The sequence below is a fragment of the Pseudophryne corroboree genome, unplaced genomic scaffold (assembly GCF_028390025.1).
Source record: "Pseudophryne corroboree isolate aPseCor3 unplaced genomic scaffold, aPseCor3.hap2 scaffold_462, whole genome shotgun sequence".
In the NCBI taxonomy this organism is placed as follows: Eukaryota; Metazoa; Chordata; class Amphibia; order Anura; family Myobatrachidae; genus Pseudophryne; species Pseudophryne corroboree.
The window spans coordinates 42,410-170,033 of record NW_026970077.1 but is presented as its reverse complement, the minus strand read 5'-3'; the positions used below and the strand labels follow the sequence as shown (position 1 = coordinate 170,033).

The 127,624-nt window shown below is 43.2% G+C and overlaps 69 non-coding genes and 2 pseudogenes across 69 annotated transcripts; 19 read left to right on the top strand and 52 right to left on the bottom strand.

The window, feature by feature from the left end:
• The first annotated feature begins 14,897 nt into the window (after positions 1-14,897).
• Positions 14,898-15,061, top strand: LOC135027228 (U1 spliceosomal RNA). The gene has a single exon (XR_010223730.1). It is a non-coding gene; the product is annotated as a U1 spliceosomal RNA (small nuclear RNA).
• A 152-nt stretch (positions 15,062-15,213) lies between these two features.
• On the top strand, positions 15,214-15,376 carry LOC135027174 (U1 spliceosomal RNA). The gene has a single exon (XR_010223682.1). It is a non-coding gene; the product is annotated as a U1 spliceosomal RNA (small nuclear RNA).
• A 10,251-nt stretch (positions 15,377-25,627) lies between these two features.
• Positions 25,628-25,791, bottom strand: LOC135027227 (U1 spliceosomal RNA). Its single transcript, XR_010223729.1, has one exon. It is a non-coding gene; the product is annotated as a U1 spliceosomal RNA (small nuclear RNA).
• Positions 25,792-33,540: 7,749 nt separating this feature from the next.
• On the top strand, positions 33,541-33,704 carry LOC135027245 (U1 spliceosomal RNA). The gene has a single exon (XR_010223747.1). It is a non-coding gene; the product is annotated as a U1 spliceosomal RNA (small nuclear RNA).
• Positions 33,705-33,856: 152 nt separating this feature from the next.
• Positions 33,857-34,019, top strand: LOC135027184 (U1 spliceosomal RNA). The gene has a single exon (XR_010223691.1). It is a non-coding gene; the product is annotated as a U1 spliceosomal RNA (small nuclear RNA).
• Positions 34,020-34,693: 674 nt separating this feature from the next.
• On the top strand, positions 34,694-34,857 carry LOC135027243 (U1 spliceosomal RNA). Its single transcript, XR_010223745.1, has one exon. It is a non-coding gene; the product is annotated as a U1 spliceosomal RNA (small nuclear RNA).
• Positions 34,858-35,008: 151 nt separating this feature from the next.
• On the top strand, positions 35,009-35,172 carry LOC135027165 (U1 spliceosomal RNA). Its single transcript, XR_010223675.1, has one exon. It is a non-coding gene; the product is annotated as a U1 spliceosomal RNA (small nuclear RNA).
• An 11,824-nt stretch (positions 35,173-46,996) lies between these two features.
• LOC135027175 (U1 spliceosomal RNA) lies at positions 46,997-47,159 on the bottom strand. Its single transcript, XR_010223683.1, has one exon. It is a non-coding gene; the product is annotated as a U1 spliceosomal RNA (small nuclear RNA).
• A 152-nt stretch (positions 47,160-47,311) lies between these two features.
• Positions 47,312-47,475, bottom strand: LOC135027265 (U1 spliceosomal RNA). Its single transcript, XR_010223766.1, has one exon. It is a non-coding gene; the product is annotated as a U1 spliceosomal RNA (small nuclear RNA).
• Positions 47,476-48,149: 674 nt separating this feature from the next.
• Positions 48,150-48,312, bottom strand: LOC135027198 (U1 spliceosomal RNA). Its single transcript, XR_010223704.1, has one exon. It is a non-coding gene; the product is annotated as a U1 spliceosomal RNA (small nuclear RNA).
• Positions 48,313-48,464: 152 nt separating this feature from the next.
• LOC135027226 (U1 spliceosomal RNA) lies at positions 48,465-48,628 on the bottom strand. Its single transcript, XR_010223728.1, has one exon. It is a non-coding gene; the product is annotated as a U1 spliceosomal RNA (small nuclear RNA).
• A 671-nt stretch (positions 48,629-49,299) lies between these two features.
• Positions 49,300-49,462, bottom strand: LOC135027168 (U1 spliceosomal RNA). The gene has a single exon (XR_010223677.1). It is a non-coding gene; the product is annotated as a U1 spliceosomal RNA (small nuclear RNA).
• A 152-nt stretch (positions 49,463-49,614) lies between these two features.
• On the bottom strand, positions 49,615-49,777 carry LOC135027264 (U1 spliceosomal RNA). Its single transcript, XR_010223765.1, has one exon. It is a non-coding gene; the product is annotated as a U1 spliceosomal RNA (small nuclear RNA).
• Positions 49,778-50,451: 674 nt separating this feature from the next.
• On the bottom strand, positions 50,452-50,614 carry LOC135027196 (U1 spliceosomal RNA). The gene has a single exon (XR_010223703.1). It is a non-coding gene; the product is annotated as a U1 spliceosomal RNA (small nuclear RNA).
• Positions 50,615-50,766: 152 nt separating this feature from the next.
• LOC135027254 (U1 spliceosomal RNA) lies at positions 50,767-50,929 on the bottom strand. The gene has a single exon (XR_010223755.1). It is a non-coding gene; the product is annotated as a U1 spliceosomal RNA (small nuclear RNA).
• A 674-nt stretch (positions 50,930-51,603) lies between these two features.
• LOC135027181 (U1 spliceosomal RNA) lies at positions 51,604-51,766 on the bottom strand. The gene has a single exon (XR_010223689.1). It is a non-coding gene; the product is annotated as a U1 spliceosomal RNA (small nuclear RNA).
• Positions 51,767-51,918: 152 nt separating this feature from the next.
• On the bottom strand, positions 51,919-52,083 carry LOC135027195 (U1 spliceosomal RNA). The gene has a single exon (XR_010223702.1). It is a non-coding gene; the product is annotated as a U1 spliceosomal RNA (small nuclear RNA).
• Positions 52,084-52,757: 674 nt separating this feature from the next.
• LOC135027193 (U1 spliceosomal RNA) lies at positions 52,758-52,920 on the bottom strand. Its single transcript, XR_010223700.1, has one exon. It is a non-coding gene; the product is annotated as a U1 spliceosomal RNA (small nuclear RNA).
• Positions 52,921-53,072: 152 nt separating this feature from the next.
• On the bottom strand, positions 53,073-53,235 carry LOC135027253 (U1 spliceosomal RNA). The gene has a single exon (XR_010223754.1). It is a non-coding gene; the product is annotated as a U1 spliceosomal RNA (small nuclear RNA).
• Positions 53,236-53,909: 674 nt separating this feature from the next.
• On the bottom strand, positions 53,910-54,072 carry LOC135027179 (U1 spliceosomal RNA). Its single transcript, XR_010223687.1, has one exon. It is a non-coding gene; the product is annotated as a U1 spliceosomal RNA (small nuclear RNA).
• Positions 54,073-54,224: 152 nt separating this feature from the next.
• LOC135027252 (U1 spliceosomal RNA) lies at positions 54,225-54,387 on the bottom strand. Its single transcript, XR_010223753.1, has one exon. It is a non-coding gene; the product is annotated as a U1 spliceosomal RNA (small nuclear RNA).
• A 674-nt stretch (positions 54,388-55,061) lies between these two features.
• LOC135027178 (U1 spliceosomal RNA) lies at positions 55,062-55,224 on the bottom strand. The gene has a single exon (XR_010223686.1). It is a non-coding gene; the product is annotated as a U1 spliceosomal RNA (small nuclear RNA).
• Positions 55,225-55,376: 152 nt separating this feature from the next.
• LOC135027194 (U1 spliceosomal RNA) lies at positions 55,377-55,541 on the bottom strand. The gene has a single exon (XR_010223701.1). It is a non-coding gene; the product is annotated as a U1 spliceosomal RNA (small nuclear RNA).
• A 674-nt stretch (positions 55,542-56,215) lies between these two features.
• LOC135027191 (U1 spliceosomal RNA) lies at positions 56,216-56,378 on the bottom strand. Its single transcript, XR_010223698.1, has one exon. It is a non-coding gene; the product is annotated as a U1 spliceosomal RNA (small nuclear RNA).
• A 152-nt stretch (positions 56,379-56,530) lies between these two features.
• Positions 56,531-56,693, bottom strand: LOC135027258 (U1 spliceosomal RNA). The gene has a single exon (XR_010223759.1). It is a non-coding gene; the product is annotated as a U1 spliceosomal RNA (small nuclear RNA).
• Positions 56,694-57,364: 671 nt separating this feature from the next.
• LOC135027263 (U1 spliceosomal RNA) lies at positions 57,365-57,527 on the bottom strand. The gene has a single exon (XR_010223764.1). It is a non-coding gene; the product is annotated as a U1 spliceosomal RNA (small nuclear RNA).
• Positions 57,528-57,679: 152 nt separating this feature from the next.
• LOC135027232 (U1 spliceosomal RNA) lies at positions 57,680-57,843 on the bottom strand. Its single transcript, XR_010223734.1, has one exon. It is a non-coding gene; the product is annotated as a U1 spliceosomal RNA (small nuclear RNA).
• Positions 57,844-58,518: 675 nt separating this feature from the next.
• LOC135027201 (U1 spliceosomal RNA) lies at positions 58,519-58,681 on the bottom strand. Its single transcript, XR_010223707.1, has one exon. It is a non-coding gene; the product is annotated as a U1 spliceosomal RNA (small nuclear RNA).
• A 152-nt stretch (positions 58,682-58,833) lies between these two features.
• Positions 58,834-58,997, bottom strand: LOC135027238 (U1 spliceosomal RNA). Its single transcript, XR_010223740.1, has one exon. It is a non-coding gene; the product is annotated as a U1 spliceosomal RNA (small nuclear RNA).
• A 671-nt stretch (positions 58,998-59,668) lies between these two features.
• Positions 59,669-59,831, bottom strand: LOC135027167 (U1 spliceosomal RNA). Its single transcript, XR_010223676.1, has one exon. It is a non-coding gene; the product is annotated as a U1 spliceosomal RNA (small nuclear RNA).
• Positions 59,832-59,983: 152 nt separating this feature from the next.
• On the bottom strand, positions 59,984-60,147 carry LOC135027255 (U1 spliceosomal RNA). Its single transcript, XR_010223756.1, has one exon. It is a non-coding gene; the product is annotated as a U1 spliceosomal RNA (small nuclear RNA).
• Positions 60,148-60,821: 674 nt separating this feature from the next.
• On the bottom strand, positions 60,822-60,984 carry LOC135027204 (U1 spliceosomal RNA). Its single transcript, XR_010223710.1, has one exon. It is a non-coding gene; the product is annotated as a U1 spliceosomal RNA (small nuclear RNA).
• Positions 60,985-61,136: 152 nt separating this feature from the next.
• Positions 61,137-61,299, bottom strand: LOC135027257 (U1 spliceosomal RNA). Its single transcript, XR_010223758.1, has one exon. It is a non-coding gene; the product is annotated as a U1 spliceosomal RNA (small nuclear RNA).
• Positions 61,300-61,973: 674 nt separating this feature from the next.
• LOC135027177 (U1 spliceosomal RNA) lies at positions 61,974-62,136 on the bottom strand. The gene has a single exon (XR_010223685.1). It is a non-coding gene; the product is annotated as a U1 spliceosomal RNA (small nuclear RNA).
• A 152-nt stretch (positions 62,137-62,288) lies between these two features.
• Positions 62,289-62,453, bottom strand: LOC135027176 (U1 spliceosomal RNA). The gene has a single exon (XR_010223684.1). It is a non-coding gene; the product is annotated as a U1 spliceosomal RNA (small nuclear RNA).
• Positions 62,454-63,124: 671 nt separating this feature from the next.
• Positions 63,125-63,287, bottom strand: LOC135027262 (U1 spliceosomal RNA). Its single transcript, XR_010223763.1, has one exon. It is a non-coding gene; the product is annotated as a U1 spliceosomal RNA (small nuclear RNA).
• Positions 63,288-63,439: 152 nt separating this feature from the next.
• LOC135027231 (U1 spliceosomal RNA) lies at positions 63,440-63,603 on the bottom strand. The gene has a single exon (XR_010223733.1). It is a non-coding gene; the product is annotated as a U1 spliceosomal RNA (small nuclear RNA).
• Positions 63,604-64,277: 674 nt separating this feature from the next.
• Positions 64,278-64,440, bottom strand: LOC135027200 (U1 spliceosomal RNA). The gene has a single exon (XR_010223706.1). It is a non-coding gene; the product is annotated as a U1 spliceosomal RNA (small nuclear RNA).
• Positions 64,441-64,592: 152 nt separating this feature from the next.
• Positions 64,593-64,756, bottom strand: LOC135027237 (U1 spliceosomal RNA). Its single transcript, XR_010223739.1, has one exon. It is a non-coding gene; the product is annotated as a U1 spliceosomal RNA (small nuclear RNA).
• Positions 64,757-64,900: 144 nt separating this feature from the next.
• On the top strand, positions 64,901-65,016 carry LOC135027220 (U5 spliceosomal RNA). The gene has a single exon (XR_010223723.1). It is a non-coding gene; the product is annotated as a U5 spliceosomal RNA (small nuclear RNA).
• Positions 65,017-65,286: 270 nt separating this feature from the next.
• LOC135027219 (U5 spliceosomal RNA) lies at positions 65,287-65,402 on the top strand. The gene has a single exon (XR_010223722.1). It is a non-coding gene; the product is annotated as a U5 spliceosomal RNA (small nuclear RNA).
• Positions 65,403-65,684: 282 nt separating this feature from the next.
• LOC135027213 (U5 spliceosomal RNA) lies at positions 65,685-65,800 on the top strand. Its single transcript, XR_010223716.1, has one exon. It is a non-coding gene; the product is annotated as a U5 spliceosomal RNA (small nuclear RNA).
• A 275-nt stretch (positions 65,801-66,075) lies between these two features.
• On the top strand, positions 66,076-66,184 carry LOC135027224 (U5 spliceosomal RNA; annotated as a pseudogene).
• Positions 66,185-71,008: 4,824 nt separating this feature from the next.
• On the bottom strand, positions 71,009-71,172 carry LOC135027225 (U1 spliceosomal RNA). Its single transcript, XR_010223727.1, has one exon. It is a non-coding gene; the product is annotated as a U1 spliceosomal RNA (small nuclear RNA).
• Positions 71,173-71,316: 144 nt separating this feature from the next.
• LOC135027212 (U5 spliceosomal RNA) lies at positions 71,317-71,432 on the top strand. Its single transcript, XR_010223715.1, has one exon. It is a non-coding gene; the product is annotated as a U5 spliceosomal RNA (small nuclear RNA).
• Positions 71,433-71,703: 271 nt separating this feature from the next.
• LOC135027218 (U5 spliceosomal RNA) lies at positions 71,704-71,819 on the top strand. The gene has a single exon (XR_010223721.1). It is a non-coding gene; the product is annotated as a U5 spliceosomal RNA (small nuclear RNA).
• Positions 71,820-72,104: 285 nt separating this feature from the next.
• Positions 72,105-72,220, top strand: LOC135027217 (U5 spliceosomal RNA). Its single transcript, XR_010223720.1, has one exon. It is a non-coding gene; the product is annotated as a U5 spliceosomal RNA (small nuclear RNA).
• Positions 72,221-72,495: 275 nt separating this feature from the next.
• Positions 72,496-72,611, top strand: LOC135027221 (U5 spliceosomal RNA). The gene has a single exon (XR_010223724.1). It is a non-coding gene; the product is annotated as a U5 spliceosomal RNA (small nuclear RNA).
• Positions 72,612-88,267: 15,656 nt separating this feature from the next.
• LOC135027180 (U1 spliceosomal RNA) lies at positions 88,268-88,431 on the bottom strand. The gene has a single exon (XR_010223688.1). It is a non-coding gene; the product is annotated as a U1 spliceosomal RNA (small nuclear RNA).
• A 671-nt stretch (positions 88,432-89,102) lies between these two features.
• LOC135027208 (U1 spliceosomal RNA) lies at positions 89,103-89,265 on the bottom strand. The gene has a single exon (XR_010223713.1). It is a non-coding gene; the product is annotated as a U1 spliceosomal RNA (small nuclear RNA).
• A 152-nt stretch (positions 89,266-89,417) lies between these two features.
• Positions 89,418-89,581, bottom strand: LOC135027214 (U1 spliceosomal RNA). Its single transcript, XR_010223717.1, has one exon. It is a non-coding gene; the product is annotated as a U1 spliceosomal RNA (small nuclear RNA).
• A 670-nt stretch (positions 89,582-90,251) lies between these two features.
• LOC135027169 (U1 spliceosomal RNA) lies at positions 90,252-90,415 on the bottom strand. Its single transcript, XR_010223678.1, has one exon. It is a non-coding gene; the product is annotated as a U1 spliceosomal RNA (small nuclear RNA).
• Positions 90,416-90,567: 152 nt separating this feature from the next.
• Positions 90,568-90,731, bottom strand: LOC135027235 (U1 spliceosomal RNA). Its single transcript, XR_010223737.1, has one exon. It is a non-coding gene; the product is annotated as a U1 spliceosomal RNA (small nuclear RNA).
• Positions 90,732-92,414: 1,683 nt separating this feature from the next.
• LOC135027223 (U5 spliceosomal RNA) lies at positions 92,415-92,530 on the bottom strand. Its single transcript, XR_010223726.1, has one exon. It is a non-coding gene; the product is annotated as a U5 spliceosomal RNA (small nuclear RNA).
• A 275-nt stretch (positions 92,531-92,805) lies between these two features.
• On the bottom strand, positions 92,806-92,921 carry LOC135027215 (U5 spliceosomal RNA). The gene has a single exon (XR_010223718.1). It is a non-coding gene; the product is annotated as a U5 spliceosomal RNA (small nuclear RNA).
• Positions 92,922-93,207: 286 nt separating this feature from the next.
• Positions 93,208-93,323, bottom strand: LOC135027222 (U5 spliceosomal RNA). Its single transcript, XR_010223725.1, has one exon. It is a non-coding gene; the product is annotated as a U5 spliceosomal RNA (small nuclear RNA).
• Positions 93,324-93,593: 270 nt separating this feature from the next.
• LOC135027216 (U5 spliceosomal RNA) lies at positions 93,594-93,709 on the bottom strand. Its single transcript, XR_010223719.1, has one exon. It is a non-coding gene; the product is annotated as a U5 spliceosomal RNA (small nuclear RNA).
• A 144-nt stretch (positions 93,710-93,853) lies between these two features.
• Positions 93,854-94,017, top strand: LOC135027203 (U1 spliceosomal RNA). The gene has a single exon (XR_010223709.1). It is a non-coding gene; the product is annotated as a U1 spliceosomal RNA (small nuclear RNA).
• A 10,091-nt stretch (positions 94,018-104,108) lies between these two features.
• On the bottom strand, positions 104,109-104,270 carry LOC135027188 (U1 spliceosomal RNA). The gene has a single exon (XR_010223695.1). It is a non-coding gene; the product is annotated as a U1 spliceosomal RNA (small nuclear RNA).
• Positions 104,271-104,422: 152 nt separating this feature from the next.
• LOC135027260 (U1 spliceosomal RNA) lies at positions 104,423-104,586 on the bottom strand. Its single transcript, XR_010223761.1, has one exon. It is a non-coding gene; the product is annotated as a U1 spliceosomal RNA (small nuclear RNA).
• Positions 104,587-105,260: 674 nt separating this feature from the next.
• On the bottom strand, positions 105,261-105,416 carry LOC135027211 (U1 spliceosomal RNA). Its single transcript, XR_010223714.1, has one exon. It is a non-coding gene; the product is annotated as a U1 spliceosomal RNA (small nuclear RNA).
• A 2,460-nt stretch (positions 105,417-107,876) lies between these two features.
• Positions 107,877-108,041, top strand: LOC135027173 (U1 spliceosomal RNA). Its single transcript, XR_010223681.1, has one exon. It is a non-coding gene; the product is annotated as a U1 spliceosomal RNA (small nuclear RNA).
• Positions 108,042-108,192: 151 nt separating this feature from the next.
• LOC135027189 (U1 spliceosomal RNA) lies at positions 108,193-108,355 on the top strand. The gene has a single exon (XR_010223696.1). It is a non-coding gene; the product is annotated as a U1 spliceosomal RNA (small nuclear RNA).
• Positions 108,356-109,029: 674 nt separating this feature from the next.
• Positions 109,030-109,193, top strand: LOC135027247 (U1 spliceosomal RNA). Its single transcript, XR_010223749.1, has one exon. It is a non-coding gene; the product is annotated as a U1 spliceosomal RNA (small nuclear RNA).
• Positions 109,194-109,345: 152 nt separating this feature from the next.
• Positions 109,346-109,508, top strand: LOC135027207 (U1 spliceosomal RNA). Its single transcript, XR_010223712.1, has one exon. It is a non-coding gene; the product is annotated as a U1 spliceosomal RNA (small nuclear RNA).
• A 576-nt stretch (positions 109,509-110,084) lies between these two features.
• Positions 110,085-110,247, bottom strand: LOC135027183 (U1 spliceosomal RNA). Its single transcript, XR_010223690.1, has one exon. It is a non-coding gene; the product is annotated as a U1 spliceosomal RNA (small nuclear RNA).
• A 152-nt stretch (positions 110,248-110,399) lies between these two features.
• LOC135027256 (U1 spliceosomal RNA) lies at positions 110,400-110,563 on the bottom strand. Its single transcript, XR_010223757.1, has one exon. It is a non-coding gene; the product is annotated as a U1 spliceosomal RNA (small nuclear RNA).
• Positions 110,564-111,237: 674 nt separating this feature from the next.
• LOC135027187 (U1 spliceosomal RNA) lies at positions 111,238-111,400 on the bottom strand. The gene has a single exon (XR_010223694.1). It is a non-coding gene; the product is annotated as a U1 spliceosomal RNA (small nuclear RNA).
• Positions 111,401-111,552: 152 nt separating this feature from the next.
• On the bottom strand, positions 111,553-111,716 carry LOC135027261 (U1 spliceosomal RNA). The gene has a single exon (XR_010223762.1). It is a non-coding gene; the product is annotated as a U1 spliceosomal RNA (small nuclear RNA).
• A 694-nt stretch (positions 111,717-112,410) lies between these two features.
• On the bottom strand, positions 112,411-112,552 carry LOC135027172 (U1 spliceosomal RNA; annotated as a pseudogene).
• A 152-nt stretch (positions 112,553-112,704) lies between these two features.
• LOC135027246 (U1 spliceosomal RNA) lies at positions 112,705-112,868 on the bottom strand. Its single transcript, XR_010223748.1, has one exon. It is a non-coding gene; the product is annotated as a U1 spliceosomal RNA (small nuclear RNA).
• Between the last annotated feature and the right edge of the window lie 14,756 nt (positions 112,869-127,624).

Sequence of the window (127,624 nt, the reverse complement as noted above, 5' to 3'; positions counted from 1 at the left end):
CAAAGGCTGATAAGCATACATCTAGAACGTTTCCTAGAAAAACATTAAAAAATCAATAATCTGGAGAGTTTTTGTAAGATGTTTCTTCCATCAACCAACGAATAAACACATTGGTACTTTCCCATGATGAGTGAGTGCTTCAGGATCTCTTGCACTTACATGGGCAGCAGAGTACTGCAATGGAAGCATGCTGGACCCATAACCCAGAGGTAGGCAGATTGAAACTATCCTTTGCTATATGCATTTTTTTTGTTAATTTAAGTAATCAGAACTGGGATTGATATTTTTGCTCTTTTATTTTTACTTAAAGTACAATAACTTTTACCATTTTAATTTGTTTTAATAGTATATTGACAGTATAGTTTTCTTTCAAAAATCCACTTAATTTTCTTTACCCTGTTATTAAAATGGTAATTGACAAAAAAACTACATTGTCACCAGAAGAGCAATACAAAATGTACAAGTGATATATTAAAATCATCTTTCCAGCTTGAATTTCAATGATGCATTGGGGCAACAATTTTGTGAGAAACATCTTCACCCTTAAATAAAGATTTTCGTAATTCCTTACCTGTGTGCTAATTAGATATCACCTTGTTTTCACATTAAACAGACTTCCACATGAGAAAGCAGCAAGGATGCAGTGGCGTTAATGTTTCCTGGTGTCAACCTGTATTATTTCAGTAGACATTGAAATGACGATGCATCTTGCTGCCTTTCCAATGAAGCAAGTTTAATTTAGTAATAGGTGAAAAACCATCCTTACAAAGGTGTTAATCAGAGACTTGGCTTTGTGGACACTTTTCAGAGAACAAATTTGTTAGCATAAAAATAAAGCCAGAAAATGAAGAGCTGTTTAATCACTCAATTGGATTTTTCTGCCAGCATATTTTTTTTCTCTGCAACCCACTGCTAAATTGTGCTTCCTAGCTGTTTTTTATAAAATCACTGAATCAAATCTAACTCTGATTACATCAGAGAAGGCCAGGTACACTACACAATAAGAGGGGGTTTGAAATTTTGACTTGTCTACTTAAATATCACCAAAATGTGATCACAAGGTCAATTACGTCCCTGGGTGGGATTGAACCACCAACCTTTTGGTTAATAGCCGAACATACTAACCGATTGCGCCACCGAGACACTTTGCAAACAGTACATACTGACAAAGGCTAATAAGCATACATCTAGAACGTTTCCTAGAAAAACATTAAAAAATCAATAATCTGGAGAGTTTTTGTAAGATGTTTCTTCCATCAACCAATGAATATACACATTGGTACTTTCCCATGATGAGTGAGTGCTTCAGGATCTCTTGCACTTACATGTGCAGCAGAGTACTGCAATGGAAGCATGCTGGACCCATAACCCAGAGGTAGGCAGATTGAAACTATCCTTTGCTATATGCATTTTTTTTGTTAATTTAAGTAATCAAAACTGGGATTGATATTTTTGCTCTTTTATTTTTACTTAAAGTACAATAACTTTTACCATTTTAATTTGTTTTAATAGTATATTGACAGTATAGTTTTCTTTCAAAAATCCACTTAATTTTCTTTACCCTATTATTAAAATGGTAATTGACAAAAACAAACTACATTGTCACCAGAAGAGCAATACAAAATGTACAAGTGATATATTAAAATCATCTTTCCAGCTTGAATTTCAATGATGCATTGGGGCAACGATTTTGTGAGAAACATCTTCACCCTTAAATAAAGATTTTCTTAATTCCTTACCTGTGTGCTAATTAGATATCACCTTGTTTTCACATTAAACAGACTTCCACATGAGAAAGCAGCAAGGATGCAGTGGCGTTAATGTTTCCTGGTGTCAACCTGTATTATTTCAGTAGACATTGAAATGAGGATGCATCTTGCTGCCTTTCCAATGAAGCAAGTTTAATTTAGTAATAGGTGAAAAACCATCCTTACAAAGGTGTTAATCAGAGACTTGGCTTTGTGGACACTTTTCAGAGAACAAATTTGTTAGCATAAAAATAAAGCCAGAAAATAAAGAGCTGTTTAATCACTCAATTGGATTTTTCTGCCAGCATATTTTTTTTCTCTGCAACCCACTGCTAAATTGTGCTTCCTAGCTGTTTTTATAAAATCACTGAATCAAATCTAACTCTGATTACATCAGAGAAGGCCAGGTACCCTACACCATAACAGGGGGTTTGAAATTTTGACTTGTCTACTTAAAGATCACCAAAATCTGATAACAAGGTCAATTAGGTCCCTGGGTGGGATTGAACCACCAACCTTTTGGTTAATAGCCATACATACTAACTGATTGCGCCACAGAGACACTTTGCAAAAGTTCATACTGACAAAGGCTAATAAGCATTCATCTAAAACGTTTCCGAGAAAAACTTTAAAAAGTCAATAATCTGGAGAGTTTTTGTAAGATGTTTCTTCCATCAACCAACGAAGAAACACATTGGTACTTTCCCATGATGAGTGAGTGCTTCAGGATCTCTTGAACTTACATGTGCAGCAGAGTACTGCAATGGAAGCATGCTGGGCCCATAACCCAGAGGTAGGCAGATTGAAACAATCCTCTGCTATATGCATTTTTTTTTTGTTAATTAAAGTAATCCAAAACTGGGATTGATATTTTGTCTCTTTTATTTTTACTTAAAGTACAATAACTTTTACCATTTTAATTTGTTTTAATAGTATATTGACAGTATTGTTTTCTTTCAAAAATCCACTTCATTTTCTTTACCCTATTATTAAAATGGTAATTGACAAAAACAAACTACATTGTCACCAGAAGAGCAATACAAAATGTACAAGTGATATATTAAAATCATCTTTCCAGCTTGAATTTCAATGATGCATTGGGTCAACAATTTTGTGAGAAACATCTTCACCCTTAAATAAAGATTTTCTTAATTCCTTACCTGTGTGCTAATTATATATCACCTTGTTTTCACATTAAACAGACTTCCACATGAGAAAGCAGCAAGGATGCAGTGGCGTTAATGTTTCCTGGTGTCAACTTGTATTATTTCAGTAGACATTGAAATGAGGATGCATCTTGCTGCCTTTCCAATGAAGCAAGTTTAATTTAGTAATAGGTGAAAAACCATCCTTACAAAGGTGTTAATCAGAGACTTGGCTTTGTGGACACTTTTCAGAGAACAAATTTGTTAGCATAAAAATAAAGCCAGAAAATGAAGAGCTGTTTAATCACTCGATTGGATTTTTCTGCCAGCATATTTTTTTTCTCTGCAACCCACTGCTAAATTGTGCTTCCTAGCTGTTTTTCATAAAATCACTGAATCAAATCTAACTCTGATTACATCAGAGAAGGCCATGTACCCTACACCATAAGAGGAGGTTTGAAATTTTGACTTGTCTACTTAAATATCACCAAAATCTGATCACAAGGTTAATTACGTCCCTGGGTGGGATTGAACCATCAACCTTTTGGTTAATAGCCAAACACACTAACCGATTGCGCCACAGAGACACTTTGCAAAAAGTACATACTGACAAAGGCTGATAAGCATACATCTAGAACGTTTCCTAGAAAAACATTAAAAAATCAATAATCTGGAGAGTTTTTGTAAGATGTTTCTTCCATCAACCAACGAATAAACACATTGGTACTTTCCCATGATGAGTGAGCGCTTCAGGATCTCTTGCACTTACATGGGCAGCAGAGTACTGCAATGGAAGCATGCTGGACCCATAACCCAGAGGTAGGCAGATTGAAACTATCCTTTGCTATATGCATTTTTTTTGTTAATTTAAGAAATCAGAACTGGGATTGATATTTTTGCTCTTTTATTTTTACTTAAAGTACAATAACTTTTACCATTTTAATTTGTTTTAATAGTATATTGACAGTATAGTTTTCTTTCAAAAATCCACTTAATTTTCTTTACCCTGTTATTAAAATGGTAATTGACAAAAAAACTACATTGTCACCAGAAGAGCAATACAAAATGTACAAGTGATATATTAAAATCATCTTTCCAGCTTGAATTTCAATGATGCATTGGGGCAACAATTTTGTGAGAAACATCTTCACCCTTAAATAAAGATTTTCGTAATTCCTTACCTGTGTGCTAATTAGATATCACCTTGTTTTCACATTAAACAGACTTCCACATGAGAAAGCAGCAAGGATGCAGTGGCGTTAATGTTTCCTGGTGTCAACCTATATTATTTCAGTAGACATTGAAATGAGGATGCATCTTGCTGCCTTTCCAATGAAGCAAGTTTAATTTAGTAATAGGTGAAAAACCATCCTTACAAAGGTGTTAATCAGAGACTTGGCTTTGTGGACACTTTTCAGAGAACAAATTTGTTAGCATAAAAATAAAGCCAGAAAATGAAGAGCTGTTTAATCACTCAATTGGATTTTTCTGCCAGCATATTTTTTTTCTCTGCAACCCACTGCTAAATTGTGCTTCCTAGCTGTTTTTTATAAAATCACTGAATCAAATCTAACTCTGATTACATCAGAGAAGGCCAGGTACACTACACAATAAGAGGGGGTTTGAAATTTTGACTTGTCTACTTAAATATCACCAAAATGTGATCACAAGGTCAATTACGTCCCTGGGTGGGATTGAACCACCAACCTTTTGGTTAAAAGCCGAACATACTAACCGATTGCGCCACCGAGACACTTTGCAAACAGTACATACTGACAAAGGCTAATAAGCATACATCTAGAACGTTTCCTAGAAAAACATTAAAAAATCAATAATCTGGAGAGTTTTTGTAAGATGTTTCTTCCATCAACCAATGAATATACACATTGGTACTTTCCCATGATGAGTGAGTGCTTCAGGATCTCTTGCACTTACACGTGCAGCAGAGTACTGCAATGGAAGCATGCTGGACCCATAACCCAGAGGTAGGCAGATTGAAACTATCCTTTGCTATATGCATTTTTTTTTGTTAATTTAAGTAATCAAAACTGGGATTGATATTTTTGCTCTTTTATTTTTACTTAAAGTACAATAACTTTTACCATTTTAATTTGTTTTAATAGTATATTGACAGTATAGTTTTCTTTCAAAAATCCACTTAATTTTCTTTACCCTATTATTAAAATGGTAATTGACAAAAACAAACTACATTGTCACCAGAAGAGCAATACAAAATGTACAAGTGATATATTAAAATCATCTTTCCAGCTTGAATTTCAATGATGCATTGGGGCAACGATTTTGTGAGAAACATCTTCACCCTTAAATAAAGATTTTCTTCATTCCTTACCTGTGTGCTAATTAGATATCACCTTGTTTTCACATTAAACAGACTTCCACATGAGAAAGCAGCAAGAATGCAGTGGCGTTAATGTTTCCTGGTATCAACCTGTATTATTTCAGTAGACATTGAAATGAGGATGCATCTTGCTGCCTTTCCAATGAAGCAAGTTTAATTTAGTAATAGGTGAAAAACCATCCTTACAAAGGTGTTAATCAGAGACTTGGCTTTGTGGACACTTTTCAGAGAACAAATTTGTTAGCATAAAAATAAAGCCAGAAAATAAAGAGCTGTTTAATCACTCAATTGGATTTTTCTGCCAGCATATTTTTTTTCTCTGCAACCCACTGCTAAATTGTGCTTCCTAGCTGTTTTTATAAAATCACTGAATCAAATCTGATTACATCAGAGAAGGCCAGGTACCCTACACCATAACAGGGGGTTTGAAATTTTGACTTGTCTACTTAAAGATCACCAAAATCTGATAACAAGGTCAATTAGGTCCCTGGGTGGGATTGAACCACCAACCTTTTGGTTAATAGCCATACATACTAACTGATTGCGCCACAGAGACACTTTGCAAAAGTTCATACTGACAAAGGCTAATAAGCATTCATCTAAAACGTTTCCGAGAAAAACTTTAAAAAGTCAATAATCTGGAGAGTTTTTGTAAGATGTTTCTTCCATCAACCAACGAAGAAACACATTGGTACTTTCCCATGATGAGTGAGTGCTTCAGGATCTCTTGCACTTACATGTGCAGCAGAGTACTGCAATGGAAGCATGCTGGGCCCATAACCCAGAGGTAGGCAGATTGAAACTATCCTCTGCTATATGCATTTTTTTTGTTAATTAAAGTAATCCAAAACTGGGATTGATATTTTGGCTCTTTTATTTTTACTTAAAGTACAATAACTTTTACCATTTTAATTTGTTTTAATAGTATATTGACAGTATTGTTTTCTTTCAAAAATCCACTTCATTTTCTTTACCCTATTATTAAAATGGTAATTGACAAAAACAAACTACATTGTCACCAGAAGAGCAATACAAAATGTACAAGTGATATATTAAAATCATCTTTCCAGCTTGAATTTCAATGATGCATTGGGGCAACGATTTTGTGAGAAACATCTTCACCCTTAAATAAAGATTTTCTTAATTCCTTACCTGTGTGCTAATTAGATATCACCTTGTTTTCACATTAAACAGACTTCCACATGAGAAAGCAGCAAGGATGCAGTGGCGTTAATGTTTCCTGGTGTCAACCTGTATTATTTCAGTAGACATTGAAATGAGGATACATCTTGCTGCCTTTCCAATGAAGCAAGTTTAATTTAGTAATAGGTGAAAAACCATCCCTACAAAGGTGTTAATCAGAGACTTGGCTTTGTGGACACTTTTCAGAGAACAAATTTGTTAGCATAAAAATAAAGCCAGAAAATGAAGAGCTGTTTAATCACGCAATTTGGTTTTTTTGCCAGCATATTTCTTTTTCTCTGCAACCCACTGCTAAATTGTGCTTCCTAGATGTTTTTATAAAATCACTGAATCAAATCTAACTCTGATTACATCAGAGAAGGCCAGGTACCATACACCATAACAGGGGGTATGAAATTTGACTTGTCTACTTAAAGATCACCAAAATCTGATAACAAGGTCAATTACGTCCCTGGGTGAGATTGAACCACCAACCTTTTGGTTAATAGCCGTACACACTAACTGATTGCGCCACAGAGACACTTTGCTAAAAGTACATACTGACAAATGCTAATAAGCATTCATCTAAAACGTTTCCTAGAAAAACTTAAAAAAGTCAATAATCTGGAGAGTTTTTGTAAGATGTTTCTTCTATCAACCAACAAAGAAACACATTGGTACTTTCCCATGATGAGTGAGTGCTTCAGGATCTCTTGCACTTACATGTGCAGCAGAGTACAGCAATGGAAGCATGCTGGGCCCATAACCCAGAGGTAGGCAGATTGAAACTATCCTCTGCTATATGCATTTTTTTGTTTGTTAATTAAAGTAATCCAAAACTGGGATTGATATTTTGGCTCTTTTATTTTTACTTAAAGTACAATAACTTTTACCATTTTAATTTGTTTTAATAGTATATTGACAGTATTGTTTTCTTTCAAAAATCCACTTAATTTTCTTTACCCTATTATTAAAATGGTAATTGACAAAAACAAACTACATTGTCACCAGAAGAGCAATACAAAATGTACAAGTGATATATTAAAATCATCTTTCCAGCTTGAATTTCAATGATGCATTGGGGCAACGATTTTGTGAGAAACATCTTCACCCTTAAATAAAGATTTTCTTAATTCCTTACCTGTGTGCTAATTAGATATCACCTTGTTTTCACATTAAACAGACTTCCACATGAGAAAGCAGCAAGGATGCAGTGGCGTTAATGTTTCCTGGTGTCAACCTGTATTATTTCAGTAGACATTGAAATGAGGATGCATCTTGCTGCCTTTCCAATGAAGCAAGTTTAATTTAGTAATAGGTGAAAAACCATCCTTACAAAGGTGTTAATCAGAGACTTGGCTTTGTGGACACTTTTCAGAGAACAAATTTGTTAGCTTAAAAATAAAGCCAGAAAATAAAGAGCTGTTTAATCACTCAATTGGATTTTTCTGCCAGCATATTTTTTTTCACTGCAACCCACTGCTAAATTGTGCTTCCTAGCTGTTTTTATAAAATCACTGAATCAAATCTAACTCTGATTACATCAGAGAAGGCCAGGTACCCTACACCATAACAGGGGGTTTGAAATTTTGACTTGTCTACTTAAAGATCACCAAAATCTGATAACAAGGTCAATTAGGTCCCTGGGTGGGATTGAACCACCAACCTTTTGGTTAATAGCCGTACATACTAACTGATTGCGCCACAGAGTCACTTTGCAAAAGTCCATACTGACAAAGGCTAATAAGCATTCATCTAAAACGTTTCCTAGAAAAACTTTAAAAAGTCAATAATCTGGAGAGTTTTTGTAAGATGTTTCTTCCATCAACCAACGAAGAAACACATTGGTACTTTCCCATGATGAGTGAGTGCTTCAGGATCTCTTGCACTTACATGTGCAGCAGAGTACTGCAATGGAAGCATGCTGGGCCCATAACCTAGAGGTAGGCAGATTGAAACTATCCTCTGCTATATGCATTTTTTTTTGTTAATTAAAGTAATCCAAAACTGGGATTGATATTTTGTCTCTTTTATTTTTACTTAAAGTACAATAACTTTTACCATTTTAATTTGTTTTAATAGTATATTGACAGTATTGTTTTCTTTCAAAAATCCACTTCATTTTCTTTACCCTATTATTAAAAAGGTAATTGACAAAAACAAACTACATTGTCACCAGAAGAGCAATACAAAATGTACAAGTGATATATTAAAATCATCTTTCCAGCTTGAATTTCAATGATGCATTGGGTCAATAATTTTGTGAGAAACATCTTCACCCTTAAATAAAGATTTTCTTAATTCCTTACCTGTGTGCTAATTAGATATCACCTTGTTTTCACATTAAACAGACTTCCACATGAGAAAGCAGCAAGGATGCAGTGGCGTTAATGTTTCCTGGTGTCAACCTGTATTATTTCAGTAGACATTGAAATGAGGATACATCTTGCTGCCTTTCCAATGAAGCAAGTTTAATTTAGTAATAGGTGAAAAACCATCCCTACAAAGGTGTTAATCAGAGACTTGGCTTTGTGGACACTTTTCAGAGAACAAATTTGTTAGCATAAAAATAAAGCCAGAAAATGAAGAGCTGTTTAATCACGCAATTTGTTTTTTTTGCCAGCATATTTCTTTTTCTCTGCAACCCACTGCTAAATTGTGCTTCCTAGATGTTTTTATAAAATCACTGAATCAAATCTAACTCTGATTACATCAGAGAAGGCCAGGTACCATACACCATAACAGCGGGTATGAAATTTGACTTGTCTACTTAAAGATCACCAAAATCTGATAACAAGGTCAATTACGTCCCTGGGTGAGATTGAACCACCAACCTTTTGGTTGATAGCCGTACACACTAACTGATTGCGCCACAGAGACACTTTGCTAAAAGTACATACTGACAAATGCTAATAAGCATTCATCTAAAACGTTTCCTAGAAAAACTTAAAAAAGTCAATAATCTGGAGAGTTTTTGTAAGATGTTTCTTCTATCAACCAACGAAGAAACACATTGGTACTTTCCCATGATGAGTGAGCGCTTTTGGATCTCTTGCACTTACATGTGCAGCAGAGTACAGCAATGGAAGCATGCTGGGCCCATAACCCAGAGGTAGGCAGATTGAAACTATCCTCTGCTATATGCATTTTTTTGTTTGTTAATTAAAGTAATCCAAAACTGGGATTGATATTTTGGCTCTTTTATTTTTACTTAAAGTACAATAACTTTTACCATTTTAATTTGTTTTAATAGTATATTGACAGTATTGTTTTCTTTCAAAAATCCACTTAATTTTCTTTACCCTATTATTAAAATGGTAATTGACAAAAACAAACTACATTGTCACCAGAAGAGCAATACAAAATGTACAAGTGATATATTAAAATCATCTTTCCAGCTTGAATTTCAATGATGCATTGGGGCAACGATTTTGTGAGAAACATCTTCACCCTTAAATAAAGATTTTCTTAATTCCTTACCTGTGTGCTAATTAGATATCACCTTGTTTTCACATTAAACAGACTTCCACATGAGAAAGCAGCAAGGATGCAGTGGCGTTAATGTTTCCTGGTGTCAACCTGTATTATTTCAGTAGACATTGAAATGAGGATGCATCTTGCTGCCTTTCCAATGAAGCAAGTTTAATTTAGTAATAGGTGAAAAACCATCCTTACAAAGGTGTTAATCAGAGACTTGGCTTTGTGGACACTTTTCACAGAACAAATTTGTTAGCATAAAAATAAAGCCAGAAAATAAAGAGCTGTTTAATCACTCAATTGGATTTTTCTGCCAGCATATTTTTTTTCTCTGCAACCCACTGCTAAATTGTGCTTCCTAGCTGTTTTTATAAAATCACTGAATCAAATCTAACTCTGATTACATCAGAGAAGGCCAGGTACCCTACACCATAACAGGGGGTTTGAAATTTTGACTTGTCTACTTAAAGATCACCAAAATCTGATAACAAGGTCAATTAGGTCCCTGGGTGGGATTGAACCACCAACCTTTTGGTTAATAGCCGTACACACTAACTGATTGCGCCAAAGAGACACTTTGCAAAAGTCCATACTGACAAAGGCTAATAAGCATTCATCTAAAACGTTTCCTAGAAAAACTTTAAAAAGTTAATAATCTGGAGAGTTTTTGTAAGATGTTTCTTCCATCAACCAACGAAGAAACACATTGGTACTTTCCCATGATGAGTGAGTGCTTCAGGATCTCTTGCACTTACATGTGCAGCAGAGTACTGCAATGGAAGCATGCTGGGCCCATAACCCAGAGGTAGGCAGATTGAAACTATCCTCTGCTATATGCATTTTTTTTTGTTAATTAAAGTAATCCAAAACTGGGATTGATATTTTGTCTCTTTTATTTTTACTTAAAGTACAATAACTTTTACCATTTTAATTTGTTTTAATAGTATATTGACAGTATTGTTTTCTTTCAAAAATCCACTTCATTTTCTTTACCCTATTATTAAAATGGTAATTGACAAAAACAAACTACATTGTCACCAGAAGAGCAATACAAAATGTACAAGTGATATATTAAAATCATCTTTCCAGCTTGAATTTCAATGATGCATTGGGTCAATAATTTTGTGAGAAACATCTTCACCCTTAAATAAAGATTTTCTTAATTCCTTACCTGTGTGCTAATTAGATATCACCTTGTTTTCACATTAAACAGACTTCCACATGAGAAAGCAGCAAGGATGCAGTGGCGTTAATGTTTCCTGGTGTCAACCTGTATTATTTCAGTAGACATTGAAATGAGGATACATCTTGCTGCCTTTCCAATGAAGCAAGTTTAATTTAGTAATAGGTGAAAAACCATCCCTACAAAGGTGTTAATCAGAGACTTGGCTTTGTGGACACTTTTCAGAGAACAAATTTGTTAGCATAAAAATAAAGCCAGAAAATGAAGAGCTGTTTATTCACGCAATTTGATTTTTTTGCCAGCATATTTCTTTTTCTCTGCAACCCACTGCTAAATTGTGCTTCCTAGATGTTTTTATAAAATCACTGAATCAAATCTAACTCTGATTACATCAGAGAAGGCCAGGTACCCTACACCATAACAGGGGGTATGAAATTTGACTTGTCTACTTAAAGATCACCAAAATCTGATAACAAGGTCAATTACGTCCCTGGGTGGGATTGAACCACCAACCTTTTGGTTAATAGCCGTACACACTAACTGATTGCGCCACAGAGACACTTTGCAAAAGTACATACTGACAAATGCTAATAAGCATTCATCTAAAACGTTTCCTAGAAAAACTTAAAAAAGTCAATAATCTGGAGAGTTTTTGTAAGATGTTTCTTCTATCAACCAACGAAGAAACACATTGGTACTTTCCCATGATGAGTGAGTGCTTCAGGATCTCTTGCACTTACATGTGCAGCAGAGTACAGCAATGGAAGAATGCTGGGCCCATAACCCAGAGGTAGGCAGATTGAAACTATCCTCTGCTATATGCATTTTTTTGTTTGTTAATTAAAGTAATCCAAAACTGGGATTGATATTTTGGCTCTTTTATTTTTACTTAAAGTACAATAACTTTTACCATTTTAATTTGTTTTAATAGTATATTGACAGTATTGTTTTCTTTCAAAAATCCACTTAATTTTCTTTACCCTATTATTAAAATGGTAATTGACAAAAACAAACTACATTGTCACCAGAAGAGCAATACAAAATGTACAAGTGATATATTAAAATCATCTTCCCAGCTTGAATTTCAATGATGCATTGGGGCAACGATTTTGTGAGAAACATCTTCACCCTTAAATAAAGATTTTCTTAATTCCTTACCTGTGTGCTAATTAGATATCACCTTGTTTTCACATTAAACAGACTTCCACATGAGAAAGCAGCAAGGATGCAGTGGCGTTAATGTTTCCTGGTGTCAACCTGTATTATTTCAGTAGACATTGAAATGAGGATGCATCTTGCTGCCTTTCCAATGAAGCAAGTTTAATTTAGTAATAGGTGAAAAACCATCCTTACAAAGGTGTTAATCAGAGACTTGGCTTTGTGGACACTTTTCAGAGAACAAATTTGTTAGCATAAAAATAAAGCCAGAAAATAAAGAGCTGTTTAATCACTCAATTGGATTTTTCTGCCAGCATATTTTTTTTCTCTGCAACCCACTGCTAAATTGTGCTTCCTAGCTGTTTTTATAAAATCACTGAATCAAATCTAACTCTGATTACATCAGAGAAGGCCAGGTACCCTACACCATAACAGGGGGTTTGAAATTTTGACTTGTCTACTTAAAGATCACCAAAATCTGATAACAAGGTCAATTAGGTCCCTGGGTGGGATTGAACCACCAACCTTTTGGTTAATAGCCGTACACACTAACTGATTGCGCCACAGAGACACTTTGCAAAAGTTCATACTGACAAAGGCTAATAAGCATTCATCTAAAACGTTTCCTAGAAAAACTTTAAAAAGTCAATAATCTGGAGAGTTTTTGTAAGATGTTTCTTCCATCAACCAACGAAGAAACACATTGGTACTTTCCCATGATGAGTGAGTGCTTCATGATCTCTTGAACTTACATGTGCAGCAGAGTACTGCAATGGAAGCATGCTGGGCCCATAACCCAGAGGTAGGCAGATTGAAACTATCCTCTGCTATATGCATTTTTTTTTGTTAATTAAAGTAATCCAAAACTGGGATTGATATTTTGTCTCTTTTACTTTTACTTAAAGTACAATAACTTTTACCATTTTAATTTGTTTTAATAGTATATTGACAGTATTGTTTTCTTTCAAAAATCTACTTCATTTTCTTTACCCTATTATTAAAATGGTAATTGACAAAAACAAACTACATTGTCACCAGAAGAGCAATACAAAATGTACAAGTGATATATTAAAATCATCTTTCCAGCTTGAATTTCAATGATGCATTGGGTCAACAATTTTGTGAGAAACATCTTCACCCTTAAATAAAGATTTTCTTAATTCCTTACCTGTGTGCTAATTAGATATCACCTTGTTTTCACATTAAACAGACTTCCACATGAGAAAGCAGCAAGGATGCAGTGGCGTTAATGTTTCCTGGTGTCAACTTGTATTATTTCAGTAGACATTGAAATGAGGATGCATCTTGCTGCCTTTCCAATAAAGCAAGTTTAATTTAGTAATAGGTGAAAAACCATCCTTACAAAGGTGTAAATCAGAGACTTGGCTTTGTGGACACTTTTCATAGAACAAATTTGTTAGCATAAAAATAAAGCCAGAAAATGAAGAGCTGTTTAATCACTCGATTGGATTTTTCTGCCAGCATATTTTTTTTCTCTGCAACCCACTGCTAAATTGTGCTTCCTAGCTGTTTTTTATAAAATCACTGAATCAAATCTAACTCTGATTACATCAGAGAAGGCCAGGTACCCTACACAATAAGAGGGGGTTTGAAATTTTGACTTGTCTACTTAAATATCACCAAAATCTGATCACAAGGTCAATTACGTCCCTGGGTGGGATTGAACCACCAACCTTTTGGTTAATAGCTGAACACACTAACCGATTGCGCCACCGAGACACTTTGCAAACAGTACTTACTGACAAAGGCTAATAAGCATACATCTAGAACGTTTCCTAGAAAAACATTAAAAAATCAATAATCTGGAGAGTTTTTGTAAGATGTTTCTTCCATCAACCAATGAATAAACACATTGCACTCTGGGTGTGCTGCCCCTGCGATTTCCCCAAATGTGGGAAACTTGACTGCATAATTTGTGTTTCCCCTGGTCGGCTCTCGTATAATTCAGATCTCTTTGTCTCAGGTCTCTCTCCAGCCTAGTTTGCTGTCTGTTTCCACTTCTTTTTTCTTGAGCCCCTACCTTTTATACCCTTGCGCACTATCCTGACTTCTCCTCCTTTCTGCTTACTTTGTGCCTTCCAACGCACAATGCGAACTACAGGTAGTGGTGCAGGGCCCACACCCTTTTACTTGCCTTACAGAGCAGCTCTGGAGCTGTTACAGTGCCCAGCTGCTGCAAGAAATCATCTTGAATGCTTCAGGGGCTGGGGCATAGCCAACATGAGCCCCACACCGAAGGAGGGTGGAGGTGTTTAATGCAAACTAGGGGACAGCCAAGTGCCGCAAAAGGCCACCATGCCCTGCACGCCCCTTTTCTCTTTTCATATGCAGACGAGGGTTGAAGCCAACTTTGACCCACTGCTTGGATGACATCACCATATGCAAATCTATCTGCTGCAGGCCTTCCCCCTGGAATGCTTGCACTAGTTGTTGCATTTGGTTTGTTGTTTTGGGGTGCTTCAGTATTAGGTAGCCTTCTGCCCTCCCATGTTCATCTGAAAATATGTGTTCTCCCTGCAGTTGTTGTCCCCAGATGAGAGTTCCCTTGTGCTGCCTCAGTTGAATCTCCTTCACTTGACAGAGATGTGCCTGAGCAGCTGCCCTCCCCAGCCCTATCCCAAATCATACTTATTTTGCATAGGAGATACCATGGTCATGAAGATTGTTCTCCCAGGGTGAGGTTCATTCATTGCATTCTGGGTATGCTGACCCCTGTGATTTCCCCAAATGTGGGAAACTCGACTGCATTATTTGTGGTAGTGGGGGACTGTGTTTGTGCTTTCCTCTGGTCAGCTCTGGTAAAAGTCAGATTTCTTTGTCTCAGATCTTCCTCTAGCCTTGTTCTTCTTTCGAGAGTTTCTTTGTGTTGCCTCAGTTGGATCTCCTTCACTTGACAGGGGGGTGCCCGAGCAGCGACCCTCCCCAGCTCTAGCCCAACTCCTACTTACCTGCCAGGTGAGATACTATGATCAGGAAGGTGCTTCTCCCAGGGCAAGGCTCACCCATTGCACTCTGGGTGTGCTGCTCCTACGATTTCCCCAAATGTGGGACACTTGACTGCATAATTTGTGTTTCCTCTGGTCGGCTCTCGTATAATTCAGATCTCTTTGTCTCAGGTCTTTCTCCAGCCTAGTTTGCTGTCTGTTTCCACTTCTTTTATCTTGAGCCCCTCCCTTCTATGTGCACTATCCTGACTTCTCCTCCCGTCTGCTTACTTTGTGCCTTCCAATGCACAATGCAAACTACAGGTAGTGCTGCAGGGCCCACACAATATTTTACTTGCCTTACAGAGCAGCTCTGGAGCTGTTACAGTACCCAGCTGCTGCAAGAAATCAGCTTGAATGCTTCAGGGGATGGGGCATGGCCAACATGAGCCCCACACCAAAGGAGGGTGGGGGTGTTTAATGCGAACTAGGGGTCATCCAAGCACCGCAAAAGGCCGCCATGCCCTGCACGCCCCTTTTCTCTTTTCATATGCAGATGAGGGTTGAAGCCAACTTTGACCCACTACTTGGATGACATCACCATATGCAAATCCATCTGCTGCAGGCCTTCCCCCAGGAATGCTTGCACTAGTTGTTGCATATGGTTTGATATTTGATGGTGCTTCAGTATTAGGCAGCCTTCCGCCCTCCCATGTTCATCTGAAAAGATGTGGTCTCCCTGCAGTTGTTGTCCCCAGACGAGAGTTCCCTTGTGCTTCCTCAGTTGAATCTCCTTAACTTGATGGGGGAGGGGCTGCCCGAGCAGCCACCCTCCCCAGCCCTATCCCAACTCATACTTATTTTGCATATGAGATCTCTTGATCATGAAGATTGTTCTCACAGGGTGAGGTTCATCCATTATATTTTAAATTAGGAAGGTACAAATTACATATTTGAATTGCATCTATGTGCTGGATTCAAATGTCCCCGTCCCCCCCCCCTTCCTTTCTCAATTGTGCACGTCAGCAGCTATTCTAAGGTTGCTGCCAATGGGTGTGACACATTAATTTCTTCTGTGGGGTACACTGGACTCCACAAGGATTCTCATTGGCGCATCCTCCTCTATAACCCCGCTTCCATGAACAGGGAGCTCAGTTTGTAGTTGGTGCCTTTAGTAGCAGGCCACTTAACAGGGGCCTGCCTCAGGCAGCCTATTCTTAGCTATTAATTTTGACAAGAAAAGAAGAACTTGTTTTATGAGAATCTACAAGGGCTGCAGCAGGCTAGGTCTAATAGACATCTTTACTGCAGCTTCATCACTCCCAGCGGCGCTGTATACTCCCGTGCCCTGGTTGCTGGGTCACTGCAGCGGAGGCTCCGGTTTCTTCCTAAGGTCAGTCACACACACACCGCCCTTCCGGATCACGAGGCCGCTGATGAAGGGGAGCGTGGCCGTAGGGGGTGGACCGTGTGCGCACTGGCGTGGACACTGATTACTGGGCAGCCGCTCCACTAGCCACCAGGTACAGTTAAGGAGCACAGGTCTGGGGGTTTTTCTCCTATATTAAACCAATTTTGTACTGCCCGCAGCGCATTGTGATAGGTAATAGGGCCTGATTCAGGTTGGATTGCAATCACAATAAGCGATCCAACTGCAAAAATTGCTAAGAGCATACGCATGTGCCTGCATTTTCTGCGGCACCCCGCAGAGAATGCGATCGCCTCTGCCTGTCAATCGGGGCAGGGGGGGGAGAGGGGGGTCAGCAACACTCCATTTCCAAGTCAGGGATGGAGCGGTGCGGGGGCAAGGCTTCAAAATGGGGTCTGCAATGGAGGAGACACAGGGGGCGTGGTCACAGCGGCTGTATGACATCACATTCAGCCGCTGTGATCACGAAAATGGTGGCGGCTTCCTGCGCGCACATACAGTCTGTACCAGCAGGAGGCTACACCATTTTTTATGATCACGCTGAACTGCAGTGCGACTGCAATTACAGCATGGTCAAGAAGGGAGGCGTCATGCTGGGTGGCCGTTAGAGATGAGCGGGTTCGGTTCCTCGGAATCTGAACCCGCCCGAACTTCACCCTTTTTTGCACGGGTCCGAGCAGACTCGGATCCTCCCGCCTTGCTCGGTTAACCCAAGCGCGCCCGAACGTCATCATCCCGCTGTCGGATTCTCACGAGACTCGGATTCTATATAAGGAGCTGCGCGTCGCCGCCATTTTCACACGTGCATTGAGATTGATAGGGAGAGGACGTGGCTGGCGTCCTCTCCGTTTAGATTAGAAGATAGAGACGAGTGACATTTGATTTACTACTAATTTGGGGAGCAGTTGAACTTGTCAGGAGTACTCAGTAGTGCAGAGTTTTGCTGATAGTGACCACCAGTTTTATTATTTATAATCCGTTCTCTGCCTGAAAGAAAACGATACAAATACCATATCTGTGCTCAGCCTCAGTGTGCTGCATGATATATCATCTATGTATATCTGACTGTGCTGAGTGCTCACTGCTCACACAGCTTAATTGTGGGGGAGACTGGGGAGCAGTTATAGCAGGAGTACAGTGCACACTTTTGCTGCCAGTGTGACCACCAGTATATTGTCTGCCTGAAAAAGTTAAACACTCCTGTGGTGTTTTTTTTTTTTTTATTCTATAAACGCATTCTGCTGACAGTGTCCAGCAGGTCCGTCATACATTATATTATATAAATATTTACCTGCAGTAGTGTTATATTTTTTTTTCATCTCTATCATCTTTATCATCTCTATATTAGCAGACACAGTACGGTAGTCCACGGCTGTGGCTATCTCTGTGTCGTCAGTGCTCGTCCATAATTGTATACCTACCTACCTGTGGTGGGGTTTTTTTTTCTATCTTCTTCATACTAGTAGCTTAGGAGTCTGCTGACAGTGTCCACCAGGTCCATCATTATATTATATACCTACAGTAGTAATATATTTATTATATTATCTATACTAGCAGACGCAGTACGGTAGTCCACGGCTGTGGCTATCTCTGTGTCATCAGTGCTCGTCCATAATTGTATACCTACCTGTGGTGGGGTTTTTTTTTCTATCTTCTTCATACTAGTAGTTTAGGAGTCTGCTGACAGTGTCCACCAGGTCCGTCATTATATTATATACCTACAGTAGTAATATATTTAGTATATTATCTATACTAGCAGACGCAGTACGGTAGTCCACGGCTTTACCTACCTCTGTGTCGTCACTCGTCCATAATTGTATACCTAACTGTGGTGGGGTTTTTTTTCTATCTTCTTCATACTAGTAGTTTAGGAGTCTGCTGACAGTGTCCACCAGGTCCGTCATTATATTATATACCTACAGTAGTAATATATTTAGTATATTATCTATACTAGCAGACGCAGTACGGTAGTCCACGGCTGTACCTACCTCTGTGTCGTCACTCGTCCATAATTGTATACCAACCTGTGGTGGGTTTTTTTTTTCTATCTTCTTCATACTAGTAGTTTAGGAATCTGCTGACAGTGTCCACCAGGTCCGTCATTATATTATATACCTACAGTAGTAATATATTTAGTATATTATCTATGCTAGCAGACGCAGTACGGTAGGCCACGGCTGTGGCTATCTCTGTGTCGTCAGTGCTCGTCCATAATTGTATACCTACCTACCTGTGGTGGGGTTTTTTTTTCTATCTTCTTCATACTAGTAGTTTAGGAGTCTGCTGACAGTGTCCACCAGGTCCATCATTATATTATATACCTACAGTAGTAATATATTTATTATATTATCTATACTAGCAGACGCAGTACGGTAGTCCACGGCTGTGGCTATCTCTGTGTCATCAGTGCTCGTCCATAATTGTATACCTACCTGTGGTGGGGTTTTTTTTTCTATCTTCTTCATACTAGTAGTTTAGGAGTCTGCTGACAGTGTCCACCAGGTCCGTCATTATATTATATACCTACAGTAGTAATATATTTAGTATATTATCTATACTAGCAGACGCAGTACGGTAGTCCACGGCTGTACCTACCTCTGTGTCGTCACTCGTCCATAATTGTATACCTACCTGTGGTGGGGTTTTTTTTTCTATCTTCTTCATACTAGTAGTTTAGGAGTCTGCTGACAGTGTCCACCAGGTCCGTCATTATATTATATACCTACAGTAGTAATATATTTAGTATATTATCTATGCTAGCAGACGCAGTACGGTAGGCCACGGCTGTGGCTATCTCTGTGTCGTCAGTGCTCGTCCATAATTGTATACCTACCTACCTGTGGTGGGTTTTTTTTTCTATCTTCTTCATACTAGTAGTTTAGGAGTCTGCTGACAGTGTCCACCAGGTCCGTCATTATATTATATACCTACAGTAGTAATATATTTAGTATATTATCTATACTAGCAGACGCAGTACGGTAGTCCACGGCTGTACCTACCTCTGTGTCGTCACTCGTCCATAATTGTATACCTACATGTGGTGGAGTTTTTTTTCTATCTTCTTAATACTAGTAGTTTAGCAGTCTGCTGACAGTGTCCACCAGGTCCGTCATTATATTATATATACCTACAGTAGTTATATATATTATTTTTTATATCATTAATTATCATCTCTATACTAGCAGACGCAGTATGGTAGGCCACGGCTGTGGCTATCTCTGTGTCATCAGTGCTCGTCCATAATTGTATACCTACCTACCTGTGGTGGGGTTTTTTTTTCTATCTTCTTCATACTAGTAGTTTAGCAGTCTGCTGACAGTGTCCACCAGGTCCGTCATTATATTATATATACCTACAGTAGTTATATATATTTTTTTTTTATATCATTAATTATCATCTCTATACTAGCAGACGCAGTATGGTAGTCCACGGCTGTAGCTACCTCTGTGTCGTCAGTCACTCGTAATTTATAAGTATACTAGTATCCATCCATCTCCATTGTTTACCTGAGGTGCCTTTTAGTTGTGCCTATTAAAATATGGAGAACAAAAATGTTGAGGTTCCAAAAATAGGGAAAGATCAAGATCCACTTCCACCTCGTGCTGAAGCTGCTGCCACTAGTCATGGCCGAGAAGATGAAATTCCATCAACGTCGTCTGCCAAGGCCGATGCCCAATGTCATAGTACAGAGCATGTAAAATCCAAAACACAAAAGATCAGTAAAAAAAGGACTCAAAAATCTAAATAAAAATCGTCGGAGGAGAAGCGTAAACTTGCCAATATGCCATTTACCACATGGAGTGGCAAGGAACGGCTGAGGCCCTGGCCTATGTTCATGGCTAGTGGTTCAGCTTCACATGAGGATGGAAGCACTCAGCCTCTCGCTAGAAAAATGAAAAGACTTAAGCTGGCAAAAGCACAGCAAAGAACTGTGCATTCTTCAAAATCACAAATCCACAAGGAGAGTCCAATTGTGTCGGTTGCGATGCCTGACCTTCCCAACACTGGACGTGAAGAGCATGCACCTTCCACCATTTGCACACCCCCTGCAAGTGCTGGAAGGAGCACCCGCAGTCCAGTTCCTGATAGTCAGATTGAAGATGTCAGTGTTGAAGTACACCAGGATGAGGAGGATATGGGTGTTGCTGGCGCTGGGGAGGAAATTGACAAGGAGGATTCTGATGGTGAGGTGGTTTGTTTAAGTCAGGCACCCGGGGAGACACCTGTTGTCCGTGGGAGGAATATGGCCATTGACATGCCTGGTGAAAATACCAAAAAAATCAGCTCTTCGGTGTGGAAGTATTTCAACAGAAATGCGAACAACAGGTGTCAAGCCGTGTGTTGCCTTTGTCAAGCTGTAATAAGTAGGGGTAAGGACGTTAACCACCTCGGAACATCCTCCCTTATACGTCACCTGCAGCGCATTCATCATAAGTCAGTGACAAGTTCAAAAACTTTGGGCGACAGCGGAAGCAGTCCACTGACCAGTAAATCCCTTCCTCTTGTAACCAAGCTCACGCAAACCACCCCACCAACTCCCTCAGTGTCAATTTCCTCCTTCCCCAGGAATGCCAATAGTCCTGCAGGCCATGTCACTGGCAATTCTGACGAGTTCTCTCCTGCCTGGGATTCCTCCGATGCATCCTTGAGTGTAACGCCTACTGCTGCTGGCGCTGCTGTTGTTGCTGCTGGGAGTCGATGGTCATCCCAGAGGGGAAGTCGTAAGACCACTTTTACTACTTCCACCAAGCAATTGACTGTCCAACAGTCCTTTGCGAGGAAGATGAAATATCACAGCAGTCATCCTGCTGCAAAGCGGATAACTGAGGCCTTGGCATCCTGGGCGGTGAGAAACGTGGTTCCGGTATCCATCATTACTTCAGAGCCAAGTATAGACTTGATTGAGGTACTGTGTCCCCGGTACCAAATACCATCTAGGTTCCATTTCTCTAGGTAGGCGATACCGAAAATGTACACAGACCTCAGAAAAAGACTCACCAGTGTCCTAAAAAATGCAGTTGTACCCAATGTCCACTTAACCACGGACATGTGGACAAGTGGAGCAGGGCAGACTCAGGACTATATGACTGTGACAGCCCACTGGGTAGATGTATTGACTCCCGCCGCAAGAACAGCAGCGGCGGCACCAGTAGCAGCATCTCGCAAACGCCAACTCTTTCCTAGGCAGGCTACGCTTTGTATCACCGCTTTCCAGAATACGCACACAGCTGAAAACCTCTTACGGCAACTGAGGAAGATCATCGCAGAATGGCTTACCCCAATTGGACTCTCCTGTGGATTTGTGCATCGGACAACGCAAGCAATATTGTGCGTGCATTATATCTGAGCAAATTCCAGCACGTCCCATAATTTGCACATACCTTGAATTTGGTGGTGCAGAATTATTTAAAAAACGACAGGGGCGTGCAAGAGATGCTGTCGGTGGCCAGAAGAATTGCGGGACACTTTCGGCGTACAGGCACCACGTACAGAAGACTGGAGCATTACCAAAAACGCCTGAACCTGCCCTGCCATCATCTGAAGCAAGAAGTGGTAACGAGGTGGAATTCAACCCTCTATATGCTTCAGAGGATGGAGGAGCAGCAAAAGGCCATTCAAGCCTATACATCTGACCACGATATAGGAGGTGGAATGCACCTGTCTCAAGCGCAGTGGAGAATGATTTCAACGTTGTGCAAGGTTCTGCAACCTTTTGAACTTGCCACACGTGAAGTCAGTTCAGACACTGCCAGCCTGAGTCAGGTCATTCCCGTCATCAGGCTTTTGCAGAAGAAGCTGGAGACATTGAAGGAGGAGCTAAGACAGAGCGATTCCGCTAGGCATGTGGGACTTGTGGATGGAGCCCTTCATTCGCTTAACCAGGATTCACGGGTGGTCAATCTGTTGAAATCAGAGCACTACATTTTGGCCACCTTGCTCGATCCTAGATTTAAAACCTACATTGTATCTCTCTTTCCGGCAGACACAAGTCTGCAGGGGTTCAAAGACCTGCTGGTGAGAAAATTATCAAGTCAAGTGGAACTTGATCGGTCAACAGCTCCTCCTTCACATTCTCCCGCAATTGGGGGTGCGAGGAAAAGGCTCAGAATTCCGAGCCCACCCGCTGGCGGTCATGCAGGGCAGTCTGGAGCGACTGCTGATGCTGACATCTGGTCCGGACTGAAGGACCTGCCAACGATTACGGACATGTCGTCTACTGTCACTGCATATGATTCTCTCACCATTGAAAGAATGGTGGAGGATTATATGAGTGACCGCATCCAAGTAGGCACGTCAGACAGTCCGTACGTATACTGGCAGGAAAAAGAGGCAATTTGGAGGCCCTTGCACAAACTGGCTTTATTCTACCTAAGTTGCCCTCCCACAAGTGTGTACTCCGAAAGAGTGTTTAGTGCCGCCGCTCACCTTGTCAGCAATCGGCGTACGAGGTTACTTCCAGAAAATGTGGAGAAGATGATGTTCATTAAAATGAATTATAATCAATTGCTCCGTGGAGACATTGACCAGCAGCAATTGCCTCCACAAAGTACACAGGGAGCTGAGATGGTGGATTCCAGTGGGGACGAATTGATGATCTGTGAGGAGGGGGATGTACACGGTGATGAATCGGAGGATGATGATGAGGTGGACATCTTGCCTCTGTAGAGCCAGTTTGTGCAAGGAGAGATTAATTGCTTCTTTTTTGGTGGGGGTCCAAACCAACCCGTCATTTCAGTCACAGTCGTGTGGCAGACCCTGTCACTGAAATGATGGGTTGGTTAAAGTGTGCATGTCCTGTTTATACAACATAAGGGTGGGTGGGAGGGCCCAAGGACAATTCCATCTTGCACCTCTTTTTTCTTTCATTTTTCTTTGCGTCATGTGCTGTTTGGGGAGTGTTTTTTGGAAGGGCCATCCTGCGTGACACTGCAGTGCCACTCCTAGATGGGCCAGGTGTTTGTGTCGGCCACTTGGGTCGCTGAGCTTAGTCACACAGCTACCTCATTGCGCCTCTTTTTTTCTTTGCGTCATGTGCTGATTGGGGAGTGTTTTTTGGAAGGGCCATCCTGCGTGACACTGCAGTGCCACTCCTAGATGGGCCAGGTGTTTGTGTCGGCCACTTGGGTCGCTGAGCTTAGTCACACAGCTACCTCATTGCGCCTCTTTTTTTCTTTGCGTCATGTGCTGTTTGGGGAGTATTTTTTGGAAGGGCCATCCTGCGTGACACTGCAGTGCCACTCCTAGATGGGCCAGGTGTTTGTGTCGGCCACTTGGGTCGCTGAGCTTAGTCATCCAGCGACCTCGGTGCAAATTTTAGGACTAAAAATAATATTGTGAGGTGTGAGGTGTTAAGAATAGACTGAAAATGAGTGGAAATTATGGTTATTGAGGTTAATAATACTTTGGGATCAAAATGACTCCCAAATTCTATGATTTAAGCTGTTTTTTAGGGTTTTTTGAAAAAAACACCCGAATCCACAACACACCCGAATCCGACAAAAAAAATTCGGTGAGGTTTAGCCAAAACGAGTTCGAACCCAAAACACGGCCGCGGAACCGAACCCAAAACCAAAACACAAAACCCGAAAAATTTCCAGTGCACATCTCTAGTGGCCATGCCCTGTCACTGTGCAGGAGCCAGCACCACTCACACACTAGTCCCCGGTGCAGCCCCCAACCCCCGGGACACCCGGAGCAACAAAATGTAGATTCAGGCCACCAGGCCACGCCCCTACCTATGAAACCATGCCTCCTTTTTACCATTGCGCTGCTTATCTGCGCGCACTGCATTACAATCTCCCTCGCCACCTCTCTGGGTGTCACCAGTGATAGTGACACCTCTGCCATGCTTGTAGCAGCTGGTCCTAAGATCTACGCCTCAAGCCCTGAGTGTTTGCCCTTGTGACTTGTTGATCATCATAGCAAAGCAGATGCTTACAGAAAACTGCAGGAGCTTAGATTGAAAATAAAAAAAATTGATGGGTATAAGGTAGAGAGGAGCGGGTTCGGTTCTCCGAGAACCGAATTCCCCACGAACTCCACGTGGTTTACACTGGTCCGAGGCAGGCTCGGTTGTTCCCGCCTGACTCGGAAAACCTGAACAAGGGAAAATGTCATCATCCCGCTGTCGGATTCTCGCGAGATTCGGATTCCATATAAAGAGCTGCGCGTTTCCGCCATTTTTACTCGTGCATTGAAGAGAGAGTGGAGAGGACGTGGCTATGTTCTCTCAGTGGAAATCTCAATATCAGTGCTCAGTATCAGTGGATACTTATTGCTGCTCAGTAATACTAGTAGTGTGTCTCTCCTGCTCAGTGTCAGTTCTCAGTAGTATCCTCATCAGTGCTCAGTATCACTGCTCATTGTCTTGTGCTGCATTGTTGTGCTCAGCATACTACAGTACATTACTAATAGTCCAGTGCTGCATCTTGCTGCTCAGTGTCAGTTCTAGTATCCTCATCAGTGCTCACTATCACTGCTCATTGCATTGTGGTGTTCTGTATACTACAGTAACATAGTAATATAGTAACATATAGTAACATAGTTTTTGAGGTTGAATAGAGGCAAATTGCCCATCGTGTTCAACCTGTTTTAAGTTGTGATGATTCTACATACTTGCTGAATAATGTTTTATGACTAGTTAGCTACTACAACTCATGTTACCCCCGGATTAACCATGTTGATATTTTAAGTATTATAACCTTGGATAGCTTTTTCATTCAGAAATGTATCCATTCCTTTTTTGAATCCAATTACAGAGTCCGCCATTACCACCTTCCCTGGCAGGGAATTCCACATCCTGATTGCCCTAACAGTGAAATCATAGTATCTCACCTGGCAGGTAAGTAGGAGTTGGGCCAGAGCTGTGGAGCATTGCTGCTCGGGCACCCCCTGTCAAGTGAAGGAGATCCAACTGAGGCAGCACAAGGGAACTCTCGAACGAAGAACAAGGCTAGAGGAAGATCTGAGACAAAGAAATCTGACTTTTACCAGAGCTGACCAGAGGAAAGCACAAACACAGTCCCCCACTACCACAAATAATGCAGTCGAGTTTCCCACATTTGGGGAAATCACAGGGGTCAGCATACCCAGAATGCAATGAATGAACCTCACCCTGGGAGAACAATCTTCATGACCATGGTATCTCCTATGCAAAATAAGTATGATTTGGGATAGGGCTGGGGAGGGCCGCTGCTCAGGCACATCTCTGTCAAGTAAAGGAGAGATGGTCTGCCAGATTACATAATGCATACCAGAGCCATAACTAGACTTTTTGGTGCCCTGTGACAGAGAATTATATGCCCCCCCCCCTCCCCATTTTTGCAATATGGACAAAAGGTGCATGCCTTGTGGGGAAGGGGCATAACAAGATTGGTCTCAGAGAAAGCACATGAGATATGAAGATATATCTAGTATACTTGACACTCAATGGTTTGTGGTATTGCCGGGGTGCCCTCCTTAAATGCATATACAGTCACACATGGCATGTTTGTGCAAATGGCATATCAGCAGTCAGCACTAACTGGTGACATGCCATTTGTACAAGTAAGCCATGTGTGACTAATATATAAACATGCTTTATTAAATAACACCTCAAACTATCATACCCAGGATTCAAACCTATAACCTGTTGAATTCTAATCAAACACCCTACCCATTGAGCTACTTGATCCTGCATCTTTTCTAACCTCCAAAAACAGATTCAGTTGCATTTTCCAGCGTGTTTTGTTTGCGCCTTTGCAAATGTCTTACATCGACAAACTTATTTAGTACTATTTTGCAAATAGGGTTACATTGTCGCAACATTGTGTTCCCTAATTGCTTGATTTTTTAAATGCAACAATTGATAAAGACACCTGATAATTGCTCTGTGGAGTCTTATTTTGTGTTTTGTGTTTAGTCTTTAGATCTGAATTTGAATGTACTTGTGAACTAACTTAATTTCCTACTTCTAAATTCATTCCTAAATTCACTACTTACATGAATCCTGTAGTTGGGCATTTTGGGACTTCGATTGTGGGCATTGTTTTGTGTCCAGACCAGCAGCAGGTGGTGTGCATTTGCTGGAAAGGCATCGAAGACCTCCGATATGCTGCATCTCCTGATGTGTGTCTCCCTCAAGTGGCTGTCAGCAAATGCCTGCTAGACACCCCATTCCAAGCTGATTGTGACATCATGGAACATGCATCATAGAACAGGCATGCTAAAACATGGGTCTTCAACCTGCGACCCTCCAGCTGCTGTGGAACTACACATCCCAGCATGCCCTGCCTCAGTTTTAGCATACCTTAATAGCAAAACTGTGGCAGGGCATGCTGGGATGTGTAGTTTCACAGCAGCTGGAGGGCCACAGGATGAAGACCCATGTGCTAGAGCCAAGCCGCAGGTACATTGAATGCTAGCAAGCTGAATATTTAAATCCTTTTTGTTCCGCAGCATTCCAATGCGGAAGATTCCATGGAACCAGAGATCCTTCCATTGAGAAGGACATGCTGCCTGGATGACTACACTGTGCAAATTAAATCACGGAGCCAGTTGGCTTGTGGGTGGCTCTGGTGACTGGGTGGTTGGGTGGGTGGTGTGTCGGAAGTGGAGCGCATGCAAATGATTGTGTATCATCCAGCTAGTGAGAGAGAAAACTCATGCAGGAGTGTGCCTGCTTGTCAGTGGGTTATGCACCTTGCCAGACGTTAAATCTACATAGAGCAGCTGGAGGGGACAAGAGCAGGTTTGCAAAATATAGATAGAAGAGCATATATGCTGGCGCATTCTCCATGATTGTGTCAGCTTATGTTTTGGTGCACTGCACTTTCCTCCACTAAGTTTTAGCCATTTTTGTTAAGCTCAAGTGTAGTTGCTTCTCGGCCTTTTGGCTGTGATCTTGTATCGTGGTTGAAGGGTCTGCTGGAGGGAGGGATTGTTTTCTTCATTGGCGAAAGACCAAAGATATTCCAGGATGGAAGGCTTGGGAACACTATCTGTTTTTCAGTTGTGGAAGAGCACAGAGGTCGGATTGGACTACATTCTATAGTAAAGGATATCTTTCTATTTATTGACCCTCCCCTTATATGTGTCTGTGTTACAATAAAGCTTCGGTTTTGTGAATCCCTCACCCTCTTACACTCCACACCCATAGCCTTATTAACTGTTGTATTATTGTATAGTTTAAATGTATAGTGCAGTTCATGATTTATAGTGTAGGCTGGCCTGTGCTGTAGTTCTTGAACTGTACTATACCGTCAGCATTTGTATTGTGTTTTGGCTGTGCTGCAACACTGTATTTATGTGTGTAATGTTTATGTATGTTTTTTTTATGTCAATAAAGACTGCTTTTTCAAGCCAATATCTGAAAACAATCAATGTTTATCTTTGATGGCAATAAAAGTGGTATGATATTTGATGCTTTTGAAATCCAATATCTGATATGTCCCCTATCTGGGAACCATATATTAAATGGCTTTTCAGAAAAGGGAGATGGGAGAAGAGCTTTCAGTACTTGTAGGACCGATGCACATAAAGAAGCAAAAAAACATACATAAACATTACACACATAAGTACCGCGTTGCGGCACAGCCAAAACACAATAGAAATGCTGACGGTATAGTACAGTTCAAGAACTACAGCACAGGCCAGCCTACACTATAAATCATGAACTGCACTATACATTTAAACTGTACAATAATACAACAGTTAATAAGGCTATGGGTGTGGAGTGTAAGAGGGTGAGGGAATCACAAGCCCGAAGCTTTATTGAAAGACTGACACATATAAGGGGAGGATTAATAAATAGAAAGACATCCTTTACTATAGAATGTAGTCCAATCCGGTCTTTCAACTCTTCCACAATTGAAAAACGGATAGTGTTCCCAAGCCTTCCATCCTGGAATATCTTTGGTCTTTCGCCAATGAAGAAAGCAATCCCTCCCTCCAGCAGACCCTTCAACCACAATACAAGATCACAGCCAAAAGGCCGAGAAGCAACTACACTTGAGCTTAACAAAAATGGCTAAAACTTAGTGGAGGAAAGTGCAGTGCACCAAAACATAAGCTGACACAATCATGGAGAATGCGCCAGCATATATGCTCTTCTATCTATATTTTGCAAACCTGCTCTTGTCCCTTGCAGCTGCTCTATGTAGATTTAACGTCTGGCAAGGTGCATAACCCACTGACAAGCAGGCACACTCCTGCATGAGTTTTCACTCTCACTAGCTGGATGATACACAATCATTTGCATGTGCTCCACCTCCGACACACCACCCACCCAACCACCCAGTCACCAGAGCCACCCACAAACCAACTGGCTCCGTGATTTAATTTGCACAGTGTAGTCATCCAGGCAGCATGTCCTTCTCAATGGAAGGATCTCTGGTTCCATGGAATCTTCCGCATTGGAATGCTGCGGAACAAAAAGGATTTAAATATTCAGCTTGCTAGCATTCAATGTACCTGCGGCTTGGCTCTAGCACATGGGTCTTCATCCTGTGGCCCTCCAGCTGCTGTGAAACTACACATCCCAGCATGCCCTGCCACAGTTTTGCTATTAAGGTATGCTAAAACTGAGGCAGGGCATGCTGGGATGTGTAGTTCCACAGCAGCTGGAGGGTCGCAGGTTGAAGACCCATGTTTTAGCATGCCTGTTCTATGATGCATGTTCCGTGATGTCACAATCAGCTTGGAATGGGGTGTCTAGCAGGCATTTGCTGACAGCCACTTGAGGGAGACACACATCAGGAGATGCAGCATATCGGAGGTCTTCGATGCCTTTCCAGCAAATGCACACCACCTGCTGCTGGTCTGGACACAAAACAATGCCCACAATCGAAGTCCCAAAATGCCCAACTACAGGATTCATGTAAGTAGTGAATTTAGGAATGAATTTAGAAGTAGGAAATTAAGTTAGTTCACAAGTACATTCAAATTCAGATCTAAAGACTAGGTAGGCCTCACGTCCTGGCAGCCGCCAGCATTTAAAAATGCCTTGATTAGAGGTACGGAATTAAATGTAGATAAGAAGTAGACACAAAATAAGACTCCGCAGAGCAGTTATCAGGTGTTTTTATCAATTGTTGCATTTAAAAAATCAAGCAATTAGGGAACACAATGTTGCAACAATGTAACCCTATTTGCAAAATAGTACTAAATAAGTTTGTCGATGTAAGACATTTGCAAAGGCGCATCCAAAACACGCTGGAAAATGCAACTGAATCTGTTTTTGGAGGCTAGAATAGGAAATGTGCATCGGTCCTACAAGTACTGAAAGCTCTTCTCCCATCTCCCTTTTCTGAAAAGCCATTTAATATATGGTTCCCAGATAGGGGACATATCAGATATTGCCTTTCAAAAGCAGCAAATATCATACCACTTCTATTGCCATCAAAGATAAACATTGATTGTTTTCAGATATTGGATTGAAAAAGCAGTCTTTATTGACATAAAGAAGCAAAAAAACATACATAAACATTACACACATAAGTACTGTGTTGCAGCACAGCCAAAACACAATACAAATGCTGTCGGTATAGTACAGTTCAAGAACTACAGCACAGGCCAGCCTACACTATAAATCATGAACTGCACTATACATTTAAACAATACAATAGTTAATAAGGCTATGGGTGTGGAGTGTAAGAGGGTGACGGAATCACAAGCCCAAAGCTTTATTGAAAGACAGACACATATAAAGGGAGGATTAATAAATACAAAGATACCCTTTACTATAGAATGTAGTCCAATCCGGTCTTTCAACTCTTCCACAACTGAAAAACGGATAGTGTTCCCAAGCCTTCCATCCTGGAATATCTTCAGTCTCTCGCCAATGAAGAAAACAATCCCTGCAGCAGACTCTTCAACCACGATACAATATCACAGCCAAAAGAGCGAGAAGCAACTACACTTGCGTTTAAACAAAATGGCTAAAACTTAGTGGAGGAAAGTGCAGTGCACCAAAACATAAGCTGACACAATCATGGAGAATGCGCCAGCATATATGCTCTTCTGTCTATATTTTCCAAACCTGCTCTTGTCCCCTCCAGTTGCTCCATGTAGATTTGACGTCTGGCAAGGTGCATAACTCACTGACAAGCAGGCACACTCCTGCATGAGTTTTCTCTCTCACTAGCTGGATGATACACATTCATTTGCATGTGCTCCACCTCCGACACACCGCCCACCCAACCACCCAGTCACCAGAGCCACCCACAAGCCAACTGGCTCCGTGATTTAATTTGCACAGTGCAGTCATCCAGGCAGCATGTCCTTCTCAATGGAATAATCTCTGGTTCCATGGAATCTTCCGCATTGGAATGCTGCGGAACAAAAAGGATTTAAACATGCAGCTTGCTAGCATTCAATGTACCTGCGGTTTGGTTCTAGCACATGGGTCTTCATCCTGGGGCCCTCCAGCTGCTGTGAAACTACACATCCCAGCATGCCCTGCCACAGTTTTGCTATTAAGGTATGCTAAAACTGAGGCAGGGCATGCTGGGATATGTAGTTCCACAGCAGCTGGAGGGTCGCAGGTTGAAGACCCATGTTCTAGCATGCCTGTTCTATGATGCATGTTCCGTGATGTCACAATCAGCTTGGAATGGGGTGTCTAGCATGCATTTGCTGACAGCCACTTGAGGCAGACACACATCAGGAGATGCAGCATATCGGAGGTCTTCGATGCCTTTCCAGCAAATGCACACCACCAGCTGCTGGTCTGGACACAAAACAATGCCCACAATTGAAGGCTCAAAATGCCCAACTACAGGATTAATGTAAGTAGTGAATTTAGGAATGAATTTAGAAGTAGGAAATTAAGTTAGTTCACAAGTACATTCAAATTCAGATCTAAAGACTAGGTAGGCCTCACGTCCTGGCAGCGCCCAGCATTTAAAAATGCCTTGATTAGAGGTAGGGAATTAAATGTAGATAAGAAGTATACACAAAATAAGACTCCACAGAGCAATTATCAGGTGTCTTTATCAATTTTTGCATTTAAAAAATCAAGCAATTAGGGAACACAATGTTGCGACAATGTAACCCTATTTGCAAAATAGTACTAAATAAGTTTGTCGATGTAAGACATTTGCAAAGGCGCAAACAAAACACGCTGGAAAATGCAACTGAATCTGTTTTTGGAGGTTAGAATAGATGCAGGATCAAGTAGCTCAATGGGTAGGGTGTTTGATTAGAATTCAACAGGTTATAGGTTTGAATCCTGGGTATGATAGTTTGAGGTGTTATTTAATAAAGTATGTTTATATATTAGTCACACATGGCTTACTTGTACAAATGGCATGTCACCAGTTAGTGCTGACTGCTGATATGCCATTTACACAAACATGCCATGTAAGACTGTAAATGCATTTAAGGAGGGCACCCCGGCAATACCACAAACCATTGAGTGTCAAGTATACTAGATATATCTTCATATCTCATGTGCTTTCTCTGAGACCAATCTTGTTATGCCCCTTCCCCACAAGGCATGCGCCTTTTGTCCATATTGCAAAAATGGGGGGGGAGGGCATATAATTCTCTGTCACAGGGCACCAAAAAGTCTAGTTATGGCTCTGGTATGCATTATGTAATCTGGCAGACCATCTCTCCAACACTGGCTGGTTGGAATAGAAATCCTTTTATCTATGTGAGCAAATGACCATCAACGATTTACTCTCAAACACTAAAAAATGGACAAAAATGGTCCCCTAAACAAATTGGTTAAATTTTGGGTTTAACCAATTTGTGTAATGACCATTTTTGACCACTTTTCTAGTGTTTGGGAGCAAATGGTTAATTGACATTTGCTCCTATACATTACCAGATTTTCATTCCATCCATCCAGACTGGATAGATAGCCTGACAGATAATTGTGTAGTGTATGCCCAGGATAACTGTCAGTCATGCTTTATTTTATGACGGCACATAAATGGGTGGGCAGATCCAGGGCAAGCACTGCCCACTCATGCATAGTTGTCAACTGATGTGAAGTTCCAGGGGGCAATCTCAGTTATAAAGAGAAGTATCTGGAAATTGTCCCTAGTTAAAAAAAAAAAAAATGTTATCAACTCCATTTATTTAGTATGATATCCAAGGTGATAGGATGCCGGCAGTCAGAACAACATACTTTATTAAATAACACATCTCAAACTACCATACCCAGGATTCAAACCTATAACCTGTTGAATTCTATTCAAACACCCTACCTATTGAGCTATTTGATCCTGCATAAAAATTGTGAACATTATATGAAGCTATTGGTACTTTGCAAAAAAAAAAAGAATCAGCATTACAACGCAGCAGATCCATGCAGTTTGCAGCCACACACTACATGTATCTGCTCAGCCACAATGCTGATTATTTCTTCACAAAGTACAAGGTGAGCTCCAAACAGAATTCTCTAGCTTAGAATTATACCTTTCTTTGCCAAACCTAGAAGTCGGGCCCCCCACCCTGGGATCCCCCAGAGGGAGGCCTGCACCGTCATGCGGCAGGCTTGTCCGTTTTGGAAGCAGGCTGATGGGCAGCCCAGGATTGCTTCAGTCTGGGCTTGGCAGGTCTGGAAACATGAGCTTGCTTTGGGTATGCCTGACCTTGGGTACGCTTTACCTGGAGGATGAAAGGGCCAAGAAAAGTACTTTTAGCCTTCTGCGTGGTAGGAGTCATACTAGGTAGGCAAGCTGTTTTAGCAGTAGCCAGATCAGCTACAATCTTATTGAGGTCTTCTCCAAAATGAGATTCAACTGAGGCAGCACAAGGGAACTCTCATCTGGGGACAACAACTGCAGGGAGAACACATATTTTCAGATGAACATGGTAGGGCAGAAGGCTGCCTAATACTGAAGCACCCCCAAACAACAAATCAAATGCAACTTACTTGACAGAGATGTGCCTGAGCAACGGCCCTCCCCAGCCCTATCCCAAATCATACTTATTTTGCATAGGAGATACCATGGTCATGAAGATTGTTCTCCCAGGGTTAGGTTCATTCATTGCATTCTGGGTATGCTGACCCCTGTGATTTCCCCAAATGTGAGAAACTCGACTGCATTATTTGTGGTAGTGGGGGACTGTGTTTGTGCTTTCCTCTGGTCAGCTCTGGTAAAAGTCAGATTTCTTTGTCTCAGACCTTCCTCTAGCCTTGTTCTTCTTTCGAGAGTTCCCTTGTGCTGCCTCAGTTGGATCTCCATCACTTGACAGGGGGGTGCCCGAGCAGCGACCCTCCCCAGCTCTAGCCCAACTCCTACTTACCTGCCAGGTGAGATACTATGATCATGAAGTTGCTTCTCCCAGGGCAAGGCTCACCCATTGCACTCTGGGTGTGCTGCCCCTGCGATTTCCCCAAATGTGGGAAACTTGACTGTATAATTTGAGTTTTCCCTGGTCGGCTCTCATGTAATTCAGATCTCTTTGTCTCAGGTCTCTCTCCAGCCTAGTTTGCTGTCTGGTTCCACTTCTTTTTTCTTGAGCCCCTCCCTACTATACCCTTGTGCACTATCCTGACTTCTCCTCCCGTCTGCTTACTTTGTGCCTCCCAATGCACAATGCAAACTACAGGTAGTGCTGCAGGGCCCACACCCTTTCACTTGCTTTACAGAGCAGCTCTGGAGCAGTTACAGTGCCCAGCTGCTGCAAGAAATCAGCTTGAATGCTTCAGGGGCTGGGGAATGGCCAACATGAGCCCCACACCGAAGGAGGGTGGGGGTGCTTAATGCAAACTAGGAGTCATCCAAGCACCACAAAAGGCCTCCATGCCCTGCACGCCCCTTTTCTCTTTTCATATGCAGACGAGGGTTGAAGCCAACTTTGACCCACTGCTTGGATGACATCACCATATTCAAATCCATCTGCTGCAGGCCATCCCCCAGGAATGCTTGCACTAGTTGTTGCATTTGGTTTGTTGTTTGGGGGTGCTTCAGTATTAGGCAGCCTTCTGCCACCCCATGTTCATCTGAAAATATGTGTTCTCCCTGCAGTTGTTGTCCCCAGATGAGAGTTCCCTTGTGCTGCCTCAGTTGAATCTCCTTTACTTGACAGAGATGTGCCTGAGCAGCGGCCCTCCCCAGCCCTATCCCAAATCATACTTATTTTGCATAGGAGATACTATTGTCATGAAGATTGTTCTCCCAGGGTGAGGTTCATTCATTGCATTCTGGGTATGCTGACCCCTGTGATTTCCCCAAATGTGGGAAACTCGACTGCATTATTTGTGGTAGTGGTGGACTGTGTTTGTGCTTTCCTCTGGTCAGCTCTGGTAAAAGTCAGATTTCTTTGTCTCAGATCTTCCTCTAGCCTTGTTCTTCTTTTGAGAGTTCCCTTGTGCTGCCTCAGTTGGATCTCCTTCACTTGACAGGTAGTGCCCGAGCAGCGACCCTCCCCAGCTCTAGCCCAACTCCTACTAACCTGCCAGGTGAGATACTATGATCATGAAGGTGCTTCTCCCAGGGCAAGGCTCACCCATTGCACTCTGGGTGTGCTGCCCCTTGCGATTTCCCCAAATGTGGGAAACTTGACTGCATAATTTGTGTTTCCCCTGGACGGCTCTCGTATAATTCAGATCTCTTTGTCTCAGGTCTCTCTCCAGCCTAGTATGCTGTCTGTTTCCACTTCTCTTTTCTTGAGACCCTCCCTTCTATAACCTTGTGCACTATCCTGACTTCTCCTCCCGTCTGCTTACTTTGTGCCTTCCAATGCACAATGCAAACTACAGGTAGTGCTGCAGGGCCCACACCCTTTTACTTGCCTTACAGAGCAGCTCTGGAGCTGTTACAGTACCCAGCTGCTGCAAGAAATCAGCTTGAATGCTTCAGGGGCTGGGGCATGGCCAACATGAGCCCCACACCGAAGGAGGGTGGGGGTGTTTAATACGAACTAGGGGTCATCCAAGCGTCGCAAAAGGCCGCCATGCCCTGCATATCCCTTTTCTCTTTTCATAAGCAGACGAGGGTTGAAGCCAACTTTGACCCACTGCTTGGATGACATCACTTACTGCCTTTCCAATGAAGCAAGTTTAATTTAGTAATAGGTGAAAAACCACCCCTACGTAGGTGTTAATCAGATACTTGGCTTTGTGGACACTTTTCAGAGAACAAATTTGTTAGCATAAAAATAAAGCCAGAAAATGAAGAGCTGTTTAATCACTCAATTGGATTTTTCTGCAAGGATATTTCTTTTTCTCTGCAACCCACTGCTAAGTTGTGCTTCCTAGCTGTTCTTTTATAAAATCACTTAATCAAATTTAACTCTGATTACATCAGAGAAGGCCAGGTACCCTACACCATAAGAGGGGGTTTGAAATTTTGACTTGTCTACTTAAAGATCACCAAAATCTGATAATAAGGTAAATTACATCCCTGGGTGGGATTGAACCACCAACCTTTTGGTTAATAACCGAACACGCTAACTGATTGCGCCACAGAGACACATTGCAAAAGTATATACTGACAAAGGGTAATAAGCATTCATCTAGAACGTTTCCTAGAAAAACTTTAAAAAGTCAATAATCTGGAGAGTTTTTGTAAGATGTTTCTTCCATCAACCAATGAAGAAACACATTGGTACTTTCCCATGATGAGTGAGTGCTTCAGGATCTCTTTCACTTACATGTGCAGCAGAGTACTGCAATGGAAGCATGCTGGGCCCATAACCCAGAGGTAGGCAGATTGAAACTATCCTCTGCTATATGCATTTTTTTTTGTTAATTAAAGTAATCCAAAACTGGGATTGATATTTTTGCTCTTTTATTTTTACTTAAAGTACAATAACTTTTATTATTTTAATTTGTTTTAATAGTATATTGACAGTATTGTTTTCTTTCAAAAATCCACTTAATTTTCTTTACCCTATTATTCAAATGGTAATTGACAAAAACAAACTACATTGTCACCAGAAGAGCAATACAAAATGTACAAGTGATATATTAAAATCATCTTTCCAGCTTGAATTTCAATGATGCATTGGGGCAACGATTTTGTGAGAAACATCTTCACCCTTAAATAAAGATTTTCTTAATTCCTTACCTGTGTGCTAATTAGATATCACCTTGTTTTCACATTAAACAGACTTCCACATGAGAAAGCAGCAAGGATGCAGTGGCGTTAATGTTTCCTGGTGTCAACCTGTATTATTTCAGTAGATATTGAAATGAGGATGCATCTTGCTGCCTTTCCAATGAAGCAAGTTTAATTTAGTAATAGGTGAAAAACCATCCCTACAAAGATGTTAATCCGATACTTGGCTTTGTGGACACTTTTCAGAGAACAAATTAGTTAGCATAAAAATAAAGCCAGAAAATGAAGAGCTGTTTAATCACTCAGTTGGATTTTTCTGCCAGCATATTTCTTTTTCTCTGCAACCCACTTCTAAATTGTGCTTCCTAGCTATTTTATATAAAATCACTTAATCAAATCTAACTCTGATTACATCAGAGTAGGCCAGGTACCCTACACCAAAAGAGGGGGTTTGAAATTTTGACTTGTCTACTTAAAGATCACCAAAATCTGATGACAAGGTCAATTACATCCCTGGGTGGGATTGAACCACCAACCCTTTGGTTAATAACCAAACACACTAACCGATTGCACCACGGAGACACTTTGCGAAAGTACATACTGACAAAGGCTAATAAGCATTCATCTAGAACGTTTCCTAGAAAAACTTTAAAAAGTCAATAATCTGGAGAGTTTTTGTAAGATGTTTCTTCCATCAACCAATGAAGAAACACATTGGTACTTTCCCATGATGAGTGAGTGCTTCAGGATCTCTTTCACTTACATGTGCAGCAGAGTACTGCAATGGAAGCATGCTGGGCCCATAACCCAGAGGTAGGCAGATTGAAACTATCCTCTGCTATATGCATTTTTTTTTTGTTAATTAAAGTAATCCAAAACTGGGATTGATATTTTTGCTCTTTTATTTTTACGTAAAGTACAATAACTTTTACCATTTTAATTTGTTTTAATAGTATATTGACAGTATTGTTTTCTTTCAAAAATCCAATTAATTTTCTTTACCCGATTATTAAAATGGTAATTGACAAAAACAAACTACATTGTCACCAGAAGAGCAATACAAAATGTACAAGTGATATATTAAAATCATCTTTCCAGCTTGAATTTCAATGATGCATTGGGGCAACGATTTTGTGAGAAACATCTTCACCCTTAAATAAAGATTTTCTTAATTCCTTACCTGTGTGCTAATTAGATATCACCTTGTTTTCACATTAAACAGACTTCCACATGAGAAAGCAGCAAGGATGCAGTGGTGTTAATGTTTCCTGGTGTCAACCTGTATTATTTCAGTAGATATTGAAATGAGGATGCATCTTGCTGCCTTTCCAATGAAGCAAGTTTAATTTAGTAATAGGTGAAAAACCATCCCTACAAAGATGTTAATCCGATACTTGGCTTTGTGGACACTTTTCAGAGAACAAATTAGTTAGCATAAAAATAAAGCCAGAAAATGAAGAGCTGTTTAATCACTCAATTGGATTTTTTTGCCAGCATATTTCTTTTTCTCTGCAAACCACTGCTAAATTGTGCTTCCTAGCTGTTTTTATAAAATCACTGAATCAAATCTAACTCTGATTACATCAGAGAAGGCCAGGTACCCTACACCATAACAGGGGTTTTTGAAATTTTGACTTGTCTACTTAAAGATCACCAAAATCTGATAACAAGGTCAATTACGTCCCTGGGTGGGATTGAACTACCAACCTTTTGGTTAATAGCCATACACACTAACGGATTGCGCCACAGCGACACTTTGCAAAAGTACATACTGACAAAGGCTAATAAGCATTCATCTAGAACGTTTCCTAGAAAAACTTTAAATAGTCAATAATCTGGAGAGTTTTTGTAAGATGTTTCTTCCATCAACCAATGAAAAAACACATTGGTACTTTCCCATGATGAGTGAGTGCTTCAGGATCTCTTGCAATTACATGTGCAGCAGAGTACTGTAATGGAAGCATGCTGGGTCCATAGCCCAGAGGTAGGCAGATTGAAACTATCCTCTGCTGTATGCATTTTTTTTTGTTAATTAAAGTAATCCAAAACTGGGATTGATATTTTTGCTCTTTTATTTTTACTTAAAGTACAATAACTTTTACCATTTTAATTTGTTTTAATAGTATATTGACAGTATTGTTTTCTTTCAAAAATCCACTTAATTTTCTTTACCCGATTATTAAAATGGTAATTGACAAAAACAAACTACATTGTCACTAGAAGAGCAATACAAAATGTACAAGTGATATATTAAAATCATCTTTCCAGCTTGAATTTCAATGATGCATTGGGGCAACGATTTTGTGAGAAACATCTTCACCCTTAAATAAAGATTTTCTTAATTCCTTACCTGTGTGCTAATTAGATATCACCTTGTTTTCACATTAAACAGACTTCCACATGAGAAAGCAGCAAGGATGCAGTGGCGTTAATGTTTCCTGGTGTCAACCTGTATTATTTCAGTAGATATTGAAATGAGGATGCATCTTGCTGCCTTTCCAATGAAGCAAGTTTAATTTAGTAATAGGTTAAAAACCATCCCTACAAAGGTGTTAATCAGAGACTTGGCTTTGTGGACACTTTTCAGAGAACAAATTTGTTAGCATAAAAATAAAGCCAGAAAATGAAGAGCTGTTTAATCACTCAATTGGATTTTTTTGCCAGCATATTTCTTTTTCTCTGCAACCCACGGCTAAATTGTGCTTCCTAGCTATATTTATAAAATCACTGAATCAAATCTAACTCTGATTACATCAGAGAAGGCCAGGTACCCTACACCATAACAGGGGTTTTCGAAATTTTAACTTGTCTACTTAAAGATCACCAAAATCTGATAACAAGGTCAATTACATCCCTGGGTGGGATTGAACCACCAAACTTTTGGTTAATAACCGTACACACTAACTGATTGCGCCACAGCGACACTTTGCAAAAGTACATACTGACAAAGGCTAATAAGCATTCATCTAGAACGTTTCCTATAAAAACTTCAAATAGTCAATAATCTGGAGAGTTTTTGTAAGATGTTTCTTCCATCAACCAATGAAGAAACACATTGGTACTTTCCCATGATGAGTGAGTGCTTCAGGATCTCTTGCACTTACATGTGCAGCAGAGTACTGTAATGGAAGCATGCTGGGTCCATAACCCAGAGGTAGGCAGATTGAAACTATCCTCTGCTATATGCATTTTTTTATGTTAATTAAAGTAATCCAAAACTGGGATTGATATTTTTGCTCTTTTATTTTTACTTAAAGTACAATAACTTTTACCATTTTAATTTGTTTTAATAGTATATTGACAGTATTGTTTTCTTTCAAAAATCCACTTAATTTTCTTTACCCGATTATTAAATTGGTAATTGACAAAAACAAACTACATTGTCACCAGAAGAGCAATACAAAATGTACAAGTGATATATTAAAATCATCTTTCCAGCTTGGATTTCAATGATGCATTTGGGCAACGATTTTGTGAGAAACATCTTCACCCTTAAATAAAGATTTTCTTAATTCCTTACCTGTGTGCTAATTAGATATCACCTTGTTTTCACATTAAACAGACTTCCACATGAGAAAACAGCAAAGATGCAGTGGCGTTAATGTTTCATGGTGTCAACCTGTATTATTTCCGTAGATATTGAAATGAGGATGCATCTTGCTGCCTTTCCAATGAAGCAAGTTTAATTTAGTAATAGGTGAAAAACCATCCCTACAAAGATGTTAATCAGATACTTGGCTTTGTGGACACTTTTCAGAGAACAAATTTGTTATCATAAAAATAAAGCCAGAAAATGAAGAGCTGTTTAATCACTCAATTGGATTTTTCTGCCAGCATTTTTCTTTTTCTCTGCAACCCACTGCTAAATTGTGCTTCCTAGCTGTTTTTTTATAAAATCACTTAATCAAATCTAACTCTGATTACATCAGAGAAGGCCAGGTACCCTACACCATAACAGGGGGTTTGAAATTTTGACTTGTCTACTTAAATATCACCAAAATCTGACTACAAGGTCAATTACTTCCCTGGGTGGGATTGAACCACCAACCTTTTGATTAATAGCTGAACACACTAACCGATTGCGCCACAGAGACACTTTGCAAAAAGTACATACTGACAAAGACTAATAAGCATTCATCTAGAACGTTTCCTAGAAAAACTTTAAAAAGTCAATAATCTGGAGAGTTTTTGTAAGATGTTTCTTCCAGCAACCAATGAAGAAACACATTGGTACTTTCGCATGATGAGTGAGTGCTTCAGGATCTCTTGCACTTACATGTGCAGCAGAGTACTGCAATGGAAGCATGCTGGGCCCATAACCCAGAGGTAGGCAGATTGAAACTATCCTTTGCTATATGCATTTTTTTTGTTCATTAAAGTAATCCAAAACTGGGATTGATATTTTAGCTTTTATTTTTACTTAAAGTACAATAACTTTTACCATTTTAATTTGTTTTAATAGTATATTGACAGTATTGTTTTCTTTCAAAAATCCACTTAATTTTCTTTACCCTATTATTGAAATGGTAATTGACAAAAACAAACTACATTGTCACCAAAAGAGCAATACAAAATGTACAAGTGATATATTAAAATCATCTTTCCAGCTTGAATTTCAATGATGCATTGGGGCAACGATTTTGTGAGAAACATCTTCACCCTTAAATAAAGATTTTCTTAATTCCTTACCTGTGTGCTAATTAGATATCACCTTGTTTTCACATTAAACAGACTTCCACATGAGAAAGCAGCAAGGATGCAGTGGCGTTAATGTTTCCTGGTGTCAACCTGTATTATTTCAGTAGATATTGAAATGAGGATGCATCTTGCTGCCTTTCCAATGAAGCAAGTTTAATTTAGTAATAGGTGAAAAACCATCCCTACAAAGATGTTAATCAGATATTTGGCTTTGTGGACACTTTTCAGAGAACAAATTTGTTAGCATAAAAATAAAGCCAGAAAATGAAGAGCTGTTTAATCACTCAATTTGATTTTTTTGCCAGCATATTTCTTTTTCTCTGCAAACCACTGCTAAATTGTGCTTCCTAGCTGTTTTTATAAAATCACTGAATCAAATCTAACTCTGATTACATCAGAGAAGGCCAGGCACCCTACACCATAACAGGGGTTTTTGAAATTTTGACTTGTCTACTTAAAGATCACCAAAATCTGATAACAAGGTCAATTACGTCCCTGGGTGGGATTGAACCACCAACTTTTTGGTTAATAGCCGTACACACTAACTGATTGCGCCACAGCGACACTTTGCAAAAGTATTTACTGACAAATGCTGATAAGCATTCATCTAGAACGTTTCCTAGAAAAACTTTAAATAGTCAATAATCTGGAGAGTTTTTGTAAGATGTTTCTTCCATCAACCAATGAAGAAACACATTGGTACTTTCCCATGATGAGTGAGTGCTTCAGGATCTCTTGCAATTACATGTGCAGCAGATTACAGCAATGGAAGCATGCTGGGTCCATAGCCCAGAGGTAGGCAGATTGAAACTATTCTCTGCTATATGCATTTTTTTTTGTTAATTAAAGTAATCCAAAACTGGGATTGATATTTTTGCTCTTTTATTTTTACTTAAAGTACAATAACTTTTACCATTTTAATTTGTTTTAATAGTATATTGACAGTATTGTTTTCTTTCAAAAATCCACTTAATTTTCTTTACCCGATTATTAAAATGGTAATTGACAAAAATAAACTGATGAGGATACTACTGCAGTCTTTGTTTCGTCTGTACCCGCTGAAGGAGCAGCAAAAGGTGGAGATCTTGATGGGACAGTTGAAAAGGCTTGCACTTAGAGAGGTTACTTCCTGGCCTACTGAAGAGAAGAAGACTGTGGACCAGATCCTCAACAGGCTTGCTACCACATTTGACACAAGGACAGTGTCAGAACTTAAAATGCACTTCTTTGCTCGAAAGCAACAACCAGGAGAGTCACTACGGGGCTATGCCCTCAGCTTGCAGGAAGCACTCAGAGATGTTCAGCAAGCAGACCCTGAGGAAGTGCATGACAAAGAGAAAATGTTATTGGACCAGTTCACTGAAGGTGCAAGGGGCGAATTTGTAAAAACTCAGCTGCGACTATTGAGATTGCAGAAGCCTGGAAGCACATTCCTGGATTTTAAAGAGGCTGCGATTAAAGTTCTAGGCTCCAGTCTTACTTCAGGGGCTGTTCCACAAGAGTCTATTCCAGAGATGCCACGGTATCAAGAGAATTCTGATGCCCAGGAGTCAAGTTTTAAAGGAGCTACTTACCCACCTACAGTAAAAGGAGTGACAGTGCCATGTTCAAAGACATGCATATTTGACTCTTCTAGTGAGTTACGAGGTCAGCTGGCTGAACTGACACGTGGTGTGACAGAGATGCGCAGAGACCTGCAGATTCTGAAGAGACAGCAGGCACTGCTCCATGAAGAAATGGAATGGTGCCAGGAGAGGAGACCACTGAACAGTTCCCAATGGGACCTACATAGAAACAGGGAGACACTTTTTTCCAACCACTTTGCCTCCCAAAGGCGACCCATTTTTCAAAGCTGTGAAGGAAGCGTACAAATTAAGAGAGAATTTGAGCAGCCAGATCATTTAAACTCCAAATTCATGTGGTTAACCCGTTATGTTAGCCAATGCCCGGTGGTTCAAGTTTGCATCAATGGAGTCTCAATGCCCGCTCTCTTAGACACTGGATCACAAGTGACCACAATACAAGCAACACAGTTTGAGCAGCATTGGACTGAGGAACAGATGTTTCCGTCAACTTCCACATTGATAAACCCGATTGCAAGCAATGGGCACTGCATCCCTTGCAAAGGATACTGGGAAGCTGAAATTCAAATCGGACAAACAGTGCTACCACAGCAAGGCTTCATCATCACCACTGCCCAAGATGATGGATTGCCTCCAGTGATAGTGGGCATGAATGTGTTGCGGAACTGCTGTGAGGAGCTCGTAGCAGCACTCCAAGGAGAGTTTCAAACTGACAAGCTCCAGGAGAAACAAGGCCTTCAACCTGGGATAGCCAAACAAAAGGGAAGAATGATAACAGAATTATCTGTAAGAGAGGAACATGAAAAAAATAAGGCTAGCCAAATAATGATAGAAATGCCCATCTCCAGTGTCCAGATTATCCGAAAGAATGCTTCAATGTTAGGCATGAATAATATAGCATCCAGTTCTAGAAACTGTGAGCAACCTATTCAAGGAACCAGTTTTGACCACCTGCAAGATAAAAGTCAGATGATAAGACACCTCAAAGCCTTACTGAAGACTGGGAAATACCTGACCAAGCGACAAAGGCAAGAATCCTCGCCAGAACTCCTGAAGTTGTTGAGACAGCGAGAAAGGCTGTTTGAAGAGAAAGGACAGTTGGTTCGATGTAGTGTGGATCCTAATACTCATTATAGGATCAGTCAACTTGTAATTCCAAGACAAAGTGCTTGTTATGTGCTTGAAGAATATCACGACAAGTCAGGTCACCCTGGGTGCAAAAGGATGGAAACAAGCATCTGGAAAAAGTTCTTTTGGGTTGAAATGAGGGAAGACATCAAGAGATGGTGCCGAAACTGTCCAACCTGTTCTGTAAGAAGAACCTTGCTGCCTCTTTTTCTCCAGAATCCATTGTCCCAAACCAGCTGTGATACTGAATCCCAAGATGGAATGGAAGAGGCTCATAAAATGTATTTACAGCAGACTAAGGTGGTTTGTCACCGACAAGGAGGCAAGAAGACTAGGGCTTGCAAAACAGAAAACCACCATAGTCAGCTGCAGTTTTGTACAGCATGTCCCAAAGACAGTTTAGAAAGAGTTCAATACTCATCCATGGCAGGGGGGTTGAGGTTTCCTAGACAAACTTTTCAAGACCATATACTGTCCAGATTTCAACCGATTGCTCCAGGAGCATGTGTTAATGTACTATAGCACAAAAGGAATTATACCTATCAGATACTGATGTTAAAAGTGTTGATAAATGTTAATGTTTCAGACATAAACTGTGTTCACTAATGAATGTGACTGGATATAGTGAGAAGTTTATATAGGGATAAAACCAAAATGCGTGAGGACACGCATGTTTTTGGGGGGGCACGTGTGATATCCCATAACAACAAGGACATTTTTGACAACAGTGTAGTTGCCTGTGCCATTTTAAATAAAGTTTATTTAAAAGAAAATTGAACAGCAGTTTGAGAAGTCAGTTGGAGCCATGGTGAGGAAAGAGCTGGCGACGCCATTACGCAGAGATGAGCAGCTGAGAGAGGGGAGACAAATAAGCTGAAAATTGCATGAGAGAGTAAGCAGTAGTGCAAAATACAGCAGTGGAAGTGCAGCAATTAACAAGTAAGAACACCATGACACTCTCAGCCAAGAGAGTGCACAGCAAGTGTCAGAGACAGGAGAGTATAAAGCCTTTATTCCAATGCTGACTGGCCTACATCTGAGGGGAAACTGCCTCAGAAACATCTATTGACTGGGTGAGATAAATCCATATTTATACTGAAACCTACTCCACTGCAAAGGACATTATCCTATATTTACTATACCTATGCAGCGATTTACATGGGAAGCAGCTCCAGTTTGTTTTAAACAATCATCTTTACTACACAGAGCTACAATATTTTGTTCACAGCTAAAGGAGACAATAGCTGCATATAACTATGTAACAACATAACCGGGCCCCAACGTGCACATAGAGACTCCCTGCAGTGACACCAATGTTATCTGGGACTTAAATATTGTCTGCATAAGTTGATTTCTATTACTAAGCAACATAGTATTAATCTCAGATTTAGTTATATTACCATTTGTGTAATGACTTAAAGTGTATATGGTGTCTGTGTTTAAGTTGCTTGAATCAAATCTTTCCCTTCCCTACTGTAATCAGTTCCTTTTCTGAGTTATGTGGTAAACCATTTATTCTTTCATACAAAGCCCTGCCTGCCTTTCTTTGTGTCTGGGGAAACCTTGCCTCTCTGCCAGGAATAGAAAAGAGCTGCTGCTGAAGGAGGAATAATCCATCAAGGTATCCCTGACCTGTTCCACATAGTTTACACACTTGTTATACCGGGGTGTTACATTGTGTGTGACTGACCTTAGGAAGAAACCGGAGCCTCCGCTGCAGTGACCCAGCAACCAGGGCACGGGAGTATACAGCGCCGCTGGGAGTGATGAAGCTGCAGTAAAGATGTCTATTAGACCTAGCCTGCTGCAGCCCTTGTAGATTCTCATAAAAAAAGTTCTTCTTTTCTTGTCAAAATTAATAGCTAAGAATAGGCTGCTTGAGGCAGGCCCCTGTTAAGTGGCCTGCTACTGAAGGCAACAACTACAAACTGAGCTCCCTGTTCATGGAAGCGGGGTTATAGAGGAGAATGAGCATCTTTGGAACAGTCAAAAGCTTTGAGCCGGTTGGTGCCTCAGATCAAGATCCTACTCTACACCCCAATGTGAATCCTTGTGGAGTCCAGTGTACCCCACAGAAGAAATTAATGTGTCACACCCATTGGCAGCAACCTTAGAATAGCTGCTGACGGGCACAATTGAGAAAGGAAGGGGGGGGGGACATTTGAATCCAGCACATAGATGCAATTCAAATATGTAATTTGAACCTTCCTATTTTAAAATATAATGGATGAACCTCACCCTGTGAGAACAATCTTCATGATATAGAGATCTCATATGCAAAATAAGTATGAGTTGGGATAGGGCTGGGGAGGGTGGCTGCTCGGGCAGCCCCTCCCCCGTCAAGTTAAGGAGATTCAACTGAGGAAGCACAAGGGAACTCTCGTCTGGGGACAACAACTGCAGGGAGACCACATCTTTTCAGATGAACATGGGAGGGTGGAAGGCTGCCTAATACTGAAGCACCATCATATATCAAACCATATGCAATAACTAGTACAAGCATTCCTGGGGGAAGGTCTGCAGGAGACGAATTTGCATACGGTGATGTCATCCAAGCAGTGGGCCAAAGTTAGCTGGAACCCTCATCTGCATATGAAAAGAGAAAAGGGTTATGCAGGGCATGGCGGCCTTTTGCGGCGCTTGGATGACCCCTAGTTCGCATTAAACACCTCCACCCTCCTTCGGTGTGGGGCTCATGTTGGCTATGCCCAGGCCCCTGAAGCATTCAAGCTGATTTCTTGCAGCAGCTGGGCACTGTAACAGCTCCAGAGCTGCTCTGTAAGGCAAATAAAAGGGTGTGGGCCCTGCAGCACTCCCTGTAGTTCGCATTGTACGTTGGAAGGCACAAAGTAAGCAGACAGGAAAAGTCAGGATAGTGCGCAAGGGCATAGAAGGGAGCGGCTCAAGAAAAGAGAAGTGGAAACAGACAGCAAACTAGGCTGGAGAGAGACCTGAGACAAAGAGATCTGAATTATACGAGAGCCGACCAGGGGAAACACAAATTATGCAGTCAAGTTTCCCACATTTGGGGAAATCGCAGGGGCAGCACACCCAGAGTGCAATGGGTGAGCCTTGCCCTGGGAGAAGCACCTTCAAGATCATAGTATCTCACCTGGCAGGTAAGTAGGAGTTGGGCTAGAGCTGGGGAGGGTCGCTGCTCGGGCACCCCCCTGTCAAGTGATGGAGATCCAACTGAGGCAGCACAATGGAACTCTTGAAAGAAGAACAAGGCTAGAGGAAGATCTGAGACAAAGAAATCTGACTTTTACCAGAGCTGACCAGCGGAAAACACAAACACAGTCCCCCACTACCACAAATAATGCAGGCGAGTTTCCCACATTTGGGGAAATCACAGGGGTCAGCATACCCAGAATGCAATGTATGAACCTCACCCTGGTTGAACAATCTTCATGACCATGGTGTCTCCTATGCAAAATAAGTATGATTTGGGATAGGGCTGGGGAGGGCCGCTGCTCAGGCACATCTCTGTCAAGTAAAGGAAATTCAACTGAGGCAGCACAAGGGAACTCTCATCTGGGGACAACAACTGCAGGGAGAACACATATTTTCAGATGAACATGGGAGGACAGAAGGCTGCCTAATACTGAAGCACCCCCAAACAACAAACCAAATGCAACAACTAGTGCAAGCATTCCTGGGGGAAGGCCTGCAGCAGATGGATTTGCATATGGTGATGTTATCCAAGCAGTGGGTCAAAGTTGGCTTCAACCCTCATCTGCATATGAAAAGAGAAAAGGGGCGTGCAGGGCATGGCGGCCTTTTGCGCTGCTTGGATGACCCCTAGATCGCATTAAACACCCCCACCCTCCTTTGGTGTGGGGCTCATGTTGGCCATGCCCCATCCCATGAAGCATTCAAGCTGATTTCTTGCAGCAGCTGGGCACTGTAACAGCTCCAGAGCTGCTCTGTAAGGCAAGTAAAAGGGTGTGGGCCCTGCAGCACTACCTGTAGTTTGCATTGTGCATTGGAAGGCACAAAGTAAGCAGACGGGAGGAGAAGTCAAGATAGTGCACAAGGGTATAGAAGGGAGGGGCTCAAGAAAAAAGAAGTGGAAACAGACAGCAAACTAGGCTGGAGAGAGACCTGAGACAAAGAGATCTGAATTATACGAGAGCCGACCAGAGGAAACACAAATTATGCAGTCAAGTGTCCCACATTTGGGGAAATCGTAGGAGCAGCACACCCAGAGTGCAATGGGTGAGCCTTGCCCTGGGAGAAGCACCTTCCAGATTATAGTATCTCACCTGGCAGGTAAGTAGGAGTTGGGCTAGAGCTCGGGAGGGTCGCTGCTCGGGCACCCCCCTGTCAAGTGAAGGAGATCCAACTGAGGCAGCACAAGGAAACTCTCGAAAGAAGAACAAGGCTAGAGGAAGATCTGAGACAAAGAAATCTGACTTTTACCAGAGCTGACCAGAGGAAAGCACAAACACAGTCCCCCACTACCACAAATAATGCAGTCGAGTTTCCCACATTTGGGGAAATCACAGGGGTCAGCATACCCAGAATGCAATGAATGAACCTCACCCTGGGAGAACAATCTTCATGACCATGGTATCTCCTATGCAAAATAAGTATGATTTGGGATAGGGCTGGAGAGGGCCGCTGCTCAGGCACATCTCTGTCAAGTAAAGGAGATTCAACTGAGGCAGCACAAGGGAACTCTTATCTGGGGACAACAACTGCAAGGAGAATACATATTTTCAGATGAACATGGGAGGACAGAAGGCTGCCTAATACTGAAGCACCCCCAAACAACAAACCAAATGCAACAACTAGTAAAAGCATTCCTGGGTGAAGGTCTGCAGAAGACGGATTTGCATACGGTGATGTCATCCAAGCAGTGGGCCAAAGTTGGCTGGAACCCTCATCTGCATATGAAAAGAGAAAAGGGTTATGCAGGGCATGGCGGCCTTTTGCGGCGCTTGGATGACCCCTAGTTCGCATTAAACACCTCCACCCTCCTTCGGTGTGGGGCTCATGTTGGCTATGCCCCAGCCCCTGAAGCATTCAAGCTGATTTCTTGCAGCAGCTGGGCACTGTAACAGCTCCAGAGCTGCTCTGTAAGGCAAGTAAAAGGGTGTGGGCCCTGCAGCACTACCTGTAGTTCGCATTGTGCGTTGGAAGGCACAAAGTAAGCAGACGGGAGAAGTCAGGATAGTGCGCAAGGGCATAGAAGGGAGCGGCTCAAGAAAAGAGAAGTGGAAACAGACAGCAAACTAGGCTGGAGAGAGACCTGAGGCAAAGAGATCTGAATTATACGAGAGCCGACCAGGGGAAACACAAATTATGCAGTCAAGTTTCCCACATTTGGGGAAATCGCAGGGGCAGCACACCCAGAGTGCAATGGGTGAGCCTTGCCCTGGGAGAAGCACCTTCATGATCATAGTATCTCACCTGGCAGGTAAGTAGGAGTTGGGCATGAGCTGGGGAGGGTCGCTGCTCGGGCACCCCCCTGTCAAGTGAAGGAGATCCAACTGAGGCAGCACAAGGGAACTCTCGAAAGAAGAACAAGGCTAGAGGAAGATCTGAGACAAAGAAATCTGAATTTTACCAGAGCTGACCAGAGGAAAGCACAAACACAGTCTACCACTACCACAAATAATGCAGTCGAGTTTCCCACATTTGGGGAAATCACAGGGTCAGCATACCCAGAATGCAATGAATGAACCGCACCCTGGGAGAACAATCTTCATGACAATGGTATCTCCTATGCAAAATAAGTATGATTTGGGATATGGCTGGGGAGGGCCGCTGCTCAGGCACATCTCTGTCAAGTAAAGGAGATTCAACTGAGGCAGCACAAGGGAACTCTCATCTGGGGACAACAACTGCAGGGAGAACACATATTTTCAGATGAACATGGGAGGGCAGAAGGCTGCCTAATACTGAAGCACCCCCAAACAACAAACCAAATGCAACAACTAGTGCAAGCATTCCTGGGGGAAGGCCTGCAGCAGATAGATTTGCATATGGTGATGTCATCCAAGCAGTGGGTCAAAGTTGGCTTCAACCCTCGTCTGCATATGAAAAGAGAAAAGGGGCGTGCAGGGCATGGTGGCCTTTTGCGGCACTTGGCTGACCCCTAGTTTGCATTAAACACCTCCACCCTCCTTCGGTGAGGGGCTCATGTTGGCTATGCCCCAGCCCCTGAAGCATTCAAGCTGATTTCTTGCAGCAGCTGGGCACTGTAACAGTTCCAGAGCTGCTCTGTAAGGCAAGTAAAAGGGTGTGGGCCCTGCAGCACTACCTGTAGTTCGCATTGTGCGTTGGAAGGCACAAAGTAAGCAGAAAGGAGGAGAAGTCAGGAGAGTGCGCAAGGGCATAGAAGGGAGCGGCTCAAGAAAAGAGAAGTGGAAACAGACAGCAAACTAGGCTGGAGAGAGACCTGAGACAAAGAGATCTGAATTATACGAGAGCCGACCAGGGGAAACACAAATTATGCAGTCAAGTTTCCCACATTTCGGGAAATCGCAGGAGCAGCACACCCAGAGTGCAATGGGTGAGCCTTGCCCTGGGAGAAGCACCTTCATGATCATAGTATCTCACCTAGCAGGTAAGTAGGAGTTGGGCGAGAGCTGGGGAGGGTCGCTGCTCGGGTACCCCCCTGTAAAGTGAAGGAGATCCAACTGAGGAAGCACAAGGGAACTCTCGAAAGAAGAACAAGGCTAGAGGAAAATCTGAGACAAAGAAATCTGACTTTTACCAGAGCTGACCAGAGGAAAGCACAAACACAGTCCCCCACTACCACAAATAATGCAGTCGAGTTTCCCACATTTGGGAAATCACAGGGGTCAGCATACCCAAAATGCAATGAATGAATATCACCCTGGGAGAACAATCTTCATGACCATGGTATCTCCTATGCAAAATAGGTATGATTTGGGATAGGGCTGGGGAGGGCCGCTGCTCATGCACATCTCTGTCAAGTAAAGGAGATTCAACTGAGGCAGCACAAGGGAACTCTCATCTGGGGATAACAACTGCAGGGAGAACACATATTTTCAGATGAACATGGGAGGGCAGAAGGCTGCCTAATACTGAAGCACCCCCAAACAACAAACCAAATGCAACAACTAGTACAAGCATTCCTGGGGGAAGTTTTGCAGAAGACGGATTTGCATACGGTGATGTCATCCAAGCAGTGGACCAAAGTTGGTTGGAACCCTCATCTGCATATGAAAAGAGAAAAGGGGTATGCAGGGCATGGCGGCCTTTTGCGGCGCTTGGATGACCCTTAGTTCGCATTAAACACCCCCACCCTCCTTCGGTGTGGGGCTCATGTTGGCCATGCCCCATCCCCTGAAGCATTCAAGCTGATTTCTTGCAGCAGCTTGGCACTGTAACAGCTCCAGAGCTGCTCTGTAAGGCAAGTAAAAGGGTGTGGGCCCTGCAGCACTACCTGTAGTTTGCATTGTGCATTGGAAGGCACAAAGTAAGAAGACAGGAGGAGAAGTCAGGATAGTGCACAAGGGTATAAAAGGGAGCGGCTCAAGAAAAGAGAAGTTGAAACAGACAGCAAACTAGGCTGGAGAGAGACCTGAGACAAAGAGATCTGAATTATACGAGAGCCGACCAGGGGAAACACAAATTATGCAGTCAAGTTTCCCACATTTGGGGAAATCGCAGGGGCAGCACACCCAGAGTGCAATGGGTGAGCCTTGCCCTTGGAGAAGCACCTTCATGATCATAGTATCTCACCTGGCAGGTAAGTAGGAGTTGGGCTAGAGCTGGGGAGGGTCGCTGCTCGGGCACCCCCCTGTCAAGTGAAGGAGATCCAACTGAGGCAGCACAAGGAAACTCTCGAAAGAAGAACAAGGCTAGAGGAAGATCTGAAACAAAGAAATCTGACTTTTACCAGAGCTGACCAGAGGAAAACACAAACACAGTCCCCCACTACCAACAAATAAAGCAGTCGCGTTTCCCACATTTGGGGAAATCACAAGGGTCAGCATACCCAGAATGCAATGAATGAACCTCACCCTGGGAGAGTAATCTTCATGACCATGGTATCTCCTATGCAAAATAAGCATGATTTGGGATAGGGCTGGGGAGGGCCGCTGCTCAGGCACATCTCTGTCAAGTAAAGGAGATTCAACTGAGGCAGCACAAGGGAACTCTCATCTGGGGACAACAACTGCAGGGAGAACACATATTTTCAGATGAACATGGGAGGGCAGAAGGCTGCCTAATACTGAAGCACCCCCAAACAACAAACCAAATGCAACAACTAGTGCAAGCATTCCTGGGGGAAGTTCTGCAGAAGACGGATTTGCATACGGTGATGTCATCCAAGCAGTGGGTCAAAGTTGGCTTCAACCCTCGTCTGCATATGAAAAGAGAAAAGGGGCGTGCAGGGCATGGCGGCCTTTTGCGGCGCTTGGATGACCCCTAGTTCGCATTAAACACCTCCACCCTCCTTCGGTGTGGGGCTCATGTTGGCTATGCCCCAGCCCCTGAAGCATTCAAGCTGATTTCTTGCAGCAGCTGGGCACTGTTACAGCTCCAGAGCTGCTCTGAACGGCAAGTAAAAGGGTGTGGGCCCTGCAGCACTACCTGTAGTTCGCATTGTGCGTTGGAAGGCACAAAGTAAGCAGAAAGGAGGAGAAGTCAGGAGAGTGCGCAAGGGCATAGAAGGGAGCGGCTCAAGAAAAGAGAAGTGGAAACAGACAGCAAACTAGGCTGGAGAGAGACCTGAGACAAAGAGATCTGAATTATACGAGAGCCGACCAGGGGAAACACAAATTATGCAGTCAAGTTTCCCACATTTGGGGAAATCGCAGGAGCAGCACACCCAGAGTGCAATGGGTGAGCCTTGCCCTGGGAGAAGCACCTACATGATCATAGTATCTCACCTAGCAGGTAAGTAGGAGTTGGGCGAGAGCTGGGGAGGGTCGCTGCTCGGGTACCCCCCTGTAAAGTGAAGGAGATCCAACTGAGGAAGCACAAGGGAACTCTCGAAAGAAGAACAAGGCTAGAGGAAAATCTGAGACAAAGAAATCTGACTTTTACCAGAGCTGACCAGAGGAAAGCACAAACACAGTCCCCCACTACCACAAATAATGCAGTCGAGTTTCCCACATTTGGGAAATCACAGGGGTCAGCATACCCAAAATGCAATGAATGAATATCACCCTGGGAGAACAATCTTCATGACCATGGTATCTCCTATGCAAAATAGGTATGATTTGGGATAGGGCTGGGGAGTGCCGCTGCTCATGCACATCTCTGTCAAGTAAAGGAGATTCAACTGAGGCAGCACAAAGGAACTCTCATCTGGGGATAACAACTGCAGGGAGAACACATATTTTCAGATGAACATGGGAGGGCAGAAGGCTGCCTAATACTGAAGCACCCCCAAACAACAAACCAAATGCAACAACTAGTACAAGCATTCCTGGGGGAAGTTTTGCAGAAGACGGATTTGCATACGGTGATGTCATCCAAGCAGTGGGCCAAAGTTGGCTGGAACCCTCATCTGCATATGAAAAGAGAAAAGGGGTATGCAGGGCATGGCGGCCTTTTGCGGCGCTTGGATGACCCTTAGTTCGCATTAAACACCCCTACCCTCCTTCGGTGTGGGGCTCATGTTGGCCATGCCCCATCCCCTGAAGCATTCAAGCTGATTTCTTGCAGCAGCTTGGCACTGTAACAGCTCCAGAGCTGCTCTGTAAGGCAAGTAAAAGGGTGTGGGCCCTGCAGCACTACCTGTAGTTTGCATTGTGCATTGGAAGGCACAAAGTAAGAAGACAGGAGGAGAAGTCAGGATAGTGCACAAGGGTATAAAAGGGAGCGGCTCAAGAAAAGAGAAGTTGAAACAGACAGCAAACTAGGCTGGAGAGAGACCTGAGACAAAGAGATCTGAATTATACGAGAGCCGACCAGGGGAAACACAAATTATGCAGTCAAGTTTCCCACATTTGGGGAAATCGCAGGGGCAGCACACCCAGAGTGCAATGGGTGAGCCTTGCCCTTGGAGAAGCACCTTCATGATCATAGTATCTCACCTGGCAGGTAAGTAGGAGTTGGGCTAGAGCTGGGGAGGGTCGCTGCTCGGGCACCCCCCTGTCAAGTGAAGGAGATCCAACTGAGGAAGCACAAGGGAACTCTCGAAAGAAGAACAAGGCTAGAGGAAAATCTGAGACAAAGAAATCTGACTTTTACCAGAGCTGACCAGAGGAAAGCACAAACACAGTCCCCCACTACCACAAATAATGCAGTCGAGTTTCCCACATTTGGGAAATCACAGGGGTCAGCATACCCAAAATGCAATGAATGAATATCACCCTGGGAGAACAATCTTCATGACCATGGTATCTCCTATGCAAAATAGGTATGATTTGGGATAGGGCTGGGGAGGGCCGCTGCTCATGCACATCTCTGTCAAGTAAAGGAGATTCAACTGAGGCAGCACAAAGGAACTCTCATCTGGGGATAACAACTGCAGGGAGAACACATATTTTCAGATGAACATGGGAGGGCAGAAGGCTGCCTAATACTGAAGCACCCCCAAACAACAAACCAAATGCAACAACTAGTACAAGCATTCCTGGGGGAAGTTTTGCAGAAGACGGATTTGCATACGGTGATGTCATCCAAGCAGTGGGCCAAAGTTGGCTGGAACCCTCATCTGCATATGAAAAGAGAAAAGGGGTATGCAGGGCATGGCGGCCTTTTGCGGCGCTTGGATGACCCTTAGTTCGCATTAAACACCCCTACCCTCCTTCGGTGTGGGGCTCATGTTGGCCATGCCCCATCCCCTGAAGCATTCAAGCTGATTTCTTGCAGCAGCTTGGCACTGTAACAGCTCCAGAGCTGCTCTGTAAGGCAAGTAAAAGGGTGTGGGCCCTGCAGCACTACCTGTAGTTTGCATTGTGCATTGGAAGGCACAAAGTAAGAAGACAGGAGGAGAAGTCAGGATAGTGCACAAGGGTATAAAAGGGAGCGGCTCAAGAAAAGAGAAGTTGAAACAGACAGCAAACTAGGCTGGAGAGAGACCTGAGACAAAGAGATCTGAATTATACGAGAGCCGACCAGGGGAAACACAAATTATGCAGTCAAGTTTCCCACATTTGGGGAAATCGCAGGGGCAGCACACCCAGAGTGCAATGGGTGAGCCTTGCCCTTGGAGAAGCACCTTCATGATCATAGTATCTCACCTGGCAGGTAAGTAGGAGTTGGGCTAGAGCTGGGGAGGGTCGCTGCTCGGGCACCCCCCTGTCAAGTGAAGGAGATCCAACTGAGGCAGCACAAGGAAACTCTCGAAAGAAGAACAAGGCTAGAGGAAGATCTGAAACAAAGAAATCTGACTTTTACCAGAGCTGACCAGAGGAAAACACAAACACAGTCCCCCACTACCAACAAATAAAGCAGTCGCGTTTCCCACATTTGGGGAAATCACAAGGGTCAGCATACCCAGAATGCAATGAATGAACCTCACCCTGGGAGAGTAATCTTCATGACCATGGTATCTCCTATGCAAAATAAGCATGATTTGGGATAGGGCTGGGGAGGGCCGCTGCTCAGGCACATCTCTGTCAAGTAAAGGAGATTCAACTGAGGCAGCACAAGGGAACTCTCATCTGGGGACAACAACTGCAGGGAGAACACATATTTTCAGATGAACATGGGAGGGCAGAAGGCTGCCTAATACTGAAGCACCCCCAAACAACAAACCAAATGCAACAACTAGTGCAAGCATTCCTGGGGGAAGTTCTGCAGAAGACGGATTTGCATACGGTGATGTCATCCAAGCAGTGGGTCAAAGTTGGCTTCAACCCTCGTCTGCATATGAAAAGAGAAAAGGGGCGTGCAGGGCATGGCGGCCTTTTGCGGCGCTTGGATGACCCCTAGTTCGCATTAAACACCTCCACCCTCCTTCGGTGTGGGGCTCATGTTGGCTATGCCCCAGCCCCTGAAGCATTCAAGCTGATTTCTTGCAGCAGCTGGGCACTGTTACAGCTCCAGAGCTGCTCTGAACGGCAAGTAAAAGGGTGTGGGCCCTGCAGCACTACCTGTAGTTCGCATTGTGCGTTGGAAGGCACAAAGTAAGCAGAAAGGAGGAGAAGTCAGGAGAGTGCGCAAGGGCATAGAAGGGAGCGGCTCAAGAAAAGAGAAGTGGAAACAGACAGCAAACTAGGCTGGAGAGAGACCTGAGACAAAGAGATCTGAATTATACGAGAGCCGACCAGGGGAAACACAAATTATGCAGTCAAGTTTCCCACATTTGGGGAAATCGCAGGAGCAGCACACCCAGAGTGCAATGGGTGAGCCTTGCCCTGGGAGAAGCACCTACATGATCATAGTATCTCACCTAGCAGGTAAGTAGGAGTTGGGCGAGAGCTGGGGAGGGTCGCTGCTCGGGTACCCCCCTGTAAAGTGAAGGAGATCCAACTGAGGAAGCACAAGGGAACTCTCGAAAGAAGAACAAGGCTAGAGGAAAATCTGAGACAAAGAAATCTGACTTTTACCAGAGCTGACCAGAGGAAAGCACAAACACAGTCCCCCACTACCACAAATAATGCAGTCGAGTTTCCCACATTTGGGAAATCACAGGGGTCAGCATACCCAAAATGCAATGAATGAACCTCACCCTGGGAGAGTAATCTTCATGACCATGGTATCTCCTATGCAAAATAGGCATGATTTGGGATAGGGCTGGGGAGGGCCGCTGCTCAGGCACATCTCTGTCAAGTAAAGGAGATTCAACTGAGGCAGCACAAGGGAACTCTCATCTGGGGACAACAACTGCAGGGAGAACACATATTTTCAGATGAACATGGGAGGGCAGAAGGCTGCCTAATACTGAAGCACCCCCAAACAACAAACCAAATGCAACAACTAGTGCAAGCATTCCTGGGGGAAGTTCTGCAGAAGACGGATTTGCATACGGTGATGTCATCCAAGCAGTGGGTCAAAGTTGGCTTCAACCCTCGTCTGCATATGAAAAGAGAAAAGGGGCGTGCAGGGCATGGCGGCCTTTTGCGGCGCTTGGATGACCCCTAGTTCGCATTAAACACCTCCACCCTCCTTCGGTGTGGGGCTCATGTTGGCTATGCCCCAGCCCCTGAAGCATTCAAGCTGATTTCTTGCAGCAGCTGGGCACTGTTACAGCTCCAGAGCTGCTCTGAACGGCAAGTAAAAGGGTGTGGGCCCTGCAGCACTACCTGTAGTTTGCATTGTGCATTGGAAGGCACAAAGTAAGCAGACGGGAGAAGTCAGGATAGTGCGCAAGGGCATAGAAGGGAGCGGCTCAAGAAAAGAGAAGTTGAAACAGACAGCAAAATAGGCTGGAGAGAGACCTGAGACAAAGAGATCTGAATTATACGAGAGCCGACCAGGGGAAACACAAATTATGCAGTCAAGTTTCCCACATTTGGGGAAATCGCAGGAGCAGCACACCCAGAGTGCAATGGGTGAGCCTTGCCCTGGGAGAAGCACCTACATGATCATAGTATCTCACCTGCCAGGTAAGTAGAAGTTGGGCTAGAGCTGGGGAGGGTCGCTGCTCGGGTACCCCCCTGTCAAGTGAAGGAGATCCAACTGAGGCAGCACAAGGGAACTCTCGAAAGAAGAACAAGGCTAGAGGAAGATCTGAGACAAATAAATCTGACTTTTACCAGAGCTGACCAGAGGAAAGCACAAACACAGTCCCCCACTACCACAAATAATGCAGTCGAGTTTCCCACATTTGGGGAAATCACAGGGGTCAGCATACCCAGAATGCAATGAATTAACCTCACCCTGGGAGAACAATCTTCATGACCATGGTATCTCCTATGCAAAATAAGTATGATTTGGGATAGGGCTGGGGAGGGCCGCTGCTCAGGCACATCTCTGTCAAGTAAAGGAGATTCAACTGAGGCAGCACAAGGGAACTCTCATCTGGGGACAACAACTGCAGGGAGAACACATATTTTCAGATGAACATGGGAGGGCAGAAGGCTGCCTAATACTGAAGCACCCCCAAATAAACAAACCAAATGCAACAACTAGTGCAAGCATTCCTGGGGGAAGGCCTGCAGCAGATGGATTTGCATACGGTGATGTCATCCAAGCAGTGGGTCAAAGTTGGCTTCAACCCTCGTCTGCATATGAAAAGAGAAAAGGGGCGTGCAGGGCATAGCGGCCTTTTGCGGCGCTTGGATGACCCCTAGTTCGCATTAAACACCTCCACCCTTCTTCGGTGTGGGGCTCATGTTGGCTATGCCCCAGCCCCTGAAGCATTCAAGCTGATTTCTTGCAGCAGCTGGGCACTGTAACAGCTCCAGAGCTGCTCTGTACGGCAAGTAAAAGGGTGTGGGCCCTGCAGCACTACCTGTAGTTTGCATTGTGCATTGGAAGGCACAAAGTAAGCAGACAAGAGGAGAAGTCAGGATAGTGCACAAGGGTATAAAAGGGAGGGGCTCATGAAAAAAGAAGTGGAAACAGATAGCAAACTAGGCTGGAGAGAGACCTGAGACAAAGAGATCTGAATTATACGAGAGCCGACCAGGGGAAACACAAATTATGCAGTCAAGCTTCCCACATTTGGGGAAATCGCAGGGGCACCACACCCAGAGTGCAATGGGTGAGCCTTGCCCTGGGAGAAGCACCTTCATGATCATAGTATCTCACCTGGCAGGTAAGTAGGAGTTGGGCTAGAGCTGGGGAGGGTCGCTGCTCGGGCACCCCCCTGTCAAGTGAAAGAGATCCAACTGAGGCAGCACAAGGGAACTCTCGAAAGAAGAACAAGGCTAGAGGAAGATCTGAGACAAATAAATCTGACTTTTACCAGAGCTGACCAGAGGAAAGCACAAACACAGTCCCCCACTACCACAAATAATGCAGTCGAGTTTCCCACATTTGGGGAAATCACAGGGGTCAGCATACCCATAATGCAATGAATGAACCTCACCCTGGGAGAACAATCTTCATGACCATGGTATCGCCTATGCAAAATAAGTATGATTTGGGATAGGGCTGGGGAGGGCCGCTGCTCAGGCACATCTCTGTCAAGTAAAGGAGATTCAACTGAGGCAGCACAAGGGAACTCTTATCTGGGGACAACAACTGCAGGGAGAATACATATTTTCAGATGAACATGGGAGGACAGAAGGCTGCCTAATACTGAAGCACCCCCAAACAACAAACCAAATGCAACAACTAGTAAAAGCATTCCTGGGTGAAGGTCTGCAGAAGACGGATTTGCATACGGTGATGTCATCCAAGCAGTGGGCCAAAGTTGGCTGGAACCCTCATCTGCATATGAAAAGAGAAAAGGGTTATGCAGGGCATGGCGGCCTTTTGCGGCGCTTGGATGACCCCTAGTTCGCATTAAACACCTCCACCCTCCTTCGGTGTGGGGCTCATGTTGGCTATGCCCCAGCCCCTGAAGCATTCAAGCTGATTTCTTGCAGCAGCTGGGCACTGTAACAGCTCCAGAGCTGCTCTGTAAGGCAAGTAAAAGGGTGTGGGCCCTGCAGCACTACCTGTAGTTCGCATTGTGCGTTGGAAGGCACAAAGTAAGCAGACGGGAGAAGTCAGGATAGTGCGCAAGGGCATAGAAGGGAGCGGCTCAAGAAAAGAGAAGTGGAAACAGACAGCAAACTAGGCTGGAGAGAGACCTGAGACAAAGAGATCTGAATTATACGAGAGCCGACCAGGGGAAACACAAATTATGCAGTCAAGTTTCCCACATTTGGGGAAATCGCAGGGGCAGCACACCCAGAGTGCAATGGGTGAGCCTTGCCCTGGGAGAAGCACCTTCATGATCATAGTATCTCACCTGGCAGGTAAGTAGGAGTTGGGCATGAGCTGGGGAGGGTCGCTGCTCGGGCACCCCCCTGTCAAGTGAAGGAGATCCAACTGAGGCAGCACAAGGGAACTCTCGAAAGAAGAACAAGGCTAGAGGAAGATCTGAGACAAAGAAATCTGACTTTTACCAGAGCTGACCAGAGGAAAGCACAAACACAGTCTACCACTACCACAAATAATGCAGTCGAGTTTCCCACATTTGGGGAAATCACAGGGGTCAGCATACCCAGAATGCAATGAATGAACCGCACCCTGGGAGAACAATCTTCATGACAATGGTATCTCCTATGCAAAATAAGTATGATTTGGGATATGGCTGGGGAGGGCCGCTGCTCAGGCACATCTCTGTCAAGTAAAGGAGATTCAACTGAGGCAGCACAAGGGAACTCTCATCTGGGGACAACAACTGCAGGGAGAACACATATTTTCAGATGAACATGGGAGGGCAGAAGGCTGCCTAATACTGAAGCACCCCCAAACAACAAACCAAATGCAACAACTAGTGCAAGCATTCCTGGGGGAAGGCCTGCAGCAGATAGATTTGCATATGGTGATGTCATCCAAGCAGTGGGTCAAAGTTGGCTTCAACCCTCGTCTGCATATGAAAAGAGAAAAGGGGCGTGCAGGGCATGGTGGCCTTTTGCGGCACTTGGCTGACCCCTAGTTTGCATTAAACACCTCCACCCTCCTTCGGTGAGGGGCTCATGTTGGCTATGCCCCAGCCCCTGAAGCATTCAAGCTGATTTCTTGCAGCAGCTAGGCACTGTAACAGTACCAGAGCTGCTCTGTAATGCAAGTAAAAGGGTGTGGGCCCTGCAGCACTACCTGTAGTTCGCATTGTGCGTTGGAAGGCACAAAGTAAGCAGAAAGGAGGAGAAGTCAGGAGAGTGCGCAAGGGCATAGAAGGGAGCGGCTCAAGAAAAGAGAAGTGGAAACAGACAGCAAACTAGGCTGGAGAGAGACCTGAGACAAAGAGATCTGAATTATACGAGAGCCGACCAGGGGAAACACAAATTATGCAGTCAAGTTTCCCACATTTCGGGAAATCGCTGGAGCAGCACACCCAGAGTGCAATGGGTGAGCCTTGCCCTGGGAGAAGCACCTTCATGATCATAGTATCTCACCTAGCAGGTAAGTAGGAGTTGGGCGAGAGCTGGGGAGGGTCGCTGCTCGGGTACCCCCCTGTAAAGTGAAGGAGATCCAACTGAGGAAGCACAAGGGAACTCTCGAAAGAAGAACAAGGCTAGAGGAAAATCTGAGACAAAGAAATCTGACTTTTACCAGAGCTGACCAGAGGAAAGCACAAACACAGTCCCCCACTACCACAAATAATGCAGTCAAGTTTCCCACATTTGGGAAATCACAGGGGTCAGCATACCCAAAATGCAATGAATGAATATCACCCTGGGAGAACAATCTTCATGACCATGGTATCTCCTATGCAAAATAGGTATGATTTGGGATAGGGCTGGGGTGGGCCGCTGCTCATGCACATCTCTGTCAAGTAAAGGAGATTCAACTGAGGCAGCACAAGGGAACTCTCATCTGGGGATAACAACTGCAGGGAGAACACATATTTTCAGATGAACATGGGAGGGCAGAAGGCTGCCTAATACTGAAGCACCCCCAAACAACAAACCAAATGCAACAACTAGTACAAGCATTCCTGGGGGAAGTTTTGCAGAAGACGGATTTGCATACGGTGATGTCATCCAAGCAGTGGGCCAAAGTTGGCTGGAACCCTCATCTGCATATGAAAAGAGAAAAGGGGTATGCAGGGCATGGCGGCCTTTTGCGGCGCTTGGATGACCCTTAGTTCGCATTAAACACCCCCACCCTCCTTCGGTGTGGGGCTCATGTTGGCCATGCCCCATCCCCTGAAGCATTCAAGCTGATTTCTTGCAGCAGCTTGGCACTGTAACAGCTCCAGAGCTGCTCTGTAAGGCAAGTAAAAGGGTGTGGGCCCTGCAGCACTACCTGTAGTTTGCATTGTGCATTGGAAGGCACAAAGTAAGAAGACAGGAGGAGAAGTCAGGATAGTGCACAAGGGTATAAAAGGGAGCGGCTCAAGAAAAGAGAAGTTGAAACAGACAGCAAACTAGGCTGGAGAGAGACCTGAGACAAAGAGATCTGAATTATACGAGAGCCGACCAGGCGAAACACAAATTATGCAGTCAAGTTTCCCACATTTGGGGAAATCGCAGGGGCAGCACACCCAGAGTGCAATGGGTGAGCCTTGCCCTTGGAGAAGCACCTTCATGATCATAGTATCTCACCTGGCAGGTAAGTAGGAGTTGGGCTAGAGCTGGGGAGGGTCGCTGCTCGGGCACCCCCCTGTCAAGTGAAGGAGATCCAACTGAGGCAGCACAAGGAAACTCTCGAAAGAAGAACAAGGCTAGAGGAAGATCTGAAACAAAGAAATCTGACTTTTACCAGAGCTGACCAGAGGAAAACACAAACACAGTCCCCCACTACCAACAAATAAAGCAGTCGCGTTTCCCACATTTGGGGAAATCACAAGGGTCAGCATACCCAGAATGCAATGAATGAACCTCACCCTGGGAGAGTAATCTTCATGACCATGGTATCTCCTATGCAAAATAAGTATGATTTGGGATAGGGCTGGGGAGGGCCGCTGCTCAGGCACATCTCTGTCAAGTAAAGGAGATTCAACTGAGGCAGCACAAGGGAACTCTCATCTGGGGACAACAACTGCAGGTAGAACACATATTTTCAGATGAACATGGGAGGGCAGAAGGCTGCCTAATACTGAAGCACCCCCAAACAACAAACCAAATGCAACAACTAGTGCAAGCATTCCTGGGGGAAGTTCTGCAGAAGACGGATTTGCATACGGTGATGTCATCCAAGCAGTGGGTCAAAGTTGGCTTCAACCCTCGTCTGCATATGAAAAGAGAAAAGGGGCGTGCAGGGCATGGCGGCCTTTTGCGGCGCTTGGATGACCCCTAGTTCGCATTAAACACCTCCACCCTCCTTCGGTGTGGGGCTCATGTTGGCTATGCCCCAGCCCCTGAAGCATTCAAGCTGATTTCTTGCAGCAGCTGGGCACTGTTACAGCTCCAGAGCTGCTCTGAACGGCAAGTAAAAGGGTGTGGGCCCTGCAGCACTACCTGTAGTTTGCATTGTGCATTGGAAGGCACAAAGTAAGCAGACGGGAGAAGTCAGGATAGTGCGCAAGGGCATAGAAGGGAGCGGCTCAAGAAAAGAGAAGTTTAAACAGACAGCAAACTAGGCTGGAGAGAGACCTGAGACAAAGAGATCTGAATTATACGAGAGCCGACCAGGGGAAACACAAATTATGCAGTCAAGTTTCCCACATTTGGGGAAATCGCAGGAGCAGCACACCCAGAGTGCAATGGGTGAGCCTTGCCCTGGGAGAAGCACCTACATGATCATAGTATCTCACCTGCCAGGTAAGTAGAAGTTGGGCTAGAGCTGGGGAGGGTCGCTGCTCGGGTACCCCCCTGTCAAGTGAAGGAGATCCAACTGAGGCAGCACAAGGGAACTCTCGAAAGAAGAACAAGGCTAGAGGAAGATCTGAGACAAATAAATCTGACTTTTACCAGAGCTGACCAGAGGAAAGCACAAACACAGTCCCCCACTACCACAAATAATGCAGTCGAGTTTCCCACATTTGGGGAAATCACAGGGGTCAGCATACCCAGAATGCAATGAATTAACCTCACCCTGGGAGAACAATCTTCATGACCATGGTATCTCCTATGCAAAATAAGTATGATTTGGGATAGGGCTGGGGAGGGCCGCTGCTCAGGCACATCTCTGTCAAGTAAAGGAGATTCAACTGAGGCAGCACAAGGGAACTCTCATCTGGGGACAACAACTGCAGGGAGAACACATATTTTCAGATGAACATGGGAGGGCAGAAGGCTGCCTAATACTGAAGCACCTCCAAACAACAAACCAAATGCAACAACTAGTGCAAGCATTCCTGGGGGAAGGCCTGCAGCAGATGGATTTGCATACGGTGATGTCATCCAAGCAGTGGGTCAAAGTTGGCTTCAACCCTCGTCTGCATATGAAAAGAGAAAAGGGGCGTGCAGGGCATAGCGGCCTTTTGCGGCGCTTGGATGACCCCTAGTTCGCATTAAACACCTCCACCCTTCTTCGGTGTGGGGCTCATGTTGGCTATGCCCCAGCCCCTGAAGCATTCAAGCTGATTTCTTGCAGCAGCTGGGCACTGTAACAGCTCCAGAGCTGCTCTGTACGGCAAGTAAAAGGGTGTGGGCCCTGCAGCACTACCTGTAGTTTGCATTGTGCATTGGAAGGCACAAAGTAAGCAGACAAGAGGAGAAGTCAGGATAGTGCACAAGGGTATAAAAGGGAGGGGCTCATGAAAAAAGAAGTGGAAACAGACAGCAAACTAGGCTGGAGAGAGACCTGAGACAAAGAGATCTGAATTATACGAGAGCCGACCAGGGGAAACACAAATTATGCAGTCAAGCTTCCCACATTTGGGGAAATCGCAGGGGCACCACACCCAGAGTGCAATGGGTGAGCCTTGCCCTGGGAGAAGCACCTTCATGATCATAGTATCTCACCTGGCAGGTAAGTAGGAGTTGGGCTAGAGCTGGGGAGGGTCGCTGCTCGGGCACCCCCCTGTCAAGTGAAAGAGATCCAACTGAGGCAGCACAAGGGAACTCTCGAAAGAAGAACAAGGCTAGAGGAAGATCTGAGACAAATAAATCTGACTTTTACCAGAGCTGACCAGAGGAAAGCACAAACACAGTCCCCCACTACCACAAATAATGCAGTCGAGTTTCCCACATTTGGGGAAATCACAGGGGTCAGCATACCCATAATGCAATGAATGAACCTCACCCTGGGAGAACAATCTTCATGACCATGGTATCGCCTATGCAAAATAAGTATGATTTGGGATAGGGCTGGGGAGGGCCGCTGCTCAGGCACATCTCTGTCAAGTAAAGGAGATTCAACTGAGGCAGCACAAGGGAACTCTCATCTGGGGACAACAACTGCAGGGAGAACACATATTTTCAGATAAAAATCTTGGTCATGCTCTGGTTTCTCTTCAGAACGAACAAATCTTTCGCCTCTTACTAAAGATTTCCGTGGAGAGGAGCAAAACCGAGTTTTACCTCAATTTTTGCATGCCCCATCTTTTTGGGGTTTCTTTTATCGGTTTAAAGATAGAATGAGTGTGCTTTAATGTAAGCTCATTTGCATAGAAATGACAGTAAATGTTTGTTTATTTTCAAACAGAACTGTCTTGACCATGCTACTTGCTTGAAAGATCTGGGAGCACATGGAATACAGTACAAACCATGCTTATAGCAAGGAGAAGCCAGGTGAGAAATCTGCTTTCTTTCAAATTGGGCGCTCACTTTGATCTGAATGAGGACTGCTGGCATGGCACTCAGGCGACAGGTGGAATCTTGGTCATGCTCTGGTTTCTCTTCAGAACGAACAAATCTTTCGCCTTTTATTAAAGATTTCCGTGGAGAGGAGCAAAACTGAGTTTTATCTCAATTTTTGCATGCCCCATATTATTGGGGTTTCTTTTATCAGTTTAAAGACAGAACGAGTGTGCTTTCTTGCTAGCTTTAATGTAAGTTTATTTGCATAACAATGACAATAAATGTCTGTTTCTTTTCAAGCAGAACTTTCTTGACCATACTAATTGCTTGAAAGATCTGGGAGCACATGGAAAAGAGTACAAACCATGCTTATAGCAAGGGGAAGCCTGGTGAGAAATCTGCTTTCTTTCAAATTGGGTGCTCACTTTGAGCTGAATGAGGACTGCTGGCATGGCACTCAGGCGACAGGTGGAATCTTGGTCATGCTCTGGTTTCTCTTCAGAACGAACAAATCTTTCGCCTTTTACTAAAGATTTCCGTGGAGAGGAGCAAAACTGAGTTTTATCTCAATTTTTGCATGCCCCATCTTATTGGGGTTTTATTTTATCGGTTTAAAGATAGAACGAGTGTGCTTTAATGTAAGCTCATTTGCATAGAAATTACAGTAAATGTTTGTTTCTTTTCAAACAGAACTTTCTTGACCACACTAATTGCTTGAAAGATCTGGGAGCACATGGAAAAGAGTACAAACCATGTTTATAGCAAGGGGAAGCCTGGTGAGAAATCTGCTTTCTTTCATTCAAATTGGGTGCTCACTTTCAGCTGAATGAGAACTGCTGGCATGGCACTCAGGCGACAGGTGGAATTTTGGTCATGCTCTGGTTTCTCTTCAGAACTAACAAATCTTTCGCCTTTTATTAAAGATTTCCGTGGAGAGGAGCAAAACTGAGTTTTATCTCAATTTTTGCATGCCCCATGTCATACCTCCCAACTGTCCCGATTTTCGCGGGACAGTCCCGTTTTTTGGGGACTGTCCCGCTGTCCCACCTGCGGGCCGCAGTGTCCCGCGTTGGGGAGGACAGTTGGGAGGCTCTGTCTGTCGCTGCCCTGCTTAGCAGAGCAGCGGTGAATAGACGCTGTGTGCATGCGCACAGCGTCTATTCACTGAAGTCAGAGGGAGAGGTGGCATGCCAGCGGCTCACAGAGCGCTGGGCATGCCCCCTCAGTGCCGAAAACGGGGGCGTGACTCGCGATCGCGGGTCCTCCCGCGAAGCCACGCCCCCTTTTACTTAGGCCACACCCTTTTGGGAGCGCGCGCGGCTTCGCCGCGCGTGTGTCCCTCTTTGCGAGCCGACAAAGTTGGGAGGTATGCCCATATTATTGGGGTTTCTTTTATCAGTTTAAAGACAGAACGAGTGTGCTTTCTTGTTAGCTTTAATGTAAGTTTATTTGCATAACAATGACAGTAAATGTTTGTTTCTTTTCAAACAGAACTTTCTTGACCATGCTACTTGCTTGAAAGATCTGGGAGCACATGGAAAACAGTACAAACCATGCAGTATCACAAGAGCCTTTATTTGATCTTTCATGAAGATAGAGCAGAATTGAGGACACGTCAACAATTTCTGCCGAAGGTGGTTCATCTTTCCACATGGTGCCTTTGGCCACTGACACCTTCGTTGAGTCAAAGTCTCTGGCTTTGGTCAGAACTTTGAAAATTTATGTCACCAGAACGGTTCAGATTAGGAAAACAGAGGCTCTGTTTGTCCTGTATGCTCCCAACAGGATTGGGTGTCCTGCTTCCATGCAGATCATTATGCGCTGGATCTGTGGTAAGATTCAGCATGCTCATTCCACGGCAGGATTGCCGTTACTGAATTAGGTGAAGACCCATTCTACTAGAAAGGTGGGTTCATCCTGGGCAGCTGGTCGGGGAGTCTCGGCATTGCAACTTTGCCGAGCAGCTATTTAGTAAACACTTTTGCTAAGTTTTACAAGTTTGATACCTTGGCCAATGATAACCTCAAGTTGGGTCATTCGGTGCTGCAGAGTCGTACGCACTCTTCCACCCGTTCAAGAGCTTTGGTATAACCCCATGGTTCTTAATGTGACCCCAGCATCCTCTAGGTCGTATGAGAAAATAGGATTTTAATACCTACCGGTAAATCCTTTTCTCTTAGTCTGTAGAGGATGCTGGGCACCCGTCCCAGTCCATACTGTATCTGCAGTTATTACTTGTGGTTATACACATGTTGTGTTATGGTTCTGGTCAGCTTTTTGCTGCAATTGTTCATGCCGTTGGCTTGTGTTCTGTTGAATGCCACGTTCTGCGGCATGCTTAAGGTGTGAGCTGGTAAGATGCTCACCTTAGTTTAACAATAAATCCTTTCCTCGAAATGTCCGTCTCCCTGGGCACAGTTCCTATAACTGGAGTCTGGAGGAGGGGCATAGAGGGAGGAGCCAGTTCACACCCTTTGATAGTCTTAAAGTGCCCATGTCTCTTGCGGATCCCGTCTATACCCCATGGTTCTTAATGTGACCCCAGCATCCTCTACGGACTAAGAGAAAAGGATGCCCTTGCGCACTATCCTGACTTCTCCTCCCGTCTGCTTACTTTGTGCCTTCCAACGCACAATGCGAACTACAGGTGGTGCTGCAGGGCCCACACCCTTTTACTTGCCTAACAGAACAGCTCTGGAGCTGTTACAGTGCCCAGCTGCTGCAAGAAATCAGCTTGAATGCTTCAGGGGATGGGGCATGGCCAACATGAGCCCCACACCAAAGGAGGGTGGGGGTGTTTAATGCGAACTAGGGGTCATCCAAGCACTGCAAAAGGCCGCAATGCCCTGCATGCCCCTTTTCTCTTTTCATATGCAGATGAGGGTTACAGCCAACTTTGGCCCACTGCTTGGATAACATCACTGTATGCAAATCCGTCTGCTGCAGACCTTCCCCCAGGAATGCTTGTACTAGATGTTGCATATGGTTTGATATTTGATGGTGCTTCAGTATTAGGCAACCTTCCGCCCTCCCATGTTCATCTGAAAAGATGTGGTCTCCCTGCAGTTGTTGTCCCCAGACGAGAGTTCCCTTGTGCTTCCTCAGTTGAATCTCCTTAACTTGACGGGGGAGGGGCTGCCCGAGCAGCCACCCTCCCCAGCCCTATCCCAACTCAAACTTATTTTGCATATGAGATCTCTTGATCTTGAAGATTGTTCTCACAGGGTGAGGTTCATCCATTATATTTTAAAATAGGAAGGTACAAATTACATATTTGAATTGCATCTATGTGCTGGATTCAAATGTCCCCCCCCCCTTCCTTTCTCAATTGTGCCCGTCAGCAGCTATTCTTAGGTTGCTGCCAATGGGTGTGACACATTAATTTCTTCTGTGGGGTACACTGGACTCCACAAGGATTCACATTGGGGTGTAGAGTAGGATCTTGATCTGAGGCACCAACCGGCTCAAAGCTTTTGACTGTTCCCAAGATGCTCAGTGCATTCTCCTCTATAACCCCGCTTCCATGAACAGGGAGCTCAGTTTGTAGTTGGTGCCTTCAGTAGCAGGCCACTTAACAGGGGCCTGCCTCAGGCAGCCTATTCTTAGCTATTAATTTTGACAAGAAAAGAAGAACTTTTTTTATGAGAATCTACAAGGGCTGCAGCAGGCTAGGTCTAATAGACATCTTTACTGCAGCTTCATCACTCCCAGCGGCGCTGTATACTCCCGTGCCCTGGTTGCTGGGTCACTGCAGCGGAGGCTCCGGTTTCATCCTAAGGTCAGTCACACACACACCACCCTTCCGGATCACAAGGCCGCTGATGAAGGGGAGTGTGGCCGTAGGGGGTGGACCGTGTGCGCACTGGCGTGGACACTGATTACTGGGCAGCCGCTCCACTAGCCACCAGGTACAGTTAAGGAGCACAGGTCTGGGGGTTTTTCTCCTATATTAACCCAATTTTGTACTGCCCGCAGCGCATTGTGATAGGTAATAGGGCCTGATTCAGGTTGGATAGCAATCACAATAAGCGATCCAACTGCAAAAATTGCTAAGAGCATACGCATGTGCCTGCATTTTCTGCGGCACCCCGCAGAGAATGCGATCGCCTCTGCCTGTCAATCGGGGTGGGGGGGGGGGATAGGTGGGTCAGCAACACTCCATTTCCAAGTCAGGGATGGAGCGGTGCGGGGGCAAGGCTTCAAAATGGGGTCTGCAACGGAGGAGACACAGGGGGCGTGGTCACAGCGGCTGTATGACATCACGTTCAGCCGCTGTGATCACAAAAATGGTGGCGGCTTCCTGCGCGCACATACAGTCTGCACCAGCAGGAGGCTACACCATTTTTTATGATCACGCTGAACTGCAGTGCGACTGCAATTACAGCATGGTCAAGAAGGGAGGCGTCATGCTGGGTGGCCATGCCCTGTCACTGTGCAGGAGCCAGCACCGCTCACACACTAGTCCCCGGGTGCAGCCCCCAACCCCCGGGACACCCGGAGCAACAAAATGTAGATTCAGGCCACCAGGCCACGCCCCTAACTATGAAACCATGCCTCCTTTTTACCATTGCGCTGCTTATCTGCGCGCACTGCATTACAATCTCCCTCGCCACCTCTCTGGGTGTCACCAGTGATAGTGACACCTCTGCCATGCTTGTAGCAGCTGGTCCTAAGATCTACGCCTCAAGCCCTGAGTGTTTGCCCTTGTGACTTGTTGATCATCATAGCGAAGCAGATGCTTACAGAAAACTGCAGGGGCTTAGATTGAAAATAAAAAAAATTGATGGGTATAAGGTAGAGAGGAGCGGGTTCGGTTCTCCGAGAACCGAATTCCCCACGAACTCCACGTTGTTTACACTTGTCCGAGGCAGGCTCGGTTGTTCCCGCCTGACTCGGAAAACCTGAACAAGGGAAAATGTCATCATCCCGCTGTCGGATTCTCGCGAGATTCGGATTCCATATAAAGAGCTGCGCGTTGCCGCCATTTTTACTCGTGCATTGAAGAGAGAGCGGATAGGACGTGGCTATGTTCTCTCAGTGGAAATCTCAATATCAGTGCTCAGTATCAGTGGTTACTTATTGCTGCTCAGTAATACTAGTAGTGTGTCTCTCCTGCTCAGTGTCAGTTCTCAGTAGTATCCTCATCAGTGCTCAGTATCACTGCTCATTGTCTTGTGCTGCATTGTGGTGCTCAGCATACTACAGTACATTACTAATAGTCCAGTGCTGCATCTTGCTGCTCAGTGTCAGTTCTAGTATCCTCATCAGTGCTCACTATCACTGTTCATTGCATTTTGGTTTTCTGTATACTACAGTAACATAGTAATATAGTAACATATAGTAACATAGTTTTTGAGGTTGAATAGAGGCAAATTGCCCATCGTGTTCAACCTGTTTTAAGTTGTGATGATTCTACATACTTGCTGAATAATGTTTTATGACTAGTTAGCTACTATAACTCATGTTACCCCCGGATTAACCATGTTGATATTTTAAGTATTATAACCTTGGATAGCTTTTTCATTCAGAAATGTATCCATTCCTTTTTTAAATCCAATTACAGAGTCCGCCATTACCACCTTCCCTGGCAGGGAATTCCACATCCTGATTGCCCTAACAGTGAAGATCATAGTATCTCACCTGGCAGGTAAGTAGGAGTTGGGCTAGAGCTGTGGAGGATTGCTGCTCGGGCACCCCCTGTCAAGTGAAGGAGATCCAACTGAGGCAGCACAAGGGAACTCTCGAAAGAAGAACAAGGCTAGAGGAAGATCTGAGACAAAGAAATCTGACTTTTACCAGAGCTGACCAGAGGAAAGCACAAACACAGTCCCCCACTACCACAAATAATGCAGTCGAGTTTCCCACATTTGGGGAAATCACAGGGGTCAGCATACCCAGAATGCAATGAATGAACCTCACCCTGGGAGAACAATCTTCATGACCATGGTATCTCCTATGCAAAATAAGTATGATTTGGGATAGGGCTGGGGAGGGCCGCTGCTCAGGCACATCTCTGTCAAGTAAAGGAGATTCAACTGAGGCAGCACAAGGGAACTCTCATCTGGGGACAACAACTGCAGGGAGAACACATATTTTCAGATGAAAATCTTGGTCATGCTCTGGTTTCTCTTCAGAACGAACAAATCTTTCGCCTTTTACTAAAGATTTCCGTGGAGAGGAGCAAAACTGAGTTTTACCTCAATTTTTGCATGCCCCATCTTTTTGGGGTTTCTTTTATCGGTTTAAAAGATAGAATGAGTGTGCTTTAATGAAAGCTCATTTGCATAGAAATTACAGTATATGTTTGTTTCTTTTCAAACAGAACTTTCTTGACCATGCTACTTGCTTGAAAGATCTGGGAGCACATGGAATACAGTACAAACCATGCTTATAGCAAGGAGAAGCCAGGTGAGAAATCTGCTTTCTTTCAAATTGGGCGCTCACTTTGATCTGAATGAGGACTGCTGGCATGGCACTCAGGCGACAGGTGGAATCTTGGTCATGCTCTGGTTTCTCTTCAGAACGAACAAATCTTTCGCCTTTTATTAAAGATTTCCGTGGAGAGGAGCAAAACTGAGTTTTATCTCAATTTTTGCATGCCCCATATTATTGGGGTTCTTTTATCAGTTTAAAGACAGAACGAGTGTGCTTTCTTGTTAGCTTTAATGTAAGTTTATTTGCATAACAATGACAGTAAATGTCTGTTTCTTTTCAAGCAGAACTTTCTTGACCATACTAATTGCTTGAAAGATCTGGGAGCACATGGAAAAGAGTACAAACCATGCTTATAGCAAGGGGAAGCCTGGTGAGAAATCTGCTTTCTTTCTTTCAAATTGGGTGCTCACTTTGAGCTGAATGAAGACTGCTGGCATGGCACTCAGGCGACAGGTGGAATCTTGGTCATGCTCTGGTTTCTCTTCAGAACGAACAAATCTTTCGCCTTTTACTAAAGATTTCCGTGGAGAGGAGCAAAACTGAGTTTTATCTCAAATTTTGCATGCCCCATCTTATTGGGGTTTTATTTTATCGGTTTAAAGATAGAACGAGTGTGCTTTAATGTAAGCTCATTTGCATAGAAATGACAGTAAATGTTTGTTTCTTTTCAAACAGAACTTTCTTGACTATACTAATTGCTTGAAAGATCTGGGAACACATGGAAAAGAGTACAAACCATGTTTATAGCTAGGGGAAGCCTGGTGAGAAATCTGCTTTCTTTCTTTCAAATTGGGTGCTCACTTTGAGCTGAATGAGAACTGCTGGCATGGCACTCAGGCGACAGGTGGAATCTTGGTCATGCTCTGGTTTTTCTTCAGAACTAACAAATATTTCGCCTTTTATTAAAGATTTCCGTGGAGAGGAGCAAAACTGAGTTTTATCTCAATTTTTGCATGCCCCATATTATTGGGGTTTCTTTTATCAGTTTAAAGACAGAACGAGTGTGCTTTCTTGTTAGCTTTAATGTAAGTTGCCATAGATGCAGTGAAACACGCGTGTAGGGCACGGCGTGTCCGCGTGTATTTGACTCATGTGAAATGTTATAAAACAAAAATATATGATTATGATGTTAGCTGTTAGTCTCCACTAATAGGGAATAGAAGCTGAGCTATAAGAAAGGAATACACTAGATATGATGTCACTTAGCAATTACAATTTCTAAAGTGCATACAGATAGCTACTAATAACTCTTGATAAGAAAGTATATCAGTGTGGGTATATTTATATGATGGGATATTGGGACTAGTGAATATATATCACTCCTGCTGTCCAGATTGGCAATAACCAGACAATTATGATAAGAGTAGAGATGTCACATCGGCTGCTATAGATATTAATTTAATGCTGTATGTGTCATTTGTTACAAATGGATACATTTTCTATGAGTCAGCCTAGCAGCTGCATGTTCTAACAGAACACTATCCTCACACAGAATCTGCTAACCTTGAGATAACTAAATGACAAAGTGTGTAACAGTCTCTTTACTATAAGACTGTGTCAAAGTCAGAAAAATATCACGATGCACACTGCCATATTTGCACCTCATGCGAGCTCCCGCTGCGCGTGCAAGAGCTCTCCCGTGCGTGCGCATACTCGCAGTCGCGTGCACCCGCAGGCGCACGATATGCGGATTTACGGTAGAGTTTGTATGCGTCTAGCGGGCGACTCAATCGTTATATATTTTCACCATATAATGTATTTTGTAGATTATGGTCCCTTTGATAGATTCTGAAAGTTTAGTTAATGTAGCATGTTCATGGACAAAGAGATCCCTCTTTGTTTGATACGAAGGGTCAGACATGGGTCATACAGTGGTGTTTAGTATCCATCGAAGAGTATTTAATTAGCAATATTCCGGTGTTGGTTTGAAGCGGATTAATCGCTCGTGCGAATAGTTATGGACATAAGAAGTTTATGTACTTTTACTATTATTTGCACTTACTTATCCATGCGGCGGGAAACCTAGTTTCCCACCCACCTGAGCAGTTGGAAATAGACACAGCCCACCTGTATGAATCAACCTATGACCTTTTGTTATAATGCGAAGACGAATTCCTGTGTCCAATGAACAATGAGATTGTAGGGACCATTGTATTGTATTGTGTGTGGGGCATAAATAGACAAGCCGATCATATCCAGTTCACTCTCTTCAACGGTTCTCACCACTGATAATCGGGAGCTGGATATCCAGAGGCGCATGCGATTGTTTCCTTTGTGCGTAAGTTTTCTCCGCAATCATATTGTCTTTATTGTTATTGTGAGCCATATCTCTCTCTCTCTTCCTCTTTCTCTCTCATTTTCCCTTAAACGTAATTGTATTGTATTGTATTTCCTGTGTAGTTACCTGGTTAGTTAGTCTATGTTATATTGTAGTGTATGACTTGTATTGTATTATTCTTTTTGCAAGTATAACATTCATATAAGGCGTTAGACCCTAAGCCCGGTATTTGTGTATTTCTTATAGTGTTAAGTATTCTCAGAGCGTTGGTGACGCTCGAACAGATTTTAAGTTAATAAGGTTACACTGTGTTGCATCCACACTCTATCACTACACTAAGGTTTTCCTGTATAATACATTGTTCATGGTTTAGATATAAAGGTTTAACATTGTGAGCGTCAGCGCCGCTGGTGATCTCCTCGTGGTCCCGAGCGTCCGCTACGCTATAGCGAACCATTACGTTAGCGGCAGCCAATAGCTTGCCTGCCTGTGATCTCTTGGCCGTGAGCGAACGTGACGCTTGAGCGTCTCGACTACGGCTAAGCGATTGCTACGCAACGTGCGTACCCTTACGGTACTCCATACGTCAATAGCGTACAGTGTTCTTAGACCTCTTAAAGGGTTTTAAATAAGATAAATATTTGGCTTTATCAATTGGCGGCTCGCCCGTCCTTCACATATCTGCACTAGGTAATTTCAGCAGACATTATCCATCAGCAAAGGGCGGGAGATCATATTCCTCGCAGTGCTGACTGGATAAGCGTCTGCTTCGCTTAGTAAAGGGTGCTGAAGGAATCCGGGAACCGGAGGTAAGAACAACACGCTAGTATCTTTTAAAACTGTTTTATTTCTGTTTTGCATACACACGCATATAGCTGCATTTCTTTTTCGTGTATTTTCATATCACTCTCCTGTTTGCCATTTCACAATTGATAACGTGCTGAGAAAGATTTGTTGCTATTGGTAGTTAAAGAGTAAAAACGATACATTAAGGGGTAATTTGTAAAACACACGCACAGCTTCGCCTGAGATACAAGGAAAGACCTGTGTGGTGCTTGGTAGATGATTACAGTTAAAGATCATCTACATTGATAAACGTGCTAATTGTATTTTTGTGTGGCCAGCGTACACGTGTCTCTAACAAAAAGGCTGAGACTCGCGAACGCAACACAAAGGCCGACGCACGCAGCGTATATTACGCAACGGAGCGTCTGGGTACGCCCACCGAAACTCAAACCGCACAGTAGCATTGTTTTAGTGGGGGCGGTATAATATAGCCACGCGATAATAGCACAAATTGATTTCAGTTTCCAAAACTTAGTTTAAATACCTTACTTTACTGTAACGCCTCTGGGGAGAACTATCAGATTACGGGAAATTATTTTTCTGATCAGAAAACTATAGAATGATAGTGGGTTGAAAACGGTATGAGTGTATTGAATCCCGCTTGGTGAACTGAGTGATCTGGGTGATCTTGGTGGAACGTGATGAGCACGGTCTAAGTGAAAACGTGCGACAGAGTGTGATAAAGTTTTCGTTGTATTACGCTCTGGCTGTTTTGGAGCACAGTAGGGAGACTCCAATGATCCTACCATTTATGGGCAACAAGTGTCTATAAGTGGTACGATTGGACCGCACGGTTGTATGTGTGACCAATAACGCAACGTGATATGAGGTAGTATATCCATGCGTAAATCTTGCCCTCATACGTGTTGTAGGGAGCACATGCAAGCGTGATTTGTGTAAAGAAAAAGGAAGGGAATTTTCACTGGTCTCTCAGGAAAATCTCTAGAGATAGGGCCTGTAACGGTTACACGTGTCTGCTAGAAGGCGGACCGGAGATACCCGGAGCAGAAGAAGCTGGTGGAAGAGCTTGGAAAACTCCCACCGTAGACTGTGTTTGGTGCATTTTAGGAAGTTTTTCTGTGTTAAAAGAGGTCCACAATGGCAGCCAAGTGCACAACACAGGGACGTTCAGCAGTCAGGGTTCAGACTGCAGAGGCTTGCAGACCCCGAGGGTCTGCTCGGTTAGTAATGTGGGGGAGATATGGTCCCCACACTGAGACCTTTTGTGACGAATGGACACGAATGACTGTGGGGGATAAAGCACCATTTCCTGGGATAGGTAGTTTTGACTCGAAGGTATTGCATAATTTAAGGCGGAGGATCTGTCTCATAAAATCCTGGAGACAACGGGTTAAACATGATGATTGTTTGCAGTTATGGCAACAGGAAAGTGAAAGGCAAAGAAATTTAACTTACATACCTGACTTTCATCTTGAGAGGAGAGACATGGCAATGGAGAGGATTATGGTTGCGGAGAAAGGCACAATGATGTATGATAAAAATGCACTTAGCAACTGTATTAAGGATGAGAGTAACAAACGTAATAAGGTTTATAAAAATGAAAGTGTTAAATGTACAACTATTAACCCATGCAAGTCGCACCCCATGTTAAACTTTCCTCAGGATCACCAACAAGAAAGTGAGCCCAGCACGATGTCGGCACCTTTTCCAGCAGCCATCACACAAGACATCCAGGTGGACGCGACCAAATCGGTAAAGACTGTAATCAAACCCCCTAACGGAGGGTCAGGTGAGGTCGTGTCCACAGGTACGTATGGTGTTATACATCACGCACAAACAAATGTGCCTCATATCGTAGAATCAATTCAGAATGACGTCACTGGACTTAATCCTGTCAGGGTAATTGCAGTACCAAATGGGAAAACTGACACTACAGGAGCCACTCCTGTCAGGAACATCGCCATGTACTGCCCCTTTTCCCGAACAGAATTAAGAACAATTCTGTCTGAATTTCCTGATCCCAGGAAAGACTTAGTTGCTTGTCAAAAGTATATTAGAGAGCTAGGAAATACTGCAGAGCCAAATAACAAAGATTGGAGGACAGTTTTGAGGGCATGCTTACCCCCCGATGTTGATTCATTGAAATTTATTGCTGATTGTAAGCTAGATGAGGAAGTACCACTAACAGACAAGTATAACCAAGATAATGTAAAAAGAATCAATCTACAGTTAGGAGTATATTTTCCTGCAGTAGTAAAGTGGAATAAAATCTTTACAATAAGACAAAAAGAAGGTGAATCCACACCAGAGTATTTTCACCGGGCTCTGCAGGATATGCCTAGGTACACTGGTATAGATGACATTGAAACTAATGTACACCACAGAGAAGTAGCTGTGTCCGTATTAATGGACGGCTTAAAAGACACACTAAAAGTCAGGGTACAAACATCTATACCTCACTGGAGAGGTATCTCGGTGGCTGCATTAAGAGAGTCCGCTATCGAGCATGACCGCAACATCCAAAGAACCAGGGAAGCGCAGGGAGAGCGGTTGATGGTAATGAGCATCCAAGCACTAGAGGAGGCATCAAGTCGACCGAAACCCCAGGCCCCTAGCACATGGAGGAAGCCAAGGATTTGTTATCTTTGTAGAAGAGAAGGGCATTATGCCGGCAACTGTAACAGCCCACATAAAGTCAGACCCCCTAGACAGAGAAATGAGCAAAATTATGACACACCAAATTATAATCAGGGATCATATAGGAAGAATTTTGGGCCACACTCATGATATGTAGTCAGGAAAGGTGATCATTAGGACTGATGGTAAGCCTGAGGTAACGGTTAATAAATTGGGAGGTCATTCCCTGAAGACACAGGAATGACCGGGTGAAACGTTGTAAATGTATCTGTGAAATGTTTATTTTTCTCTCCCCATCTCTGACGATTATTGGTAGGACTCAAACATTGCATATCTGCTTGGTCTTTGCAGAAGTCTACCAAACCCCAGCATGACCTATCCGCATCAATGTATCCTGGCCAGATACAGAGGGTGGAGTATGGAGGTGCTGGTGGGAGGGACTGCGCAAGGAAACCATGGGACATGTAGATATGACAGCCTGATGATGATCTGACAATGTTTTAAAAATGTTTGAAAAATGTTTTTTTTCCTGTGGTTGTTTATTGTTGATTTATGTGATATATACATATATGAACGGTTCTCTCTCTCTTTTGTTTTTTTGTGTTTTCTCTCTTCTCACTCATGTTTTCATGTTTTAAAGATGGTATGTCACCCCTCAGTTAGACAAATGGTAATGCAAGATTTTTGCTCCTTACAGAAAGATCGCTGGTTTGGAAGAAATATTGTATCACCAGAGTGTTCGGTTGGAAGACTGAGAGACAGCACCTTTGAGATGACAGCAGAACAAGAAGAACAACAAGACTAGAGAACTAATTATCGTAACAAGTTTCTCTCCCCCTCAAACTGTTTTCCTGTACCCCCATTACAAATTTCTTCTTTTCTCCTCCTGTAAGATGGACTCGCCTCGAGAGACTGTGAGCCGTGTTTTCATGTTGACCCTGATGTTGACCAGAGCAGTCTGTTTCGGTGAGAGTACCAGTGAGGTCGAGAAAGAAGTTTTGACACCAGAAAGGTTCCAATGACTAAGACGGAGGTGTAAATTTCCAATAGCAACACAAGCACCGAGCAAAGGCGAGTACTGGAAACGATCCAACAGCCATGTTATTTGTAAACATTTTGAAGGATTGTTAGCTGAAGAAAACAGTATCTGTAGGCTCTGTGACAATGTAGTTGAGGATGGGAGCATCAAGAAATGCCAATCCAGTTTTAATATCCATATGGACCGGCATCCATTGAGTGACTATCACTGCTTAGTGGGTAGTGTGTTGAATCAAACAGATTGTTGGGTATGCTCTCAAGTACCTCAAGGTCACAGCAAATCAGGGCTAGTACCATTTCCTTTAACGGTAGGAGAGGTACTTGAGCTAAAGGGTGGGAGACCGGTGGACAGTAGGTTTAATATCTCCAGTCCTCCTAGTTTGAAGCTCCACCAATATCATGTGGATAGATCCCTAATATGTTTTAACATTACCAATCCCCGAAAGCCGGGAAAATGGGAAGTGTCATGGAGTAACCAAACCATGACCTTTTCATATAGAGCAGATAGAATGCCTACAGATACAGAGCTTATACGCCACATAGCCAGTAGAGAAAAATCTTTCCGATATAGGTATACCCTAGGAAGTAGGATTACGAGAGTTGGAGAGGTATCACCAGGATACTGTGCACATATCGTACAAACTGATACGTGTACTAGACAGATGGGAGAATTAGGGTTAGGAGATTTCACATGGAAGATGTGTAATATGGTTATGTCCTACTCCGTCCCATATGTCCTCCCCGATGATGCATATTTCATATGCGGGAGGAAGGCGTATAAGTGGCTTGCCCCAAACTCTGAAGGATTGTGTTATATTGGAAAAGTACTGCCTGAAGTGATGACTGTATCACATGCCAAAATGAAAGATATACACCGTGGTGCCCAAGCTCCTTATACTCACACTCATTACGAGCACGTAGTTAAAAGGCAACTGACAGAAAGAACAGAGCATTCGGCCTCTGACATGATCCATGAATCCACCGGGATTCAGGTTCTACTTGCGCTAGATTTCACTCGCACCGCTAGAGGAGTGCTGAACTATAGGTATATCTCTGCGCTTGCAAATTTGTTAGACAATATCACAGAAATGTATGATGACACTTTTAGGTATACTGGAAGAGAGCTTCAAGCTTATAAAACAGAACTGGTTCAGCATAGAATGGTTCTTAATTATCTCACAGCAGTAACAGGTGGATATTGTGTCACACTGGCAACGCAGTACGGCGTGAAATGCTGCACATATATTACGAATAGCACCGAGGATCCGGTCGAGGTCATAGACCAAAAGATGGACGACATTCTCCAATTAAAGTGGGAATTTCGCAGGAGACACAATCTCACCCTTGCTGCTGTGGGTAATGAGCTGACTGGTTGGGTGTCATGGTTGAACCCGCAAAATTGGTTCTCTGGTTTAGGAGAATGGGCTCAAGGAGTCATAATGGATGTTGGGAAGTTTCTCCTATGTATCTTAGGTGTTGTCATATCGATTGGCTTGATATTTAGATGCGTTCAGGCTTTAACGAAGTGCAAACGTAGTACCAGGGTAATGAGTCTAAGGAGTGAGGAAATTGTAATTCCAATGGATTTGATCTATGACCCAACGGTAGAGACAATGATGTGATGAAAATGCGATTATACGGTCCGTTTCTTTCACCTGTTTTTCCGTTTTCTCCAAGGTAAAAAGACCCACTTGGACAAGAAATTTGATGATCCTGTATACAGACAACTGATGGATTAAAGAAGAAGTTTTGACAACCTTATACACAGATATTTGATGAACTATGCCATAGACCCCCAGTTTCCCTAGAAATTTTAAAATTACGCTAGCCCAACACTTTTGTAAGTCTATGGACATTGACAAAGCTTTTGCCCACACTTTTTGGCAAAAACCCAAAGAAGACTGCATTCAACAGACACCGAACAAGACTTCAACCGACAAATGTTCATCAACCTGACATAGAATACCACTGCATTTACCATAATTGTTCTTTTTCTTCATTTCTACAACCTTCAGGTAATGACACACATAGTCGATAGGGAATACAGGCACAGATATCAGCAATCACATATTCCCCCATTCATGTATCATCAACTAAAATGTGCTCCCCCATTTTGTTGCAAAAAGCCGAAAAGAGCTCGGTAAAGTTTGACAGCCCATCCACAGACCCGTACCGCGGGATAAGAAGGAATTCAAATGTATACTTCGCAATACCTCGAAGCTTGATTTAAAACACGTACGGCACGATGATACATGACCCCCCAAACATGGATTCATACACACATGCTTCTGCTATCTCACTAGGTCATACCCTTTTCACACCTTCTTCTCTCCTCCCTTACCCAACCATGGAAATGTATTTACACCTGACATATATTTTGCTCGTTTTGAAATGTTTTAGGAAGTGGCAGTTATTGTTGACTGCCAAAGGGTGGACTGTCAAAGTCAGAAAAATATCATGATGCACACTGCCATATTTGCACCTCATGCGAGCTCCCGCTGCGCGTGCAAGAGCTCTCCCGTGCATGCGCATACTCACAGTCGCGTGCACCCGCAGGCGCACGATATGCGGATTTACGGTAGAGTTTGTATGCGTCTAGCGGGCGACTCAATCGTTATATATTTTCACCATATAATGTATTTTGTAGATTATGGTCCCTTTGATAGATTCTGAAAGTTTAGTTAATGTAGCATGTTCATGGACAAAGAGATCCCTCTTTGTTTGATACGAAGGGTCAGACATGGGTCATACAGTGGTGTTTAGTATCCATCGGAAGAGTATTTAATTAGCAATATTCCGGTGTTGGTTTGAAGCGGATTAATCGCTCGTGCGAATAGTTATGGACATAAGAAGTTTATGTACTTTTACTATTATTTGCACTTACTTATCCATGCGGCGGGAAACCTAGTTTCCCACCCACCTGAGCAGTTGGAAATAGACACAGCCCACCTGTATGAATCAACCTATGACCTTTTGTTATAATGCGAAGACGAATTCCTGTGTCCAATGAACAATGAGATTGTAGGGACCATTGTATTGTATTGTGTGTGGGGCATAAATAGACAAGCCGATCATATCCAGTTCACTCTCTTCAACGGTTCTCACCACTGATAATCGGGAGCTGGATATCCAGAGGCGCATGCGATTGTTTCCTTTGTGCGTAAGTTTTCTCCGTAATCATATTGTCTTTATTGTTATTGTGAGCCATATCTCTCTCTCTCTTCCTCTTTCTCTCTCATTTTCCCTTAAACGTAATTGTATTGTATTGTATTTCCTGTGTAGTTACCTGGTTAGTTAGTCTATGTTATATTGTAGTGTATGACTTGTATTGTATTATTCTTTTTGCAAGTATAACATTCATATAAGGCGTTAGACCCTAAGCCCGGTATTTGTGTATTTCTTATAGTGTTAAGTATTCTCAGAGCGTCGGTGACGCTCGAACAGCTTTTAAGTTAATAAGGTTACACTGTGTTGCATCCACACTCTATCACTACACTAAGGTTTTCCTGTATAATACATTGTTCATGGTTTACATATAAAGGTTTAACATTGTGAGCGTCAGCGCCGCTGGTGATCTCCTCGTGGTCCCGAGCGTCCGCTACGCTATAGCGAACCATTACGTTAGTCGGCAGCCAATAGCGTGCCTGCCTGTGATCTCTTGGCCGTGAGCGAACGTGACGCTTGAGCGTCTCGACTACGGCTAAGCGATTGCTACGCAACGTGCGTACCCTTACGGTACTCCATACGTCAATAGCGTACAGTGTTCTTAGACCTCTTAAAGGGTTTTAAATAAGATAAATATTTGGCTTTATCAACTGTTACAAAGTAATATATATATTTGAAGTCAGTCTAGCAGCTGTGTGTTCCAGCAGTTAATAAGACAAAGAAAATCTCCTATTGTGGAATCTAGACACATGGGACTGCTGGCCTGTGTCATACTATTTCTATGTAATACCAGTAACATGTATATAACTGTTACATAATTGTTACAAATGGATAAATCTTTGAGTCAGCATAGCAGCTGCATGTCCTAACAGGACACCATAAATCCTTTACAGTGTAACAAATTGATTGGTAACACTTAAAGGCTGGAGAGCAGTTATATGCCTTACTAGCATACTCAATATACCACATTATTACACCAGTTACCACGATTATTGACAGCGCATTTGATATATTATATTACCCTCACACTGAGTCTGTTTACCTTTAGATAACTAAGTGACCGAATATGTAACAGTTTCTCTATCATAAGACTGTTACAAAGTGAGATAGATATATTTGGAAGTCAGTCAAACAGCTGTGTGTTTCAGCGGTTTATAAGAAAATTCCTCATTGTGGAATCTGGACCACTAAGGGTTATTATATATATAGCACATGGAATTGCCACATCTCCCTATATGATAATTTCATTACACTGTAACATAATAAGAATTATCTCTTTAACAGTGTAAATAGAGAGTAATGAATCTCTGACACATGGAATATATTATTTCTTAGATGAATTGGATAAACCATTATGACAGACACTTTGCTTCCTAATAAGAATTGAGGTGGCTATACCTCTAAGGAAAGCATTATTGCCTACGCCTAGATCAGATTAAATAAGATCTGGCTGAATATATGAAGGAAGGTTGCTATTTATATGAGAATTGGAATTGCTATATTCCTTAAGGCAACCCCACCGATTGATATATGTTGTCAATTAAGTATATCTGAACGGCTATATCTGGACCAGATTTAATAAGATCTGGCTGATTATATGAAGGAGGGCTGCTATTTATATTGGAATTGCCATATTCCTTAAGGCAACCGCACCTGTTGGTATATCTCGCCAATTAACTATATCTAAACAGCTAAATTAAAGCTATTCATCATTTTTTTAGTTTGGATAATAATAAATATGATCTTTCCATGATGCATAGAGATTTCCCTATCAAGTGATTCCTTATCCGATATAGAAAGCTATCCCCCTGTGGTATTGAATTTAGGAGTATAGTCTTAGGGGACACAGAGAAATAAGTGATCCCCATCTACCTAAGCACCCCACAAATTGGAGGTTAGCTTACCGGTTATACTCAATCACCCCCACAAATTCGCCAATTGGGATGGCTTCCCGGGAGGTAACCCCTATTGAGTGAAGGGAGTATATAGGATACGACCCAGTGGTACCTGACGACATAGATACTAACAGCTATTTAATAACATTACGCTAGAAAGTGATTATTAGCAACATATATATATCTATATAAACAACCCCGCCAGGGTTGTGCCTTCAAAAATAATCACACACGGACACGCTTTTTAAACCTTTTTTTCACATCTCTTTATTCTTCTTATGCACGTGTATGTTAGTTCTGTGATTTTAACCTTTATGTTTCACTGCAGTTTGGGATAATAATATTAATATTTATCCAATTTTAATACATACTTAATAATGGTTATATTTTATGATTCATTCATTCTGTCCAGTGCGTCAACAGTGCAGATTTCTTCTTGTTTTTTTCTCCCAAATTCTATAACAATGACAGTAAATGTTGTTTCTTTTCAAACAGAACTTTCTTGACCATGCTACTTGCTTAAAAAAAAGATCTGGGAGCACATGGAAAACAGTACAAACCATGCAGTATCACAAGAGCCTTTATTTGATCTTTCATGAAGATAGAGCAGAATTGAGGACACGTCAACAATTTCTGCCGAAGGCGGTTCATCTTTCCACATGGTGCCTTTGGCCACTGACACCTTCGTTGAGTCAAAGTCTCTGGCTGTGGTCAGAACTTTGAAAATTTATGTCACCAGAACGGTTCAGATTAGGAAAACAGAGGCTCTGTTTGTCCTGTATGCTCCCAACAGGATTGGGTGTCCTGCTTCCATGTAGACCATTATGTGCTGGATCTGTGGTAAGATTCAGCATGCTCATTCCACGGCAGGATTGCCGTTACTGAATTAGGTGAAGACCCATTCTACTAGAAAGGTGGGTTCATCCTGGGCAGCTGGTCGGGGAGTCTCGGCATTGCAACTTTGCCGAGCAGCTATTTAGTAAACACTTTTGCTAAGTTTTACAAGTTTGATACCTTGGCTGATGATAACCTCAAGTTGGGTCATTCGGTGCTGCAGAGTCGTACGCACTCTCCCACCCGTTCAAGAGCTTTGGTATAACCCCATGGTTCTTAATGTGACCCCAGCATCCTCTAGGTCGTATGAGAAAATAGGATTTTAATACCTACCGGTAAATCCTTTTCTCTTAGTCCGTAGAGGATGCTGGGCACCCGTCCCAGTCTATACTGTGTCTGCAGTTATTACTTGTGGTTATACACATGTTGTGTTACGGTTCTGGTCAGCTTTTTGCTGCAATTGTTCATGCCGTTGTCTTGTGTTCTGTTGAATGCCACGTTCTGCGGCATGCTTAAGGTGTGAGCTGGTAAGATGCTCACCTTAGTTTAACAATAAATCCTTTCCTCGAAATGTCCGTCTCCCTGGGCACAGTTCCTATAACTGGAGTCTGGAGGAGGGGCATAGAGGGAGGAGCCAGTTCACACCCTTTGATAGTCTTAAAGTGCCCATGTCTCTTGCGGATCCCGTCTATACCCCATGGTTCTTAATGTGACCCCAGCATCCTCTACGGACTAAGAGAAAAGGATACCCTTGCGCACTATCCTGACTTCTCCTCCCGTCTGCTTACTTTGTGCCTTCCAACGCACAATGCGAACTACAGGTGGTGCTGCAGGGCCCACACCCTTTTACTTGCCTTACAGAACAGCTCTGGAGCTGTTACAGTGCCAAGCTGCTGCAAGAAATCAGCTTGAATGCTTCAGGGGATGGGGCATGGCCAACATGAGCCCCACACCAAAGGAGGGTGGGGGTGTTTAATGCGAACTAGGGGTCATCCAAGCACCGCAAAAGGCCGCCATGCCCTGCATGCCCCTTTTCTCTTTTCATATGCAGATGAGGGTTCCAGCCAACTTTGGCCCACTGCTTGGATGACATCACCGTATGTAAATCCGTCTTCTGCAGACCTTCCCCCAGGAATGCTTGTACTAGTTGTTGCATATGGTTTGATATTTGATGGTGCTTCAATATTAGGCAGCCTTCCACCCTCCCATGTTCATCTGAACAGATGTGGTCTCCCTGCAGTTGTTGTCCCCAGACGAGAGTTCCCTTGTGCGTCCTCAGTTGAATCTCCTTAACTTGACGGGGGAGGGGCTGCCCGAGCAGCCACCCTCCCCAGCCCTATCCCAACTCATACTTATTTTGCATATGAGATCTCTTGATCATGAAGATTGTTCTCACAGGGTGAGGTTCATCCATTATATTTTAAAATAGGAAGGTACAAATTACATATTTGAATTGCATCTATGTGCTGGATTCAAATGTCCCCCCCCCCCTTCCTTTCTCAATTGTGCCCGTCAGCAGCTATTCTAAGGTTGCTGCCAATGGGTGTGACACATTAATTTCTTCTGTGGGGTACACTGGACTCCACAAGGATTCACATTGGGGTGTAGAGTAGGATCTTGATCTGAGGCACCAACCGGCTCAAAGCTTTTGACTGTTCCCAAGATGCTCAGCGCATCCTCCTCTATAACCCCGCTTCCATGAACAGGGAGCTCAGTTTGTAGTTGGTGCCTTCAGTAGCAGGCCACTTAACAGGGGCCTGCCTCAGGCAGCCTATTCTTAGCTATTAATTTTGACAAGAAAAGAAGAACTTGTTTTATGAGAATCTACAAGGGCTGCAGCAGGCTAGGTCTAATAGACATCTTTACTGCAGCTTCATCACTCCCAGTGGCGCTGTATACTCCCGTGCCCTGGTTGCTGGGTCACTGCAGCGGAGGCTCCAGTTTCTTCCTAAGGTCAGTCACACACACACCGCCCTTCCTGATCACGAGGCCGCTGATGAAGGGGAGCGTGGCCGTAGGGGGTGGACCGTGTGCGCACTGGCGTGGACACTGATTACTGGGCAGCCTCTCCACTAGCCACCAGGTACAGTTAAGGAGCACAGGTCTGGGAGTTTTACTCCTATATTAACCCAATTTTGTACTGCCCGCAGCGCATTGTGATAGGTAATAGGGCCTGATTCAGGTTGGATTGCAATCACAATAAGCGATCCAACTGCAAAAATTGCTAAGAGCATACGCATGTGCCTGCATTTTCTGCGGCACCCCGCAGAGAATGCGATCGCCTCTGCCTGTCAATCGGGGCGGCGGGGGAGAGGGGGGTCAGCAACACTCCATTTCCAAGTCAGGGATGGAGCGGTGCGGGGGCAAGGCTTCAAAATGGGGTCTGCAACGGAGGAGACACAGGGGGCGTGGTCACAGCGGCTGTATGACATCACATTCAGCCGCTGTGATCAAAAAAATGGTGGCGGCTTCCTGCGCGCACATACAGTCTGCACCAGCAGGAGGCTACACCATTGTTTATGATCACGCTGAACTGCAGTGCGACTGCAATTACAGCATGGTCAAGAAGGGAGGCGTCATGCTGGGTGGCCATGCCCTGTCACTGTGCAGGAGCCAGCACCGCTCACACACTAGTCCCCGGGTGCAGCCCCCAACCCCCGGGACACCCGGAGCAACAAAATGTAGATTCAGGCCACCTGGCCACGCCCCTACCTATGAAACCATGCCTCCTTTTTACCATTGCACTGCTTATCTGCGCGCACTGCATTACAATCTCCCTCGCCACCTCTCTGGGTGTCACCAGTGATAGTGACACCTCTACCATGCTTGTAGCAGCTGGTCCTAAGATCTACACCTCAAGCCCTGAGTGTTTGCCCTTGTGACTTGTTGATCATCATAGCGAAGCAGATGCTTACAGAAAACTGCTGGGGCTAGATTGAAAATAAAAAAATTGATGGGTATAAGGTAGAGAGGAGCGGGTTCGGTTCTCCGAGAACCGAATTCCCGACGAACTCCACGTGGTTTACACTGGTCCGAGGCAGGCTCGGTTGTTCCCGCCTGACTCGGAAAACCTGAACAAGGGAAAATGTCATCATCCCGCTGTCGGATTCTCGCGAGATTCGGATTCCATATAAAGAGCTGCGCGTTGCCGCCATTTTTACTCGTGCATTGAAGAGAGAGCGGAGAGGACGTGGCTATGTTCTCTCAGTGGAAATCTCAATATCAGTGCTCAGTATCAGTGGTTACTTATTGCTGCTCAGTAATACTAGTAGTGTGTCTCTCCTGCTTAGTGTCAGTTCTCAGTAGTATCCTCATCAGTGCTCAGTATCACTGCTCATTGTCTTGTGCTGCATTGTGGTGCTCAGCATACTACAGTACATTACTAATAGTCCAGTGCTGCATCTTGCTGCTCAGTGTCAGTTCTAGTATCCTCATCAGTGCTCACTATCACTGCTCATTACATTGTGGTGTTCTGTATACTACAGTAACATAGTAATATAGTAACATATAGTAACATAGTTTTTGAGGTTGAATAGAGGCAAATTGCCCATCGTGTTCAACCTGTTTTAAGTTGTGATGATTCTACATACTTGCTGAATAATGTTTTATGACTAGTTAGCTACTATAACTCATGTTACCCCCGGATTAACCATGTTGATATTTTAAGTATTATAACCTTGGATAGCTTTTTCATTCAGAAATGTATCCATTCCTTTTTTAAATCCAATTACAGAGTCCGCCATTACCACCTTCCCTGGCAGGGAATTCCACATCCTGATTGCCCTAACAGTGAAGATCATAGTATCTCACCTGGCAGGTAAGTAGGAGTTGGGCTAGAGCTGTGGAGGATTGCTGCTCGGGCACCCCCTGTCAAGTGAAGGAGATCCAACTGAGGCAGCACAAGGGAACTCTCGAAAGAAGAACAAGGCTAGAGGAAGATCTGAGACAAAGAAATCTGACTTTTACCAGAGCTGACCAGAGGAAAGCACAAACACAGTCCCCCACTACCACAAATAATGCAGTCGAGTTTCCCACCTTTGGGGAAATCACAGGGGTCAGCATACCCAGAGTGCAATGAATGAACCTCACCCTGGGAGAACAATCTTCATGACCATGGTATCTCCTATGCAAAATAAGTATGATTTGGGATATGGCTGGGGAGGGCCGCTGCTCAGGCACATCTCTGTCAAGTAAAGGAGATTCAACTGAGGCAGCACAAGGGAACTCTCATCTGGGGACAACAACTGCAGGGAGAACACATATTTTCAGATGAACATGGGAGGGCAGAAGGCTGCCTAATACTGAAGCACCCCCAAACAACAAACCAAATGCAACTACTAGTGCAAGCATTCCTGGGGGAAGGCCTGCAGCAGATGGATTTGCATATGGTGATGTCATCCAAGCAGTGGGTCATAGTTGGCTTCAACCCTCGTCTGCATATGAAAATAAAAAAGGGGTGTGCAGGGCATGGCGGCCTTTTGCGGCGCTTGGATGACCCCTAGTTCGCATTAAACACCTCCACCTTCCTTCGGTGTGGGGCTCATGTTGGCTATGCCCCAGCCCCTGAAGCATTCAAGCTGATTTCTTGCAGCAGCTGGGCACTGTAACAGCTCTAGAGCTTCTCTGTAAAGCAAGTAAAAGGGTGTGGGCCCTGCAGCACTACCTGTAGTTTGCATTGTGCATTGGAAGGCACAAAGTAAGCAGACGGGAGAAGTCAGGATAGTGCGCAAGGGCATAGAAGGGAGCGGCTCAAGAAAAGAGAAGTGGAAACAGACAGCAAACTAGGCTGGAGAGAGACCTGAGACAAAGAGATCTGAATTATACGAGAGCCGACCAGAGGAAACACAAATTATGTAATCAAGTGTCCCACATTTGGGGAAATCGTAGGAGCAGCACACCCAGAGTGCATTGGGTGAGCCTTGCCCTGGGAGAAGCACCTTCCTGATCATAGTATCTCACCTGGCAGGTAAGTAGGAGTTGGGCTAGAGCTGGGGAGGGTCGCTGTTCGGGCACCCCCCTGTCAAGTGAAGGAGATCCAACTGAGGCAGCACAAGGAAACTCTCAAAACAAGAACAAGGCTAGAGGAAGATCTGAGACAAAGAAATCTGACTTTTACCAGAGCTGACCAGAGGAAAGCACAAACACAGTCCCCCACTACCACAAATAATGCAGTCGAGTTTCCCACATTTGGGGAAATCACAGGGGTCAGCATACCCAGAATGCAATGAATGAACCTCACCCTGGGAGAACAATCTTCATGACCATGGTATCTCCTATGCAAAATAAGTATGATTTGGGATAGGGCTGGGGAGGGCCGCTGCTCAGGCACATCTCTGTCAAGTAAAGGAGATTCAACTGAGGCAGCACAAGGGAACTCTCATCTGGGGACAACAACTGCAGGGAGAACACATATTTTCAGATGAACATGGGAGAGCAGAAGGCTGCCTAATACTGAAGCACCCCAAACAACAAACCAAATGCAACAACTAGTACAAGCATTCCTGGGGGAAGGTCTGCAGAAGACGGATTTGCATACGGTGATGTCATCCAAGCAGTGGGCCAAAGTTGGCTGGAACCCTCATCTGCATATGAAAAGAGAAAAGGGGTATGCAGGGCATGGCGGCCTTTTGCGGCGCTTGGATGACCCTTAGTTCGCATTAAACACCTCCACCCTCCGTCGGTGTGGGGCTCATGTTGGCTATGCCCCAGCCCCTGAAGCATTCAAGCTGATTCCTTGCAGCAGCTGGGCACTGTAACAGCTCCAGAGCTGCTCTGAAAGGCAAGTAAAAGGGTGTGGGCCCTGCAGCACTACCTGTAGTTTGCATTGTGCGTTGGAAGGCACAAAGTAAGCAGACAGGAGAAGTCAGGAGAGTGCACAAGGGCATAGAAGGCAGCGGCTCAAGAAAAGAGAAGTGGAAACAGACAGCAAACTAGGCTGGAGAGAGACCTGAGACAAAGAGATCTGAATTATACGAGTAGCCGACCAGAGGAAACACAAATTATGCAGTCAAGTGTCCCACATTTGGGGAAATCGTAGGAGCAGCACACCCAGAGTGCAATGGGTGAGCCTTGCCCTGGGAGAAGCACCTTCCTGATCATAGTATCTCACCTGGCAGGTAAGTAGGAGTTGGGCTAGAGCTGGGGATGGTCGCTGCTCGGGCACCCCCCTGTCAAGTGAAGGAGATCCAACTGAGGCAGCACAAGGAAACTCTCGAAAAAAGAACAAGGCTAGAGGATGATCTGAGACAAAGAAATCTGACTTCTACCAGAGCTGACCAGAGGAAAGCACAAACACAGTCCCCCACTACCACAAATAATGCAGTCGAGTTTCCCACATTTGGGGAAATCACAGGGGTCAGCATACCCAGAATGCAATAAATGAACCTCACCCTGGGAGAACAATCTTCATGACCATGGTATCTCCTATGCAAAATAAGTATGATTTGGGATAGGGCTGGGGAGGGCCGCTGCTCAGGCACATCTCTGTCAAGTAAAGGAGATTCAACTGAGGCAGCACAAGGGAACTCTCATCTGGGGACAACAACTGCAGGGAGAACACATATTTTCAGATGAACATGGGAGGGCAGAAGGCTGCCTAATACTGAAGCACCCCCAAACAACAAACCAAATGTAACAACTAGTAAAAGCATTCCTGGGAGAAGGTCTGCAGAAGACGGATTTGCATACGGTGATGTCATCCAAGCAGTGGGCCAAAGTTGGCTGGAACCCTCATCTGCATATGAAAAGAGAAAAGGGGCATGCAGGGCATGGCGGCCTTTTGCGGTGCTTGGATGACCCCTAGTTCGCATTAAACACCCCCACCCTCCTTTGGTGTGGGGCTCATGTTGGCCATGCCCCATCCCCTGAAGCATTCAAGCTGATTTCTTGCAGCAGCTGGGCACTGTAACAGCTCCAGAGCTGTTCTGTAAGGCAAGTAAAAGGGTGTGGGCCCTGCAGCACCACCTGTAGTTCGCATTGTGCGTTGAAAGGCACAAAGTAAGCAGACGGGAGGAGAAGTCAGGATAGTGCGCAAGGGCATCCTTTTCTCTTAGTCCGTAGAGGATGCTGGGGTCACATTAAGAACCATGGGGTATAGACGGGATCCACAAGAGACATGGGCACTTTAAGACTTTCAAAGGGTGTGAACTGGCTCCTCCCTCTATGCCCCTCCTCCAGACTCCAGTTATAGGAACTGTGCCCAGGGAGACGGACATTTCGAGGAAAGGATTTATTGTTAAACTAAGGTGAGCATCTTACCAGCTCACATCTTAAGCATGCCGCAGAATGTGGCATTCAACAGAACACAAGCCAACGGCATGAACAATTGCAGCAAAAAGCTGACCAGAACCACAACACAACATGTGTATAACCACAAGTAATAACTGCAGACACAGAAACAGTGTGGACTGGGACGGGTGCCCAGCATCCTCTACGGACTAAGAGAAAAGGATTTACCGGTAGGTATTAAAATCCTATTTTCTCATACGACCTAGAGGATGCTGGGGTCACATTAAGAACCATGGGGTTATACCAAAGCTCTTGAACGGGTGGGAGAGTGCGTACGACTCTGCAGCACCGAATGACCCAACTTGAGGTTATCATTGGCCAAGGTATCAAACTTGTAAAACTTAGCAAAAGTGTTTACTAAATAGCTGCTCGGCAAAGTTGCAATGCCGAGACTCCCCGACCAGCTTCCCAGGATGAACCCACCTTTCTAGTAGAATGGGTCTTCACCTAATTCAGTAACGGCAATCCTGCCGTGGAATGAGCATGCTGAATCTTACCACAGATCCAGCGCATAATGGTCTGCATGGAAGCAGGACACCCAATCCTGTTGGGAGCAGTGGCCAAAGGCACCATGTGGAAAGATGAACCACCTTCAGCAGAAATTGTTGACGTGTCCTCAATTCTGCTCTATCTTCATGAAAGATCAAATAAAGGCTCTTGTGATACTGCATGGTTTGTACTGTTTTCCATGTGCTCCCAGATCTTTCAAGCAAGTAGCATGGTCAAGAAAGTTCTGTTTGAAAAGAAACAAACATTTACTGTAATTGTTATGCAAATAAACTTACATTAAAGCTAACAATAAAGCACACTCGTTCTGTCTTTAAACTGATAAAAGAAACCCCAATAATATGGGGCATGCAAAAATTGAGATAAAACTCAGTTTTGCTCCTCTCCACGTAAATCTTTAATAAAAGGCGAAATATTTGTTAGTTCTGAAGAGAAACCAGAGCACGACCAAGATTCCACCTGTCGCCTGAGTGCCATGCCAGCAGTTCTCATTCAGCTCAAAGTGAGCACCCAATTTGAATGAAAGAAAGCAGATTTCTCACCAGGCTTCCCCTAGCTATAAACATGGTTTGTACTCTTTTCCATGTGCTCCCAGATCTTTCAAGCAATTAGTATAGTCAAGAAAGTTCTGTTTGAAAAGAAACAAACATTTACTGTCATTTCTATGCAAATGAGCTTACATTAAAGCACACTCGTTCTATCTTTAAACCGATAAAATAAAACCCCAATAAGATGGGGCATGCAAAAATTGAGATAAAACTCAGTTTTGCTCCTCTCCACGGAAATCTTTAGTAAAAGGCGAAAGATTTGTTCGTTCTGAAGAGAAACCAGAACATGACCAAGATTCCACCTGTCGCCTGAGTGCCATGCCAGCAGTCCTCATTCAGCTCAAAGTGAGCACTTAATTTGAAAGAAAGAAAGCAGATTTCTCACCAGGCTTCCCCTTGCTATAAGCATGGTTTGTACTCTTTTCCATGTGCTCCCAGATCTTTCAAGCAATTAGTATGGTCAAGAAAGTTCTGCTTGAAAAGAAACAAACATTTACTGTCATTGTTATGCAAATAAACTTACATTAAAGCTAACAATAAAGCACACTCGTTCTGTCTTTAAACTGATAAAAGAAACCCCAATAATATGGGGCATGCAAAAATTGAGATAAAACTCAGTTTTGCTCCTCTCCACGGAAATCTTTAATAAAAGGCGAATGATTTGTTCATTCTGAAGAGAAACCAGAGCATGACCAAGATTCCAACTGTCGCCTGAGTGCCGTGCCAGCAGTCCTCATTCAGATCAAAGTGAGCGCCCAATTTGAAAGAAAGCAGATTTCTCACCTGGCTTCTCCTTGCTATAAGCATGGTTTGTACTGTATTCCATGTGCTCCCAGATCTTTCAAGCAAGCAGCATGGTCAAGAAAGTTCTGTTTGAAAAGAAACAAACATTTACTGTAATTTCTATGCAAATGAGCTTACATTAAAGCACACTCATTCTATCTTTAAACCGATAAAAGAAACCCCAAAAAGATGGGGCACGCAAAAATTGAGGTAAAACTCGGTTTTGCTCCTCTCCACGGAAATCTTTAGTAAAAGGCGAAAGATTTGTTCGTTCTGAAGAGAAACCAGAGCATGACCAAGATTTTCATCTGAAAATATGTGTTCTCCCTGCAGTTGTTGTCCCCAGATGAGAGTTCCCTTGTGCTGCCTCAGTTGAATCTCCTTTACTTGACAGAGATGTGCCTGAGCAGCGGCCCTCCCCAGCCCTATCCCAAATCATACTTATTTTGCATAGGAGATACCATGGTCATGAAGATTGTTCTCCCAGGGTGAGGTTCATTCATTGCATTCTGGGTATGCTGACCCCTGTGATTTCCCCAAATGTGGGAAACTCGACTGCATTATTTGTGGTAGTGGGGGACTGTGTTTGTGCTTTCCTCTGGTCAGCTCTGGTAAATGTCAGATTTCTTTGTCTCAGATCTTCCTCTAGCCTTGTTCTTCTTTCGAGAGTTCCCTTGTGCTGCCTCAGTTGGATCTCCTTCACTTGACATGGGGTGCCCGAGCAGCAATCCTCCACAGCTCTAGCCCAACTCCTACTTAGCTGCCAGGTGAGATACTATGATCTTCACTGTTAGGGCAATCAGGATGTGGAATTCCCTGCCAGGGAAGGTGGTAATGGCGGACTCTGTAATTGGATTTAAAAAAGGAATGGATACATTTCTGAATGAAAAAGCTATCCAAGGTTATAATACTTAAAATATCAACATGGTTAATCCGGGGGTAACATGAGTTGTAGTAGCTAACTAGTCATAAAACATTATTCAGCAAGTATGTAGAATCATCACAACTTAAAACAGGTTGAACACGATGGGCAATTTGCCTCTATTCAACCTCAAAAACTATGTTACTATATGTTACTATATTACTATGTTACTGTAGTATACAGAACACCACAATGCAATGAGCAGTGATAGTGAGCACTGATGAGGATACTAGAACTGACACTGAGCAGCAAGATGCAGCACTGGACTATTAGTAATGTACTGTAGTATGCTGAGCACCACAATGCAGCACAAGACAATGAGCAGTGATACTGAGCACTGATGAGGATACTACTGAGAACTGACACTGAGCAGGAGAGAAACACTACTAGTATTACTGAGCAGCAATAAGTAACCACTGATACTGAGCACTGATATTGAGATTTCCACTGAGAGAACATAGCCACATCCTCTCCGCTCTCTCTTCAATGCACGAGTAAAAATGGCGGCAACGCGCAGCTCTTTATATGGAATCCGAATCTCGCGAGAATCCGACAGCGGGATGATGACATTTTCCCTTGTTCAGGTTTTCCGAGTCAGGCGGGAACAACCGAGCCTGCCTCGGACCAGTGTAAACCACGTGGAGTTCGTGGGGAATTCGGTACTCGGAGAACCGAACCCGCTCCTCTCTACCTTATACCCATCAATTTTTTTATTTTCAATCTAAGCCCCTGCAGTTTTCTGTAAGCATCTGCTTTGCTATGATGATCAACAAGTCACAAGGGCAAACACTCAGGGCTTGAGGCGTAGATCTTAGGACCAGCTGCTACAAGCATGGCAGAGGTGTCACTATCACTGGTGACACCCAGAGAGGTGGCGAGGGAGATTGTAATGCAGTGCGCGCAGATAAGCAGCGCAATGGTAAAAAGGAGGCATGGTTTCATAGGTAGGGGCGTGGCCTGATGGCCTGAATCTACATTTTGTTGCTCCGGGTGTCCCGGGGGTTGGGGGCTGCACCCGGGGACTAGTGTGTGAGAGGTGCTGGCTCCTGCACAGTGACAGGGCATGGCCACTAGAGATGTGCACCGGAAATTTTTTCGGGTTTTGTGTTTTGGTTTTGGGTTCGGTTCCGCGGCCGTGTTTTGGGTTCGAACGCGTTTTGGCAAAACCTCACCGAATTTTTTTTGTCGGATTCGGGTGTGTTTTGGATTCAGGTGTTTTTTTCAAAAAACCCTAAAAAACAGCTTAAATCATAGAATTTGGGAGTCATTTTGATCCCAAAGTATTATTAACCTCAATAACCATAATTTCCACTCATTTTCAGTCTATTCTTAACACCTCACACCTCACAATATTATTTTTAGTCCTAAAATTTGCACCGAGGTCGACCCAAGTGGCCGACACAAACACCTGGCCCATCTAGGAGTGGCACTGCAGTGTCACGCAGGATGGCCCTTCAAAAAAATACTCCCCAAACAGCACATGACGCAAAGAAAAAAAGAGGCGCAATGAGGTAGCTGTGTGACTAAGCTCAGCGACCCAAGTGGCCGACACAAACACCTGGCCCATCTAGGAGTGGCACTGCAGTGTCACGCAGGATGGCCCTTCCAAAAAACACTCCCCAAACAGCACATGACGCAAAGAAAAAAAGAGGCGCAATGAGGTAGCTGTGTGACTAAGCTCAGCGACCCAAGTGGCCGACACAAACACCTGGCCCATCTAGGAGTGGCACTGCAGTGTCACGCAGGATGGCCCTTCCAAAAAACACTCCCCAAACAGCACATGACGCTAAGAAAAATGAAAGAAAAAAGAGGTGCAAGATGGAATTGTCCTTGGGCCCTCCCACCCACCCTTATGTTGTATAAACAGGACATGCACACTTTAACCAACCCATCATTTCAGTGACAGGGTCTGCCACACGACTGTGACTGAAATGACGGGTTGGTTTGGACCCCCACCAAAAAGAAGCAATTAATCTCTCCTTGCACAAACTGGCTCTACAGAGGCAAGATGTCCACCTCATCATCATCCTCCGATTCATCACCGTGTACATCCCCCTCCTCACAGATTATCAATTCGTCCCCACTGGAATCCACCATCTCAGCTCCCTGTGTACTTTGTGGAGGCAATTGCTGCTGATCAATGTCTCCACGGAGCAATTGATTATAATTCATTTTAATGAACATCATCTTCTCCACATTTTCTGGAAGTAACCTCGTTTGCCGATTGCTGACAAGGTGAGCGGCGGCACTAAACACTCTTTCGGAGTACACACTTGTGGGAGGGCAACTTAGGTAGAATAAAGCCAGTTTGTGCAAGGGCCTCCAAATTGCCTCTTTTTCCTGCCAGTATACGTACGGACTGTCTGACGTGCCTACTTGGATGCGGTCACTCATATAATCCTCCACCATTCTTTCAATGGTGAGAGAATCATATGCAGTGACAGTAGACGACATGTCCGTAATCGTTGGCAGGTCCTTCAGTCCGGACTAGATGTCAGCATCAGCAGTCGCTCCAGACTGCCCTGCATCACCGCCAGCGGGTGGGCTCGGAATTCTGAGCTTTTTCCTCGCACCCCCAATTGCAGGAGAATGTGAAGGAGGAGCTGTTGACCGATCAAGTTCCACTTGACTTGATAATTTTCTCACCAGCAGGTCTTTGAACCCCTGCAGACTTGTGTCTGCCGGAAAGAGAGATACAACGTAGGTTTTAAATCTAGGATCGAGCACGGTAGCCAAAATGTAGTGCTCTGATTTCAACAGATTGACTACCCGTGAATCCTGGTTAAGCGAATGAAGGGCTCCATCCACTAGTCCCACATGCCTAGCGGAATCGCTCTGTCTTAGCTCCTCCTTCAATGTCTCCAGCTTCTTCTGCAAAAGCCTGATGACGGGAATGACCTGACTCAGGCTGGCAGTGTCTGAACTGACTTCACGTGTGGCAAGTTCAAAAGGTTGCAGAACCTTGCACAACGTTGAAATCATTCTCCACTGCGCTTGAGACAGGTGCATTCCACCTCCTATATCGTGGTCAGATGTATAGGCTTGAATGGCCTTTTGCTGCTCCTCCATCCTCTGAAGCATATAGAGGGTTGAATTCCACCTCGTTACCACTTCTTGCTTCAGATGATGGCAGGGCAGGTTCAGGCGTATTTGGTGTTGCTCCAGTCTTCTGTACGTGGTGCCTGTACGCCGAAAGTGTCCCGCAATTCTTCTGGCCACCGACAGCATCTCTTGCACGCCCCTGTCATTTTTTAAATAATGCTGCACCACCAAATTCAAGGTATGTGCAAAACATGGGACGTGCTGGAATTTGCCCAGATATAATGCACGCACAATATTGCTGGCGTTGTCCGATGCCACAAATCCACAGGAGAGTCCAATTGGGGTAAGTCATTCTGCGATGATCTTCCTCAGTTGCCGTAAGAGGTTTTCAGCTGTGTGCGTATTCTGGAAAGCGGTGATACAAAGCGTAGCCTGCCTAGGAAAGAGTTGGCGTTTGCGAGATGCTGCTACTGGTGCCGCCGCTGCTGTTCTTGCGGCGGGAGTCAATACATCTACCCAGTGGGCTGTCACAGTCATATAGTCCTGAGTCTGCCCTGCTCCACTTGTCCACATGTCCGTGGTTAAGTGGACATTGGGTACAACTGCATTTTTTAGGACACTGGTGAGTCTTTTTCTGAGGTCTGTGTACATTTTCGGTATCGCCTGCATAGAGAAATGGAACCTAGATGGTATTTGGTACCGGGGACACAGTACCTCAATCAAGTCTATAGTTGGCTCTGAAGTAATGATGGATACCGGAACCACGTTTCTCACCGCCCAGGATGCCAAGGCCTCAGTTATCCGCTTTGCAGCAGGATGACTGCTGTGATATTTCATCTTCCTCGCAAAGGACTGTTGGACAGTCAATTGCTTGGTGGAAGTAGTAAAAGTGGTCTTACGACTTCCCCTCTGGGATGACCATCGACTCCCAGCAGCAACAACAGCAGCACCAGCAGCAGTAGGCGTTAGACTCAAGGATGCATCGGAGGAATCCCAGGCAGGAGAGAAGTCGTCAGAATTGCCAGTGACATGGCCTGCAGGACTATTGGCATTCCTGGGGAAGGAGGAAATTGACACTGAGGGAGTTGGTGGGGTAGTTTGCGTGAGCTTGGTTACAAGAGGAAGGGATTTACTGGTCAGTGGACTGCTTCCGCTGTCGCCCAAAGTTTTTGAACTTGTCACTGACTTATGATGAATGCCCTGCAGGTGACGTATAAGGGAGGATGTTCCGAGGTGGTTAACGTCCTTACCCCTACTTATTACAGCTTGACAAAGGCAACACACGGCTTGACACCTGTTGTCCGCATTTCTGTTGAAATACTTCCACACCGAAGAGCTGATTTTTTTGGTATTTTCACCAGGCATGTCAATGGCCATATTCCTCCCACGGACAACAGGTGTCTCCCCGGGTGCCTGACTTAAACAAACCACCTCACCATCAGAATCCTCCTTGTCAATTTCCTCCCCAGCGCCAGCAACACCCATATCCTCCTCATCCTGGTGTACTTCAACACTGACATCTTCAATCTGACTATCAGGAACTGGACTGCGGGTGCTCCTTCCAGCACTTGCAGGGGGTGTGCAAATGGTGGAAGGTGCATGCTCTTCACGTCCAGTGTTGGGAAGGTCAGGCATCGCAACCGACACAATTGGACTCTCCTTGTGGATTTGTGATTTCGAAGAACGCACAGTTCTTTGCTGTGCTTTTGCCAGCTTGAGTCTTTTCATTTTTCTAGAGAGAGGCTGAGTGCTTCCATCCTCATGTGAAGCTGAACCACTAGCCATGAACATAGGCCAGGGCCTCAGCCGTTCCTTGCCACTCCGTGTGGTAAATGGCATATTGGCAAGTTTACGCTTCTCCTCCGACGATTTTTATTTAGATTTTTGAGTCCTTTTTTTACTGAGCTTTTGTGTTTTGGATTTTACATGCTCTGTACTATGACATTGGGCATCGGCCTTGGCAGACGACGTTGATGGAATTTCATCGTCTCGGCCATGACTAGTGGCAGCAGCTTCAGTACGAGGTGGAAGTGGATCTTGATCTTTCCCTATTTTTGGAACCTCAACATTTTTGTTCTCCATATTTTAATAGGCACAACTAAAAGGCACCTCAGGTAAACAATGGAGATGGATGGATACTAGTATACTTATGGATGACGAGTGACTGACGACACAGAGGTAGCTACTCTGTGGACTACCGTACTGCGTCTGCTAGTATAGAGATGATAATTAATGATATAAAAAATATATATATAACTACTGTAGGTATATATAATATAATGACGGACCTGGTGGACACTGTCAGCAGACTGCTAAACTACTAGTATGAAGAAGATAGAAAAAAAAAACCCACCACAGGTAGGTAGGTATACAATTATGGACGAGCACTGACGACACAGAGATAGCCACAGTCATGGCCTACCGTACTGCATCTGTTAGTATAGAGATGATAATTAATAATATAAAAAAAATATATATAACTACTGTAGGTATATATAATATAATGACGGACCTGGTGGACACTGTCAGCAGACTGCTAAACTACTAGTATGAAGAAGATAGAAAAAAAAAACCCCACCACAGGTAGGTATACAATTATGGACGAGTGACGACACAGAGGTAGGTACAGCCGTAGACTACCGTGCTGCGTCTGCTAGTATAGATAATATACTAAATATATTACTACTGTAGGTATATAATATAATGACGGACCTGGTGGACACTGTCAGCAGACTCCTAAACTACTAGTATGAAGTAGCTAGAAAAAAAAAACACCACAGGTAGGTAGGTATACAATTATGGACGAGCACTGACGACACAGAGATAGCCACAGCCGTGGCCTACCGTACTGCGTCTGCTAGTATAGATAATATACTAAATATATTACTACTGTAGGTAAATAATATAATGACGGACCTGGTGGACACTGTCAGCAGACTCCTAAACTACTAGTATGAAGAAGATAGAAAAAAAAACCCCACCAAACGTAGGTATACAATTATGGACGAGTGACGACACAGAGGTAGGTACAGCCGTGGACTACCGTACTGCGTCTGCTAGTATAGATAATATACGAAATATATTACTACTGTAGGTATATAATATAATGACGGACCTGGTGGACACTGTCAGCAGACTCCTAAACTACTAGTATGAAGAAGATAGAAAAAAAAAACCCACCACAGGTAGGTATACAATTATGGACGAGCACTGATGACACAGAGGTAGGTACAGCCGTGGACTACCGTACTGCGTCTGCTAGTATAGATAATATAATAAATATATTACTACTGTAGGTATATAATATAATGACGGACCTGGTGGACACTGCCAGCAGACTCCTAAACTACTAGTATGAAGAAGATAGAAAAAAAAACCCACCACAGGTAGGTAGGTATACAATTATGGACGAGCACTGACGACACAGAGATAGCCACAGCCGTGGACTACCGTACTGCATCTGCTAGTATAGATAATATACTAAATATATAACTACTGTAGGTATATAATATAATGACGGACCTGGTGGACACTGTCAGCAGACTCCTAAACTACTAGTATGAAGAAGATAGAAAAAAAAAAACACCACAGGTAGGTATATAATTATGGACGAGCACTGACAACACAGAGGTAGGTACAGCCGTGGACTACCGTACTGCGTCTGCTAGTATAGATAATATAATAAATATATTACTACTGTAGGTATATAATATAATGACGGACCTGGTGGACACTGTCAGCAGACTCCTAAACTACTAGTATGAAGAAGATAGAAAAAAAACCCCCACCACAGGTAGGTAGGTATACAATTATGGACGAGCACTGACGACACAGAGATAGCCACAGCCGTGGACTACCGTACTGCGTCTGGTAGTATAGATAATATAATAAATATATTACTACTGTAGGTATATAATATAATGACGGACCTGGTGGACACTGTCAGCAGACTCCTAAACTACTAGTATGAAGAAGATAGAAAAAAAAAACCCACCACAGGTAGGTAGGTATACAATTATGGACGAGCACTGACGACACAGAGATAGCCACAGCCGTGGACTACCGTACTGCGTCTGCTAATATAGAGATGATACAGATGAAAAAAAAATATAACACTACTGCAGGTAAATATTTATATAATATAATGTATGACGGACCTGCTGGACACTGTCAGCAGAATGCGTTTATAGAATGAAAAAAAAAAACACCACAGGAGTGTTTAACTTTTTCAGGCAGACAATATACTGGTGGTCACACTGGCAGCAAAAGTGTGCACTGTACTCCTGCTATAACTGCTCCCCAGTCTCCCCCACAATTAAGCTGTGTGAGCAGTGAGCACTCAGCACAGTCAGATATACATAGATGATATATCATGCAGCACACTGAGGCTGAGCACAGATATGGTATGTGTATCGTTTTTTTTCAGGCAGAGAACGGATTATAAATAATAAAACTGGTGGTCACTATCAGCAAAACTCTGCACTACTGAGTACTCCTAACAAGTTCAACTGCTCCCCAAATTAGTAGTAAATCAAATGTCACTCGTCTCTATCTTCTAATCTAAACGGAGAGGACGCCAGCCACGTCCTGTCCCTATCAATCTCAATGCACGTGTGAAAATGGCGACGACGCGCGGCTCCTTATATAGAATCCGAGTCTCGCGAGAATCCGACAGCGGGATGATGACGTTCGGGCGCGCTCGGGTTAACCGAGCAAGGCGGGAGGATCCGAGTCTGCTCGGACCCGTGCAAAAAAGGGTGAAGTTCGGGCGGGTTCGGATTCCGAGGAACCGAACCCGCTCATCTCTAATGGCCACCCAGCATGACGCCTCCCTTCTTGACCATGCTGTAATTGCAGTCGCACTGCAGTTCAGCGTGATCATAAAAAATGGTGTAGCCTCCTGCTGGTGCAGACTGTATGTGCGCGCAGGAAGCCGCCACCATTTTTGTGATCACAGCAGCTGAATGTGATGTCATACAGCCGCTGTGGCCACGCCCCCTGTGTCTCCTCCGTTGCAGACCCCATTTTGAAGCCTTGCCCCCGCACCGCTCCATCCCTGACTTGGAAATGGAGTGTTGCTGACTCCCCTCTCTCCCCCTGCCCCGATTGACAGGCATAGGCGATCGCATTCTCTGCGGGGTGCCGCAGAAAATGCAGGCACATGCGTATGCTCTTAGCAATTTTTGCAGTTGGATCGCTTATTGTGATTGCAATCCAACCTGAATCAGGCCCTATTACCTATCACAATGCGCTGCGGGCAGTACAAAATTGGTTTAATATGGGAGAAAAACCCCCAGACCTGTGCTCCTTAACTGTACCTGGTGGCTTGTGGAGCGGCTGCCCAGTAATCAGTGTCCACGCCAGTGCACACACGGTCCACCCCCTACGGCCACGCTCCCCTTCATCAGCGGCCTCGTGATCAGGAAGGGCGGTGTGTGTGTGACTGACCTTAGGAAGAAACCGGAGCCTCCGCTGCAGTGACCCAGCAACCAGGGCACGGGAGTATACAGCGCCGCTGGGAGTGATGAAGCTGCAGTAAAGATGTCTATTAGACCTAGCCTGCTGCAGCCCTTGTAGATTCTCATAAAAAAAGTTCTTATTTTCTTGTCAAAATTAATAGCTAAGAATAGGCTGCCTGAGGCAGGCCCCTGTTAAGTGGCCTGCCTCTGAAGGCACCAACTACAAACTGAGATCCCTGTTCATATAAGCGGGGTTATAGAGGAGAATGCGCTGAGCATCTTGGGAACAGTCAAAAGCTTTGAGCCGGTTGGTGCCTCAGATCAAGATCCTACTCTACACCCCAATGTGAATCCTTGTGGAGTCCAGTGTACCCCACAGAAGAAATTAATGTGTCACACCCATTGGCAGCAACCTTAGAATAGCTGCTGACGGGCACAATTGAGAAAGGAAGGGGGGGGGGACATTTGAATCCAGCACATAGATGCAATTCAAATATGTAATTTGTACCTTCCTATTTTAAAATATAATGGATGAACCTCACCCTGTGAGAACAATCTTCATGATATAGAGATCTCATATGCAAAATAAGTATGAGTTGGGATAGGGCTGGGGAGGGTGGCTGCTCTGGCAAGCCCCTCCCCCGTCAAGTTAAGGAGATTCAACTGAGGAAGCACAAGGGAACTCTCGTCTGGGGACAACAACTGCAGGGAGACCACATCTTTTTAGATGAACATGGGAGGGCGGAAGGCTGCCTAATACTGAAGCACCATCAAATATCAAACCATATGCAATAACTAGTACAAGCATTCCTGGGGGAAGGTCTGCAGGAGACGAATTTGCATACGGTGATGTCATCCAAGCAGTGGGCCAAAGTTGGCTGGAACCCTCATCTGCATATGAAAAGAGAAAAGGGTTATGCAGGGCATGGCGGCCTTTTGCGGCGCTTGGATGACCCCTAGTTCGCATTAAACACCTCCACCCTCCTTCGGTGTGGGGCTCATGTTGGCTATTTCCCAGCCCCTGAAGCATTCAAGCTGATTTCTTGCAGCAGCTGGGCACTGTAACAGCTCCAGAGCTGCTCTGTAAGGCAAATAAAAGGGTGTGGGCCCTGCAGCACTACCTGTAGTTCGCATTGTGCGTTGGAAGGCACAAAGTAAGCAGACGGGAGAAGTCAGAATAGTGCGCAAGGGCATAGAAGGGAGCGGCTCAAGAAAAGAGAAGTGGAAACAGACAGCAAACTAGGCTGGAGAGAGACCTGAGACAAAGAGATCTGAATTATACGAGAGCCGACCAGGGGAAACACAAATTATGCAGTCAAGTTTCCACATTTGGGGAAATCGCAGGGGCAGCACACCCAGAGTGCAATGGGTGAGCCTTGCCCTGGGAGAAGCACCTTCAAGATCATAGTATCTCACCTGGCAGGTAAGTAGGAGTTGGGCTAGAGCTGGGGAGGGTCGCTGCTCGGGCACCCCCCTGTCAAGTGAAGGAGATCCAACTGAGGCAGCACAATGGAACTCTCGAAAGAAGAACAAGGCTAGAGGAAGATCTGAGACAAAGAAATCTGACTTTTACCAGAGCTGACCAGCAGAAAACACAAACACAGTCCCCCACTACCACAAATAATGCAGGCGAGTTTCCCACATTTGGGGAAATCACAGGGGTCAGCATACCCAGAATGCAATGAATGAACCTCACCCTGGGTGAACAATCTTCATGACCATGGTGTCTCCTATGCAAAATAAGTATGATTTGGGATAGGGCTGGGGAGGGCCACTGCTCAGGCACTTCTCTGTCAAGTGAAGGAGATTCAACTGAGGCAGCACAAGGGAACTCTCATCTGGGGACAACAACTGCAGGGAGAACACATATTTTCAGATGAACATGGGGTGGCAGAAGGCTGCCTAATACTGAAGCACCCCCAAACAACAAACCAAATGCAACAACTAGTGCAAGCATTCCTGGGGGAAGGCCTGCAGCAGATGGATTTGCATATGGTGATGTTATCCAAGCAGTGGGTCAAAGTTGGCTTCAACCCTCATCTGCATATGAAAAGAGAAAAGGGGCGTGCAGGGTATGGCGGTCTTTTGCGGTGCTTGGATTACCCCTAGATCGCATTAAACACCCCCACCCTCCTTTGGTGTGGGGCTCATGTTGGCCATGCCCCATCCCATGAAGCATTCAAGCTGATTTCTTGTAGCAGCTGGGCACTGTAACAGCTCCAGAGCTGCTCTGTATGGCAAGTAAAAGGGTGTGGGCCCTGCAGCACTACCTGTAGTTTGCATTGTGCATTAGAAGGCACAAAGTAAGCAGACGGGAGGAGAAGTCAGGATAGTGCACAAGGGTATAGAAGGGAGGGGCTCAAGAAAAAAGAAGTGGAAACAGACAGCAAACTAGGCTGGAGAGAGACCGGAGACAAAGAGATCTGAATTATACGAGAGCCGACCAGAGGAAACACAAATTATGCAGTCAAGTGTCCCACATTTGGGGAAATCGTAGGAGCAGCACACCCAGAGTGCAATGGGTGAGCCTTGCCCTGGGAGAAGCACCTTCCTGATTATAGTATCTCACCTGGGTGTGCTGCCCCTGCGATTTCCCAAAATGTGGGAAACTTGACTGCATAATTTGTGTTTCCCCTGGTCGGCTCTCATATAATTCAGATCTCTTTGTCTCAGGTCTCTCTCCAGCCTAGTTTGCTGTCTGTTTCCACTTCTTTTTTCTTGAGCCCCTCCCTTCTATACCCTTGTGGACTATCCTGACTTCTCCTCCTGTCTGCTTACTTTGTGCCTTCCAATGCACAATGCAAACTACAGGTAGTGCTGCAGGGCCCACACCCTTTTACTTGCCTTACAGAGCAGCTCTGGAGCTGTTACAGTGCCAAGCTGCTGCAAGAAATCAGCTTGAATGCTTCAGGGGCTGGGGCATGGCCAACATGAGGCCCACACCGAAGGAGGGTGGGGGTGTTTAATGCGAACTAAGGGTCATCCAAGCGCCGCAAAAGGCCGCCATGCCCTGCATACCCCTTTTCTCTTTTCATATGCAGATGAGGGTTCCAGCCAACTTTGGCCCACTGCTTGGATGACATCACTGTATGCAAATCCGTCTTCTGCAGACCTTCCCCCAGGAATGCTTGTACTAGTTGTTGCATTTGGTTTGTTGTTTGGGGGTGCTTCAGTATTAGGCAGCCTTCTGCCCTCCCATGTTCATCTGAAAATATGTATTCTCCCTGCAGTTGTTGTCCCCAGATGGGAGTTCCCTTGTGCTGCCTCAGTTGAATCTCCTTTACTCTAAAACTTGTAAAACTTAGCAAAAGTGTTTACTAAATAGCTGCTCGGCAAAGTTGCAATGCCGAGACTCCCCGACCAGCTGCCCAGGATGAACCCACCTTTCTAGTAGAATGGGTCTTCACCTAATTCAGTAACGGCAATCCTGCCGTGGAATGAGCATGCTGAATCTTACCACAGATCCAGCGCATAATGGTCTACATGGAAGCAGGACACCCAATCCTGTTGGGAGCATACAGGACAAACAGAGCCTCTGTTTTCCTAATCTGAACCGTTCTGGTGACATAAATTTTCAAAGTTCTGACCACAGCCAGAGACTTTGACTCAACGAAGGTGTCAGTGGCCAAAGGCACCATGTGGAAAGATGAACCACCTTCGGCAGAAATAGTTGACGTGTCCTCAATTCTGCTCTATCTTCATGAAAGATCAAATAAAGGCTCTTGTGATACTGCATGGTTTGTACTGTTTTCCATGTGCTCCCAGATCTTTCAAGCAAGTAGCATGGTCAAGAAAGTTCTGTTTGAAAAGAAACAACATTTACTGTCATTGTTATAGAATTTGGGAGAAAAAACAAGAAGAAATCTGCACTGTTGACGCACTGGACAGAATGAATGAATCATAAAATATAACCTTTATTAAGTATGTATTAAAATTGGATTAATATTAATATTATTATCCCAAACTGCAGTGAAACATAAAGGTTAAAATCACAGAACTAACATACATGTGCATAAGAAGAATAAAGAGATGTGAAAAAAAGGTTTAAAAAGCGTGTCCGTGTGTGATTATTTTTGAAGGCACAACCCTGGCGGGGTTGTTTATATAGATATATATGTTGCTAATAATCACTTTCTAGCGTAATGTTATTAAATAGCTGTTAGTATCTATGTCGTCAGGTACCACTGGGTCGTATCCTATATACTCCTGTGGGAAACTTGACTGCATAATTTGTGTTTCCCCTGGTCGGCTCTCGTATAATTCAGATCTCTTTGTCTCAGGTCTCTCTCCAGCCTAGTTTGCTGTCTGTTTCCACTTCTCTTTTCTTGAGCCGCTGCCTTCTATGCCCTTGTGCACTCCCCTGACTTCTCCTGTCTGCTTACTTTGTGCTTTCCAACGCACAATGCAAACTACAGGTAGTGCTGCAGGGCCAACACCCTTTTACTTGCCTTACAGAGCAGCTCTGGAGCTGTTACAGTGCCCAGCTGCAGCAAGAAATCAGCTTGAATGCTTCAGGGGCTGGGGCATAGCCAACATGAGCCCCACACCGACGGAGGGTGGAGGTGTTTAATGCAAACTAGGGGTCAGCCAAGCGCCGCAAAAGGCCGCCATGCCCTGCATGCCCCTTTTCTCTTTTCATATGCAGATGAGGGTTCCAGCCAACTTTGGCCCACTGCTTGGATGACATCACTGTATGCAAATCCGTCTTCTGCAGACCTTCCCCCAGGAATGCTTGTACTAGTTGTTGCATTTGGTTTGTTGTTTGGGGGTGCTTCAGTATTAGGCAGCCTTCTGCCCTCCCATGTTCATCTGAAAATATGTGTTCTCCCGGCAGTTGTTGTCCCCAGATGAGAGTTCCCTTGTGCTGCCTCAGTTGAATCTGCTTAACTTGACAGAGATGTGCCTGAGCAGCAGCCCTCCCCAGCCCTATCCCAAATCATACTTATTTTGCATAGGAGATACCATGGTCATAAATAATCTCCTTTACGTGACAGAGATGTGCATGAGCAGCGGCCCTCCCCAGCCCTATCCCAAATCATACTTATTTTGCATAGGAGATACCATGGTCATGAAGATTACTCTCCCAGGGTGAGGTTCATTCATTGCATTCTGGGTATGCTGACCCCTGTGATTTCCCCAAATGTGGGAAACGCGACTGCTTTATTTGTTGGTAGTGGGGGACTGTGTTTGTGTTTTCCTCTGGTCAGCTCTGGTAAAAGTCAGATTTCTTTGTTTCAGATCTTCCTCTAGCCTTGTTCTTCTTTCGAGAGTTTCCTTGTGCTGCCTCAGTTGGATCTCCTTCACTTGACAGGGGGTGCCCGAGCAGCGACCCTCCCCAGCTCTAGCCCAACTCCTACTTACCTGCCAGGTGAGATACTATGATCATGAAGGTGCTTCTCCCAGGGCAAGGCTCACCCATTGCACTCTGGGTGTGCTGCCCCTGCGATTTCCCCAAATGTTGGAAACTTGACTGCATAATTTCTGTTTCCCCTGGTCGGCTCTCGTATAATTCAGATCTCTTTGTCTCAGGTCTCTCTCCAGCCTAGTTTGCTGTCTGTTTCAACTTCTTTTTTCTTGAGCCGCTCCCTTCTATACCCTTGTGCACTATCCTGACTTCTCCTCCTGTCTGCTTACTTTGTGCCTTCCAATGCACAATGCAAACTACAAGTAGTGCTGCAGGGCCCACACCCTTTTACTTGCCTTACAGAGCAGCTCTGGAGCTGTTACAGTGCCAAGCTGCTGCAAGAAATCAGCTTGAATGCTTCAGGGGATGGGGCATGGCCAACATGAGCCCCACACCGAAGGAGGGTGGGGGTGTTTAATGCGAACTAAGGGTCATCCAAGCGCCCCAAAAGGCCGCCATGCCCTGCATACCCCTTTTCTCTTTTCATATGCAGATGAGGGTTCCAGCCAACTTTGGCCCACTGCTTGGATGACATCACCGTATGCAAATCCGTCTTCTGCATAACTTCCCCCAGGAATGCTTGTACTAGTTGTTGCATTTGGTTTGTTGTTTGGGGGTGCTTCAGTATTAGGCAGCCTTCTGCCCTCCCATGTTCATCTGAAAATATGTGTTCTCCCTGCAGTTGTTGTCCCCAGATGAGAGTTCCCTTGTTCTGCCTCAGTTGAATCTCCTTTACTTGACAGAGATGTGCATGAGCAGCGGCCCTCCCCAGCCCTATCCCAAATCATACTTATTTTGCATAGGAGATACCATGGTCATGAAGATTGTTCTTCCAGGGTGATATTCATTCATTGCATTTTGGGTATGCTGACCCCTGTGATTTCCCCAAATGTGGGAAACTCGACTGCATTATTTGTGGTAGTGGGGGACTGTGTTTGTGCTTTCCTCTGGTCAGCTCTGGTAAAAGTCAGATTTCTTTGTCTCAGATTTTCCTCTAGCCTTGTTCTTCTTTCGAGAGTTCCCTTGTGCTGCCTCAGTTGGATCTCCTTCACTTTACAGGGGGGTACCCGAGCAGCGACCCTCCCCAGCTCTCGCCCAACTCCTACTTACCTGCTAGGTGAGATACTATGATCATGAAGGTGCTTCTCCCAGATCAAGGCTCACCCATTGCACTCTGGGTGTGCTGCTCCTGCGATTTCCCAAAATGTGGGAAACTTGACTGCATAATTTGTGTTTCCCCTGGTCGGCTCTCGTATAATTCAGATCTCTTTGTCTCAGGTCTCTCTCCAGCCTAGTTTGCTGTCTGTTTCCACTTCTCTTTTCTTGAGCCGCTACCTTCTATGCCCTTGCGCACTATCCTGACTTCTCCTCCTTTTGCTTACTTTGTGCCTTCCAACGCACAATGCGAACTACAGGTAGTGCTGCAGGGCCCACACCCTTTTACTTGCCTTACAGAGCAGCTCTGGAGCTGTTACAGTGCCCAGCTGCTGCAAGAAATCAGCTTGAATGCTTCAGGGGCTGGGGCATAGCCAACATGAGCCCCACACCGAAGGAGGGTGGAGGTGTTTAATGCAAACTAGGGGTCAGCCAAGTGCCGCAAAAGTTCGCCATGCCCTGCACGCCCCTTTTCTCTTTTCATATGCAGACGAGGGTTGAAGCCAACTTTGACCCACTGCTTGGATGACATCACCATATGCAAATCTATCTGCTGCAGGCCTTCCCCCAGGAATGCTTGCACTAGTTGTTGCATTTGGTTTGTTGTTTGGGGGTGCTTCAGTATTAGGCAGCCTTCTGCCCCAACAGACAGCAAACTAGGCTGGAGAGAGACCTGAGACAAAGAGATCTGAATTATACGAGAGCCGACCAGGGGAAACACAAATTATGCAGTCAAGTTTCCCACATTTCGGGAAATCGCAGGGGCAGCACACCCAGAGTGCAATGGGTGGGCCTTGCCCTGGGAGAAGCACCTTCATGATCATAGTATCTCACCTGGCAGGTAAGTAGAAGTTGGGCTAGAGCTGGGGAGGGTCGCTGCTCGGGCACCCCCCTGTCAAGTGAAGGAGATCCAACTGAGGCAGCACAAGGGAACTCTCGAAAGAAGAACAAGGCTAGAGGAAGATCTGAAACAAAGAAATCTGACTTTTACCAGAGCTGACCAGAGGAAAACACAAACACAGTCCCCCACTACCACAAATAAAGCAGTCGAGTTTCCCACATTTGGGGAAATCCATGGGGTCAGCATACCCAGAATGCAATGAATGAACCTCACCCTGGGAGAACAATCTTCATGACCATGGTATCTCCTATGCAAAATAAGTATGATTTGGAATAGGGCTGGGGAGGGCCGCTGCTCATGCACATCTCTGTCAAGTAAAGGAGATTTAACTGAGGCAGCACAAGGGAACTCTCATCTGGGGACAACAACTGCAGGGAGAACACATATTTTCAGATGAACATGGGAGGGCAGAAGGCTGCCTAATACTGAAGCACCCCCGAACAACAAACCAAATGCAACAACTAGTACAAGCATTCCTGGGGGAAGTTCTGCAGAAGACGGATTTGCATATGGTGATGTCATCCAAGCAGTGGGTCAAAGTTGGCTTCAACCCTCATCTGCATATGAAAAGAGAAAAGGGGCATGCAGGGCATGGCGGCCTTTTGCGGTGCTTGGATGACCCCTAGTTCGCATTAAACACCCCCACCCTCCTTTGGTGTGAGGCTCATGTTGGCCATGCCCCATCCCCTGAAGCATTCAAGATGATTTCTTGCAGCAGCTGGGCACTGTAACAGCTCCAGAGCTGCTCTGTAAGGCAAGTAAAAGGGTGTGGGCCCTGCAGCACTACCTGTAGTTTGCATTGTGCATTGGAAGGCACAAAGTAAGCAGACGGGAGGAGAAGTCAGGATAGTGCACAAGGGTATAGATGGGAGGGGCTCAAGAAAAAAGAAGTGGAAACAGACAGCAAACTAGTCTGGAGAGAGACCTGAGACAAAGAGAGCTGAATTATACGAGAGCCGACCAGGGGAAACACAAATTATGCAGTCAAGTTTCCCACATTTCGGGAAATCGCAGGGGCAGCACACCCAAAGTGCAATGGGTGGGCCTTGCCCTGGGAGAAGCACCTTCATGATCATAGTATCTCACCTGGCAGGTAAGTAGGAGTTGGGCTAGAGCTGGGAAGGGTCGCTGCTCGGGCTCCCCCCTGTCAAGTGAAGGAGATCCAACTGAGGCAGCACAAGGGAACTCTCGAAAGAAGAACAAGGCTAGAGGAAGATCTGAAACAAAGAAATCTGACTTTTACCAGAGCTGACCAGAGGAAAACACAAACACAGTCCCCCACTACCACAAATAAAGCAGTCGAGTTTCTCACATTTGGGGAAATCACAGGGGTCAGCATACCCAGAATGCAATGAATGAATCTCACCCTGGGAGAATAATCTTCATGACCATGGTATCTCCTATGCAAAATAAGTATGATTTGGGATAGGGCTGGGGAGGGCCGCTGCTCAGGCACATCTCTGTCAAGTAAAGGAGATTCAACTGAGGCAGCACAAGGGAACTCTCATCTGGGGACAACAACTGCAGGGAGAACACATATTTTCAGATGAACATGGGAGGGCAGAAGGCTGCCTAATACTGAAGCACCCCCAAACAACAAACCAAATGCAACAACTAGTGCAAGCATTCCTGGGGAAGGCCTGCAGCAGATGGATTTGCATATGGTGATGTCATCCAAGCAGTGGGTCAAAGTTGGCTTCAACCCTCGTCTTCATATGAAAAGAGAAAAGGGGCGAGCAGGGCATGGCGGCCTTTTGCGGCGCTTGGATGACCCCTAGTTCGCATTAAACACCTCCACCCTCCTTCAGTGTGGGGCTCATGTTGGCAATGCCCCAGCCCCTGAAGCATTCAAGCTGATTTCTTGCAGCAGCTTGGCACTATAAAAGCTCCAGAGCTGCTCTGTAAGGCAAGTAAAAGGGTGTGGGCCCTGCAGCATTACCTGTAGTTTGCATTGTGCATTGGAAGGCACAAAGTAAGGAGACAGGAGGTGAAGTCAGGATAGTGCACAAGGGTATAAAAGGGAGGGGCTCAAGAAAAAAGAAGTGGAAACAGACAGCAAACTAGGCTGGAGAGAGACCTGAGACAAAGATATCTAAATTATATGAGAGCCGACCAGGGGAAACACAAATTATGCAGTCAAGTTTCCCACATTTGGGGAAATCGCAGGGGCAGCACACCCAGAGTGCAATGGGTGAGCCTTGCCCTGGGAGAAGCACCTTCATGATCATAGTATCTCACCTGGCAGGTAAGTAAGAGTTGGGCTAGAGCTGGGGAGGGTCGCTGCTCGGGCACCCCCCTGTCAAGTGAAGGAGATCCAACTGAGGCAGCACAAGGGAACTCTCGAAAGAAGAACAAGGCTAGAGGAAGATCTGAAACAAAGAAATCTGACTTTTACCAGAGCTGACCAGAGGAAAACACAAACACAGTCCCCCACTACCACAAATAAAGCAGTTGAGTTTCCCACATTTGGGGAAATCACAGGGGTCAGCATACCCAGAATGCAATGAATGAACCTCACCCTGGGAGAATAATCTTCATGACCATGGTATCTCCTATGCAAAATAAGTATGGTTTGGGATAGGGCTGGGGAGGGCCGCTGCTCAGGCACATCTCTGTCAAGTAAAGGAGATTCAACTGAGGCAGCATAAGGGAACTCTCATCTGGGGACGATTACTTTAATTAACAAAAAAAAATGCATATAGCAGAGGATAGTTTCAATCTGCCTACCTCTGGGTTATGGGCCCAGCATGTTTCCATTGCAGTACTCTGCTGCACATGTAAGTGCAAGAGATCCTGAAGCACTCACTCATCATGGGAAAGTACCAATGTGTTTCTTCATTGGTTGATGGAAGAAACATTTTACAAAAACTCTCCAGATTATTGACTTTTTAAAGTTTTTCTAGAAAACGTTCTAGATGAATGCTTATTAGCCTTTGTCAGTATGTACGTTTGCAAAGTGTCTCTGTGGCGCAATCGGTTAGTGTGTTTGGTTATTAACCAAAGGGTTGGTGGTTCAATACCACCCAGGGATGTAATTGACCTTGTTATCAGATTTTTGTGATCTTTAACTAGACAAGTCAAAATTTCAAACCCCCTTCTTATGGTGTAGGGTACCTGGCCTACTCTGATGTAATCAGAGTTAGATTTAATTAAGTGATTTTATAAAAAAAACAGCTAGGAAGCACAATTTAGCAGTGGGTTGCAGAGAAAAAGAAATATGCTGGCAGAAAAATCCAATTGAGTGATTAAACAGCTCTTCATTTTCTGGCTTTATTTTTATGCTAACTAATTTGTTCTCTGAAAAGTGTCCACAAAGCCAAGTATCTGATTAACATCTTTGTAGGGATGGTTTTTCACCTATTACTAAATTAAACTTGCTTCATTGGAAAGGCAGCAAGATGCATCCTCATTTCAATATCTACTGAAATAATACAGGTTGACACCAGGAAACATTAACGCCACTGCATCCTTGCTGCTTTCTCATGTGGAAGTCTGTTTAATGTGAAAACAAGGTGATATCTAATTAGCACACAGGTAAGGAATTAAGAAAATCTTTATTTAAGGGTGAAGATGTTTCTCACAAAATCGTTGCCCCAATGCATCATTGAAATTCAAGCTGGAAAGATGATTTTAATATATCACTTGTACATTTTGTATTGCTCTTCTGGTGACAATGCAGTTTGTTTTTGTCAATTACCATTTTAATAATCGGGTAAAGAAAATTAATTGGATTTTTGAAAGAAAACAATACTGTTAATATACTATTAAAACAAATTAAAATGGTAAAAGTTATTGTACTTTAAGTAAAAATAAAAGAGCAAAAATATCAATCCCAGTTTTGGATTACTTTAATTAACAAAAAAAAATGCATATAGCAGAGGATAGTTTCAATCTGCCTACCTCTGGGTTATGGAGCCAGCATGCTTCCATTACAGTACTCTGCTGCACATGTAAGTGCAAGAGATCCTGAAGCACTCACTCATCATGGGAAAGTACCAATGTGTTTCTTCATTGGTTGATGGAAGAAACATCTTACAAAAAGTCTCCACATTATTGACTTTTTAAAATGTTTCTAGGAAACGTTCTAGATGAATGCTTATTAGCCTTTGTCAGTATACGCTTTTGCAAAGTGTCGCTGTGGCGCAATCAGTTAGTGTGTAAGGCTATTAACCACAAGGTTGGTGGTTCAATCCCACCCAGGGACGTAATTGACCTTGTTATCAGATTTTGGTGATCTTTAAATAGACAAGTCAAAATTTCAAAAAACCCTGTTATGGTGTAGGGTACCTGGCCTTCTCTGATGTAATCAGAGTTAGATTTGATTCAGTGATTTTATAAAAACAGCTAGGAAGCACAATTTAGCAGTGGGTTGCAGAGAAAAAGAAATATGCTGGCAAAAAAATCCAATTGAGTGATTAAACAGCTCTTCATTTTCTGGCTTTATTTTTATGCTAACAAATTTGTTCTCTGAAAAGTGTCCACAAAGCCAAGTCTCTGATTAACACCTTTGTAGGGATGGTTTTTCACCTATTACTAAATTAAACTTGCTTCATTGGAAAGGCAGCAAGATGCATCCTCATTTCAATGTCTACTGAAATAATACAGGTTGACACCAGGAAACATTAACGCCACTGCATCCTTGCTGCTTTCGCATGTGGAAGTCTGTTTAATGTGAAAACAAGGTGATATCTACTTAGCACACAGGTAAGGAATTAAGAAAATCTTTATTTAAGGGTGAAGATGTTTCTCACAAAATCGTTGCCCCAATGCATCATTGAAATTCAAGCTGGAAAGATGATTTTAATATATCACTTGTACATTTTGTATTGCTCTTCTGGTGACAATGTAGTTTGTTTTTGTCAATTACCATTTTAATAATAGGGTAAAGAAAATTAAGTGGATTTTTGAAAGAAAACAATACTGTCAATATACTATTAAAACAAATTAAAATGGTAAAAGTTATTGTACTTTAAGTAAAAATAAAAGCTAAAATATCAATCCCAGTTTTGGATTACTTTAATGAACAAATAAAATGCATATAGCAAAGGATAGTTTTAATCTGCCTACCTCTGGGTTATGGGCCCAGCATGCTTCCATTGCAGTACTCTGCTGCACATGTAAGTGCAAGAGATCCTGAAGCACTCACTCATCATGTGAAAGTACCAATGTGTTTCTTCGTTGGTTGATGGAAGAAACATCTTACAAAAACTCTCCAGATTATTGACTTTTTAAAGTTTTTCTAGGAAACGTTCTAGATGAATGCTTATTAGTCTTTGTCAGTATGTACTTTTCGCAAAGTGTCTCTGTGGCGCAATCGGTTAGTGTGTTCAGCTATTGATCAAAAGGTTGGTGGTTCAATCCCACCCAGGGACGTAATTGACCTTGTGATCAAATTTTGGTGATATTTAAGTAGACAAGTCAAAATTGCAAACCTCCTCTTATGGTGTAGGGTACCTGGCCTTCTCTGATGTAATCAGAGTTAGATTTGATTAAGTGATTTTATAAAAAAAACAGCTAGGAAGCACAATTTAGCAGTGGGTTGCAGAGAAAAAGAAAAATGCTGGCAGAAAAATCCAATTGAGTGATTAAACAGCTCTTCATTTTCTGGCTTTATTTTTATGATAACAAATTTGTTCTCTGAAAAGTGTCCACAAAGCCAAGTATCTGATTAACATCTTTGTAGGGATGGTTTTTCACCTATTACTAAATTAAACTTGCTTTATTGGAAAGGCAGCAAGATGCATCCTCATTTCAATATCTACTGAAATAATACAGGTTGAAACCAGGAAATATTAACGCCACTGCATCTTTGCTGTTTTCTCATGTGGAAGTCTGTTTAATGTGAAAACAAGGTGATATCTAATTAGCACACAGGTAAGGAATTAAGAAAATCTTTATTTAAGGGTGAAGATGTTTCTCACAAAATCGTTGCCCCAATGCATCATTGAAATTCAAGCTGGAAAGATGATTTTAATATATCACTTGTACATTTTGTATTGCTCTTCTGGTGACAATGTAGTTTGTTTTTGTCAATTACCATTTTAATAATAGGGTAAAGAAAATGAAGTGGATTTTTGAAAGAAAACAATACTGTCAATATACTATTAAAACAAATTAAAATGGTAAAAGTTATTGTACTTTAAGTAAAAATAAAAGCTAAAATATCAATCCCAGTTTTGGATTACTTTAATGAACAAAAAAAATGCATATAGCAAAGGATAGTTTCAATCTGCCTACCTCTGGGTTATGGGCCCAGCATGCTTCCATTGCAGTACTCTGCTGCACATGTAAGTACAAGAGATCCTGAAGCACTCACTCATCATGTGAAAGTACCAATGTGTTTCTTCATTGGTTGCTGGAAGAAACATCTTACAAAAACTCTCCAGATTATTGACTTTTTAAAGTTTTTCTAGGAAACGTTCTAGATGAATGCTTATTAGCCTTTGTCAGTATATACTTTTGCAAAGTGTCGCTGTGGCGCAATCAGTTAGTGTGTACGGCTATTAACCAAAAGGTTGGTGGTTCAATCACACCCAGGGACGTAATTGACCTTGTTATCAGATTTTGGTGATCTTTAAATAGACAAGTCAAAATTTCAAAAAACCCTGTTATGGTGTAGGGTACCTGGCCTTCTCTGATGTAATCAGAGTTAGATTTGATTCAGTGATTTTATAAAAACAGCTAGGAAGCACAATTTAGCAGTGGGTTGCAGAGAAAAAGAAATATGCTGGCAAAAAAATCCAATTGAGTGATTAAACAGCTCTTCATTTTCTGGCTTTATTTTTATGCTAACAAATTTGTTCTCTGAAAAGTGTCCACAAAGCCAAGTCTCTGATTAACACCTTTGTAGGGATGGTTTTTCACCTATTACTAAATTAAACTTGCTTCATTGGAAAGGCAGCAAGATGCATCCTCATTTCAATGTCTACTGAAATAATACAGGTTGACACCAGGAAACATTAACGCCACTGCATCCTTGCTGCTTTCTCATGTGGAAGTCTGTTTAATGTGAAAACAAGGTGATATCTAATTAGCACACAGGTAAGGAATTAAGAAAATCTTTATTTAAGGGTGAAGATGTTTCTCACAAAATCGTTGCCCCAATGCATCATTGAAATTCAAGCTGGAAAGATGATTTTAATATATCACTTGTACATTTTGTATTGCTCTTCTGGTGACAATGTAGTTTGTTTTTGTCAATTACCATTTTAATAATCGGGTAAAGAAAATTAATTGGATTTTTGAAAGAAAACAATACTGTCAATATACTATTAAAACAAATTAAAATGGTAAAAGTTATTGTACTTTAAGTAAAAATAAAAGAGCAAAAATATTAATCCCAGTTTTGGATTACTTTAATTAACAAAAAAAAATGCATATAGCAGAGGATAGTTTCAATCTGCCTACCTCTGGGTTATGGACCCAGCATGCTTCCATTACAGTACTCTGCTGCACATGTAAGTGCAAGAGATCCTGAAGCACTCACTCATCATGGGAAAGTACCAATGTGTTTCTTCATTGGTTGATGGAAGAAACATCTTACAAAAACTCTCCACATTATTGACTTTTTAAAATGTTTCTAGGAAACGTTCTAGATGAATGCTTATTAGCCTTTGTCAGTATATACTTTTGCAAAGTGTCGCTGTGGCGCAATCAGTTAGTGTGTAAGGCTATTAACCAAAAGGTTGGTGGTTCAATCCCACCCAGGGACGTAATTGACCTTGTTATCAGATTTTGGTGATCTTTAAATAGACAAGTCAAAATTTCAAAAAACCTTGTTATGGTGTAGGGTACCTGGCCTTCTCTGATGTAATCAGAGTTAGATTTGATTCAGTGATTTTATAAAAACAGCTAGGAAGCACAATTTAGCAGTGGGTTGCAGAGAAAAAGAAATATGCTGGCAAAAAAATCCAATTGAGTGATTAAACAGCTCTTCATTTTCTGGCTTTATTTTTATGCTAACAAATTTGTTCTCTGAAAAGTGTCCACAAAGCCAAGTCTCTGATTAACACCTTTGTAGGGATGGTTTTTCACCTATTACTAAATTAAACTTGCTTCATTGGAAAGGCAGCAAGATGCATCCTCATTTCAATGTCTACTGAAATAATACAGGTTGACACCAGGAAACATTAACGCCACTGCATCCTTGCTGCTTTCGCATGTGGAAGTCTGTTTAATGTGAAAACAAGGTGATATATAATTAGCACACAGGTAAGGAATTAAGAAAATCTTTATTTAAGGGTGCAGATGTTTCTCACAAAATCGTTGCCCCAATGCATCATTGAAATTCAAGCTGGAAAGATGATTTTAATATATCACTTGTACATTTTGTATTGCTCTTCTGGTGACAATGTAGTTTGTTTTTGTCAATTACCATTTTAATAATTGGGTAAAGAAAATTAATTGGATTTTTGAAAGAAAACAATACTGTCAATATACTATTAAAACAAATTAAAATGGTAAAAGTTATTGTACTTTAAGTAAAAATAAAAGAGCAAAAATATTAATCCCAGTTTTGGATTACTTTAATTAACAAAAAAAAATGCATATAGCAGAGGATAGTTTCAATCTGCCTACCTCTGGGTTATGGACCCAGCATGCTTCCATTACAGTACTCTGCTGCACATGTAAGTACAAGAGATCCTGAAGCACTCACTCATCATGGGAAAGTACCAATGTGTTTCTTCATTGGTTGATGGAAGAAACATCTTACAAAAACTCTCCACATTATTGACTTTTTAAAATGTTTCTAGGAAACGTTCTAGATAAATGCTTATTAGCCTTTGTCAGTATATACTTTTGCAAAGTGTCGCTGTGGCGCAATCAGTTAGTGTATAAGGCTATTAACCAAAAGGTTGGTGGTTCAATCCCACCCAGGGACGTAATTGACCTTGTTATCAGATTTTGGTGATCTTTAAATAGACAAGTCAAAATTTCAAAAAACCTTGTTATGGTGTAGGGTACCTGGCCTTCTCTGATGTAATCAGAGTTAGATTTGATTCAGTGATTTTATAAAAACAGCTAGGAAGCACAATTTAGCAGTGGGTTGCAGAGAAAAAGAAATATGCTGGCAAAAAAATCCAATTGAGTGATTAAACAGCTCTTCATTTTCTGGCTTTATTTTTATGCTAACAAATTTGTTCTCTGAAAAGTGTCCACAAAGCCAAGTCTCTGATTAACACCTTTGTAGGGATGGTTTTTCACCTATTACTAAATTAAACTTGCTTCATTGGAAAGGCAGCAAGATGCATCCTCATTTCAATGTCTACTGAAATAATACAGGTTGACACCAGGAAACATTAACGCCACTGCATCCTTGCTGCTTTCGCATGTGGAAGTCTGTTTAATGTGAAAACAAGGTGATATCTAATTAGCACACAGGTAAGGAATTAAGAAAATCTTTATTTAAGGGTGAAGATGTTTCTCACAAAATCGTTGCCCAATGCATCATTGAAATTCAAGCTGGAAAGATGATTTTAATATATCACTTGTACATTTTGTATTGCTCTTCTGGTGACAATGTAGTTTGTTTTTGTCAATTACCATTTTAATAATTGGGTAAAGAAAATTAATTGGATTTTTGAAAGAAAACAATACTGTCAATATACTATTAAAACAAATTAAAATGGTAAAAGTTATTGTACTTTAAGTAAAAATAAAAGAGCAAAAATATCAATCCCAGTTTTGGATTACTTTAATTAACAAAAAAAAATGCATATAGCAGAGGATAGTTTCAATCTGCCTACCTCTGGGTTATGGGCCCAGCATGTTTCCATTGCAGTACTCTGCTGCACATGTAAGTGCAAGAGATCCTGAAGCACTCACTCATCATGGGAAAGTACTAATGTGTTTCTTCATTGGTTGATGGAAGAAACATTTTACAAAAACTCTCCAGATTATTGACTTTTTAAAGTTTTTCTAGGAAACGTTCTAGATAAATGCTTATTAGCCTTTGTCAGTATATACTTTTGCAAAGTGTCGCTGTGGCGCAATCAGTTAGTGTATAAGGCTATTAACCAAAAGGTTGGTGGTTCAATCCCACCCAGGGACGTAATTGACCTTGTTATCAGATTTTGGTGATCTTTAAATAGACAAGTCAAAATTTCAAAAAACCTTGTTATGGTGTAGGGTACCTGGCCTTCTCTGATGTAATCAGAGTTAGATTTGATTCAGTGATTTTATAAAAACAGCTAGGAAGCACAATTTAGCAGTGGGTTGCAGAGAAAAAGAAATATGCTGGCAAAAAAATCCAATTGAGTGATTAAACAGCTCTTCATTTTCTGGCTTTATTTTTATGCTAACAAATTTGTTCTCTGAAAAGTGTCCACAAAGCCAAGTCTCTGATTAACACCTTTGTAGGGATGGTTTTTCACCTATTACTAAATTAAACTTGCTTCATTGGAAAGGCAGCAAGATGCATCCTCATTTCAATGTCTACTGAAATAATACAGGTTGACACCAGGAAATATTAACGCCACTGCATCTTTGCTGTTTTCTCATGTGGAAGTCTGTTTAATGTGAAAACAAGGTGATATCTAATTAGCACACAGGTAAGGAATTAAGAAAATCTTTATTTAAGGGTGAAGATGTTTCTCACAAAATCGTTGCCCCAATGCATCATTGAAATTCAAGCTGGACAGATGATTTTAAAATATCACTTGTACATTTTGTATTGCTCTTCTGGTGACAATGTAGTTTGTTTTTGTCAATTACCATTTTAATAATAGGGTAAAGAAAATTAAGTGGATTTTTGAAAGAAAACAATACTGTCAATATACTATTAAAACAAATTAAAATGGTAAAAGTTATTGTACTTTAAGTAAAAATAAAAGCTAAAATATCAATCCCAGTTTTGGATTACTTTAATGAACAAAAAAAATGCATATAGCAAAGGATAGTTTCAATCTGCCTACCTCTGGGTTATGGGCCCAGCATGCTTCCATTGCAGTACTCTGCTGCACATGTAAGTGCAAGAGATCCTGAAGCACTCACTCATCATGTGAAAGTACCAATGTGTTTCTTCATTGGTTGCTGGAAGAAACATCTTACAAAAACTCTCCAGATTATTGACTTTTTAAAGTTTTTCTAGGAAACGTTCTAGATGAATGCTTATTAGCCTTTGTCAGTATATACTTTTGCAAAGTGTCGCTGTGGCGCAATCAGTTAGTGTGTACGGCTATTAACCAAAAGGTTGGTGGTTCAATCACACCCAGGGACGTAATTGACCTTGTTATCAGATTTTGGTGATCTTTAAATAGACAAGTCAAAATTTCAAAAAACCCTGTTATGGTGTAGGGTACCTGGCCTTCTCTGATGTAATCAGAGTTAGATTTGATTCAGTGATTTTATAAAAACAGCTAGGAAGCACAATTTAGCAGTGGGTTGCAGAGAAAAAGAAATATGCTGGCAAAAAAATCCAATTGAGTGATTAAACAGCTCTTCATTTTCTGGCTTTATTTTTATGCTAACAAATTTGTTCTCTGAAAAGTGTCCACAAAGCCAAGTCTCTGATTAACACCTTTGTAGGGATGGTTTTTCACCTATTACTAAATTAAACTTGCTTCATTGGAAAGGCAGCAAGATGCATCCTCATTTCAATGTCTACTGAAATAATACAGGTTGACACCAGGAAACATTAACGCCACTGCAACCTTGCTGCTTTCGCATGTGGAAGTCTGTTTAATGTGAAAACAAGGTGATATCTAATTAGCACACAGGTAAGGAATTAAGAAAATCTTTATTTAAGGGTGAAGATGTTTCTCACAAAATCGTTGCCCCAATGCATCATTGAAATTCAAGCTGGAAAGATGATTTTAATATATCACTTGTACATTTTGTATTGCTCTTCTGGTGACAATGTAGTTTGTTTTTGTCAATTACCATTTTAATAATCGGGTAAAGAAAATTAATTGGATTTTTGAAAGAAAACAATACTGTCAATATACTATTAAAACAAATTAAAATGGTAAAAGTTATTGTACTTTAAGTAAAAATAAAAGAGCAAAAATATTAATCCCAGTTTTGGATTACTTTAATTAACAAAAAAAAATGCATATAGCAGAGGATAGTTTCAATCTGCCTACCTCTGGGTTATGGACCCAGCATGCTTCCATTACAGTACTCTGCTGCACATGTAAGTGCAAGAGATCCTGAAGCACTCACTCATCATGGGAAAGTACCAATGTGTTTCTTCATTGGTTGATGGAAGAAACATCTTACAAAAACTCTCCACATTATTGACTTTTTAAAATGTTTCTAGGAAACGTTCTAGATGAATGCTTATTAGCCTTTGTCAGTATATACTTTTGTAAAGTGTCGCTGTGGCGCAATCAGTTAGTGTGTAAGGCTATTAACCAAAAGGTTGGTGGTTCAATCCCACCCAGGGACGTAATTGACCTTGTTATCAGATTTTGGTGATCTTTAAATAGACAAGTCAAAATTTCAAAAATCCTTGTTATGGTGTAGGGTACCTGGCCTTCTCTGATGTAATCAGAGTTAGATTTGATTCAGTGATTTTATAAAAACAGCTAGGAAGCACAATTTAGCAGTGGGTTGCAGAGAAAAAGAAATATGCTGGCAAAAAAATCCAATTGAGTGATTAAACAGCTCTTCATTTTCTGGCTTTATTTTTATGCTAACAAATTTGTTCTCTGAAAAGTGTCCACAAAGCCAAGTCTCTGATTAACACCTTTGTAGGGATGGTTTTTCACCTATTACTAAATTAAACTTGCTTCATTGGAAAGGCAGCAAGATGCATCCTCATTTCAATGTCTACTGAAATAATACAGGTTGACACCAGGAAACATTAACGCCACTGCATCCTTGCTGCTTTCGCATGTGGAAGTCTGTTTAATGTGAAAACAAGGTGATATCTAATTAGCACACAGGTAAGGAATTAAGAAAATCTTTATTTAAGGGTGCAGATGTTTCTCACAAAATCGTTGCCCCAATGCATCATTGAAATTCAAGCTGGAAAGATGATTTTAATATATCACTTGTACATTTTGTATTGCTCTTCTGGTGACAATGTAGTTTGTTTTTGTCAATTACCATTTTAATAATTGGGTAAAGAAAATTAATTGGATTTTTGAAAGAAAACAATACTGTCAATATACTATTAAAACAAATTAAAATGGTAAAAGTTATTGTACTTTAAGTAAAAATAAAAGAGCAAAAATATTAATCCCAGTTTTGGATTACTTTAATTAACAAAAAAAAATGCATATAGCAGAGGATAGTTTCAATCTGCCTACCTCTGGGTTATGGACCCAGCATGCTTCCATTACAGTACTCTGCTGCACATGTAAGTGCAAGAGATCCTGAAGCACTCACTCATCATGGGAAAGTACCAATGTGTTTCTTCATTGGTTGATGGAAGAAACATCTTACAAAAACTCTCCACATTATTGACTTTTTAAAATGTTTCTAGGAAACGTTCTAGATAAATGCTTATTAGCCTTTGTCAGTATATACTTTTGCAAAGTGTCGCTGTGGCGCAATCAGTTAGTGTATAAGGCTATTAACCAAAAGGTTGGTGGTTCAATCCCACCCAGGGACGTAATTGACCTTGTTATCAGATTTTGGTGATCTTTAAATAGACAAGTCAAAATTTCAAAAAACCTTGTTATGGTGTAGGGTACCTGGCCTTCTCTGATGTAATCAGAGTTAGATTTGATTCAGTGATTTTATAAAAACAGCTAGGAAGCACAATTTAGCAGTGGGTTGCAGAGAAAAAGAAATATGCTGGCAAAAAAATCCAATTGAGTGATTAAACAGCTCTTCATTTTCTGGCTTTATTTTTATGCTAACAAATTTGTTCTCTGAAAAGTGTCCACAAAGCCAAGTCTCTGATTAACACCTTTGTAGGGATGGTTTTTCACCTATTACTAAATTAAACTTGCTTCATTGGAAAGGCAGCAAGATGCATCCTCATTTCAATGTCTACTGAAATAATACAGGTTGACACCAGGAAACATTAACGCCACTGCATCCTTGCTGCTTTCGCATGTGGAAGTCTGTTTAATGTGAAAACAAGGTGATATCTAATTAGCACACAGGTAAGGAATTAAGAAAATCTTTATTTAAGGGTGAAGATGTTTCTCACAAAATCGTTGCCCAATGCATCATTGAAATTCAAGCTGGAAAGATGATTTTAATATATCACTTGTACATTTTGTATTGCTCTTCTGGTGACAATGTAGTTTGTTTTTGTCAATTACCATTTTAATAATAGGGTAAAGAAAATTAAGTGGATTTTTGAAAGAAAACAATACTGTCAATATACTATTAAAACAAATTAAAATGGTAAAAGTTATTGTACTTTAAGTAAAAATAAAAGAGCAAAAATATCAATCCCAGTTTTGGATTACTTTAATTAACAAAAAAAAATGCATATAGCAGAGGATAGTTTCAATCTGCCTACCTCTGGGTTATGGGCCCAGCATGTTTCCATTGCAGTACTCTGCTGCACATGTAAGTGCAAGAGATCCTGAAGCACTCACTCATCATGGGAAAGTACTAATGTGTTTCTTCATTGGTTGATGGAAGAAACATTTTACAAAAACTCTCCAGATTATTGACTTTTTAAAGTTTTTCTAGGAAACGTTCTAGATGAATGCTTATTAGCCTTTGTCAGTATGGACGTTTGCAAAGTGTCTCTGTGGCGCAATCGGTTAGTGTGTTTGGTTATTAACCAAAGGGTTGGTGGTTCAATCCCACCCAGGGATGTAATTGACCTTGTTATCAGATTTTGGTGATCTTTAAGTAGACAAGTCAAAATTTCAAACCCCCTTCTTATGGTGTAGGGTACCTGGCCTACTCTGATGTAATCAGAGTTAGATTTGATTAAGTGATTTTATAAAAAAAACAGCTAGGAAGCACAATTTAGCAGTGGGTTGCAGAGAAAAAGAAATATGCTGGCAGAAAAATCCAATTGAGTGATTAAACAGCTCTTCATTTTCTGGCTTTATTTTTATGCTAACTAATTTGTTCTCTGAAAAGTGTCCACAAAGCCAAGTATCTGATTAACATCTTTGTAGGGATGGTTTTTCACCTATTACTAAATTAAACTTGCTTCATTGGAAAGGCAGCAAGATGCATCCTCATTTCAATATCTACTGAAATAATACAGGTTGACACCAGGAAACATTAACGCCACTGCATCCTTGCTGCTTTCTCATGTGGAAGTCTGTTTAATGTGAAAACAAGGTGATATCTAATTAGCACACAGGTAAGGAATTAAGAAAATCTTTATTTAAGGGTGAAGATGTTTCTCACAAAATCGTTGCCCCAATGCATCATTGAAATTCAAGCTGGAAAGATGATTTTAATATATCACTTGTACATTTTGTATTGCTCTTCTGGTGACAATGTAGTTTGTTTTTGTCAATTACCATTTTAATAATAGGGTAAAGAAAATTAAGTGGATTTTTGAAAGAAAACAATACTGTCAATATACTATTAAAACAAATTAAAATGGTAAAAGTTATTGTACTTTAAGTAAAAATAAAAGCTAAAATATCAATCCCATTTTTGGATTACTTTAATGAACAAAAAAAAATGCATATAGCAAAGGATAGTTTCAATCTGCCTACCTCTGGGTTATGGGCCCAGCATGCTTCCATTGCAGTACTCTGCTGCACATGTAAGTGCAAGAGATCCTGAAGCACTCACTCATCATGTGAAAGTACCAATGTGTTTCTTCATTGGTTGCTGGAAGAAACATCTTACAAAAACTCTCCAGATTATTGACTTTTTAAAGTTTTTCTAGGAAACGTTCTAGATGAATGCTTATTAGTCTTTGTCAGTATGTACTTTTTGCAAAGTGTCTCTGTGGCGCAATCGGTTAGTGTGTTCAGCTGTTGATCAAAAGGTTGGTGGTTCTATCCCTACCAGGGACGTAATTGACCTTCTGATCAGATTTTGGTGATATTTAAGTAGACAAGTCAAAATTGCAAACCCCCTCTTATGGTGTAGGGTACCTGGCCTTCTCTGATGTAATCAGAGTTAGATTTGATTAAGTGATTTTATAAAAAAAAAACAGCTAGGAAGCACAATTTAGCAGTGGGTTGCAGAGAAAAAGAAAAATGCTGCTAGAAAAAATCCAATTGAGTGATTAAACAGCTCTTCATTTTCTGGCTTTATTTTTATGATAACAAATTTGTTCTCTGAAAAGTGTCCACAAAGCCAAGTATCTGATTAACATCTTTGTAGGGATGGTTTTTCACCTATTACTAAATTAAACTTGCTTTATTGGAAAGGCAGCAAGATGCATCCTCATTTCAATATCTACGGAAATAATACAGGTTGATACCAGGAAACATGAACGCCACTGCATCTTTGCTGTTTTCTCATGTGGAAGTCTGTTTAATGTGAAAACAAGGTGATATCTAATTAGCACACAGGTAAGGAATTAAGAAAATCTTTATTTAAGGGTGAAGATGTTCCTCACAAAATCGTTGCCCCAATGCATCATTGAAATTCAAGCTGGAAAGATGATTTTAATATATCACTTGTACATTTTGTATTGCTCTTCTGGTGACAATGTAGTTTGTTTTTGTCAATTACCATTTTAATAATCGGGTAAAGAAAATTAATTGGATTTTTGAAAGAAAACAATACTGTCAATATACTATTAAAACAAATTAAAATGGTAAAAGTTATTGTACTTTAAGTAAAAATAAAAGAGCAAAAATATCAATCCCAGTTTTGGATTACTTTAATTAACAAAAAAAATGCATATAGCAGAGGATAGTTTCAATCTGCCTACCTCTGGGTTATGGACCCAGCATGCTTCCATTACAGTACTCTGCTGCACATGTAAGTGCAAGAGATCCTGAAGCACTCACTCATCATGGGAAAGTACCAATGTGTTTCTTCATTGGTTGATGGAAGAAACATCTTACAAAAACTCTCCACATTATTGACTTTTTAAAATGTTTCTAGGAAACGTTCTAGATGAATGCTTATTAGCCTTTGTCAGTATATACTTTTGCAAAGTGTCGCTGTGGCGCAATCAGTTAGCGTGTAAGGCTATTAACCACATGGTTGGTGGTTCAATCCCGCCCAGGGACGTAATTGACCTTGTTATCAGATTTTGGTGATCTTTAAATAGACAAGTCAAAATTTCAAAAAACCCTGTTATGGTGTAGGGTACCTGGCCTTCTCTGATGTAATCAGAGTTAGATTTGATTCAGTGATTTTATAAAAACAGCTAGGAAGCACAATTTAGCAGTGGGTTGCAGAGAAAAAGAAATATGCTGGCAAAAAAATCCAATTGAGTGATTAAACAGCTCTTCATTTTCTGGCTTTATTTTTATGCTAACA